The sequence below is a fragment of the Eleutherodactylus coqui genome, chromosome 6 (genome assembly GCF_035609145.1).
Source record: "Eleutherodactylus coqui strain aEleCoq1 chromosome 6, aEleCoq1.hap1, whole genome shotgun sequence".
Lineage (NCBI taxonomy): Eukaryota > Metazoa > Chordata > Amphibia > Anura > Eleutherodactylidae > Eleutherodactylus > Eleutherodactylus coqui.
The window spans coordinates 206,758,822-206,903,000 of record NC_089842.1 but is presented as its reverse complement, the minus strand read 5'-3'; the positions used below and the strand labels follow the sequence as shown (position 1 = coordinate 206,903,000).

Genomic DNA, 144,179 nt, shown 5'->3' with positions numbered 1-144,179 from the left:
CATAGCAGGAGATGCCAAAGTCTTCCCTGCATGTTCATTGGCTAAAAAAAGCTGCTAAACATGTGGGGAGGACAGGGTGATATTTTCTCGAACACCACGTGGTGCTCACTCGAGTAACGAGTACTTTTGAGTATGCTAATGCTCTTACGAGCATGTTCGCTCATCTCTAATGGTAAATCAACTGCCTTCAAATCATTGGGCAATCTTCCAAAATTTCTAGACACTTTCGACCTTCCGATGATTGCCCTACCAGATTGGCTTTCTCTTGGGCCTTTACCCACTGCGAGCTTTGTCGTTAGGTTGGAGGAAGACATCAGAGACTGCCTTGCAGCAATCCGATCAGCCATGCAGGTTGATTGTTCAAAAAATACCTTCATAGTAGGCTCTAGACGGCCCCCATTCACTATATCGAGTGTCCCCTTAAGTTGTAATATGGCCTTTATCTTTATTACAAACAAATATATTGTAGCCTGTTATGATTGCCTTAATACCTTATTCCCAGCGTATGGTCTATAGTTTGCAAATAACTTGTGAACATATGTCTATTCTAAGTGGCACAGCCGAGCAGGGAGGTTCATCTGGTTTATAGCTTCCTTTCTTCAATGCAGGACTTACAGCAATAGTTGCTGTATAGAAATAGATGACTTAGTTCCTTTGTTTTTGGTGTTTGTACCCCGGGATAAGTTCTCGCTCCCCCTTTTCTCCACCCCCCGCTCTGGTCCCTATGGGGTGAGTGATTCCAGGCAGCATAGTAGGAATATGATCAGCTGTAGGTGGTTGAGTTTGCAGTCATGGCCAACCTGACTTTACATACTTAGAATGTGAAGGGTCTTAATGCCCCTGAAAAGTATTATACAACTTACACAAGAAGAGAGTCAGGGTGCTTTTGTTGCAAGAGACCCACTTTAAGGAGGGTCATGTTCCCGGATTTATTTCCAAATTTTACCCTTCCTGCTTCCATACTGCCCATCCTTCCAGCAGGGCATGTGGGGTGTCCATTACCTTCCACAGATCCTGAAAGTATCATGTCATAGCCTTGTATCATGTCATAGGTTTGTATTTCTTAAAGCGTCTATAGGTACCACAATATTCACGTTGGCTAACAAATATTTCCCCAATCAAAGTCAGATCAAATTTGGAAAGACGTTGCTGCAGGATCTAGTGGAATTCGCAGATGGATCCTCCATTATTCTCAGGGGGCTTCAACATGGCCTTTCATCCGATGGCAGATATCTCATAGGGCAAGTCCTCCATTTCTTGGTTAGCAGTTCGCTCACTGGAGAGAGATCTCCAGGCATTAGATCTTGTAGATCTCTGGAGAATCCTTCATCTGGGTGTCAGGAACTTCAGTTTCCACTTCATAGTTCACAATACTTAATAGTCGGTTTGACCACTTCTATGTGTCCCATAGGCTCCTAGATCTACAGTGTTCCATGGGTTTGCTCCTTTGGTCAGACAACGCTCTAGTCCTTGGTGAGTTTAGAGGTTTAGGTGCAGAACGCAAATCTCACACATGGAGACGTAACGACAATCTCCTTAATGACTCCAGTTGTGTGAAGGATGTTAAGAAAGCTATTGCCAACTTTGTAGAGGAATATCAAAATTACATTACGGGGACCCTGTTTAGTGGAAGACTTTGAAGTGAGTCTTAAGGGGTATTTTCATATCAAACAGATTCAGACGTAAGGAGCACTCACTCAAACTAAAAGTCCCTCTTCGAGTAACTGATTCATAAGGAGAACGCTAACAGAAAACATTTTTCAGATTTATTAAAAGCTGAAATATCCTCCATTAGACGACAAATCCTATCGATGCTAGATAAAAGAGACCTGGGGATGCGTAATACTGCGAGGGGAGTTTTTGAATATGGGGATAAATGTGGTTGAGTGTTGGCCATGAACCTATGCCGTAGGTCTCCCCTATCCCATGTTTTTCGACTTCAGTCCCATAATGGTGGGGTAGTACATTCTATTGCGGATGTCTTGGAAGAATTTTGCACTTTTTATGAAAGTTGTGTACTCAGAGGGGAAAGCAAAGCCCTGATTCAGCACCTAGAGGGGACATTAAAGCCTATATCATAAACACGCACCTAGATCAGGAAGTTGCCCGGGCTATGGACTTAGATTTCTTGGCTTCTAAAGTAATGGAGAAAGTAAAGGGTCTGAAGCCCGGGTCTAGACCGCTTTAGTAATAGGTTCTATAAATTGTTCCAGAAAGAAGTCTCCCCATTAGTCTTACGCTCTTTCAAAGAGGTCACTCGTGGTTGCATTTTTCCTAAACAGGCCCTTCAAGCCAAAAAAGCAAGCATTCCCAAAATGGGCAAGAACAACTCAGTATGTGGCAACTATAGACCGATATCACTTACAAATGTAGATATCAAACTTCTCTGTAAAATGATAGCAACACGACTAAAGCCCCCTACTACCAGTTTTAATCCAGAGATTAGTTGGAATTCTTCTCAGCGAGGGAGGCCAGTGACAATACCACCAAATCCCTCTCTAATTCTGCAGTTACAAAAGGTGAAATCTTCTCTATGCCTCCTGGTGGTTGATGCAGAGAAGGCGTTCATTAGGGTGAGATGAAACTTCCTGGTGGCAACATTGGAGATTGGGGTAGGCCCTTGTAAATGACTTGCTTGCGTACATCTTGTGCCCGAGGGTGGGCCTCTAAATGCTACAACAAAAATTTTAGGAATTTGGTAGGATTCGTAATTTTAAAGAGAATTTAACAAAACCGGAGATCTTGAACTTCACTTTGCCACGGGCCGAGAGGATTTCATTGGAGAGGAAGTTCCCATTTCATTGGCAGAGATTCTCTATTAGATACCTGGGAATTCACCTGACTGCAGACCCTGCCTAGGCATTTTTGCTTAATTTTAAACCATTACTGTCAGGTTTAGAGAGGGACCTGGAGCCTACTATATCTGTTGTGGTGTGGTCGAGTTAACACCATTAAAATGGATGTCTTGCTAAGGTTTTTATATTAATGCCAGACACTACCGGTGAACTTAAATAGTCCCTACTTAATGAATATTCTACTGCTTGATATCTAAATTTATCTGGACAGGACGTAAGCCAAAATTGAAAAATCCCATTCTGACACAGGAGGCTCCGTGAAGGGGGGTAGATTTGGATTACTCAACTTTGCCATATATTACAAGGTTTGTATCAGAAACTGTGTCCTTGATATTTTACATCATCGCGGCAGTAAGCTATGGATAGAAATAGAGTATGAATATGACCCATTCCTGATTCACAGAGTTTTTTGGATTCCGAGATGTTTCGTGATTTCAGGGTTGCTTCACCACTTGGTGAGCAGATTCTGCAAATTTGGACTGGATTCACTAAAAAGCAGTCTACTAAGCTCCAACACCTCCTGTTATTAGGAAATGCACAATTCAGAGTTACCCTCCAGAATTCTGTTCTGTTGTCTCTTCCTAGTTCTTCTATGCCACGTCTGAGGGATGTTTTCTGCCATTCAGGACTGCAGCCCTTACAGTACTACTTTAGAAAATCAGGAGCTTCCACCATGGCATGGTTATATTATTTTCAGCTGAGAAATTTTGTGACCTCCCTGACACCTGTGTAGAACCCTCAATAGACCCCTCTCTTCATTTGAAGTTCTGTGTATGACCTCGAAACCACCCAGATACGCTATTCCAGTGATCTATAGCATGCAGCTGACTCAGGAGATGGGGGATACCCAGTAGGGTCATGTAGATGTTTGGGAGAGGGAAATAGGTAGAAGCTTTTCCATGGAACTTTGGCAAATGTATAAACTCCCTATGTTGGAGATACACTGCTGAAGGGGGCAACATTCTTCACATATGGTGGAAGTGTTCGCTGCTAGCCAATCTTTAGAGACATATTATGTTCCTCTATAATCTCACTTACAGTCTGTCTGCTGACTTGACTCCAGAGGTGGCCCTATTGTCAATGTTCCCTGGATCCATCTCAAAAACAAAAAAGGGTCCATTTTTTGGTTCTTTGTCTTTGTAGGGCACGATGACCGCTCCCTCTGGAGTGACATGGGTGGAAACCCTGAATACCCTTTATGAGATATGAGGAAATGAGAGCCTAACTAAAACTCTTTCTCTGAGTTCTGTGCCATTTGGCAGCTGTGGGTGCAGATCCAAACCTCCCAGAAATTTCTAAGTTGGATACATCAGGAAGCGTATGGCCTATGATTATATTCCATCTTCAGTTAAGACAAGATAGATAAGTCTAGTGACTCCCCACCCCCTCCTTATTTTCGTCCCCCTCTTCTGTTCTATACACCCGGGGTTGTTTAGAACTTTACTGGTTTTTGTATCAGCAATTATTTTAAAATAAAAAAGTTCTCAAGACCAGAGGCAGGGTCCTAGTGGAGGTGTACTTAATTGTATGGTTAAATACTCTATACTGTACTATACTCAAATGTGATGATGGCTGTCTAATAAAATACTTCTGAATATAAATTCCTATTTTGTATCTGTTTTCTCTCAGAAAGTAAATGTAACATCAGCTGATCTTCCCTGTGCTATTGGGGAAATAAAAAATGCAGGTTATCTATAGTCAGAGAGATTGGCTAACTTAAAAGGAATGTAAGTATACAGGTCCAGATGAATTACATCTTAGGAAACAGAAGGAAGCAGCAGATGTAATTGCTCAAACACTTGCTGCAATCTTTGAAAATTCCGAAGGAACATAAATCCCAGAAGATTAGAGAAGGGCAAATGTTGTCCCTATGTTCAAAAAAAAAAGAAAGAACGTGGACTCAGGACACTACAGGCCTGTGAGCCTGACTTTTATACCGGAAAACAAATTACTAAACAGAATGTAGGCAAGTACTTGGATGACAATGTTGTAATTAACCAGAGCCAGCATGGGTTTGTAAAAAACAGGTCATGCCAGGCTATTTTAATTTCCTTCTATGACAAAATCACTAACTGAGTTAATCATTGAAATTGACTTTAGCAAAGCATTTGACAAAGTATCCCATACCAACGTTCTTGAAAAGATTACCAAATATGGGATTAACAAGGCAAATATGTTAGGTGGATTCAAAGCTGGCTGCATCATCGTACTCAATGAGTGGTCATAAATGGCTACACATCCAAGAGGAAGGATGTTTGAAGTAGGGGCACCACAAGGCTCTGTCGTGGGCCCTGTTTTGTTTAACATTTCTATATAAATGATTTATTTGTGCAATTTGGGGAGGGTGGAGAAACAAAATAGGTGAGGGGGAAATTTGGAGGATACAGAGACCAACATTTTTCACATCATTAATGTTGTAATTAACAATTGTAATACACGTTATCAAAATAGAAAAGTGAGAAAACAAAAGAAAAAGGAACAAAATGGTAGCTCTGCTTTATGATCCAAATAGAGAATTATGCAATAAAAGTATTAGATTGAAGGGGTACATGGTCTGGCTGGTAAGCATAGATATGGGGCGAGAATTACCTAGGCCTGTAAGAAATCAATTTAGTCTATGATTTAAGGTATTTCTCCTCATTTCCTTCTTGGAGACATCTGTTTTTTTTCAAAGCCGGTTAATTTGCAGATCTCGTTGAGCCATTCCTTGGTGCTAGGAGGGTTGGGTGTGTTTCTTTCCAATGTATAGTAATTAGTATTTTGGCTGTGTATAAGGGCTTCTCCACACGAGTGTACATATGTAACAATTTACCTGCGTAAATACACCGGGCCATCTGAATGAATGCATTGAAACCAATGTATTCTTTCAAATGGCTGGAGAATTTACGCGGGTAAATAGCTGCGTATATACGTTTGTGTGAATAAAGTATCGGAGGCGAGGGGAATTTGGGGTCGATTTTGTGGAGAAGTTCTGGAGTTTTGTAACATTTATTGGTATCTTATCGATGTTGAGTTTGTGTGTGAGTTTTTTTTAGGAATTTCATCTTGTGAGGATACAATATTGAGATCTCTCCCCAATGGGAGATATATGAGGGGTATTCTTTATTAAATATGAGTGTATGGTGTAATTTAGAGTTAATGCCTAAAAGAATGGCCTTTCCCGAAGAGATAAAGCAAGTCATGGTTAGTATTAAGAATATCTGGTTGGAAAAAAAGAGAGCCTTTGATTGCATAGTGGTCTTTATTATTGAGTTGTGGCAAGAAGTGTGTCTCTTGGAGGTATTGCATTGAAATAAACCAATTGTCTTGGAATAGTTTCAAAAGATAGTGCGTTAGGAAATTTAGAGTATTGTAAAAGGTAATTTTTAAGACTTTTAAATTCTTTTGGCATCAAGTTTAAGAAGGGAGTATATATGGCTATATAGGTTTCAAATCTGTTTCTAGTTTAGTTTATACCAAATTTTAAGAGATTGAAGGGGATTGATGATTTCTTTAAGCAAGGGTTTATTGTACGGAGTTACCAGGGTAATGAATGGAGTTTTGTCACTAGCAAGTAGCGTTCTAGTTCAGCCCATAGTTTGATGTTGAAAGGGTGTGTTAACTTGATTACGCAGGCTAGGTGTACTGTGTTGTAATAGGATTCGAAGTTGGGCAAAAAAAAAATACTCACAGAATTTTTGTGTTTAGAGTTGTGCATTTTACCCTGTGAATTTTATGTTGCCAAATAAATTTTGAAACTAAGTGTTTGTTTTATTTTTTTAAAAAAAAGGACTGAAGTATTTCTATAGGAAATACTTGTAGCAGAGAGCTACATGCTTATTAAAACTTAGTAAAACCATGATGCTTTTTTTTTTTTTTTTCTTCCTAGCAATGAAGTCTGGAGAGATATCCATGTAGGTCTTTTTCAATTTTGTCTGCTAGCGGTATAAGATGTAGGATAAATGTATAAAAAGTCGGATAAATCAAGGGAGAGTTGGTTCCTAGTTATGTTATGTGGGAGCATGTGTTTTTGAATACGGATGTTTTGGTTAATAGGGACCAGGTTATATTGTCTATGTTTATGCTAAGTAGTTCTCATTTTGAGAAGTTGAATTTAAAATTTGTAAGGAGGACCAAAAGGGGTTTTGGTGCATTTAGTGTGGTATATCACATTGAGAAGACTTGTAGTTCTCTTTTGCTTCCCTAAAGGGAATAAAACCAACTTATTCCATGTTGTTCAGATTTGGGAGAAAAGGCTTGATTCTACAAGCAAGAATTTTAGCATAAAGTTTAATGTCATTGTTGATTAGTGAAATTGGTCTGTAGCTACTACAGAGGGTGTTATCCTTCGCTTCTTCAGGAATTAGGGAAATGTGGCCAGTAAGAGCTTCTTTAGAGAAGTTATTTGTGGCTTTAATATGGTTGAAGCTGAGAGAGTGACTTAGAATGTTTTATATTACAAGGAGCTGAAGCCATTTGAGCCTAGGATTTTGCCTTTAGGGAGGTCGCTGATGGCACTCGATTTCTTTTAGGGAGATTGCGGTGTTCAATGTTAATTTCTGGGTAATAAGCAATGGAGTCTAATTTTATGTGGGTCTGTGCTTTATAAATGATCTAGAAGAGGGAACTGAGTGGAAACTGATCAAGTTTGCCGATGACACAAAGCTAGGAGGGATGGCTAACACTAGAGAAGAGAGAGAGGATTCATAAAAGATCTCGAAGAGTGACCGGCGACTAACAATGGTATTTAACAAGGAGAGATGCAAAGTACTACATCTGGGCAAGAAAATGAAGAAAGCATATGCAGAATGGAAGGAATTGCGCTAAGTAGTAGCACAGGTGAAAGACTTGGGTATATTAATAGATCACAAACTGGACCTGTCAACAATGTGTTGCAGTAGCAAAAAAAGGCAACACAATTCTGGGATGTATCAAGAGAAGCATTGAGTGTAGATTATGTAAGGTAAATATCCCCCTCTACACTTTCTTGGTCAGACCTCATCTGGAATACTGTGTCCAGCGCTGAGCACCCCAATTTAAAAGAGACATCTACAAACTGGAGCAAGTTCAGAGAAGAGTTACCAGGATGGTAGGCGGACTAAAAACCATGTCCTACGGTTAAAGGTTTTTTGGAATGTTTAGCTTACAAAAAAGGCTGAAAGAAGACTTAAAGGGGTTGTTCCGTGATAGCAAGTGGTGTTAAGCATGCGCAGAAGACCTCTGCAGCCCGAGCACGCCGGAGCCGGACAGAAGAGGGCTGAGAGCGCAAGCGCGTCTAATCCAGGGAGAAGGCAGCTTTAGTCAGCGCCATGGAGACAGGGACGCCAGCACCGGAGGGGTAAGTGTATAACTTCTGTATGGCCAATATTTAATGCACGATGTATATTACAAAGTGCATTAATATGGCCATACAGAAGTGCTTAACACCACTTGCTATCACGGGACAACCCCTTTAATAGCTGTCTAGAAATATGTCTGAAGGGCTATCACAGTGTCTTACCCTGTCTTGGTTGCTCGTGCTGTAGTAACATGCTAACAGATTCAGTGACAGATTCAGCCACCCATACACAGGGGAACTTTACCACATTCAGAATCATTTTACTTGTTGGTCGTCTTTTGTTATTTATCTTATTCCGTGTCCTTGTGGTCTCCTCTATGTGGGGGAGACCACAATGGAAATTAGATCTAGAATTATCAATCACAATAACACGATCCGGAAAAATAAAATCAAGCTACTCATTCCGAGACATTTTAAGGACAGAGGGCACTCTATAAGCCATCTCTGGTTTAGAGTAACAGATCATATTCCTAAACATATAAGAGGGGGAGATAGAGAAAGAGCTCTCAAAAGGAAAGAACTTGAATGGATACACAAATTGGACACATTATCCATCTCAGGTATGATTATTGAACATAATACTGCACCATATTTGTAGTATTCTTTGCTGTATTTTACAGTTCATTTGTTTTTATATGGTGTTTGTCTTGTAATTTTTGATATTTTTTTGCTTTACACCTAGATTGTACGCCAAGGATGGGCACGTGACGAGAATAAGGCTGAATAAAAACGTCTTTATATATCGGCTCTTACGAGGCTATTTGAAATGTATTGAGGGATTGAAATAGGGGCCATGTATTGCATAGGCCGGCTTGTTTGATTAATAAAGCATCAAAATTATTTTTGCAGTGTAGTGTGATACATTATCCCATTGGACTGGTTATAAACTTATGGTTATACCCTATCTCATTACACATATGTGGTGTGATTTATACACTTTGATAAAATTTGATCTTGGAAATAATTGTCATATAAGAATTATCAGGGCCATCTTAGTTTTTCTACCAACTGATTGTGAGAATGATAGCCTTACTTATGGTTGCTATAGTAATTCATGGATATGCGTATTTTGATTCCCGGTGGAGCATTTGTTACCAGTATAGGGAGAGATGCTATGCACATAGTTTGCAGGTTCCCTATCCCTTTGGAGGCATTTTCTGTGTGCTGAAAAGGTATGGTATGTCTTCTGGGCCTCTGCGCATACACTAGAAGGTGAAGTAGTTACATATGGAGATGCCATGACAAGCGCAATCTTGTGGGATGGCAGATGAATCTCACGCATGCACACAATGGGTGCACTGACGCCAGGAGGGTGAAATAGTGGTGTTTGAGGTACTATGACAACAGCGTTCTTGTGTGATAACAGGCGGTTCTCATGCATGCGCACAATTAGTGCATTAATGCCATGGAAGTGAACAGTAGCGCTTTGAGTTGTCATGACAACCTCAATCTCTCGGGATGATGGTTGAACCCTGCGCATGCACACAATTAATCCACGGACGCCGGAAAGTTAGTATGCATCTAAACATGAGATTTGAGCAACTATCACTCGTGACATATCACAAGTGTGAAGTATTATTTTAATAAGGAATGTATGGTGATTGGGTATTAGAATATATAAAATGGAGGCATGAACAGTATATGTTATCATTGGCTTGGAAAAGACCCATGAGAAAGGTCGAAACAGCTGCTATGCTGAGCCTATGCTATTATGACCATGGAAGGTAAACAATAAACCAATGTTTTGGAGAAAAGCAAGTTGGAGAAATTAAATTATTGTACCATGGATGCTGCTTGTTTTTACTTGAATAGTGGACTATTTTGGGAGGTGGATCCTATCCCGGGTAAAGCTTGTATCTGATTTCCACTCCATCCATAATTGGAAAGCTGGTAAGTGCAGCTGACATTCGTGCTTATTTTGGGCTGTCACAGTGCAGAGGGATCAGTCCTATTCTCATTTGCATAAGGAAAGACTAGAGGCAATAGGATGAAACTGAAAGAGAGGAGACACAGATTAGCTATTAGAAAAAAAAAATGACAGTGAGGGTGAACAATGAGTGGAATAAGATGCCACGGGAGTTGTTGAGTTCTTATTCAATGGTAGTCTTCAAACAAAGGCTGAACAGACATTTGTCTGGGATGATTTAGTGAATCCAGTATTGAGCAGGGGGTTAGACAAGATAACCAAGTAAGGTCCCTTCCAACTCTATGATTCTATGAGATGCAGCCCATCCCTACAGTAGAACCTGTGACCAACAGAAAAGTTGGAAGTCGGAACCAAAACCTCTCCTTCCCTCACCAACTTTTGAGTCACTTGTTTACCTAATCCCCCGCTGCCTTTTTGGTGTGGCACATGGTATAGGTAGTACTTCAGAAAATACTACTTCAGAGGTCCTCGCCATAAGCTTACATCCTAAGTCCCTGAAATCGTTTCTAAGGAAGTTACACCTACCTCTAACTTTGTCATTGATGCCAAGGTGTAGCCTGACCAGCCCCTTCCAGTAATCTCTCAACCCATTCGTGAGGTGTCAAACTCGAGCACCAGGAAGACAACACACTGTTAGACGCTCAGTCTTTGTGGCATATGGCCCTGTCTCCCTTATAATTTAGTCTCCCACTACCAGGCCATGTCTAGCCTGCCCTGTGCTCCTATTCCCTCTTACTGGAGCAGACATCCCCTGGTGGTCAGAGATCATGTCATACTGCAGCAGTGCTAATCCTGTAATGGCATTCCTCTCACTAGCTTCCCAGGATCTCTTCTCATTGCACCTAGCTTGCTGCCTGCTCTCCCATACCCCCCACATCTACCCCAGAGGGTGTCTGCTCAGTGACCGGCAAACTCCTTTCCAAAGTGCTAATAAATTTCAGTGTTGCAAGCTACACATTTTTTTTAAAATATTTTTATTGAGCATTTTCAAAGCGTACATGAAAACAAGGTACACATTAAGTATGTAATACAGTATTCGACGATTGGATGAAGAACAGTATAGATAGATGTCTATTTTGTATACAGTGACTCATAGAAAGAATACTTGCAGGCTAATGAGCAGAGTTTGATAAGTTTCCATGTGAGCATTAATAAATCCTTGACTAACATGGCAAGGTAGATATTTGGAAAGATATTTGTTATCACTATAGTAAAGTTAGAACGAACAGTTTAACTCAAAATTTCTGCCAGTCATTCCACATGCTTGTGAACTTAGAGAGAGAATTGTTGTTTCTTGCATAGAGTCTCTCGTAACAATGGTGGTCTGACAATAAGTCAAATAGTTCTTTCAAAGCGGGGGGAGAGGTTTCTCTCCATTTCCTTGCTATAACATTCTTTGCGGCCAGTAGAACATGGCAAATCCACAGTCTTTTTCCTGGAGGAAGAGAGTCACAGTCTAGAAGGAGAAGAGCCAGGTGGGGGGAGTATGCGGGGCGTACTCCAGAGACAGATCTGATAGTGTCAAATACCTCCTTCCAGAAACCTTGAATTTTTGGGCAGTCCCAAAACAAATGAAAGAGTGATCCTTCACCACGACATTCTCTCCAACAATCTTTGTTGACGTTTGGGAAACATTTAGCCGATTTTGTGGGTGTATAATACCACCTAGTTAACACTTTGTAGTGGGTTTGGAGAAGACCTGCTGAAAGAGTGGCCTTGTTTGCTCTGACAAAGGACTTCAACCATTGTGATGTGTGAAACTCTTTATGTAAGTCATATTCCCAGTTTAGTAGATGTATTTTTTTATTGTTATTTATATTTCCTGCGAGGGTGTCCTAAAAGATTCTCGTTAAAGAGTTTTGGGAGTTGGCACACTTGTGGAGTAGATTTTCCATTTCTTTAAGGAAGGCGCGTTTAGCTAGTTGAGAGTTACGAAGGAACGAGCATATTTTTAAATAAAAGAAAATCTCTTTATCTGGTAAGTTGAATTTAGATTTGATGGTCTGAAAAGAAGACAGACTTCCTCTTTCCAGGAGATCTGCAATTGATCTGATTCCGTTCCGGAGCCATTCTTTGAATATAATAAAGAAGTTTCTCTAGAGGAAGGTTTGTGGGGGAGCCCTTGATAGTGGATTTAATTTTATGCGTTAGGAGGTTCCAGCAATGTAGGGTGGTCAACATTAAAGGGGATAGGGTTTGAACGTGCGGGAGAAGGGAAATCTCAGGGTAGAGGATACTTAGTGTTGAGGCTTTTATTAGAGAATTTAGGGATTTATTTTGATTTCTATATATTTCTATAGAGTACCAGGGCGGGGGTTGTGAGTTTTTTAGCCAGATAACTGAGTGATTCAAGATAGTTGCGTTATAGTAGGCCTGCAGGTTTGGTACTCCTAAGCCTCCTTGTTTTCTATGCAGGTATAGAATAGAGGCAGGGAATCTGGGTTTTTTGTTGTTCCAGGTGAAATTTAGAAGCTGTTTTTGAAAGTTGGAGATTGTGTTTTGGGGGATCGGGTAGGATAAAGTGCGGAAAAGATAAAGTACTTCTGGTAGGATTAACATTTTGTAGAGGGTCATTCTACCGAACCATGAGGGATCTTTTTTCCCCAGCTCCTCAAGTTCTTTGTTGAGAGATGTAAAGAGCGGATCTATGTTTGCCGAGATAATTTCTGATGTGGAATTAGAAAAGCGTGATCCAAAGGTAGGGGATTTTTTGTTTCCATTGGAAGGGAAATTCTTTTTGAATGTCGTGCTTTAGTGTGTCGTCTATGTTGAAGCCCATAATTTGGGATTTGTCTAAATTAAGTTTGTAAAATGAGGCCTGGCTGAATTGGAGTATACAATTGTATACACCACTTAGAGAGTTTATGGGATCAGTTATTGAAATAAGGACATCGTCGGCAAAAAGGCCAATTTTGTATTGCCTTAAGCCGACTGGTATGCCTTTAATTGTTGAAGACATTCTTATCATTTCTGCTAAAGGTTCAATTAGCATGACAAACAGTAGGGGGGAAAGGGGGCATCCCTGGCGGGTTCCGTTAATGATTGGGAACGCTGAAGATAGGGCTCCATTAACTAGGACCCTGGCTGAAGGCTTCACGTAGAGGGTCTGGACCGCTCAGAGGAAGTTATTTCCTACACCGAATTTTTGGAGGACCGTGAAAGCAAAGCCCCAATGGACTCTATTGAACGCCTTCTCTGTGTCCAGGGAAAGGAAGAGAGAAGGCGTCCGACTCTCTGTTCTGGATTCTCCGTGCACCGTCTGTTGCGTTCCTGCCCCTCGTGAAACCAACTTGATGATTATGTATGATCTCTGGAAATAGCTTTAAAAGTCTATTAGCTAGGATTTTTGAGTAAAATTTTGTGTCGGTATTTAGGAGCGAGATGGGCCTGAAGTTTGCCGGAGAGGCAGTGGATTTTCCTGGCTTCCGTATGGTGATTATTGTAGCTTGTAGCATCTCTTCTGGTATCTCTCCTTGACTAATTGAGCCATTAAATGTGTTTGACAAATGAGGGGAGAGAGAAGAGGCGAATATTTTATAGTATTCATTAGATAAGCCGTCAGGGCTAGGAGATTTATGGTTTTTTAGACTCTTAATAGCGTTGGTAATTTCTGGGATGGATATTGGATTATTTAAGGATTCATTTTGTGAAGCCAAGGAAGGGAGGGACACTATCTAAAAATTCTTTTATGAGAGTTGTGGTGGGTTGGGGGGTGTTTATGTCTTTGGTTTAGGATATAGAGGTTGGCGTAGAAGGTTCTAAATTGTTCCGCTATTTGTTGGGGATGAGTTATTTTTTGAGTGGGGTCTTTAGCGTGACTTATGTATGGGATTTTGGCCTTGACGCGCCTTTTTTTTGCTAAATTGGCTATTAATTTTGAGGGCTTATCAATATATGAATAGTAATTGGCTTTAATAAAGGTGATGTTTCTGTTGTAATTGTCTAGTAGGTTTTTCCTTAGTTCTCCCCTTAGTGCAGTTAGTTCTTGGTGAAGGTTATTTTGAGGAGAGTCTTGTTGTGCTTTTTCTAGTGTTCTGATATTGTTTAGAAGGAGATCAATTTTTGCTTGTCTATTTTTCCTTTCTTGGATTTTTAGTTTAATTAGGACCCCTCTGATTACAGCCTTGTGTGCACACCACAGTGTAAAATTGTTTCATGTCAGGTTAGCATTAGTAGTGAAGTACTCATCTATGGCGTTTTTTCTTTTCTTTTGGTAAAAAGGAGAATTGAGCAGATTTACGTCATTGCGCCAAATTCTAGTTGGGTTAAAAGGAGCATTGATATTGACCTTTAGATAGGTTGGGGCATGATCCAACCAGGTAATGGTACCTATTGTCGAGTTTATGGCTGAGGCAAGGGTCCATCTATCAATTAGTATGAGATCAATCCTTGAGTATGTTTGGTGTCTTGGAGAATAGTACATAAACTCTCTTGAGGATGAATTTAGGCATCTAAGAGTCCTTTATGAAGCCAGGGTTGGAGCGCTGGGGCAATTCTTGTTTGTGCTGTGGAGTCGATTTTAGTGTCTGGAGTAGCATTAAAGTCTCCACATGGAATCAGTTTTCCTGATTGGATTTTTTTGACTTTTTTAATTAATTTATTTAAGAAGGAGATTTGTTTCTTGTTGCGTGCATAAACATTGACTAGAGTTGTTGGAACTTCATTAAGGGTGCAGAGCAAAATAAGATATCTGCCTTTTGTATCAATGATTGAATCTTTTAAGGAGAAGTTTATATTATTTCTGAGGGCTATCAACACACCTGCATGTTTTTTTGAAGCATTTGCGGTAAAGATATTTGGATAAGAGATGTTGGTAAATTTGGGGGAAGATTTTTATGTAAAATGTGTTTCTTGGAGACACAAAATGTCAATATTTGCTAACCTAGCGTCTCTCCAGACCATCGCCCTTTTGAAGGGAGAATTAAGTCCTTTGACATTTAGTGAGCAAATATTGACTGAAATTGTACATTTTTTGTAATTGCTTTGAGAGTGGAATTAGCATGGCAGCAGAAATAACATGTAATACAGGAATGGTAGAACTTACAAACAAACAAAACAGATACAGGTCTTCTTGAGGGAGGTGGCGAAAGTAGGTTTCCTGTAGAATAAATTCTGGAAACTTGGTTATGACCTGTAGATAAGAACATGAGAAACAAAGCAGTATGACAGGTGCTAAAACCTGGCGCATTGGGGGGGGGGGGGGGGGGGGGAGGTCGGCACATTAACAATAGCCTTTTTGTAGTGAGAGTACTGGGAGTCCAGCGTATGTCAGACCTGACAAGGAAGGTCTTGGGAGTAATTTGTTTCCCTCAAGGAGGAGTAGAGGGCAACGTGCGTCGATTAGAAGCTTTTAGTGAATTTTGAGGCTTGGTTGAAGGTAAAGCTTCTAGTAGAGGGATATCCCATTTAGATAGGATTTTGGCGCCATCTTCTGGAGAAGAAATTATCTGAATTGCATTGTTCTGGTGAATTATTAGTTTAACTGGAAAGCCCCATTTGTATGGTATTTTAGCGGTTCTTAAAGCTGAGGTGACTTGAGAGAAAGCTTTCCTGGCTTGTATTGTTGCTTGGGAGAGATCCGTATAGAGCTTGATGGTGGAAAATGGAGGTGGAAGAGGATTAGAGGCTCGTGAGGCCGACATTAAGGCTTCTTTTATGTGAAAAAAGTGGATTCTTGCGATCACGTCGCGTGGGACCGAATCTGGGAGAAAGCTTGGTTTTGCCAATCTGTGAGCTCTGTCCAGTATGCAATCTTGTTCTGTAGAGCTTGGGAGAAGTTGTTTTATAAGTTTGTCGAGGAAATTTTTTAGATCGGGCTGGGCGACACTTTCAGGTATACCCCTGAATTTGAGGTTGTTACGTCTGCTTCTATCTCCCAGATCGGTCAATTTGTTTTTAATTTGTTCCACTTCGTCCTCCAAAGTATAATGCACATCGATTAGCTTGTTGTGGGAGGTTGTAACTTCTTCCATTTTGTTTTCAATATGGTCTGTACGCATTTCTAGATCCTGCATAGAGAGGTTGAGCGCATTTTAAAGGGATTTTATGTCCTTCTGTATGGAGCCACGGAGGGCTAGAATCATATTTTTTATGAAGTCTTCTGAAGCAGGGAGGTTGGATGAAGGAAGGTCCTTGATAAGGTCTTCTTCCATGTGGGGTAGCTGCTGGTATACATTTGTGGAAGAAGAGAGACGAGGTCTCTGCTTTTCAGGACTTGCAGAAGGGGTGGAGGGGACAGAGGTGAAGGGATTGCGTTCAGGCGCCATTTTAGGTGCAGCCCTGCGGGATATGACTGATTCAGGGTTGTCATCACTCACCCGACACTGCAGGGGCACGTCTGACATCCCATCACCATGTCCCTCCGGACCGCCGGCAGAAGCAGCTCTGCTGTGGTGTCTGTAGCGGCATGCAAGCTGTCAGCGCTGTTTCCAGAACACGTGGAGCGAGGGGAGCCATTTTCTCCTGTCAGCCCTCTCTGTCCAGCGCCGCGGGAGGAAAAATAGTCGGACACCTTTGTGAGCGGAGCCTTTGATGTTTTTCTCTTAGGCATGGTAAGCTGGGATGTCTATCGATCCTCCGGAGGGTTTCTGTGAAGATTATAAGGCGGGAAGTGCTTTTTTTTTTGTTGCTTTTAGGCTAGTGGAGCACGGAGCTCAAGACTGCACGTCTTCCTCTGCCCGCATCCAGGCCACGCCCCCGCAAGCTACACATTTTGATCCAGGATCTGGGCTTCCAAATGAGCAACACACTCACATCTCGTACAGCAATATGCAACCTCGAAAGGTTGTTCAAGAACTGCATACATGATAAAAGATTTACGCTGGATGGGATTTCAATCATGGAGCACATTCTAAAAGGGATAATCCTACAAAATCCCTGACACTGCAAGCATACCAATAACAACTGATGCTGTTGTGAATATAAAGGGCGGTATCACAAATATTGATGTTATTTACATTTTTCTTTTGGCCAGTCACTTCGCATTTTGTTAATTGACAAATATAAAACTATTCTATTTCTGAAAAGATTCTTAATATGCAACGTTTTGTCCACACCTACCTAAAACCTTTGCACAGTACTGTAAATGTCATTTGGTCATTGGGGCAGTACAGTGCGGCCTCGGGAACTGACAGCTGCTATTAAGAGCAGTAGTTGGACCAGCTGTCGCAGTTGCTTAATCTTTTAGATGCCGTGGTCAATCCTGAAAAATTACTCTGTGACACAAAAGTGCATGAAAGTGCCTATGTATAAAGCCGTGTGGCAGTATATGAATGTGCACAATGCGCCAGGTCTCAGAAAATATATGGGGGAATGGAATGATTTTTGTAATTTAGGCTTTATTTGCACCTGTTAGATATGAAAATTGTCCCAACTACTAGAGGTGCAAAATGTCCAAAACATCCTGGCAGCAAAAGGGTTAAAAGAGGGTTATCTGCGATGAGACAACCTAAAAGATTTAAGAGCTTTTGTGCAAGGGTGGTTTTACACATAATGTCAGAGTTCACTTGTGCAGCCCGTTTATACAGGCAGATAAATTGTTCACATTCGCTGTACCAATGAATGACGACTGGTATTTAAACCCAGGGATTAGCATACAAGCCAACAATACTTTACATGCTTGCATAAAAAGAGTGATGATTGATAAGCGAATTATTAGTGTGCTGAGTGCAAAATATGATTTTTTTTATTTTCTGCCACATAAGGTTTTCCAATTATAGAGAATAATGTAATCCAATTGCCATTGTACTTTATTTTTTTGGAAATAGGTCTATGCAATGAATCTAGTGGGCTTCCAATTAACATTGCTTAATAAAAAACAAAAGTGATTGTGCAACTATTTTTCAATCGCTGTTACACACAGCACGCTAATTGAAGGGTATGTTTCCACGTGCGGAAATGCTGAGAATCATCCACCAGTAAGATGTAATTAATGAACTGCATTTTTATGGGTAATTGGTTAGACTGGGACTATTTTTTAAAATTTAACAATATGGCTGAGCAGTACAGATATCTGAACAACCCAGAAAATTTCTGCTATGTCTGCGAATAGTTCACAACAAAAACACAGCAGAGAAAAATAACATCCTTGGTAACGTGTGCCTATCATAAATACTCCTGAATAAAGCTTGGTGACCAAGATAAGAAGTAGGCACCAACATACCATGTGTATGTCATGTAACACTCATCACACAGTGGCTGAAAGGAAAGAGTAGAACGTCATTCCGGTAGTATGTCGAGAACAAAGGGACCACCATACCGACTAATACTCCAGTAAACAGAAAGATAAAATTTTGTATCCAAATATCCCTTCTGCAATAAAACCTGTGCCTCATGATGCCACATTACCTATTCCCGATTCAATGGGAGGGTTGCTATTGGCCTCTGACTGGGCAGCTTCCCTGGGACTACTATGGTGGTCACTAGAGATGAGCGAACGTACTCGGATAAGCACTACTCGTCCGAGTAATGTGCTTTATCCGAGTACCGCTGTACTCGTCTTGAAAGATTCGGGGCGCTCCGCTGCTGACAGGTGAGTCGCAGCGGGGAGCGGGGCAGAGCGGGCGGGAGAGAAAGATCTCCCCTCCGTTCCTCCCTGCTCTCCCCTGCAGCTCCCCGCTCCGCAGCGCGTCCCGAATCTTTCAGGACGAGCAGAGAGGTACTCGGATAAAGCACATTACTCGGACAAGTAGTGCTTATCCGAGTACGTTCGCTCATCTCTAGTGGTCACTATTACTACTGTGCTCCATTGGGGCTCATTTCCATGGATGTAAGTGCATTTCAGTTGTGCAAATGCAATATGTAATTGCATGACCAAAAATTGCTTACGCCCGCGTTTTTCAGTGCATAAACACACTGCATATTTGCGCATGCAAAAAAAAATGCAGACAGGCTCATTGAAATGGTGTGCAAATAAGCAGGCTTCTTGTTTACTCGCTGCATATTTGTGTCCACCCATTTACTTCAATGGCTTATTGCAGTGTGTAATACGCCCCAGCAAGGTCATGCTGTGTATTTTTTCACACGATTCTACATAAAGCAATAAAACAAATATGCTCATGTGAAGGAATCCATTGAAATCAATGGGTTCAATTCACTGCATATTACACACACGACATCCCAGTCACTGAAGACCGTTACAAAGGGAAGTACAATCCAAATATGATCGACTTTTGTTGGTTTTTACAGAGGGAAAGTAATGCTTCTTACAGGAGGAAGTCAAGATCCAAGTGTCAATTTACCCCCAAAACAGTCAAATTGTACTATTACAGCACAGCACGTCCAAACTGTTATCTTAAATAAAGGAAATGGTTTGCAACTTGAAAGAGAGCTGCTATTATTCAATGTCACCAGTGTAATCAGCGGGTTTTAATCTTACAGAAACATGTCAATTACTTTACTAATTTCTTTTACACTTTTGTTGCAGTGTTATCTTTCAAGTTCTAGCGATACAGTGAATATATATAATTTGTATCCTCTAAATGCACATTAAGAGAAAAGCTGTTACTTGGTTGATCTCTATTGGCGATGCCTCCAATGTTTGCTTGCTCTAGTGTTCTGGCATTTCCCATTATGCGCCTGCAGGACACTCATGCTGATTTCAGTAAAATTGCATACTTTGTATTTGTGTATTTTGTCCATTAGATGGCAGTTAGAGATGAGCGAGCATCAAAATGCTCAGGTGCTCGTTACTCGAGCCGAGCTTTTTCTAATGCTTGAGAGCTCGTTTCGAATAACGAACCCCTTTCAAGTCAATGGGAGACTCGAGCATTTTTAAAGGTGCCTGATGCTTTGCATTGTTTTCAATGTAGCCGCGGCTGCTGCTGGCGGCTCCATTGAAAACAATGGTCTGCCGGCAACCCTTTACATAAGCCCTTCCCTGAAAAACAATTTTAGTGTAAAAAAAAAACAACCAAAAACGTACCTCTTCGCCACTGCCGTGTCCCCCGCGGGGATGAAGAACACATCTGCCTCATGCGGCAGATGTTTCCTTCATCCCTGCTAGTAAAAAGAATTCCCTGCTACATCTGTGACATATGCAGCAGAGGAATTCTTCAATTCCCTACTGCAGCTGTCATGTGTAGAGGATCCTGCTACCAGCCCCCCAGTAATTGGATTTCAGGGAAGGGCTTTAAATATAAGCCCTTCCCTGAAAAACCCTGAAAAATGGTGTCCAAAGAAAAAATGGATACTCACCTGCCTTGGCTCAGCCGCGACTTCTCCGTGCTGTCCCAGGCTCTGTAGTCCTGATCTATTAGCAGGCGGGGATTTTAAATCGCAGCGTGCTGATAGATCAATAGTGCAGAGTCGGGGACAGAGTCGCGGCTGAGCCCCGCAGCTGAAGGGATTTCAGGGAAGGGCTTTATAATATGAACTTCCCCAGAATCTAGATCAGAAGATTAAATTATTGCCAACTTTTACAGAAGAATGCAATATCATGTTGATATAACTCCAACTCTGCCGAGGACGCATGCAGTCAGCCATCTATGTGATGATGCTCACGAATGTTATATGCATCAGGAAATGATGTACTGTTATTTAATCCAGCTGCCTAATGAAGGAGTCTATGCACCTCAAAACGAGTTACCTGTGGCTTCTAATTCACACTTTCCCCACAATGGGACTTCTGTAATAGTACTTTCTAATGGTTAGACAGTGCAAACAGACTTTTCAGTCTCAAAATGTGCCAAATTTATCACAGTGCTCTGCTGAATGATAGATCTGTCCAATGTTAACCCCTTAGTGACCAAGCCTGTTTGCGCCTTAATGACCAGGCCAAATTTTGCAAATCTGACATGTGTCACTTTAACATGGAAAAACATCAGAAAGGTTTTGCATATCCAAGCGATTCTGACATTGTTTTTTCACCACATGTTGTACTTCATTTAGGTGGAAAAAATAGACCGATAGAATTTTTGTTTATTTATTAAAAGCGCCAAAATTGGAAAAATGTTGAAAAATTCATCATTTTTTTAACATTTCCAACTGCAATATCTCAAATATGTGCAAACATAATATATAAATTTTTGCTAAGATATATATTTCCATCCGTTTACTTTACTTTGGGTGCACATTGGAAAAACTTTCGTTTTTTTTTAAACCATTTAGGAGACGTACAAATTTAACATTACTTTTCAGCATTTTGAGGAACACAAGATTGGAAAGGCTCATAGGAGTCAGAATGATAGATACCCCCACAAGTGACCCCATTTTAAAAACTACACCCCTTAACGTATTCACTGAGGGGTGTCATGAGTATTTTAACCCCACAGTTTTTTTTCAGGAGTCAATGCAATTTAGAAAGAGAAAAACTAAAATTTTATATTTTTGCAAATATGTCATTTTAAAGACAGGACTTTTTTCTATAGTACACATGAAAATGAGGATTTGCGCCCCAAAATGGATACCCCTGTTTGTCCTGTGCTCAGAAACATACCCATTGTGGCCCTAATCTTACGTCTGAATGCACAATGGGGCCCAAAATAAAAGAAGCAACCGGTGGCTTTTGGAACAGAAATTTTGCTTGAAGGAGATTTAGGCCCTATTGCACACTTGTAGAGCCATTGAGTGACTAAAACGATGGAGAACCCCCACAAGTGACCCCATTTTGAAAACTAGACCCCTTAACGAATTTATCTAGGGGTACAATAACTTTTTTGACTTCACAGTTTTTCAATGAATTTAAGCCAAGCAGAAGGGAAAAAATTACGATTTTCCTTTTTTTGGTAATACTGTCATTTTAAAAGCAGTTTTTCTTGTACAGCACATATATGAATAAAGACTTGCACCCCAAAATGGATACCCATATTTGTCCTGTGCTCAGAAACATACCCATTGCGGCCCTAATCTTACGTCTGTATGCACAATGGGGCCCAAAATGAAAGAAGCAACCGGTGGCTTTCGGAGCAGAAATTTTGCTTGAAGGAGATTTAGGCCCTATTGCACACTTGTAGAGCTCTTGAGTGACCAAAATGATGGAGAACGACCACAAGTGACCCAATTTTGAAAAGAAGACCCCTTAACGAATTTATCTAGGGGTACGATGACTTTTTTGACTTCACAGTTTTTGAATGAACCTAAGCCAAGCAGAAGGAAAAAATTACGATTTTCCTTTTTTGGTAATTCTGTCATTTTAAAAGTAGTTTTTTTTGTACAGCACATATATGAATAAAGACTTGCACCCCAAAATGGGTACCCCTGTTTGTCCTCTGTTCAGAAACATACCGATTGTAGCCCCAATCTTCTTAGAGGATATATATAGTGTATGGAGCACCCGTTTGATTTCAGGGCGCAACTGAATTCCAGGCCCCATTGCACACTAGTAGAGACAATAAACTGCCAAAATAATAAAATGCCCCTCACAAGTGACCCAATTTTTACATCAAGACACCTTAGCTAATTTATCTAGGGGTGTACTGAGCATTCTGACGCCACAATTTTTTTTTTTTTAATAATTATAATGCGAGTGAAATATAAATGCGATTTCATTTTTTTCACCAAATTTGTCACTTTTAGGACCGTTCTCTTTGTTTCAAGCAGGAAAAACTGGAGACACACACTAATAAAAATAAAATTGATTGCCTAAAAAGAACCCCCCCCCCACCCCCTTTTGGCGTTTCTTATATTTGAAATAAAATTAATGTAAAACGGTATGATAAATTTCAAAGCAGGGGTAATTACAAAGGCCTGTGTGGGATGGACACATGGGGCAATAAAATCGCATATCCCTCCTCCTCTCTTGTTTGCTGCAGACGTGACACTTTTTTGGGGGGTATTTGCCCGCAGTCTCAGGGATGGGATGCAGAAAATGGCGCTCTGTGAGCCTTCGCACCTCCTCGGATTGCAATGCATCCTGAGGTGCAGCAGTCTCAAATAAAAGGTGCTGTACAAGCTCCTCCTGAAACTGGAGGAAACTCAGCGTGCCCCGGGATGATTTAAAAATTATGTGCCCATTATAGATAGTGATCTGCATCAGGTAGATCGCTACCTTCTTATACCAAGCTCTCGTTTTGCAAGGTATGGCTATAGAGCCTGGTCGGACAGATCGACGCCCCCCCCATAAATGTATTATATTCTGTGACGCAGACCGGTTTAGTTTTCTCCGCTGCAGTCCCCCTCTCCCTAACTGTAACGGAGGTGTCTGCGTGCACAATGGACAGCATAAAAACGTCCTGTCATGCCATTTTACGGCAAGCAAGGGGTCATAGGCCAGTGCGTAAGACGCTCCTCTGTCTACACGCCTGGAAACCAGGGGTTGTGGGAACCCTACCCTATTTTTGCTGACAGTTCCGCAGGCCCCTGTACCTGCGGCGTGTAACGCTTTATAAAGGGGGATGCTGGTATAATAATTGTCAGTATAAATGTGGTACCCTTTATTTAAAAATTGGCCCACCAGCTCCCACACAATTTTTCCATTAGCGCCAATATCTTCAGGACAGTTGGGGGGGGGATTTAATTGTCGATCCCTGCCCTTATAAATAAATTTAAAAAAAAAAATGCACGTATAACCTGTCGCGCACTCTCAAATTTTATATAGCCTCACGCCATATCTAGCGCATTTCGAGGGAATGAATTGGCGAAATGATAAACGGCCTTTAAAACTCATAAGCAACTCGTCCACGGCCAAATTTTTTTGGGGGGTATAAATATTTTTAAAGGCATCTCTTAGTAGTGATATAAGGGGCCTTAATTCTCACAGTCTATCATACACAGCGCCACTTCTGGGGGGGATTTGGGCATTATTGGCGAAATGAAAAAAAAACCGCATATTTTCATATCTGCATCGGGGCATTATGGATGCAAATACGGTCGTCGCGTGAACGTCGCTCGTGGACCAATAGGACCGCATTGATGACTTTTTTACAAGTCCCATTAGCAAAACAAGTCCCAAAAATTTTTTTAACTCGGGGACATCTATGGCGGTCCACATTGCTGAATTAACCGATGTGCGGTGCGCGGTCATGTATTGTCCAGCGTATGTATTAGTTTGCTGGACAATAAACTGCAGGACACCGTTGGTAATGAATAAATTAAAAAAGTTAAAATTTGCAACGTCCAGATTGACGCCTGGAGCCGCTGTAAATTCTGGGATGCGGGGCGAAAATAAACTTGCGGAACTCCACGCAGTGGCGGGCGCCGCATTACTTGGCCCTGCTGCTCCAACAACTTCTTCAACCTCCATGGCGCTAGAGGCAAAATCGTCACTCTCAAAAAAAACCTCTTCCGACTCACTGGTACCAGAACTTGAAGCGACTTTTAGTGAAGTTATACATACATACATACATTTTATATATATAGCCCCTAAAAAAGCGGACAGGGATATAATAGGGTAATTGGGGTATGAGGGAAGGTGATCGCGGGGTGATGACGGGTAATAATGTTTTTTGTTTTTTTTCAACTCTATATGGCACACAATTTTTCAGCTATCTCTCTCCTGTCACAAATCTCTCTCAGTGACAGGAGAGAGATATGCAGGACTAATCGTGTGCCATATTTACTAAACAAATGACATGGATGGCTATGATAGGTGTATCACAGCCACGCATGTCAGCAGGGACCAATCACTTTGGTCCCTGCAAGTGACTATGCCAAATGCCGCTTTGGCTTCTACTGCGCATGCGCCGCCATTTTTTCCGGCTCATGCGCAGAACAGGGTAATGCCCTGTACTTTTGGGGGACCTTAGGGGAGCATTTTCATCTCCCCTCATGGATCCGATCCATGAGGGGAGATGAAACTCCAACTTTTTAAACTTTTTTTAAAAAGTTTTTTAAACTCCGCGATCACAGGCCCGGGGACTGCACTCCGCGGTGACATCTATCTCCGGGAGACACAGGATTTTAAAATTTCCCGGGCATTCTGCGCCGCCGCTTTCCCTTTGGCGCGCATGCGTAGAAGCCCGTGGCGGCTCCAGATCGCCGGGGGACATAGTGGAGGACGGGGGTGAGTATTCTCAGCTGCCCTCATGGATCCGATCCATGAGGGCAGCTGAGACATTTACTTTTTTTAAAACTTTTAAGTGATCGCCGGTATCCAACGGATATCACGGGCCCGGGGACCGATCACCACGGTCCCCCGCGGCATCTCCTGTCACCTGGCTACCTTTAGTAGCCGGGAGACAGGAAATTTTAAATCTCCCTCGCTTAACCGCTTTTCTGCGCATGCGCCGCTATTCTTCCTTTGGCGCGCATGCGCAGAAGATGGCGGAGGGTCCGCTCTGGACCGGATCAGTAGGGAGCAGCGACTTTGGTGAGCATTTCAGCTCCCCTCATGGAAGGGTTCCGTGAGGAGTGCATAAATTCCAACTTTTTTAAAGCATTTATTTACTTTAACGCGATCGCCGGTATCTGGTAGATACCGGCGATCGCGTTACCGGGGGGAAGGGAAGGGGTTCCCTGCAGCCCGAGTTGACAGCTCCATGCTGTCGGCTACCTGCGGGCACCGACAGCATGGAGCTGTCACGTCCAGAGCCCACGTGGCTTTATTCTCTGCAGGACACATGTTTTTACGTCCTCAGAGAATAAAGCCCACTTGGGCAGGACTTAAAAAGGCAATGGGCTGCTCACTAAGGGGTTAAGACTGTCTTGTCTAAGTTTGCAGGGTCTAACTAATAGTGTTAGCAAATAAGCCCCATTTCGAAGACCGTGTGACCACCTATTAGTTGCCTTAGTTTACCCCAAAAAGTTTTAGTGCAATTTGCAACAATTTAGGCCACGCACTGTTTTCCGACAAGTTGGAAAAGCTGTCCGAAAGGGTCTAAAAACACAAAGAATGGCTCTGTACAATCAACCAACCCACTGCTATGGCGCGGGTTAATAGGTCCCTGTCAGCCCCTCTCCTATCCAGAACAGCACAATATAGGGTTGTCCCCTGTCTTCATTCCTTTTTATTTTGACCATGGAATCCTTGCCCAATGCGATTAGGCATTACGATTCCGTAAAAGGGGTAGTGGTGGGCCAAACAGAACACAAGATGTCGACCTCCTCTTATATTTGTCCTGCCCAAGGGTGAGCCTTCCAGTGATACTTCACAAGTTTAGAAAATTCAGTGCGATCTGTAATTTTAAGGTAAATCTTCAAAAATATCTTTTTCCTTTTCAATTGAAACATTCCTCTATAAAATACTTAGGGATTCACTTGCCAGTTGATCCCACTGAAGCATTTTCCCTGAACTTAATACAATTTGACTCTAGTTTAGAGAAAAAATACTAATACATCACAGATCAATTAGGTTTGCCAATGGCATTTTATAATTCCCATATATCATATATTCTTTATGTGCCCTTTACTTGTTATATAAATAATGGCATAGATCACATGTCAAACACAAGGCCAACGGGCCGAATCCGGCCCGCGGCGTGCCAACGGCAGCTCACCACTGAAGCGATTACCAGCTGGGGTGCCGCAGCCCCCCACTGGTAATCACTGTTAGCGCTGATCCCGACGCACACTCTGATGTCAGTGTGCAGCCGGGATCCTCCTCCCGTGAGTCCCCTGCTCCTCAGGAGAGGTCTCAGGGAGGAAGTGCACCATGCGTGCACACTGATGTCAGAGTGCATCCGGGTTGAGCACGAGCAGAGGAGGAGCGGCGCTGACAGCAAGGAGGAGGTAAGTATATGGGGGGGTGGATTTATTATTTTTGAGGATGGGGTCAATGTTGCTGCTGAGAAAGGGGGGTGGGGAGGTGTTTAATGGTGGCTGCTGCTGAGGGGGGGGGTTAATGGTGGCTGCAGCAGGAGGGGGTAAACGGTGGCTGTGGCGCGGGGGGGGGGGGTTGATGGTGGCTGATGCTGAGGGGGGGGGTAATGGTGGCTGCTACTGAGGATGGGGGGGTTAATGGTGGCTGCTGTGGCCGCTATTACTTCTACTATAGGGGTCACTATTAGGGCTCGTTCACACTGGCGTAATCGTATTTCAGTCACACAAATACGCTGCATATTTGCGCAATCGAATGTCGCTTATGCCCGCATATTTGGGCACGCAATAAAGAACGCGGATGGACCAACTGAAATGGTGCGCAAAAATGCAGTACATACACATGTTTCCTGTGCATTCACCGCATATTTGCGCGACACATTCACTTCAATGACCTATTGGGGTGCGTAGTATGCAACAAAATAGGTCATGCTGTGTGAAAATATACATCATGTGAATGAACTCATTGAAATCAATGGCTTCTATTCACTGCATATTATGTACGCAAATACGCTTGTGTGAACAGGCCCTTACTATACTGTCTTACAATCGGCCCTTTGCAGGTCACCATAAGCCTGATGCGGCTCTCTGTGCAAATGAGTTTGACATCCCTGGAATAGATAGTCATTTCACTATATAGATATGTTTTTTATATATATTTTTTAATATTTATATTAATTACATAGCATATTTGTAATTACATAATTGTATGGAATTGTTTATTTATTGGAGACCACTGAGCAGTGTTTTTTAAAATACAGAAATTTGTGTATTTTCTTATTGTAGTTCTAAAACATTAATATATAGGCAAAACTCGGGTTTTTGCTATAATAAGATCATGTAATTTGTGGTTAAATCCATTAGCTCCGCGATTAGTATATACGTATAGGCGTTCTTTGTTGAAATTGAATGTGTTGATAAAACTAAATGAAAGTTTGGAACACATGCTGCGCTCCATAACCAGGTCCCATGATGCTTTGACGGCACATATGGAGATTGTCACATTCACAAGGGAATTGGGAGGCCGGGATCTCCTGGGTTTGTCTCTATACTATAAAGCCAATATTTCCAATTCTGTCCTAAACCAACTTAAACATCGGTCCACTAAGTTATGGGTAGAGATGGAATGGGGGCAGAAACCACAGGTTAATACAGGGAGCGTTCTGGATCCCTAAAAGCCTCCTGGGAAATAATCTTACCTTGTCGCCATTCCTGACTCCTGAGATCGTAGATATTTGGTCTGGATTTGCCCCGAAGATTACCAGGCCATCTTACACCGTTAGTGGCTAACCCCCCATTTGAGGCCCCTACGCATAGCCCCTCCCTACTTTACCCATACCTCGAAGTAGAGAGGTCATAACCAGGTCAGGTCTTAGACCACTGGTGGACTTTTTTAAAGACACTACCGTCCCTCTTGGGGTGTGGATGCAATACTTCTAGTTAAGGGGTTTTATACAATCTCTGACACCTAAGGAGAACATGACTAGAGCCACTTACTCCCTTCGAGGAAATGCATTTGTCCTCTGATTCTCCCAAACACCTGATCTCTGTATTATATAATTTGCGACTGACTAGGGAGACGGAGTTTGAAGCTCCGGGGTACGAGGGGGCATGGGAGAGGGACCTTGGCAAGTGCCTGCCACAGGAACTATGGCAAAAGCTCATATTCTAACACTCAAGATGGCAGCCTCGTGTAAATTGCAAAAACACAATTACAACATTCTTTCCAGGTGGTGTATAACTGCTGAGGGATTCAATAAAATTTTTGATCAGATTTGCCCTTTATGCTGGAGATGCTCCAGAGCCATTGGCACTAGGATTCATATCTGGAGGAAAGGTCCTCCTATAGCTGCTTTGTGGCAGGATATCGTGGCCCTACATAACTAAACATGTGGAACAGCCATTTAGATTACCCCTGAGGCTGCCCTATCAGCTATAGTCCCTAGGTCTATTTCACTTATTAGTAAGGGCCTTTTACAGTTCTTCGTCCTCACGACTAGACAAATTATTCTCAATGCCCGCCCCTATAGGGTGATATGGGTTGATTCAATGAATACCCTCATGAGGCTTCAGGAGTTGAGAGCAGACAAGGACAATGCACACCCAAGCTTCAGTGCAGCCAGGCAACCTTGGATTCCAATCCAGTATCCCCAAGGTTTGAAAACTGGATCTTAAATAGAGAAGGCCTAGGCTTGAGTAATCGTATACCGTTTGTTCCCATGATAGACTGGAACCAATGTCCTGTCCTGCTTTCTCCCGCCCTGTCCGTCTTCCTTTTTCCCCCACACATTGAGTTTAAATTATTTGTCTATATCTATTGAAAATTTTGGGATCGTGGTATTTCTCAAAACATACAGTAGCATTTCCCAATAGAGATTTGGTAATATAACACTTAATTGTGTCTACATAACTGTTATTTGAGAAACTGCTGCTTTAATAAAAACTTTTTGAACATATAAAACACAGCAAATATGGTGCAATACATGCAAGTCATTTTTGTGCCATAATTTGCTTTTGAGGTACAAAGATCTCTTCATCAGAAAGCTAGCCAATTAAAGCTGCCTGTCCACGGGCGTTGCGGTATCCCGCGGCAGATCTCTGCCACGGGAGCAGGAGCCTGCAGACGGATCGCCGCGTCAGCCTATCTGACAGATAGGCTGACCGCGGAGAATCGCAGCAATTCACAGCATGCTGCGAATTGCCGGCCGCAAGCAGAGAGTCGCAATGATTCTCTGCTCATGAACAGGGGGCTGCGCTTTCCAAAGCAGCTAATTCTTGGTCATGCCAGAAGGCTAGTTTTTGTTTCTCTGGCACGACCAAGAATTAGCAGGAAGAAATCATGAAGGCCTGGAGCAGATGAAGAAAAGGTAGGAGTCCAGAGGACATCCCATTAGGCGACCTGTCCCCGGGCGTTTTTGAAATGCGTTCCCCACGGCGATAATCCGGCCGCGGGGAACGCATTGCACGCTTTCCATAGCGTTGCTATGGAAAGCGCAGCCCCCGTTCACGAGCGGAGAATCATTGTGATTCTCTGCTCGTGGCCACAATTCGGAGATCCGTCTGCAGGCCCCTGCTCCCGGGTGGCGGCTCCCGTGGCAGAGATCCGCCGTGGGATACCGTGGACAGGCAGCCTTAATTGCCTAGCTTTCTGATGGAGAGGTGTTCGTACCTCGAAAGCAAATTATGACAGAAAACTGACTTGCATGTATTGCACCATATTTGCTGTGTTTTTACGTTTAAAAAGGCAGCAGTTTCTCAATTAACAGTTATGTAGACACAATTAAGTGTTATATTGCATAATCTCTAATGGGAAAAGCTAATGCATGCTTTGAGAAATACCACTGTTCCAAAATTTTCAATAGATATAGACAAATAATGGTACTGGCTTAGTAACTGTGGTTCCATTGATGGATGTCCTATAAATAAAACAAAACCTCCACATTTGTTGAATGCAGCCGTGACCTTCTATTAGGACTTTAGAATTTCTTCTTTAAATATTAATTTAAAAAAACTGAACAAGAGACGGTGTCCTTTAAATGCATGAGCATATATTCCAGGCACAGGTGAAAAGAAGCACATACAAAATAATAATACGACATATATTTCCAATTATAGTATTACAAGTGGTAAGCCATGAAAAAAAAAGCTGTGCACTAAAATGGGGAAATGTTGCAGCCTAAATGCCTAGTTAAAACACCAGAATTTCTAAGTACTGAAAATGCACAAAAAAATACGCAATTACAAAATGCCATGCAAAATACATCATCTACACTATACAATACGTGATAAGGGCGGCCAAAACAAAATGTATCTATAATTAAAAATGAAAAGAAAAAAAAAAGCATCAAATTCTCTTATAATCACAAGATTCAGAAAATTTCTCTTAACTTTACAGTTATATCATAAAATTGCTTAAAATGTCATTAACCTATAGAAATACGTGAGCTGGATTCTATATGGGATTGAAAGGGACGGTCCATCCTTGCAGCCATTTCAACAGATGTATTAAGGATTTGTTATTATGAGTGACTTCCTAACATGCATCTATTGGGTAATGGGAGGTGGAGCAGTAGTAGTTCCCCGCGTGGTGCCTTACATTTCCAGCTCCCTTATTATGAGAGGGCACAGGAGAGGGACCGTCGTATACTACTACACAGAAGCAGTAACAACATCTGCAGGGGAACAACTGGGTAATCAGCTTTTTTTCTGATTAGAAAATCCCTCATAATCCAATTCCATAAAAGTAGAGCTTCACCGATAGTATTCACCTTTATAGTTATATTGCTTATGCATGGTACAAGAGAAACTTGTCACTCACTGATTGACAGTAGCACTGAAAATTAAAAGGTGAGGGCTGACTGCACAAGTGATACACTGGCCATTTTGAATTCAGTGAAAAACATAACCACTAGGGGAGGTGAAGTAACAATATCAGGTTACTTTTAATTTGCTTGCTATATGCCACACAAGTCAGAAGAGCTTAGTAAATGGCAAAGGATTAGGAGCCTCAAGGTTAAGACTTGTGTGTGAATTACCAAGGGGGTCCCCTTCTTCTGAGATCAGGGGTTCAGTGTCTCGCAGATGGCCTTTCCCATCCATATTGATGCCAACATGAAATAAGTAGAATAAAGTCAATCGAGTGAGTAGTAGACCATACATAATATTATCCGTGATGGGTACAACGTATATGACAAGCAGCCAAGCTCAATAATGATGGATCTTCTAGCTTTGACCAGCTTCACACAAGCAGCTTGTGCCAATTTAAACTTCTTCACATATGATGAAAAATTAACCCTGGATTAGATTTTCCAATCTATCTCCAACTTATTAATGACAGACTGATGAAGATTTGCCCCCACAGCACAAGACACTGCATCTCAGAAGAGGGAACTTTCCCTCCTCCCCGGTAGGAAATATTTTGGTTGTCTTAGGGTCGGATTATCAGCACAGAATTTTCTATTTTGTGAATCTTTAAGTGTAACTGTACTTTCCAAAAACTTTTGGCATATCACGAGGACATAGGTTTTGATCTCTGGAGATCTGGGTGCAGAGACCGCCACTGATCGTGAGTGCTGTCTGTGCTCACAAGCTGAAGACAGGCCCATACGCACTTTTGAGCCTGTCTTAAGGTAGCAAGCAATGAAGTCACTACAACTACTCCGTGCTAGCAATTGGTGAATGTCTTGGCAGCCCACTGATCAAAACCTTTCACATGTTCCTATAAAAGTTACACTTTAATCATCATATAATTAAAAGTTCTGCAACTTTCTAATATACTTTGCTTCCATTCCTTACCAGTTTCAAGACCTCTTCTTTCTGTCACTGAATGCTAAAGCTGTCCTGATCATGTCCACAGCTGTTAGGTCCATGACAGTAAATTTGAGCCCTGCCTTGTGCACTTGTGTTGGCTGGACATGATCAAGACCTACAAACGCTGGATGTAAAAGACACATGTTTATATTCAGTGACAGCTAACAGAGACACTGAAACAGTGAGGCGTGTTAACATAGTTGTCGGGCATATGTATTGACTAGCTGATATACCCGGCTTCGCCCGAGTTAATTTGGTACTGGTGTTTATCTGGTGTTCGCACGGAAAATCTTATGAAGTCGTGGTTACTTTAGAGATACCGGAAAAACATATGTTCACCATTTTGCATAGTTCTCTGCGTTACCCAGGAAACACCACGGGGAGGTAAGCATGCGACGTTTCCTTTATATAAAATGACATCAGGAAGTGAGAGAATTAGATTACGTACATAAAATTTGTACGCTAATTCTTTTGGACTTAGAATTGAATAATCAAGTTGGGGCCCATTAACTTTTCCTATTTATGACAATCAATGCCCGTGCCAAATTTCATGTTTCTATGTCACCCAGAAGTGAGAGAATTAGATTCCGTACGTAAAAAGTGGACGTTAATTCTTTTGCGCTTAGAATTGAACAATCAAGATGGGACCCATTAACTTTTCCTATTTATGACATAATCAATGCCTGTTCCAAATTTCATGTTTCTATGACACCAAGAAGTGAGAGAATTAGATTCCGTACGTAAAATTTGGACACTAATTCTTTTGCGCTAGAATTGAATAATCGAGTTGGGACCCATTAAAGGGGTTGTCTCGCGGCAGCAAGTGGGGTTATACACTTCTGTATGGCCATATTAATGCACTTTGTAATATACATCGTGCATTAAATATGAGCCATACAGAAGTTATTCACTTACCTGCTCTGTTGCTAGCGTCCCCGTCTCCATGGCTCCGTCTAAGTTCGCTTTCTTCTGGCGTTTTTAGATGCGCTTGCGCTGTGCGGTCTTCTGCCTGGTGAATGGGGCCGCTCGTGCCGGAGAGCTGGTCATCGTAGCTCCGCCCCATCACGTGTGCCGATTCCAGCCAATCAGTAGGCTGGAATCGGCAATGGACCGCACAGAGCCCACGGTGCACCATGGGAGAAGACCCGCGGTGCATCATGGGTGAAGATCCCGGCGGCCATCTTGGTGAAGGAAGAAGTAGGAAGAAAGAAGAAGTCGCAGAGCAGGGATTCGGGTAAGTAATATATATATTTTTTTTTTTAACACATCCCTTGGGTTTGTCCTGCGCTGAACGGGGGGCCTATGGAGAAAAAAAACAAAACATTTCGGCGCGAGACAACCCCTTTAACATTTCCTATTTATGACATATTCAATGCTTATGGCGAATTTCATGTTTCTATGACATTGGGAAGTGAGAGATTTAGAATATGTACATAAAATTTTGACGCTAATTCTATTGCGCTAGAATTAAATAATGGAGTTGGGACCAATTGGCTTTTCCTATTTATGACATAATCAATGCTCGTCCCAAATTTCACGTTTCTATGACATCGGAAAGTGAGAAAATTACATTCCGTACGAAAAATTTGGACGCTAATTCTTTTGCGCATAGAATTGAATAATAGAGTTGGGACCCATTAGCTTTTCCTATTTATGACATAATCAATGCTCGTCCCAAATTTCACGTTTCTATGACATCGGAAAGTGAGAAAATTACATTCCGTACGTAAAATTTGGACGCTAATTCTTTTGCGCATAGAATTGAATAATCGAGTAGGGGACCCATTAGCTTTTCCTATTTATGAACATTTAATGCCCGTGCCAAATTTTAAGTTTTTATGACATTGGGAAGTGAGAGATTTAGATTATGTACGTTAAATTTTGACGCTAATTCTTTTGCGCTAGAATTGAATAATCGAGTTGGGACCTAATTACTTTTCCTATTTTGGAGATAATCTATGCTTGTGACAAAATTCATGTTTCTACGACATCGGGAAGTTGGACAACTTTTGGTGAGTCAGTCAGTGAGTCAGTCAGTGAGTCAGTCAGTGAGTCAGTCAGTGAGTCAGTCAGTGAGTCAGTCAGTGAGTCAGTCAGTGAGTCAGTCAGTGAGTCAGTCAGTGAGTCAGTCAGTGAGTCAGTCAGTGAGTCAGTCAGTGAGTCAGTCAGTGAGTCAGTCAGTGAGTCAGTGAGTCAGTGAGTGAGTCAGTGAGTGAGTCAGTGAGTCAGTGAGTGAGTCAGTGAGTGAGTCAGTGAGTGAGTCAGTGAGTGAGTCAGTGAGTCAGTCAGTGAGTCAGTCAGTGAGTCAGTCAGTGAGTCAGTCAGTGAGTCAGTCAGTGAGTCAGTGAGTCAGTCAGTGAGTCAGTCAGTGAGTCAGTGAGTCAGTCAGTCAGTGAGTCAGTCAGTGAGTCAGTCAGTCAGTCAGTCAGTCAGTGAGTCAGTCAGTCAGTCAGTCAGTCAGTCAGTGAGTCAGTGAGTCAGTGAGTCAGTCAGTCAGTCAGTCAGTCAGTCAGTGAGTCAGTCAGTCAGTCAGTCAGTCAGTGAGTCAGTGAGTCAGTCAGTCAGTCAGTCAGTCAGTCAGTCAGTCAGGGCTTTCGTCTTTATATATATATAGATTCCTGTACATCAGTGAACAAAAGTTGCTTGACAAAGACCCCTTGAGGGTTGAAACTTTGCTGAGATGGCCATGGTAAATAAAGGTCTTTCATTTATTTGAACATGCACTGTGTGATGCTTCCTTGTGTATGAATACATTTGACTGATTTGGAGACCAAGAATCTGGTCTCAATTGGGCGTGCATCACATCTAAATTCGTTCCACTATACTTGACTTATCGGTGAGTGCTATTGGTTTCTATCTGCTTTATATATAAACGTTGCGATTTCGGCACAAGTGCCAAAATTGCGACTTTTTTGTTGTTTACACCACCAGATACAAGCATTATTTTTTTAAGTTGTTGGGGCCTCATGTTAGGTGGCGTGGTCACACAGAACATCAATTTACCATATAATTTATACGAAAAACTGGCAAAAATTGTAGCTGGTGCACTGAGGTGCTGCCAGATGTGACAAATGTATTAAGAGGTGCAAGCTTCTGTACCTCAGTGTGCCAGATTGAAAACTACGCCAGCTGCAATTTACATTTATGCCAGTGCACAATTTACTTAGACCAGTGCTAGAAATGCCCCAAAGTATATTACAAAGATGCATAACTTCGGACCTTTTCACACTAGCATTCTTTCCATTTAGCTGTTTCATCGTGGGAGCAGCAAAATACAAAAGAAAAAGTTTCCGTTTCGCCGCCATTGAAATGTATTGAAACTTAAGACCTTCAGTTTCAATCTGTTTCTGTATTTTCCGTCACCATTCCGTTTTTCCCAATGCAACAAGGGTGTACACTGCCGTGCTTTTATTTACAGTCAAAAACAAAAAGCGGAACCAAAATGGATTGCAACCAATTCCATATATGGTTTAATATTGCTATCAATGGAAAACAGAAGCAAATGGAAAACTAGCTACTTGCTTTCATTTAGCCATTCCCACAATGGAACAGCTAGACTGAAAAAAAAATGTGTGTGAACTTGTCCCTTATTTACATAAATCTGGAGAAAACCTTCCAGATCTCGTAACAAAAGCCACTTAAAATTCTGACACTTTCCACCATGACTCCCTGTATGTAGTAAAGCAAAACAAACCTTCCAAACAGCATAAGTCATCATACAGACAGAACCAGAGCTGAAAAGACCCCCGAGGCTTCCGTAGCCATATGGTCAAGTAGATCATTTAGAAGTCGAGATCTCTAACCGACACTGTATTGCTTAATACCATGCAGTGATGAGTCCGTGAGTGCAGCACATACCATATACATGTATAATCTTCACATTATGTCCTATTTACAATGAAAGTGCTTTACTGAAGCCTATTATTCAGTTTCTCTATCAAACGATTCACCAGTATATATAAAAAAAAATAAAATACAATACCACAGAAGATGCAGTCAGCCTAGCTGAAATCTACCCTGGGAGCAGCACGGAGGTGTGTGGTGTAATGTACAAATAAATAAGAAAGAAGGGAAAGCGTCAGATACAGGCTGCAAAGGAAAAGTATACAAAATTGAAAAAAAACAGGTGCGTCACTAACAGAATGGGGAAGCCGTGGGGTCAAAGGTTTTGAAAACGTCTTTTAGAGGCTTGTCATCGCCTTCGCCTACAGCAGTAGTGTCTTGGGCTTGATTAGCAGGAGCTGCTTGTTTGATCTGCCTTGGATCACTGTACTGAGGTCTTATGAGCCCTGCCAAAGCTGAGATGGGGAGGTTGTGAACTGCTGGTGGGGGGCATGCTTGTGATGTTGCCTCTATTTTGTCAGCAGGACCGTCACTTTTGTCCTCAGTGTCCTTCTGAGTTTTAATAGCGAGTCCTCTATTGGCCTCCGGTATCAACTTCATTTCCTCAGATTCATTTTTGCTCACTTTGCCTGCATCAACAGTCTTTCTCTGATGATCTCCATTTTCTCCTACGGGAAGCGGAGCGGGATCAACTGAACTTGTGGCACTGTCTCGTTGACTGTACAGACTGATATTTTTCAGTATAGATCCAGGACTACTCACTCTGCTACCGGAAGGGGATCCTTTTGGAGCATACGTTGAAAGGACTTCTTGGGCTGGTTTAACGGATGTTGGCGGTGAACTTATGGATGATCTTGCTGCCAAGCGGGGATCCACTTTAGGTGACAAGGACTCTCTTGCTGCGCCATGCTGGCTGTCAGAGCTGGGGGATCTATGAAGTCGGGACTGAAGGCTTTTTTGTAGACGAGGATCGTTCATTTTATTAATAATCACTTGTGAATCTGTTGGCTCCATGTAGCTGCCTTTAGCTGAAATGCTGGCTGGTTTGGCTTTTACTTCCAGTCTGGGATCCACCCTTTCCAGTCTCAGGTCAGAGCCAGACTGATGCACCTCTGTGACCAGGGACCTGGACTTATTAAGCCTCTGGTCAGCAATAAGTGGAGGTAACGGCAGATTTATGGATGAAACAGGATCAGGTTTTGGTGGAGGGACTGGAAGTAAATCCTCCGGTGCCCAGACAACAAGTTTAGCAAAGTGGGGTTTGGATAGTAGAATATCCATTTTAATATGACTAAATTGCCTCAGCTTACAACGTGGGTCCCTTAAACATATACCTGGAAAAATTTCTAATGGTATGATGGCAGTTTTCTCTCTTAGCTCCCTTTCAGCATCTTCATCATCGTCATCCACCCCTTTGTGCTTGACATTACCTCCGGAGTGAGGAAGGTGACTTACAGCAGACATCTCCGCTTTAACCTTCCTGGGGTCGCGTGCGATTCTTGGGTCAAATGTGGCGCTCTCAGTGTGATGTGCAGGACTCTGTCCTTGGTTAAGTCTTAGTCTAGGATCAAATGTCTGAACACCAGCGGCCTTGTCTTTTGCCAACCTTGGATCACAACTTTGAGGTGCTGGCTGCTGCTCTGCGGAGTTACTCCTGGCCAGTTTGGTTTGGTTGCGTAGTGTTTTTAAGATGGAACCAACGCCACTGCCATCCTCTTCCTCACTGCTATACCAGTTTGCAAATTCATCTGCAATAGAGCACGTGTGGTTAACATTTGTACCAATTACATAACAGGTGGAAAAGGTGCTCTATGATTGCCCTGTTCTCAATGCCAGTAGCTTGAACTGTGTCAGTAGTATCAGAACTCTCTAAAGTTTGCCTCATACATTAGAGCAGGACCAGCTGAACCCGACAATTATCGAATGTGTATTAGATGTTCAGCCGACATTTGTTCAGCAAATGTCAAGGGAAAAAAGGATCAGAGATGATGAATTTAACTTGCCTGACCATTTTGTTCTTCAGGTAAGATAAGTCACCACTAGCGGTGTCTGGCAAGGGCTTAATGCTCTTTTACACGAGCCCATGCAGATCCTTAAAAAAATGCAAATTAAGAAGATCAGAACTCGTTTAAATGACCTGTACAGAGGCCTATGCAGACCGTATTGGAGACGAGTGACCATTGATATTATTTTCTTCCTCTACAAAAGGATTATCATTATGAGGAACACCCCTCCTCCCCTCTTCAGTTCACACAAGATGATATGCTATGAACAGCAAAACATTTTTCTTGCAGACCAGACACGATGATCAGCTGATGAACGAGCGCCTGCTGATTTGCAGATTGATCATTTGGATTTTACTTGGCCTGACAAAACATTTTTGTGAAGCCCATTTTATTGGTTTGGACTTTAATAAAACATAACTTGTAATAATATTGTTAAAATTAAAATAAAGTCTCACAAACACATATCTCATATCAATGAGAATTCAAGAACCATAGGGCATTTCTCACTTATTTATGTGAGTAATATAGTTGAGGTTAATATGGACTAATTTTGTCTTTTTTGACCACTGTATTAGTTAGTTAAATGGTTGTGTTCGGTGTCACTATAATTCATCAAGCAATAGTTGACCTAGTTCAATATCGCCCGGAGACAAAGGGACAGTACCACTTTGGTCAATCAAAGAAAAAAGAAGAGATTAATATTCAACAGAAAGATTCTCTGATGTTAAATAAGTCCTGGTCCAACGTGTTTCGCTCACAAACGAGCTCTTCAGGGACCCAGATATGTCTCTACTAATAATGTATGGGTGATTATATAACACCCCAATTGTATATATCCATTAAACTTCCATAAATCCTATACCAGTTGGAGGTGGCAAAAGATATTGCCACCTCCAACTGATAAGATAAGACTGTTGTAAGATAAGATACCTTATCTTACAACAAAAGTCATACAGAATATAAGCTAATTGTGATACTATTCTGTATTCAGAAGCGTCTTGCTTCCACCACCTTTGGTTTCTTAGGAACCTTTCTTTTTATTTTATCATTTCTGCTCCAATAGCTATCGCTAACTGGTCTTTTGGCTACTATATTGACTTGCCTAAGATAGTAAGGGCAACTTAATTTCCCTATTTAGAATACATCTCTTGGTTGCAGCTCTATTTAGATAGTTCTTAGAGCTGCTTAATTTAAATAACTTCCACTCCTCGGTTTCCCATACTCTATTCTCATCTGAGAACTTCTCATATCATTTTTATCTGTTCTCAAATTAGATTTTTTCTTTTTTTCCTTTTATTCTACTTTTTTCCAGCCTTCTATTTTCTAGATCTAAATAATAATGATAAAGAAAATTGATAAAGAAAAAGAAATCGAAATAAATAATGGTGGAGTGGTAGACCAACAGGCTTGATGGTAGACTGCTAGTATGATTATGTAATTACCGTATATACCGGCGTATAAGACTACTTTTGAACCCCAAAAAAATCTGCTCTGAAGTCGGGGGTAGTCTTTTACGCTGGTAATACAAAAAAAAAAAGAAAGTGTCAAAAAAAACCAAAAAACATTACTCACCTCCCCCGGCGTTCTGCGGCGCTGCAGCAGGCTGTCGCTCCCTCCTGTTCTCCGGCAGAGCATTGCTTTCTGGACGCAGGGCTTGAAATCCCCGCCTCCAGAAAGCTAATACTGTGATTGGCTAACACGTGTGAAGGCATGTGTGTTTTAGCCAATCACAGCCATTCAATGATGTCATTGAATGGCTGTTATTGGCTGATGGCGTGTGTTAGCCAATCACAGTATTAGCTTCCTGGAGGCGGGGATTTCAAGCCCTGCGTCCAGAAAGCAATGCTCTGCCGGGGACCAGGAGGGAGCGACAGCCTGCAGCAGCGCCGCAGAACGCCGGGGGAGGTGAGTAATGATTTTTTTTTTTGCTCCACTGTATTCCAGGCGTATAAGGTGACAGTTGGGGGGTTGTCTTATACGCCCCGTCGCCTTATACGTCGGAATATACAGTATGCTTTATTAAAGTCCAAACCAGTGAAATAGGCTCAACAGATATTTATGAACTACTCTTGCCCCAGTGAAGAACACTGTTGTGAACGTTCATGCTCTATTGTCAGGCCATGCAGAAGGGCCTTAAAGAAGTTGTGCCAAGCTATAAAGGTATTCCATATCCACAATAAAGCGAATGGAGAAACAATACTGGTAGCCCGGCGCTGCTTTCCAATGAATTTCAACAGCCAGTAGAATAAGATTTATCCAACTTCTCTTTTTATTGTGTCAATTAAGACCAGCAGATACACATTTCAGGGTAAGCCCCTACATCAATCAATCTGGGTTAGACTAGGTTACGGAAAATAAAGAAAGAAATCCAGAAACATAAGAGAGTATGAAAAAACAACTCTTGGGACTGTAGAATACACCCAAAAGCGCTAGTGTTACCAGAACGCGCTGCAAGCCTACCAGGGAACACCAGGAGAACACTTTCTGGTTTTCTTTATTTTCTGTAAGCTAGTTTAACCCAGCTTGACTGATGCAGCGGCCTACCCCAAAACGCGTATCTGCTGGTTTTAATTGACACAATAAAAAGAAACGTTGATTAAATCTTATCGCACTGCCTGTTGAAATTCATTGCAGTGCAGCGCCGGGCTACCAGTAGTTTCCCCATTTGCTCCATTTTGTCCATCAGTTGGTGGATTTATCTGGTTGGCAGTGCCTCCTAGTGAAGTTTATTTTCACACAAATCTGCACTCTTTTTTCTTCAGCTCCCTGAGGATTCTGGGCCGTGGACATTCTACCAGGCTCCGAACCCTCATACACATCATGTTTGCTCCACGCCGTTTATATATCTATATCCACAATAAGGGATAACTTTATGATTAGTAGGGGCACAACCATTTGAAAGCTTGCTGATCTTAAAGGCCCCTGCATGGATAGAGAAAAGGTTGCGCATGTATGCCATCGCTCCATTAATTTCTCCGGGAGTGTTGTATGTTTTCAAGCCCAAAGCTCCGTAATCTATAGTGCTCTCATTGAAATAAATAAAGCGGTGGTGCATATGTGCAACTTCTGCTCCATTCATGTGAGGACCTTTGGGACTCCCGTTCTCAGGATCGCTACTGTGAACACATGCACCCTGGGTTAAACTGACTGTTTATATGTATAGGGAGAATAAGGGGCATAGAAGCTGGCCAAACAAACAGCTATTAAATGTGTATGGCCAGCGTAACTAATACAGTTCAATAACACTCGTGTGTTAATATAATAAGACAACAGCATGAAATGTGGTTTTATATGAAAATAAGAGGTAAAACACTACAGGGAGGGCAAACATTATACACTGCCTAGTACAATGCACACTTACCCTCTTCTCTACTCATAGATCTCTGTGGAGGAGGCTGAATAGTGTCAGAACCATCCATTGTTTTCCCAAGTCTTGAGAATAAAACTTTATGCATAGCTAAAAGGCATGAATAGATAACACAGATGTAAAGGTGTTTGGTCTTTACATAATTACAAAACAATTTGTCAAATGATTCAGGCTCATTCACATCTATGTGCTAAATGTTACAATAAAAGCATTGAACTTACATTCTGGCACGCTGGAAGACTTGACATTATGAACAGCCTGCTGGGTGTAGTAGTTCTCATAGTATCCAGGTGCGCTTTGTCCGGGCTGGTAAGTGTTTTGTTGTTGCATTCCATGTGGCTGCTCGTCTGCACCAAGGTGGTACGGGGGTGTATGTACATTGGGATTCTCTCTCTGATGGTTCATACCATGGCCTGGAAGCACAGTTGAGTTATATGGTGCGTTCATGCCAGAGTTCCCATACATTGGAGGTGGCGGTAGAGGAACTTGTTCAGGCAGTGGCTCCGAGTTGTACATAGATGGGTGATTTCCTTGGTACTGCATTCCTATATATGGTTGATTGTAATACTTCGACCTGCAACAAATGAAATGTTTTACACAATTAAACAAACAATAGGAAAAACTTAAGTAGCAAGACAATGTAAAATGATTAAGACATCTTTTTAACAAACCACCCTGTCAGTCTGTCTAAAATAAGAAAGCATGATAGGTCACTTATCATTTCTGATAAAAGCTGTATGGTGCATTCACATTGTATTTATAGTGAAGAGGTATTTGTTGGGAGGATTCCTGCCGCATACCTCAGTCATACACTACTGTATTAGCACACAGTACTACCCATGGGCTCTCATGTTTAAATTTATGAAGAAAAAAGTATACCACGTGCTACATCGTTTTTTTACTGGATGCCTCTGTGCACAACAGAGAAGTCAACTCTGCTATTTCAAACTAACATATGGATAAGTTTGATGAATATGCATGCAGAGAGCCTTTCCTGTGTGTATGCTAAGAATGTGCTCTAACAGCAGTAAATTTATTCTATGTCTCAAATTGCAGATACTTAGGGTCTGTTCACACATGACAAATTTGCTGCAGCTGCAAATTTTTCAAATCGGCAACATGTAAACGTACCCTAAAGACCGCACCAATAGTTAACAATATGACTGAATATTCTCTCTAGCATTAAATAATGTACTTATTATCCTGCTGATGAGCGACCTAGGCCAAGTGTTGCTGGTTTTAAAGCAGATGAAACGTCAAGGCAAAATGAAGGGGGCAGATAATATTATATGGTGTCCTGTTTGCACCATCTCCTAAGATGGCGGTAGTTCTCCTCTGACTACCCAGTTTACTCTGAAAGACCTCATTCACACAAACATTTAAAAGGGTGAAATCCATTTTGGAAAAATCCAATGGAGATCTGATAGCTTTTTTTCTTTATACTAAAACAAAACTTTTTTTTTATATCTCAGAACACATACATTGTTGAGTCATTATTAACCCCCAACCATCACATTAAAGTTGGAAAATAATTAGTATAAATGTGGTGTAAAGTTACCTTTATTCTACTGGTCAGTTTCATCATGACAATAGCATTTTTATTTTTCAGTCGACAGAGCTGCATTAGGCTTGTTTTTTTGTGGGACAACATGTAGTTTTTATTGGTTCTATTTTGAGCCATATGCAATTTTAAAATTATTTTTTATTCCTGTTTTGGGGAAGCGAGATGATTAGGAAAAACTTCTATTTTGGCATTTTTTATGTAATTTACCATGCTGGGTAAATAATGTAATATTTTTAATAGTATGGGTAGTAACACCACTTATATGTAGGTTTTTTTTATCTTTTCAATGTTTAAGGCCTTGTGTAAGGGGCAAAAAAGTTATTAAAATGTTTTTCTTTAAAAATGTTTAGATGCCACGGGCAGCAATGACTACAGCATCTGAGGAGTTAAACTGTGTAGAGGAGTGATTAGATGAGCAAAGACCTCATCATTTCACTCAGCATAAAACACCATATATAACAATTTGAGAGCAAATATGCTCTAATTGATGGAGTAGTGTTAGGCCGCCTGCAGACGAGCGGGTCGGATCCGGCAGCGAGAATTCTCGCCGTGCGATCCGACCCGAGCGCCTGCAGGGACGAGCGCGTACTCACCCGCGCCTGGCGGCCCCGGCTCTTTCATGTGCCGGCTGCCGCGCAGCCGGCGCATGCGCAGACTGGAGCCGGCGGCCGGGTGAGTGCGTGCCCCGCAGAAAATTAGAACATGCCGCGGTTTGTTTGCCGCGCGAGATTTCGCGCGGCCAAACCGCGGCCGTCTGCATAGGAGTGCGTATTTTAATGCACTCCTATGCAAACTTTCAGCGGCGGAAATCCCGCGGCGGGATTTCTGCTCGTGTGCAGGCGGCCTTAACATGAACAAAAATCCATATGCTCTTCCCTAGGACTGGGAGATATACAGTAAAATCACCAATTTTCTCTGCTACAAGCATCCCCCCCCCCCCCCCCCGCTCATATCTTCTTTACACACATTGACTGAATGACAGCTGTAAATTCAATATTTCCGACCCCACTTCAAACGTCTATAGCTTCAGTTGTGTAAGGGCTACTGACAAGAATCTTAGCTTTTAAAACTTTTAAATGCCAAAAACATGTTGGTAGCCCTGACAGAACCAAAGCTGCAGCCCTTTAAATAAAACAAGCTCTGTTCGTCCAAAACAGTTATGTCCTTTTCCTGCAGAGCAAATAGAGCTCATCCTAAACTGCAGGGGTTTTAATAGAACATTCATTAACAGAACAAAAAAAATGGACCATCAGATACTCTGTTACGTAAGGCAAAAAGTAGAGCATGAACAAAAATGCATCAGCATAAAGGGGATCTGACAGTTTTATCCATGGCAGAACTCCATGGTTAAACCTTGGAGTTCTGTTGCGAGTTTTGATGTGAATCTGCACACAGATTTAACAAGTTAATGGGGCAAATCTGCGTTCAGCAACTAGAAGCTGTTTCTGTGTTGGCTTTAGGCCTCATGCCCACGGGGAAAATCAGGCCCGCCACGGATTCTCCATGCAGAGTCCCACAGCAGGTCCCTCCTTTCCCGCGGACATGAGGACTAAAAATAAGAATTACTTACCTGTCCTGATCCGGACGGCTTCCATAGGCTTCAATAGAAGCCTACGGGAGACCCGCACTAAAAATAGAGCATGATGCGGGCGTTTTTCCGCACACGCAATCCGCGCCTCAGGGGAAAATGACATCCGCAGGTATTTAATTACCTGCGGGTGTCCAATGCATCCCTATGGGGCGCGGATCACGCGTGCGGGTGATCCGCTGTGGATTGAAATTTTTATTTTACCCATGGACATGAGGCCTACCTAAACCTCAAACCCTGGGCAGTCAGACAGCAGCGTGTAGAGTCTTAGACTATCACTGTGTGCATCAGGTATTCAGAGGAGTGCTGTGGTCATCAAACTACTAATGACCATTTATCCATCCAATTTGTTTGTGTGACGTGTGAGTTACATGCAGAGCCTGACAGCATCTGTGATGATGTCAGTTATTACCGGCTTAGCTCCGCTGCCCTGATCACATGACGGTGACATCATCACAGGTCCTTTATCCTTCTACAGAATTATGGGCAGACTACATCCCCCACAAACCCCTGCGGCCTCAGTTGCTATGGATATAGCACTAATCAGTCTGTCAGTTTGTACCCGGTTGTCAGACTGCTGCACACCTCCAATAAATGACACCTCACAAATTTACCAATACCGACTCTTAGCTCTGCACCCTGACCACATGACAGTGATGTCATCATAGGTTCTTTACACAAACACAGCTGGCAGTGCATATTCACCAACATTGAAGCATAGTCCTTCACAGCTATCTTAACATCTCCTGAACGTGACATCGTGTCATCTCAAGTGCTAATGCCGCCAACACCAGTCCAGTCTTCATTTAATCCTCAACCGTTGTCCAGTGTTGGAACAAACCATCACTGTCATGCAAACATGTCACCACAGAGGGTTCAACGCAACCGTAAAAGCTAATGCAACTTACATGACACAGCGACAAACCACGATTTCACCTCAGCAACAAACTGAAGTTCTTGAAACACATGCCACTCATATGCAAAAGCTACGTGGCAGAGCTGTGTGTGATGTACCAACCAAAGCCGCCTTCTCCCTGGATTAGACGCGCTTGCGCTGAAGGGACCGCTCCGGCGTGCTCGCGCCGCAGAGGTGCGCAGAAGACCTCTGCGGCGCGAGCACACCGGAGTCGGACAGAAGAGGGCAGACTGCGCAAGCGCGTCTAATCCAGGGAGAAGGCGGCTTTGGTCGGCGCCATGGAGACGGGGACGCCAGCACCGGAGGGGGTGAGTATATAACTTCTGTATGGCCAATATTTAATGCACGATGTATATTACAAAGTGCATTAATATGGCCAGACAGAAGTGCTTAACCCCACTTGCTATTGCGGGACAACCCCTTTAATTAAAAAGACTTGTCTCATTAACTCCTTATGTAAATTAACCATTGCATGAAGCAGCTCCCTCCTCCTAGGAGACATGCTTACATGTGTATTGAGAAAATACTAGTTCACACTTCTCTTTAACACATATTGTCTTTGTGTTCTACAAACTGTATATCCTGTTAATCTCTGTATCCATTCCCCATATATTATACCAATAATATAGTTATATAAATCATGGTGATGGTACAAACATTAATCTTTTCATGCAATGCAGTATGCTCCGTTCATAAATTACAATACGTTTTAAATAAACATTACCTGATTTTTACATATATTAAGACACATAAAAAAGTTGTGTTTATGGAAAAAAGTATCATTAACCTTAACCCGCTTGTGTAATGTAACTGTGTGTCTTGATTAAACATGTATAATCTATATATATATAAAATTGAATGTATGCGTGTCTGTTTGTCCTTTATGCGCTACTACACCATTCATCCGATCACCATGATAGTTTGGGAATTTGTTGAGTACGTTCCGGGGAAGATTATAGGCATAGTACATTTATGCTATGATAAATGGCGAGCGTGCGAGCGTCGTCGACAGTTACGCCCCCCGCGTTGATCGTTCGATTTCCATCATTGCCACTAATTTTCTCACTACCCGATGTCGTAGAAACATGAAATTTGGCACAAGCATTGATTATGTCATAAATAGGAAAAGCTAATAGGTCCCAACTCGATTATTCAATTCTAAGCGCCAAAGAATTAGCGTCCAAATTTTACGTACGGAATCTAATTTTCTCACTTTCCAATATCATAGAAACTTGAAATTTGGCCCGAGAGTTGATTATGTCATAAATAGGAAAAGTTAATAGGTCCCAACTCAATTGTTCAATTCTAAGCGCCAAAGAATTAGCGTCCAAATTATACGTACGGAATCTAATTTTCTCACTTCCCAATGTACTAGAAGGTTGAAATTTGGCACGAGCATTGATTATGTCATAAATAGGAAAAGCTAATGGATCCCAACTCGATTATTCAATTCTATGCGCAAAAGAATTAGCGTCCAAATTTTACGTACGGAATCTAATTTTCTCACTTCCCAATGTCATAGAAACTTGAAATTTGGCACGAGCATTGATTATGTCATAAATAGTTAAAGTTAATAGGTCCCAACTCGATTATTCAATTCTAAGCGCAAAAGAATTAGCGTCCAAATTTTACGTACGGAATCTAATTCTCTCACTTCCCGATGTAATTTGGCACGAGCATTGATTATGTAATAAATAAGAAAAGTTAATAGATCCCAACTCGATTATTCAATTCTAAGCGCAAAAAAATTAGCGACCGAATTTTACGTACGGAATCTGATTCCATCACTTCCCAATGTCATAGAAACTTGAAATTTGGCACGAGCATTGATTATGTCATAAGTAGGAAAAGCTAATGGGTCCCAACTCAATTATTCAATTCTAAGCGCAAAAGAATTAGCATCCAAATTTTACGTACGGAATCTAATTCTCTCACTTCCTGATGTCATCTATATTTATAAATGTCTGTCTGTCTGTCCTTTATGCATTACTATGCCATTCATCCAATCGCCATGAAACTGTGGGAAGTTGTTGATTACACTCCTGGGAAGATTTCTGGCATAGTACAACTATCCTACGATAGGTGGAGCGCGTGCGAGCATCGTCGACCGTTATGCCCCCCACACAAAGATCGTTTGATTTCCATCTCAAGCACGAAAGCAAAAGGCATTACGAGCAAGCGTGTTCAACTACAAAATGATGCATCCGCCGAACGTTTCGCAAGACAATTGCTGAATATTGAGAATGCTGAGGTAAAATGAAAGCTGTGCTATGATTGGTTGCTATTTCTTATACTGCTGAAGTAACATGAAACCTGCGCTGCAATTCGTTGTTATATATTATACCGCTGAGGTAACATGAAAGCTGCGCTGTGATTGGTGGCTATTTTTTATATTACTGAGGCAGAATAAAAGTTGCGCTGTGATTGGTTGTTATTTCTCTTACTGCTGAGGTAACATGAAAGCTGCGCTGTGATTGGTTGTTATATTTTATACTGCTAAGGTAACATGAAAGCTGCGCTGTGATTGGTTGTTATATATTATACCGCTGAGATAACATGAAAGCTGCGCTGTGATTGGTTCTTATCTAGATATATAAAAACGAATGTATGTCTGTCTGTCTGTCTGTCTGTCTGTCTGTCTGTCTGTCTTCGCAGCAACGCGCGACGGGTAAGCTAGTTTAATATATATTTATATATATATATATATATAGATAGATATATATAGATATATATATATATATAGATAGATAGATATATATATCTATCTATATATATATATATAAAGATGAAAGCCCTCACTGACTGACTGACTCGCCAAAAGTTCTCCAACTTCCCGATGTTGTAGAAACACGAAATTTGGCACAAGCATAGATTATCTCCAAAATAGGAAAAGTAATTGGGTCCCGACTCGATTATTCAATTCTAGGAAAAGAAATGGCGTCGAAATTTTACGTACATAATCTAAATCTCTCACTTCCAAATGTCATAGAAACGTGAAATTTGGCACAAGCATTGATTAGGTCATAAATAGGAAAAACTAATGCGTCCCAACTCAATTATTCAATTCTATGCGCAAAAGAATTAGCATCCAAATTTTACGTACGGAATGTAATTTTCTCACTTTCCGGTGTCATAGAAACGTGAAATTTGGCACAAGCATTGATTAGGTCATAAATAGGAAAAACTATTGTGTCCCAACTCGATTATTCAATTCTATGCACAAAAGATTTAGCGTCCAAATTTTACGTACATAATCTAAATCTCTCACTTCCCAATGTCATAGAAACATGAAATTTGCTATAAGCATTAAATTGATTAGGTCATAAATAGGAAAAGTTAATGGGTCCCAACTCGATTATTTAATTCTAGCGCAAAAGAACTAGCGTCCAAATTTTATGTATAGAATCTAATTCTCTCACTTCTTGGTGTCATAGAAACATGAAATTTGGAACGGGCATTATGTCATAAATAGGAAAAGTTAATGGGTCCCAACTCGATTATTCAGTTCTAGCGCAAAAGAACTAGCGTCCAAATTTTACATAGGAAATCTAATTTTCTCACTTCTTGGTGTCATAGAAACATGAAATTTGGAACTGGCATTGATTATGTCATAAATAGGAAAAGTTAATGGGTCCCAACTCGATTATTTAATTCTAAGTGCAAAAGAATTAGCGTCCAAATTTTACGTATGGAATTTAATTCTCTCACTTCCTGATGTCATTTTATATAAAGGAAACGCCGCATGGTTACCTCCCCATGGTGTTTCCTGGGTAATGCAGAGAACTATGCAAAATGGTGAACATATGTTTTTCCAGTATCTATAAAGTAACCACGACTTCATAAGATTTTCCGTGTGAACACCAGTACCAAATTAACTCGGGCGAAGCCGGGTATATCAGCTAGTGTGTGTATATATATATATATGTATTATATATATATATATAATAGGTATTTTGAAGAACATAGCCACACCTAATAATAATACATTAATCTTCCTTTCCTCAAATCATCTGATATATCAAAACCATATCTTAATCTTCCCCACAATTAATGCTGTACAAATATAAGTTCTACAATACATGCTAAAGACATATCAAAACGCATGACATCTGTTTTTAACTGCAATGTTCTTATTAGTGAAATAAAATCTATATGATGTTTCAAAATTACTTAAACAGCTGAAAGAAGATCCTAATTTCGAAAACGGATATTTTTGGTATAACTTACCGTAAAAGCTCTTTCTCGTCGCGTTCATTGGGGGACACAGCCAGATCATGGGATATAGCCACTGCCACTAGGAGGCGACACTAAGCACAAGTGTTAGCTCCTCCCACCGGCTATATCCCCCCTGCAGGCAGTCGGCTTATCAGTCTGTATGCAAGCAGTAGGAGCAGCCAGTGGGAGTACTAACCACAAAACAATACATCTTCTATACACCCAAAACATATAATGTTCTGGACTAATATAACGCCATCTGTGACTGAAGAACAGAAAGTTCCAGCAACCGCTATTTGAAGTAAGGGGTGGGTGCTGTGTCCCCAAATGAACGCGACGAGAAAGAGATTTTACGGTAAGTTATACCAAAAATATCCGTTTCTCGTCCGTATCATTGGGGGCCACAGCCAGACCATGGAACGTCCAAAAGCAGTCCCAAACAAAAAAACACGGGGTGGGCTATTTACAAAATGGTCCAGAGCTGTCAAAGGACCGCCGCCTGCAAAATTTTCCGGCCCAGGGAAGCATCTGCTGTTGCAGACGTATGGACCCTTTAAAATTTAGAGAACGTTTGCAAGGAAGTCCAAGTGGCTGCCTTGCACACCTTAAGTGCTGAGGCCCCGCAACGAACCGCCCACGAGGCCCCCACCGCCCGCGTGGAATGGGCCAAGATCCGGAATGGAGGCAAGCGCCCCTTATCCACCTTGAAATGGTCACCTTAGAGGCTGCTGATCCTTTCCGGGGGCCCCTCCGGAACCACGAACAGTGTCTCCGTCCGCCAAAAATCCCTGGTTCTCGCCACGTATATCCATAAGGCCCTGACCAGGTCCAATCGGTGCAGTGCTTTCTCTCTTGCATGTACTGGAGCTGGACAAAAGGATGGTAGGACGATGTCCTCGTTAATATGAAAGGGTGAAACTACCTTCGGCAGGAACTCCGGGACCGGTCTTAGAACCACCTTGTCCTGGTGGAACGTCATGAAGGGCGGCTCAACCGATAAGGCCGCCAACTCGGAAACCCTTCGGGGGGACCTCTCCAAGTGGTTCGAAGGGATGCGTTAGCAGCGCCTCCAACACGAGATTGAGATCCCACGCCTGAGTGGGAGGCCGAAATGGAGGCGACGTGTGGGCGACTCCCTGGAGGAACGTCCGCATCGCCAGCCTACTCGCAATAGGCCTCTGAAACAGTACTGAAAGAGCTGACACCTGGCCCCTCAGTGAGCCCAGTTTCAGCCCCGATTTGAGCCCTGTCTGCAAAAATGCCAGAATATTTGCCAGCGCAAACCGCATGGGCTGGATTTGCCGGTCCTCGCAAAAAGCGTCTCCAGACACGATAGTAGATCCTAGACGATGCCGGCTTCCTGGCCTGTATCATTGTCTGGATCACTCCTTCCGTGAACCCTTGTCTAGTTAATATCTCGGTTTCAGTAGCCACGCCGTTAAATGTAGTGACCCTGAATTCGGGTGAAAAAGGGGGCCTTGGGACAGCAGATCTTCCCGCTCTGGCAGCCGCCACGGTACGTCGGCCAGAAGTTCTATGACGTTCGCGTACCAAGTTCTCCTCGGCCAGTCTGGTGCTACCAGGATTACCGGCCGTCCCTCCCTCCTGATTTTTCCTTGCACCCTCGGAATGAGAGGGAGAGGGGGAAACACGTAGGGAAGTCTGAAGCCTGCCCATGGAATGGCTAGTGCGTCTGCTGCCGCTGCCTGCGGGTCTAGTGACCGGGCCACAAACGGGCGTACTTTGCAGTTCATCCTGGACGCCATCAAATCCACGTCCGGGGTGCCCCATCTTCGACAGATTGCCTGAAAGACGTCTGGATGTAATTCCCACTCGCCGGGATCCACCGTCTCCCGGCTGAGGAAATCCGCCACCCAGTTCTCCACACCTGGGATGTACACCGCCAAGATGGACCGCAGGTGGCTCTCTGCCCAGCCGAGTATTCCGGATACCTCGCCCATCGCTCTTGCGCTCCGTGTGCCCCCCTGATGGTTGATATACGCTACTGCTGTTGCGTTGTCTGTCTGGACCCGTACGTCCCTTTCCCTGAGACTCGGTCCGAAATGTTGGAGCGCTAGATGTATGGGTCGCAGTTCCAAGATGTTGATTGGAAGTTTCGTCTCGCTCGGGGACCACACTCCTTGTGTCGACCGCCTCCCCAGCGTCCCGTCCCAGCCGGCGCGGCTGGCGTCCGTGGTTAGTACCGGGGCCAGCGAACGACCTCCCTGCACTCTTCTGGGGTTCACCCACCATCTCAGGGTGGCCTGGACCCGGGGAGTTACTAGAATCCTCCGATCCAGAGCTAGTAGGGACCTGTTCCAGTGTGACAGGATGAAGTGTTGAAATGTCCTCGAATGAAATTGCGCGAATGGCATCGCCTCGAATGACGCTACTATCTCACCCAATACCTTCATACAATGCCTGACGGTTACTGGTCTCCCTCGCATCAGGGACCGTACGCTGCCGATGAGTGCCTCTCTCCTCGGTTGGGGTAACAATCTGGTGTTGAACACCATCCCCAAGAACTCCAAGCGCTGCGTTGGGACTAAGCAGGACTTGCTGTGGTTGATAATCCACCCAAATTCCTCCAGTGTCTGTAGAGTAATGCGCAGGCTCTCGAGGTAGCTGCCTTGACATGGTGCCTTTATCAGGATGTCGTCTAGGTATGGGATGGCTACCGCGCCATTACTGCCGCCAGGATCTTCGTGAAAACTCTCGGTGATGTTGAGAGTCCAAATGGTAGAGCCGTAAATTGATAGTGTGTCCCTTGGACCTCGAAGCGCAGGAATTTCTGATGTGACTCGCGGACCGGGATATGCAGGTACGCATCCCTGATGTCCATCAACGACAGGAATTCCCCCGGTTCCATGGATGATATCACGGACCTGAGGGACTCCATACGGGAGTGTCTTGTTTTGATATGTTGGTTCAACTATCTCAGATCGAGCACCGGCCTGGCCCTGCCATCCTTCTTGGGGACTAAAAAGAGGTTTGAGTAAAACCTCTGTCCTCTCTTTTCCGCTGGCACTGGCACCACTACCCCCCTTGCCAGCAGGTTCTCTATCGGCCGCCGAAATTTTGTCGTCCCTTCCGGAGCCCTCGGCACCCTGGATCTGAGGAAAAAATCCCGTGGCCGTGCCACAAACTTGATAGCGTAGCCGACGGAAATGACCTCCTGTACCCAGGCGTCGGCTACACGGCTCAGCCATACCTCCCGAAACAGGGAGAGCCTGCCCCCCACCCTGTTAATAATGGGTGTGGGCCGATCCTCATGCTAAACTCTTCGTACCTGCACCCCTGTCAGCTCTTGCCTGGGAGCGCCAGGCTGGCCTAGCCTTAAAGGAGGGGCCCTTCCCCTGATCTGTTGGCGCCCTTCTAGTCTGAGACCACTGACCCGTTGCCGACCGGTAGGTGAACCGGAGAAACGAACGAAAAAAAGGACCTTTCCTTCGGTGCCTTCTCTCTCCTCGTAGGAACCTGCGGAAGAGAAGTACTCCTCCCGCCTGTAGCGTCCTTATTTAGGTCGTCTAGTCTGGTACCAAAAAGCCTGTTGCCCTCAAAGGCAAGTTTGGTGAGGTCCGTCTTTGATGCTGCGTCTGCTGACCAACCCTTTAACCAAAGGGTCCGTCGTGTGACGACCGAAGATGCGGACGCTCGGGCCACAAATTTTGCAACGTCCAGACTCGCTGCACAGACAAATTTACCCGCCTTTATGATATTATCTGTGGCCTCCAACAGCTCGTTGGGTGGGGCGCCTGCCAGGATGTCCTTACGGAGCTGTTTCGCCCACGCCACGGAAGCCTTGCTCACCCAGGCGGAAGCGAACGTGGGCCGCAGGGCAGTAGCTGCCGCCTGGAATGCTGATTTTGCCATAGCGTCCAGCTTCCTATCTTGCCAGTCTGACAGTGTTGCGACCTCGGCTGAGGGTAGCGCGGCGCCTCTTGACAGATGTGAAACGGGCGGGTCCACTGCGGGGGATGCCGACCACTTCTTCACGAGGTCTTCCGGAAAGGAATATGTGGCCTCCCAGGATTTCCACGGGTGCCTAGACCGTTTATCCGGATTTTGCCATTCCTTTTCTATAGCCTCTGCAAAATCCTGATGAGCAGGAAACATCTGACGCGGCCGCTTCTGCCTCTTAAAGGATACCGTCGCTGGAGGTGCCTCTGTCGGCGCATCAGTCACCTTAAGTGTGTCTTTAACAGCCACCAGCAGACTGTCCATTAAGGTGGCCAGTCTGGATACCTGTTCCTCTTCCAAGTCAGAGGGGGGAAGACACCCCTGACCGTTCGTCCTCCTCCGAACCGCTACTTCCCCCTGCTGACGACCGCGGCTGTTGTGCCTGGGCTGTACTCTGAGAAGCTGAAGAGCAGGAGGCCCGGGAAGGGTCTGGATGGGACCGGGCCGGCCTTGCCGTATACCGGGATGGACCGACTCTCTAGAGCCGTGGGACCCACGATACGAGTCCCTAGAGTGGTGGGACCTGGATGATCTTCTGGAGCGAGGTGGCTAGGCCTGAGATAGCCGCGGCAAAGGATCTAGCCCACTCAAGCTCGGCCGCCTGCTCCATAGGGGCGGCGACGGGCACCGAGGTCCCTGGGGCTGACCGAGCCGGAACACACTTTGCGCAGCGGGATTCCACCTGACCGCATGGGAATTTAGCGTTGCACAGAGCACACGTATAAAATTTGGCCCTCCCCATAGCCTGACTGGAACCCTCTGGTCCGGGGTCAGACATGGCGTAATCCACAAAGACAACGGGGCCCCACGGGGAAGGGGTCTCCTCGTACTGCTGAGAGCGAGTACCTGCAGGGGGAGGGAGGGAACCACGGGGAAGTGCTGCCTCGGCAGGGCTTAGCTGGTCTTGCAGCTGTTCCACGGCTGTCCTCGCCCAGCTGGAGCCTCTGGGTCCTGGCGGTATGCGACGGTTTTCTGGCCACTGGCGCTGGCACCAGGTGCTGCTGGAGACTGGTGCTACCGCCAACGGGCGCCTGCTGAAGACAGGCGCTGACGTGAGGGAAGCCTGGTGCTGACGACTGGCTGACTGAAGACTGGCGCTTGAAGGCTGTCGCTGAAGGCTGACGCTGATGACTGTCACTGCAGGCTGGTGCTGGGACAGGAGCTGAGACTGGCGCTGACATTGGGTGCTGGTGCTTACGCTGGCAAGAGCTCCAGAAAGGGCGCTAATAACACGCTGAAGCAGCTCCCTAGCACAGCAGATCCTGGAGAGGGTACTGCTGCATGGGTAACAGGAGCGACCATCTTTCTTGCCGGACTGCCCCTTTTTAAAACTCCTGCGTGGCGGGAGGGGGTGTGGCCTCCCCGGAAGCCCGGCCGCGTCAACGGAAATGCGCTGTGCAGCACGGAACGGTGGTCGAGAATGGCGCCCCATCCGCCGGGGCGCCACAACTCGTCCACACTTGCCGCCCAGCACTCCTACGGACCCGCCGCCATCAGTCGCGGCCGGCCTAGCCGCACGAACTGCCGCCACAGCCGCGCCACGCGAGCTGCCGCATACAGCCACGGCCGGGCCACGCGAACTGCCGCATACAGCCACGGCCGGGCCACGCGAACTGCCGCATACAGCCACGGCCGGGCCATGCTAAACTGCCGCCCACGGCCGAGCCGCGCTAAACTGCCGCCCACAGCTGAGGCCGGGCCACGCAAACTGCCGCCCCCAGCCGACCTGAGGCCAGCCTCCTGCCATTTCGGTCGGCCTGTCGGCCGTTTCCACTGCCCGCGGCCAGGGTCCCGGTCCTCTGCTGCTGCAGTCTACCTACAGGTAAGCCCTGCAGCCTTTTCTGCTGACTCTCCGGGAGCCCCCTCTGTAAAGACAGTTTTTAGGCCCATACTTAGCCGTGAGGGGTTATCCTTCCAGGCGGTTGTCCTCCGCGGGTCCCCTAATACACTACGGAACGGCCATTCAGAGGGATTCTCCGGGGACGCTGCAGCTCCATAGGGCGGGTAGATCTCTCAGGGGGTCTTTTGGGGGAGGTTCTTTAACAGCCAACCTACAGACCCGAGGAGACGAAGGGGTTGCCACTCTCTGTCGTCCATGTCTGCGTTCCAGCAGTGTCCCTCCCCCAGTGCTCACCGTCCAAAGGGGCGCCACTCCGGAGGGGGGGGGGACACCCTATCGCTGGCGGGCCACAACGCCAATGCACAAAGGCAGGGTCGGGCCACCTTTTCTTCTATGGGTAAGACGCCGCAGTGTGGCGAGGACACCACCTGCCTGCGTCTCCCCCGGGAGGACAGGCAAGCCAGGGAAAAGCCCCGACTCCCCGTAACGCTTGGCACGTCTGCCTCCTGCAGACACTAAACTAAAGACTGATTAGCTGAGTGCCTGCAGGGGGAACATAGCCGGTGGGAGGAGCTAACACTTGTGCTTAGTGTCGCCTCCTAGTGGCAGTGGCTATATTCCATGGTCTGGCTGTGGCCCCCAATGATACGGACGAAAAATTAAATTGCTACTAATACTAATAATTCCCAAAAAACATAATAGAAAAAAATAATAATAAAAAAAAATATATATAAGGGTTTTTCAAAATGTGGCAGTAATAAATGCAGTACATGTCCACACGCTAAAAAATGTACTCAGTTTAGTGATAGTGCTGATAAAAAAAGTTTCAATATCAAACACTACATTTATTGCAATTCTATGAATGTAGTTTACATTGCCACATGTGTGGAGTGCAATTTACATTACATCGGATGCACCACCCATAAACTGAGGACTCGGGTTTCAGAACATCTCAGACATATTAAAAACATAATACGAATCATTCTGGAGTTACTAAACATTTTCTGGAAAAACATGATGGTAAAAAAGATAACGATTTATTACGGGATAGATATTAAGAATAAACGAAAACTACAGGTAGATCGAGTAGAACGTCTAAACAAAAGAGGGTTATTGGATAATAACGTTGGACACGCATCCCGAAAGGCATGAATATGAAAAATGATTTGCTTTATGTATATTATTATTATGCAAATTTTTTTTTTTTATTATTTTTTTTTTTGCTATTATCTTTTTGGGGAATTATTAGTATTAGTAGCAATTTAACTTTCAAAATTACGATCTTCTTTCAGCTGTTTAAGTAATTTGGAAACATCATATGATGTCATAGGCATCACGGAAACGTCGATGGTGCGGTCAATTCTTACCAACAGGGAGTAAATGGTTGAGGAAGTAAGGGTGGCTGGGTCCTTAGGAGGCAGTGATCATGCTATCCTTGAATTTTGGATAAAAAGGGGAGGAAGACCTGAGAAAACTCAGACATCAAGCTTCGATTTCAGAAAGGCAGATTTCAATGAACTCAGGGAGAGGGTAGGAAGAATCCAATAGCTGGATGTTCTAAAGAACAGAAATGCCCAAGAATGTTGGGAAATATTGTGAAATGAGATTCTCAAAGCACAATTCTTAACAATCCCTAAAAGAAGGTAGAATGGGAAGCATTTAAAGAAACCAAGATGGATGAATGCAGAACTTGCACACATGTTAAAAATAAAGAAAAATATGTTTATCAAATGGAAAGAGGGGGGGGGGGGGGATATCTATAGAAGAATATAATAGGGTCTGCAGAAACTGTAGGTCAAGTGTCAGAAAAGCTAAAGCTAATAATGAATTGAGGCTTGCAACAGAGGCAAAAAGCAATAAAAAAGGATTTTTGGGAGTATGTCAAAAGCAAAAGAAAAATCAAAGATGCTACTGGATGCTTACAAGATGAAAATGGTGAATTGGTTAAGAATGATGTTGAGAAAGCCGAACTTTTAAATTGCTATTTTGTACCTGTTTTCTCTCAGAAAGTAGATGGAACATCAACTGACCTTCCATGTACTATTGGGGAAATAAATGAATGCAGGCTATCTATAAGCAGATAGATGGTGAGGGAACACTTAGCAAAGTTACATGAATTCAAGTCCCAAGATCCAGATAAATTACATCCTAGGATACTAAAGGAAGCAGAGGAGATAACTGCTGAACCACGCGCCATAATCTTTGAAAATTCTTGGAGAACAGGAGAAGTCCCAGAAGATTGGAAAAGGGAAAATCTTGTCCCTATCTTCAAAAAAGGGAAGACTGTGGATCCAGGAAACTACAGGTCTGTGAGCCTGTTTTCTATACCAGGAAAGATCTTTGAACAAATTATTAAACAGCATGTATGCAAGTACTTAGATGAAAATGGAGTAATTAACCAGAGCCAGCATGGGTTTGTAACAAACAAGTCATGCCAGACTAATCTAATTTCCTCTTATGATAATATCACTGACTGGGTTGATCAGGGAAATGCGGTATAGTTTTTCTTGACCTTAGTAAAGCATTTGAAAAAGTATCTCATACTATACTTATTGAAAAAATGACCAAATATGGGATTGACAAGGCAATTGTTAGGTGCATTCACAAATGGCTGAGTGATTGTACTCAAAGAGTGGTCATAAATGGCTGCACATCAAAGTGGAAGAATGTATCAAGTGGGATACCACAAGGCTCTGTCCTAGGCCAAGTGTTGTTCAACATTTTTATAAATGATCTGGAGAAGGGAATTGATGGGAAACTGATCAAATTTGCTGATGACACAACGCTAGGAGGATTAGATAACACTAGGGAAAAGAGAGAGTATTCAAAAAGATCTAGAAAAGCTTGCACAGTGGGCAGCAACTAACAGAATGGTATTTAACAAGGAGAAATGCCAAGCCCTACAACTGGGCAAGAAAAATGAAAAAAGCACATACAGAATGATAGGAATTGAGCTAAGCAGCAGCACCTTTGAAAAAGGCTTGGGTATACTAATAGATCATAGACTGAACATGAGTCAACAATGTGATGCAGCAGCCAAAAAGGCAAACACAATTCTGGGATGTATTAAGAGAAGCACAGAGTCTAGATCACGTGAGGTCATTATCCCCCTCTACTCTTCCTTAGTCAGATCTCATCTGGAATACTGTGTCCAGTTCTGGGCACCCCACTTTAAAAAAGACATAGACAAACTGGAGCAAGTTCAGAGAAAAGTTACCAAGCGGTCTGCAAATCATGTCCTAAGAAGAACGGTTAAAGGATCTGGGAATGTTTAGCTTGCAAAAAAGAAGGCTAAGAGAAGACTTAATAGCTGTGTACAAATATCTGAAGGGTTGTAACACTGCAGAGGGATCAGCCCTATTCTCATTTGCACAAGGAAAGACTAGAAGCGATGGGATGAAACTGAAAGGAAGGAGACACATTAAATATTAGAAAAAAACTTTCTGACGGTGAGGGTGATCAATGAGTGGAACGAGAGGTGGTGAGTTTGCCTTAAATGGAAGTGTTCAAACAAAGACTGGACAAATATCTGTCTGAGATGATTTAGCAGGGGGTTAGACTAGATGACCATGGAGGTCCCTTCCAACTCTACCATTCTATGATTCTAATATAACAATTTTGCATTGTGTCCCTCCTTGTTATTATGCTAGAAAATGCATGCATAAATTTACAACTGGATGTTACCCACCTACTCTGACACTGTCCAATGAACGCCGACAGTGCCAGACTCCAGACTTGTGGAGACAAGCTATTTGAGAAGGGCACCAGTTGTCAATAATAACTATTCAGCAGGACAAAAAGAGGAATGGTGCAGTGCAAAGATCAGAGAAAAGACACTCAAGACTTGTTATTCTGTGTTGAATACAAGTATTACCTAAAGCAGACAAGTCAGGAGAGCAGACAGGTCTCCTTTATAATCTAATAAAAAGCGTGGTTAGCAGCACAAACTGGGCACTGTTCTGAGTGAAGCAGATCCAAATTGCACACCTAGAAAAGACCCTGACCCTGGATCCAATTTCAAATCACATCACATACATGCATGGGCAGCATAAATTGTGCAAATAGCATCAAGCATGATGCATCTTTATTCCTCCTCCACACAGGTTCAAGCTGACATCAACCCATTACAACATGTAAGTTGGAAGTTATGCCAAAATATTTTGGAGCAACTGACGTATAATGTCTAGAGATGAGCGAGCGTACTCGGAAAAGCACTACTTGCTCGAGTAATTTGCTTTATCCGAGTATCGCTGTGCTCGGGTCTGAAGATTCGGGTGGCGGCACGGAGCGGGGAGCTGCAGGGGAGAGCGGGGAGGAACGGAGGTAAGATCTTTCTCTCCCTCTCTCCTGCCCGCTCTCCCCTGCTCCCCGCTGCGACTCACCTGTCAGCCGCAGCGGCACCCGAATCTTCAGACCCGAGCACAGCGATACTCGGATAAAGCACATTACTCGAGCGAGTAGTGCTTTTCCGAGTACGCTCGCTCATCTCTAATAATGTCACTTACAGCTCTGCTCTGACAGTTGAAATGCAGTATAATCTTTTATAAAACTAATTTCCAGCCGCTAAAAATGTGAGAAACTCCCTCTAAATTCTTAACCCCTTAGTCACCCGGCTTTTTTGCTTTTTTCCATTTTTGTTTTTTCCTACTCCCTTTTAAAAAATCGTAGCTCCTTTATTTATCCATCGAAGTTGCTGTATGAGGGCTTGTTTTTTGCGGGACAAGTTGTATTTTTCAATGGCACTATTTATTGTACCATATAATGTACTGAAAAACTTTTTAAAAATTCTTAGCGGAGAGAAATGGAAAAAAAAAACGACATTCCACCATCTTTCGGTGCGTCCTGTTTCTACGGCGCACAAACTGCAACAAAAATGACCTGATATTTTTATTATATGGGTCAGTACGATTACTACGATACCAAACTTATATAGTATTGTTTTTGCTGTAGTACATGTATTTTTTTTTTAAGATATTACATTTTTTTCAATTATTTTCTGCGGTCATTTTGTGCGCGCGATAACTTTTTTATTTTTCCATCGATGTAGTTGAGCAAGGGCTCATTTTTTGCGGGATGTCCTGTAGTTTCCGATAGTATCAATTTGGAATACACACAACTTTTGGATCGCTTTTTATTGCGTTTTTTCTGGGAGACAGGGTAACTAAAAAAATGCATTTCTGGCGTTCTTTATTTTTTTTTTCGGACGACGTTCACCGTGCAGAAAAAATAATGCACTACTTTGATAGATCGGACTTTTACGGACGCGGTGATATCAAATACATATTTTTATTTTATGATTTAGATTTTTTAATAATAGGTATGGCAAAAGGGGGGTGATTTAAACTTTTATAACTTTTTTTTTTTTTACAAATTTAAAAAACTTTATTGATCTTTGTTTTACTTTACTTTGAAGTCCCCCTGGGAGACTTTAAGATGCAATGCTTTGATCGCTCCTGCAGTATGACGTAATGCTATAGCATTACGTCATACTGCTTTTTTACAGGCAGTCTATCAAGCCACCCTGTGTGGATGGCTTGATAGGCAGTCTGCTAAGGCAGCCCTGGGGCCATTCATTAGGCCCCCGGCTGCCATGACACCTGCACGGATCCCCCGATCTCACAGCGGGGGGGCCGTGCGGGACCCCCAAACAGCGTTCGGGGGATTTAAATGCCGCTGTCAGAATTGACAGCGGCATTTAAAGGGTCAAAAGCCGCAATCGGCCGAACGGCCGAGCGCGGCTATTGCCCGCGGGTGTCAGCTGTAATAAACAGCTGATGCCCGCGCTGTATGGAGGGAGATAGCGCCGCTACCTCCCTCCATACACATCCTGCAGCTGCAGGACGTAAAAACACTATGACCCGGTCGTTAAGGGGTTAAAATTACAAAACCTCCAAGCGCACAGAAGCCGACTAGGCAGAACCTGACAGGAAGAAGTCTCTATTTTAAACGATAAAGCTTCTTTTGACTTGCTACGGATTTTGATGCAGATCTGTAGCATATTTCATCCTTTCAATTGGATTCAAATTGAAGGAGTGAAATGTGCTGCAGGTCTGCAACAAAATCCACAGAAAATCAAAGTGTGAATGCACTCTTGGAGGAAACATCAGAGGTTTGGAAGATACTGAATCTCTGAAACTCACCCATGTCTTGGAACGTCTTCCAAGTCCTCCTCGATATCATGCTGAACCTCCTCTTCAGTGTTTAATACCTGGAGAAAACATCGAGAATGTAATGTATAATACTGCAAGTGACACTTTGGGCATGTTGACACCAACATTTCATTGGCAGATCCAAGCAGCATTTTTCCAATGTGTATCTGACAGTTTAACCCCTTAGTGACGGAGCTTTTTTGCTTTTTTCCATTTTTGTTTTTTCCTACTCCCTTTTAAAAGAAAAACGTAGTTCCTTTATTTATCCATCGACGTCACTGTATGAGGGCTTGTTTTTTGTAGGATGAGTTGTATTTTTCAATGGCACTATTTATTGTACCATATAATTTACTTAAAAACTTTTTAAAAATTCTAAGCGGAGGGGAATGAAAAAAAAAAAACAACATTCCACCATCTTTCGGTGCGTCCTGTTTCTACTTCGCAGAAACTGCAACACAAACGACCTGATATTTTTATTCTATGGGTCAGTACAATTACTACGATACCAAATTTATATAGAAAGTCGATGGCGCTGTCACTAATGGGTTAAAAACCTTTCGTCTATCCATAAGTGCCCACTGCACCCACATACCTTACAAAACATACTTTTTAAACCTGCTCTGCCATATGTACATGTGGGCTGAATAATCTGGTGAGTATCCCTACACCATAACAGCCGCCCCAGATTTCTTTGGAACCCAGCCCCTGCAATTTCATTGAAGTGGATGACACCCACTGTATCATCTATAGGCCAGTGAAGATGCCAATGTCCTAGAAATCAGAACAGGACCGATGCACGTGTAGAGGAGCCTAACCTGTCATGATTCATCAGGCTCCTCTGTGCATGCGCTGGTCTAGCTCTGACTTCTGTGACATCAATGTTCTTACTGGCTTGTGGATGATGTACATCATTCACTGCAAACAAAGGTGGAGTGGCTGAGTTGCAAAGTCTTTGGATAGCTGGCATGGTGCAGTCAAGCTGATCAGATTGTTTACCCCTAATTAGCATATGTTGCAGGGCAAATTTGCATTGGGTCATCCAACGTGGTTTATGCACTAGAATGGCTCCAAGAATTGTCATATCAATTTTAGATTACAATAGCGCAGATTTGTGCTTTATGAACTATGGTATTTGTATAGCATTCAATAGAATGATAAAATGATGTGGATTTCATGCCTGAATTCGCAGTGAAATAACATTGTGTGAACAAGGCCTTAGAAGACTATTATATATACATTTATATTTTGCATTTGTTTATAAAATGCTTTCGAGCGATTCAAATCATGGCATATGGTGCAAATATCTTTAAAGGGCTATTCCAGGACTTATTTTTTATTTTTGCTATTAAATGACAGGTTATCAATAGATAATTGGGAACCCACCGCTTGAATCTCTGCTGATCATCCATATTGCCAGGTAGTTGCCATTGCTATCCCATTGAATTCAATGGGAGCTGCACTTGCAGTACCAACCCGGGCTGCTGCAGTATTGTCAGCGCATTCTGCTTCTGTGCTGACCACGGTGATAGTGGCCCCAGGAATCAGTTGATCAGCAGGAATCTGAGTGATGGATCCCTGCTGATCATCTATTGCCAGTCATCAATAGCAAAAATACAAAAGTATCGGAATACCCTTTTTAATGGGTATGTTCTACCTGCTATGATTGAGACAACCTATTTAACTCCCACCATTAGTATATTATGACTACGGAGAAGTTTGTACAATCTTGTACCTGTATCACAAAAACTAAAATACACATTATAGTACCTTGTGTGGTTCCCTGTGTTTGCTGCTGCTTTAAACACTTACCTTGTGCAGTAACTCTCTGGTTTCATCATTAAGAGGGTCATGAGAAAATTTGCAGTTGTCTCCTTGGTAACACTTTGTCCCAGTATGGTGAAACTTACAAGGAAATTCACGTATGAAACAAAATGCTAAGGAAACTTAAATAATGAGGCCATGACATGCACAAGTCTATAGTATATGTGAAAAATAGGAACAAAGTTTAATAGCTAATTGCTTTGCCAGTAATTAGCGATTAAGGTTACAGGCCTGATGTCTGAAGCTGCTCTCCTCTGGTGTACCCAAGACAATACTTAATGCTGTATGTTCAGGCAATTCAGTATTCAATTATGGACACTGTATGAATCCAAATCAGCATCCACACACCTTACTTTAAACCCACTAAAAAGTAGAGTGCGGATGGTGATTTGGATCCACGTAATGTCACTATGACGACAGTTCAGAAAGCGTTGTAATAAGGACACCAGAGCAATAACCAGCATCGGTCATGAAAATTGCAGCGCAGTTAATCCAACAAAGTAAACTTTTCTATAGCACTAAATGGGCCTTTTATATAACACTTCCAGCAGATGGGTTCTTTTGGTGGAACATCTGGACCCAGTGACAGGCATATAGTTATTGTCAGACAGGAGGGAACATCGGTCAAGAAAGCTGTGTAAGTGAACAGAGCATTCCAAAGGGTATTGTCTGCTCAGCACAGGCGTTGCATAAATATGGATCCCGACCTCAGCAGCCTACTGCAGTTTTTCACAAAACTGTAAACATCATATGACTTGCATTAAGATGTTTTATATCTGAACTAGCTGATATACCCGGCCTCGCCCGAGTTAATTTGATACAGGTGTTTACGTGTAGTTTGCACAGAAAATTTTATGAAGTCAAGGTTACTTTAGAGTAACCGAGGAATAAAATATGTATACACATAGATGAGCGTTAGATTCTCCTCAGACTGCATGTACCAATGTCCCTCTGCAGAATATGCCACCCCTCCCACTCTCCTCATTTACAACCTAAAGAATGCTTGCGCCAAATTTCACGCTTGTACAACACAGAGAAGTTACATTACATAGGGGTGCACTTACTTTTGCACTTAACATTGAATAATTGAGTTGTGACCCCTTTACTTTTCCTATTTAGGATCTAAAGAATGTTTGTGCCAAATTTTATGTTTGCACTACACCGGAAAGTTAGAGAATTAGATTAGGTACATCACACAGCGGGTTCTCATACTTTTGCACTTAGCAGTGAATTTTGGAGTTGTGACCCTTTACTTTTCCTATTTAGGACCTAAAGAATGCTCCTGCCAATTTCATGTTTGTGCAACCCTGGGAAGTTACATTACATAGGGGTGCCAATACTTTAGCACTTAGCATTAAATTATCAAGTTGTGACCCCTTTATTTTTCCTATTTAGGACATAAAGAAGGCTTGTGCCAAATTTCATGTTTGTACGACATCGGGAAGTTAGAGAATTAGATTTGGTACATTACACAGGGGCGCCATATACTTTTGCACTTAGCATTGAATTTTCAAGTTGTGACCCCTTTACTTTCCCTATTTAGGACCTAAAGTCTGGTCTAGACAGAACGATTATCACTCAAAAAAATTTTTGAGTGATAATCGTTGTTGTTCTTTTTACAGCGCAAGGTGATCGCTCAAACGTTGAGCGATTTCCTTGCACTCAGGGCAGAGGATGTAGAAGACAAGCGGGGTGTCCGCGTTTGTCTTCTGCATTCAGCGGTTCTTTGCTCGGAGCACGAGGCTCTTATACAGCCAAGCGCGCCGAGCGGGGTATGGAGAACACAGCTGAACCGCTCTGTTCTTCATACCCTGCCTATCTTCAGGGAGCGGGATACAGCTGAAACTATAGTATCAGCTGTATCCCACTGTAAATTCCTGATAACTGATTGCTGATCTTTTAGGATGCTGAAAGATCAGCGACAGCTTAACGAAAACTGCACAATGTCAGTGCAGTTAGACACAATGATTATTGATCAAAAGATGGCTTTGAGCGATTTTTGAGCGAAAACCGCTGTGTCTAAAAGGGCCTTAAGAATGATTATACCAAATTTCATGTTTGTACGACATCGGGAAGTTAAAGAATTAGATTTGGTACATAACACACGGGCGCCAATACTTTTGCGCTTAGCATTGAATTTTCGAGTTGTGACCCCTTTACTTCTCCTATTTAGGACTTAAAGAATGCTCCTGCCAAATTTCATAATTGTGCGACATAGGGGAGTTAGAGAATTAGTGGCGAGCTAATCAGTCAGTCAGTGAGGGCTTTCACCTTTATATAGATATATTGATATGAAAGGTGCATACAGTTATAAAATTGTCACCACATTGCATATGTAGTTAGTTGATTCCAAATGCAGACCGAGGCATAAGAGGCAGGAGACGGCGTGTCTATGTCATCTGATATATAAGCACTGACAGTTTTGTAACTGCATATACCACCTTTGATATTAAGATATAAAACTTGCAGCTTTGTGAAAAACTCAAGAATCATAGAGCACAGTTATCACTGTCATTTAATTGTGAAACTCGTTTCACTCAATCAAGACCTAGCGTGTTTGTGCCTTAATGACAAAGCAAAATTTTGGAAATCTGGCATGTGCAACTTTGACAGAAAATACCTTTTTAAAGTAGGGGTGTCTAACTTTTGGTATTTCTGGGCCACATTGGAAGAGTTGTCTTGGGCAACACAATAAATGCACAAACACGATGTAGGGCATTGTCCTCCACACTACCCCCATCCCCCCCCCCCCCCCAAGTCCTTTACACAATTCACCATAAAATTCCATAGTCCTAAAGCAATCCCTCATTGTCCTCCACTGTGCCCCCAAAGAACCCCCATCATCCTCCAAAAAAACCTCCATCATGCTTCCTCAACAAGCCCCATTATCCTCCAAATAACGTCTGCTGCCACTGCCAGGCCATATGGACTGCAGGCTGGAGTCAGGTCTCAATCTGCATGCAAGCCTCAATACGGAAACCTGTCCAGGCTTACGTGCAGTTTGCGGTCACAGGCCTGTTTCTGCCACCAGGGAAGGGAGACACATTGGTGGCTGGCCAAGGTGAGACCAATGTCTTTTGTTCTCACCTCTATACTGGATACTGGATAGGAGTGTTCAGGACCTTGGAGGACAGGAAGATGAAATCAACGCTGCATGCTGGACCTGGAGTGACTGAGTGAGTCAAACAGTCACAGAGCAAGTGCCATTCTGGGCTGCATGCAGGCTCGATACCTCCGCTATAAAAATTCTACTCATCCAAGTTATCCTGACATTTTTTCATCACATGTTGTACTTAATTTAGGTGGGAAAAGTAGACTAATGCGATCTGTGTACATTAATTAAAAACAACAAAATTGAGGAAAATGGTTAAAATTTGCCATTTTTTCAACTGCAGTATGTCAAATATGTACATACATATTGTAATAATTTTTATCAGATAAGAGGATTTTTTACTTACCGTAAAATCTCTTTCTCGTCTCGTCATTGGGGGACACAGCAAAGACAGTGGGATATAGCTTCTGCCACTAGGAGGCGACACTAAGCACAAAAAAGTTAGCTCCGCCCTCTGGCTATATCCCTCCTGCCAACACCAGGCTAATTAGTTTGTCATGCCAGCAGTTGGAATAGCCATGCAGGAACAGAGAGACAACAATAGTTAGTCATATGACACGTTAACAAAAAATTTCACTGTAATGAAAAACACGCAGCACCATGCGCGACTTAAAGAATCCGAAGTCCGACCAGGACCACCAACTGTGTCATAGAAAGAAAGAAAGAAAGAGGGGTGGGTGCTGTGTCCCCCAATGACGAGACGAGAAAGAGATTTTACGGTGAGTAAAAAATCCTCTTTTCTCGCTCGTGTCATTGGGGTACACAGCAAAGACCGTGGGACGTCCCACAGCCGTCCCCGAGGGTGGGTACAAATAAATCATAAGCGCATGCGGTCAGTTTACAGCCGTCTGTAAAACCTTTCGACCCAGCGAAGCGTCGGCTGATGCAAACGTATGTATTTGATAAAATTTAGAAAAGACCGCACTGGTCGCAACACCACCTTATCCTGGTGAAAAAACCATAAAGGGTGGTTTTGCCGACAGCGCCGCAATCTCCGAAACCCTACGAAGGGAGGTAACCGCCACCAGGAAAGCAACCTTCCAGGACAGCAAGCGCCACAGTACTTCCGCTAATGGTTCAAACGGATGGGCCTGCAAGGCGTCCAGAACTAGGTTAAGGTCCCAAGGTGGCACCGGAGACCGGAAAGGGGGTGCCGTATGAGCAAATCCCTGTAAAAAGGTGCGCACCGCCGACCTTGAAGCCAAAGGTCGCTGAAACAAAACTGACAAAGCCGAAACCTGTCCCTTAAGGGAGCTGAGGCTCAGGCCCAAGTCCAACCCGTCTTGGAGAAACGACAGGAGACGGGCCAACGAAAAAAGCATCGGGTGCATCCCTTTCTGTTCGCACCAGCAAAAGAATGTCCTCTACACCCGGTGACATACTTTCAATGACGACGGCTTCCTAGCCCTAATCATCGTCTGGATAACCGGGTCTGAGAAGCCCTTTGCTTTTAGTACCGCGGTCTCAACTGCAACGCCATCAAACGCAGTGCAGCCAAACTTTGGTGGTAGAGGGGACCCTGAGAGAGTAGATCCTTTCGTAGGGGTAATCGCCAGGGCGCGTCTGCTACCATGTCCATGAGCTCAGCGTTCCACGTTCTTCGCGGCCAATCTGGGCTATCAGAATCATTGGTAGCCCTTGCTTCCTGATCCTCCTGAGCATCCGAGGAAAGAGAGGAATTGGTGCACCCCCAGCCCGTCATGCTGGCGACTGTAGCCAGCAACTGCCACTGCAGGGGCAGGAACGACCTGCCCTGCTGGATGCGTGGTGAGTCCAACCACCACTGGAGTGACAGCTGAACTCCTGGTGGAAACCTTATCTTCCCCTCGAGGGCTCGCGCTAACCTGTCCCACCTTGAGAGTATCGCCCACTGCAAGGGGAGGGAGTGGAACAGGGCAAAAGGAATTGCCTCAAAAGACGATACCATCAGTCCCAGAACCTTCATCGCATGGCGGATCGCCACTAGTCGCCGCGATAGAAGGGACCGCACCTGCCTCTGAAGCAGCTGACGTTTTGCTTCCGGGAGGGTCACTCGACCCCGTGCCGTGAACCGAAGGAAGCGCTGGTGCGCCTGACAAATGGGGATATGTAAATATGCATCCTGGATGTCTATCGAGGACAGGAACTCCCCTGCCTCCAAGGATGCGATGACCGCTCGTACCAACTCCATGCGGAAATGACGGACTGCTACGAACTTGTTCAGCTTCTTTAGGTCCAGAACCAGACGGACGGAGCCATCCTTTTTTGGAGTTCTGGACCGAAAGAAGCGGTCGTGCGGTTGTGAGTGGAACTCCGAAACAGATGGGGGCTTGGTTTAAAGGAAGGAACCTTCCTTTGTTCCCGCTTCAGTGGACCCTCTCTCTCCACCCTATGAGGACTCGTCTGGCGATAGGAACGAAAATGTCTGTGCTGCGGAGATGACCGCTTTGGACGGTTCTGTGGCAAAAGTGAGCTCTTTACACCGTAGCCTCTGAGATGAGCTCATCTAGCTTGGCACCGAAAAGAAGAGATCCTACAAAGGGCATACTGATTAACGACCCCTTAGAGGAAGCATCCGCATCCCACGATTTTAACCATAGGGTCCGGCGAGTCGCCACCGATGCCGCGGAGGCTCAGGCCGCCAGCCTGGCTGTATCCATAGAGGCCTCACAGAGAAACATGCCTGCTTGTTCAATCTGGTGTGTAATGCCCACCAGATCCTCGGTCGCCGCCCCTTCGAGGATTCCTTCCCGTAACCGCTTTGCCCAGTCAGTAACAGCCTTACTGACCCAGGACGAGGCAAACACAGGCCTAAAAGCTGACCCTGCCGCCTTAAAAACGGTCTTTGCCAAGGCCTCGACTCCTCGATCCTTGGGATCCCTGAGGGAGGAGGACTCTGCCGTGGGTAGCATGGTATGCTTAGCCAGGCGCGAAATGGGTGGACCCACTAGCGGTGGGACCGACCACTTCTCCACTAAGTCCTGCGGGAAGGGGTATTTCCCGTCCAAGTAACCCATTTTGGAAAGACGCTTATTCGGTGCCTTCCATTACTTAGATAGGACCTTGTCAAAGTCCTCATGAGGAGGAAAGGTTTTCGGAGAGCGTCTAGGCTGCCTGAAAGAAAACGATATCCCAGATACCTGTGGTTCCTGTTCAGTGAGCTGAAAAGTGTCACGCACCGCAACCACTAAGCTCTCCACCATTGCCGAAAATTTTGGGACCTGATCCTCCTCCACGACAGAGTCTGAGGAGGATTCAGACCATTCCTCGTCCAAACCATCCTCTTCTGCCAACAAGCGCCGCGACCTAGTACCAGAAGAGCGCAAAAGCGACGAGGAGGATGGTGACCGGGAGGGCCGCCGGGAGTCCGAAGGCCTGACCCGTTTTCGTCTACGGCCGCACTCCTCACGTGAACCGGAGGCGTCCTGCGCTAATTTTTCCAAAATTGAGCCAGATGCTCGAGAGAGGTCAGACACCGCCAGTGACAAGGAGCGGGCCCACTCCGGCTCGGCCATAGCTGGGGGCTGCACGGGGGGGGGATGGGTGCCCTGCACAGCTGCCTGTTTCGCAGGGGAACAATCTCTACAAAAGGGCTCAGCCTGTCCGCATGCGAACTTAAGGTTACAGCGTGAGCAAGCAAAGTGCATTACTCTTGTTGTCCCTGGTCCAGCCTCCAGGGCTCTGGGGTCAGACATGGTGCTGGGATTTCACCGGCAAAGAAAACTGCGAGCTATCCTCTGCTATGCCAACCGCCGGCAGGAGGGATACGCAGCGAAAGAGGGGAGCTAGCCGCCAGGCAGAGCTTACCGAGGTCCTTGCCGAGGTCCGAAGAGGTCCGGGGAGCCGCTGGGTCGGGAGACTGCAGGTGCTGAAGGGCTTTCTTTCCTGGAGCTTGAGCTGTACAGCGTATAAGCTGAGCAGAAAAGGGTAGCAAGGAGTGGAGCAGCAGGGCGGTTTTTAAGTCCTGGCGCGCTGTCCCCAATAGGCGGCTTCTCTGATGTCATCCCCCTTCACCTGTGCTGAGGGAGGAAGAGGGAGGGGCAGGGCGGCGTGCATTGCCGCTGAGGCCACGCCCCCTGCATGGAGTCAATGAGGGCAGGGGGTGTGGCCACACCCATCCACGGAGGTATTGCTGTGAAGCCCCCCCCCCGCATCACACTGGGCGTGGCCAAACGCTGAGGCCCCGCCATTTCCAATTCCGTCATTGCCGCGCCCGGGGGCTGCAGTGCAGCCCCCTCTATTGAGCCCCCACATCGCAGGAACTCCTGCTGGGAGCAGGCGCATACTCACCTCCTGCGTCCTTGCTGGAAGAAAAAGCGGCTCCCCAGTTCCAGCAGCCTACCCCTATAACATCGCCTGCCCATGGGAAGGGGATGCAGACCTCTGCACCAAACATGGTGGGGGCTCTCGCTGGCGGGCCACATGCAGATATATATGATCCGGATGTGCCACCTTTTCTTCTGAGGCGGGCCGGGCAAGAAGCAACCTGGACAAACCCGAGGTTGTTCGCCCTCCTCTCCGTTCGGGTTTGATGGGGAGCGTCCCGTCTAACCCTGGCCCTTAAACCAGCCCTAACGGGCACGACCGTCCTCCTGCGAGACACTAAGCTTAAAACTAATTAGCCTGGTGTCGGCAGGAGGGATATAGCCAGAGGGCGGAGCTGACTTTTTTGTGCTTAGTGTCGCCTCCTAGTGGCAGAAGCTATATCCCACGGTCTTTGCTGTGTACCCCAATGACATGAGCGAGAAAAGAGGATTTTTTACCCACCGTAAAATCTCTTTCTCGTCTCGTCATTGGGGGACACAGCAAAGACAGTGGGATATAGCTTCTGCCACTAGGAGGCGACACTAAGCACAAAAAAGTTAGCTCTGCCCTCTGGCTATATCCCTCCTGCCGACAGCAGGCTAATCAGTTTGTCATGCCAGCAGTTGGAGTAGCCATGCGGGAACAGAGAGACAACAATAGTTAGTCATATGACACATAAACAAAATTTAACTGTAATGAAAAACACATGACCATGTGCGACTTACAGAATCCGGAGACCGACCAGGACCACCAACTGTGTCATAGAAAGAAAGAGGGGCGGGTGCTGTGTCCCCCAATGACGAGACGAGAAAGAGATTTTACGGTGAATAAAAAATCCTCTTTTCTCGCTCGTGTCATTGGGGTACACAGCAAAGACCGTGGGACGTCCCACAGCGGTCCCCGAGGGTGGGTACAAATAAATCATAAACGCATGCGGTCAGTTTACAGCCGTCTGTAAAACCTTTCGACCCAGCGAAGCGTCGGCTGATGCAAACGTATGCATCTGATAAAACTTAGAAAAAGGCATGCAGGGATACCTAGGAAGCCGCCCTACACACTTGTGACACTGAGGCCCCGTGATTTACCGCCCATGAAGGCCCCACTGCCCTGGCGGAGTGTGCCGTCACCGGAAACGGCGGTGTCTAACCCCTAACCCGGTAGGCCTCCACCACTGCCGAACGAAACCAGCGAGCAACTGTGACCTTTGATGCTGCAAGACCACGTCTCGGACCATCCGGTATCACAAACAGGGAACCCGAGCGCCGGAAGGACGCGGTCTGGTCCAAATACGTCCTCAGGCGTGGATTAGGACTAAGGTATGCAGAGCCTGTCCCCTAGGGTGAACAGCCTCTGGACACGATGGTAGTACAATATGGAAGGTTGACACCACCTTTGGGAGAAAAGACCACACCGGTCGCAGCAGCACCCTATCCTGGTGAAAAACTGTAGAAGGTGGTTTTGCCGACAGCGCCACAATCTCCGACACCCTGCGAAAAGAGGTAACCGCCACCAGGAAGGCGACCTCCCAGGACATCAGCCGCCGCGGTATCTCCGCTAATGGTTCAAACGGATGGGCCTGTATGGCATCCAGAACCAGTTTTAGGTCCCAGGGTGGCACCGGAGACCGAAAAGGCCGGAACCTATCCCTTAAGGGAGCTGAGGCTCTGGCCCAAGTCCAACCCGTCCTGGAGAAAAGACATGAGGCGAGCCAACGAGAAATGCCTCGGGTGTGCCCCCCTCTGCTCGCACCAACGAAGGAATGTTTTCCACACCCGGTGATATAGCAAAAAATTCCATGCAGGAAAAAGTGTAATCCACGCTTGCCTGCAGAGCAAAATTTGTAATCCTCTTTATTTAGTCATATTTAAAATTGCCAGGTGTACCCATCTCTAACCAGACACGTATTGGCTGCACAGAGCCCTCGTCAGTGGTAGTGAAGTAAGCAAGCTGACAGCACAGCACACCATATTCTAGTGTTTGTTCTTTGGAATTACTGCCGCTAAGACTCTTGTAAACACCCTGGGAGCTGTTGCCAGCCCGAAAAGCAACGCCACAAACTGGAAATGCTCCCCCCCGAATCGGAGAAAGCGCTGGTGCGCCTGATGAATGGGGATTTGTAAATATGCATCCTGGATATCTATCGAGGAAAGGAACTCCCCTGCCTCCAAGGATGCGATGACCGGTCGTACAGATTCCATGCGGAAATGACGAACCGCCACCAACTTGTTCAACTTCTTTAGATCCACAATCGGACGGACAGCCACCCTTTTCGGGGACCACCAAAGGATTAGTGTAGAACCCCGTGAAGTGATGATCGGGGAGAGCTTGCACCACCCCCTGCAAAATAGAGAGTGTGGACCGCCTTGAGGAAAGCTGCTGCTTTCCCTGGGTCCCCCGGGGTTCTGGACCGAAAAAGGGGCGGACGTGTGGTTCCGCCAGCAACTCTATCGCATAGCCCCTGGACACGACCTCCTGCACCCAGGTATCTAAGACCTGAGTCGACCAGACCTGGCTGAACTGGAGAAGCCGACCCCCCACCCTATCCGAACACAGGTGGGGGCAGTCCCTCATGCGGAGGGCTTTTGGAACTCTTCGTAGGCTGAGGCCCACGCCAAGAGACCTTGGTTTAAAAGGGAGGCCTCTTCCTTTATTCCGGCTCCTGCGGACCTTTCCTCTCCATCCTGCAAGAACTCGTCCGGCGACAGGAGCGAACGTCTCTGCTGCGGGGATGACCGCTTTGGACGATTCTGCAGCAAAAGCGAGCTCTTTTCACCCATAGAAGTCAACGGGACCTGGGCTTCCCAGGCGGACATGCTGGCTGGGGGCCGCCATCTGACGAAAGCAGAAACATTCAGCTTAGAATGCCCATTGACCCTCTGAGATGAGCCTGACAAACTCGGCGTCAAAAAGGCGAGATCCTCCAAAGGGCATATTGATTAACGACCTCTTTAAAGAAGCATCTGCATCCCACGATTTTAACCATAGGCTCCGGCGAGTTGCCATTGATGCCGCAGAGGTCCGAGCCACCCGTTTGGCTGCATCTGCTGTGCCTGGCAAATTCCCGGGAGAAGCCCCTTCAAGGACTTCCCCTCGTAACCGTTTTTCCCAGTCAGTAATAGCCTTACTGACCCGGGAAGAGGCAAACACAGGCTTAAGAGCCGACCTAGCCGCCTCAAAAACGGTCTTCGCCAACGCCTCGACCTTTCGATCCTTGGAATCCCTGAGACAGGAGGACTCTGCCGTAGGCAGCATAATAGGCTTAGCCAGGCGAGAGATAGGCGGATCAACTAGCAGTGGGATCGACTACTTCTCGTAACTCTTGCGAGAAGAGGTATTTCCCGTCCAAGTAACCAAACTTGGAAAAACCGCTTATCCCGATGCCTTCCACTCCTTAGATAGGACCTTGTCAAAGGCCTCATGGGCAGGAAAGGTCTTCGGGAAGCGTCTGGGCTGCCTAAAAGAAAACGATATCCCAGACGCCTGTGGCTCTTGCTCAGTGAGCTGAAACGTATCCCCTTAACTCTCCACCATCGCCGAAAATCTAAGGACCTGATCCTCCTCCATGACAAAGTCTGAGGAGGATTCAGACCAATCCTCATCCGAACAGACCTTCTCTGCCGATGATCGACGCGACCTCGTACCAGAGGAGCGCAAAAACGACGAGGAGGATGGAGACCGGGAGGACCGCCGTGAGTCCGGGGGCCTGTCCCGTCTTCGCCGACGGCCGCGCTGCGAGCCATCTCTGTTTCTCTCACGTGAACCGGAAGCGTCCTGTGCCAACTTCTTCAAAATTGCACCAGACGCCCGAGTGAGGATCGACCCTGCAAGGGACAAGGAGCGGGCCCACTCCAGCTCGGCCATAAATGGGGGCTGAACGGGGGAGGGGTGCTTTGCACTGTCACTTGTTTCGCTGGGGAACAGTCTCTACGAAATGGCTCAGCCAGTCCGCAAGCGAACTCTAGGTTGCAGCGTGAGCAAGCAAAGTGCGTTACTCTTGCTGTCCCTGGTCCAGCCTCCAGAACTCTGGGGTCAGACATGGTGCTGGGATTTCGACCTGGCAAAAAGCTGCAAACTATCCTCTTCTATGCCAACCGCCGGCAGGAGGGATGAGCAGCAAGAGGAGGGAGATAGCCGCCAGGCAGCTTACCCTGGGTCCTTGTCGAGGTCCGAAGAGGTCCGGGGAGCCGCTGGGTCGAGAGCCTGCAGATGTTGAAGAAGCCTCCTGGAGCTTTGACTTGTACTGCACATCAGCCTGAGCAAGCACAGCAGCAATGAGTGGAGGCGCAGGGCGGTCTCAATCTTTGGCGCGCTGTCTCCCGATTGCTGCTTCACTACATCATCCCTCCTCACAATCCTAAGAGAGGAAGGGAGGGAGGGGACGGGGAGGGGCACGCGCATCACAAAGAGGTCACGCCCCTTGCGCCATGCCCCCTGCCACACCCCATGCACTGCTGTGAAGCCACGCCCCGTGCATCACTAGGGCGTGGCCAAGTCGGAACCACGCCCCCCGGTCCAGAGTGTTGCTGCCGCGCCCAGGGCTGCACAGAGGCCCCCTATTGTGCCCCATATGCTGCAAGAGTGTCCCCAATTGCCAGGAGCCCAAGACCCGGGCGGCACTATGTCAATGCGCTGTGCTACTAAGTTGCCACACCGGGACACCACCGCGTGTAGCCATGCCCACTCAGCGTGCTTGTGCCCTGACACCGGCACCAGAACACCACCAGGTAAGCCATCAACCAGAAACAGCCCCCCGCGCTGCCCGCAAGCTCAAAGGGAACAGAGGGAGAGATTAACCTGCCAGCCGCTGCACTATAATATGGGCACGCTAGCGCTTACCCTACGCCATGCTGCCCGACACCCAGGGCTGCACAGAGTGCCACATATGGGGAGAGCCAAGGGAGGGGGAAGGGAAGGTCGCCAGCGCATACTCACCTCTTGCGTTCTTGCTGGTGGAAATAGCGGCTCCCCAGTTCCAGCAGCCTACCCCTGTAACATCGCCGGCACAACAGGTAGGGGATGTGGACCTTTGCACCAAACGGGGGGCTCTCGCTGGCGGGCCACATGCAGATATATATGATCCGGATGTGCCACCTTTTCTTCTGAGGCGGCCCGGGCAAGAAGCAACCTGGACAAACCCGAGATTGTTCGCCCTCCTCTCCGTTCGGGTTTGATGGGGAGCGTCCTGCCTCTCCGTCTAACCCTGGCCCTTAAAACTAGCCCTAACGGGCACGACCGTCCTCCTAAGAGACACTAAGCTAAAAACTGATTAGCCTGCTGTCGGCAGGAGGGATATAGCCAGAGGGCGGAGCTAACTTTTTGTGCTTAGTGTCGCCTCCTAATGGCAGAAGCTATATCCCACGGTCTTTGCTGTGTAACCCAATGACACGAGCGAGAAATATAGATTTCCACTTGTTTACTTAAAGGGGTTGTCCCGCGGCAGCAAGTGGGTCTATACACTTCTGTATGGCCATATTAATGCACTTTGTAATGTACATTGTGCATTAATTATGAGCCATACAGAAGTTATAAGAAGTTTTTTACTTACCTGCTCCGTTGCTAGCGTCCTCGTTTCCATGGAGCCGACTAATTTTCGCCGTCTAATGGCCAAAGTAGCCGCGCTTGCGCGGTCTTCTTCTTTTTTCAATGGGCCTGCTCGTGTTGGATGCCGGCTCCGTGTAGCTCCGCCCCGTCACGTGCCGATTCCAGCCAATCAGGAGGCTGGAATCGGCAATGGACCGCACAGAAGCCCTGCGGTCCACCGAGTGAGAAGATCCCCGCGGCCATCTTCATCAGGTAAGTAAGAAGTCACCGGAGCGCGGGGATTCATGTAAGCGCTCTTCGGTGTTCTTTTTTAACCCCTGCATCGGGGTTGTCTCGCGGTGAACGGGGGGGGGGTTGAAAAAAAAACAAAACCCGTTTCGGCGCGGGACAACCCCTTTAATTTTGAAAGCACATTTGAAATATTTCTCAATTTTGAGTAATTTAGGAGACTTGCTAATTTAAAAGGAAGGGCTCATTGACACGACCCTGTGCATATAATGCTGCGTAGGCGACACAGCGTTTTACCAGTCTGTGAGATCCCGCAGAGACTGCGTATGGGCAGCAAGGGCACTGCGCAAGAACGCTGTCATGCGCAGTGTGACCTTAATCTATTTTTTTTTCTAATTTCCTGCTCTGTTTCATGGCGGGGTTGCGTATGAATCGCTGCTGTATGCATTTGCATTGCATACGCTGACCATAGAAAAGAATAGGGCTCATGCTGCATGATATGCTGTGAAGTAGAGCATGCTGCAACTTTTAACGCACGTATCTAAATGCAGTTTTTACACGCTAATGTTAACGAATCAATGAAAGTCCATGCATTTACACTGACACCATTCACCGCGTGTCACGGGGCCATGCATCGCCTAAAATCACAGTCGTGTGAATGAGCTTTAAGTTTTAAAATTCTGACATATAATTGAAAATTAAAAATGATTCATTTAATTAATAATCTTTAATATATACACTTGGTATTAATAATTAATTGATGTAATAACTAATTTATCTAATAAATTAATAAAGACAGGTTTACACGTAGCAGAATTGGTGCAGATTTTCGTCTTTTCAAAATCCACTTCAAATTCTGCATTACCCCACTGGTGTGGATTCTTACGCAGATTTTGACAGCAGACTTCACGCCTACATTTGAAAGGGTAAAATCCGCTGTGTATCCGTGGAAAAATTTGCTGAAATTTTGGTGCCGATTCGTACCAAAATCCACAGCGTAAAATATGCCGCAGATTTTGGTACAGATCCACACCATAATCTGCTTACATGTGAACGTAACCTTAAGGCCTTAGTCAGACGGGCGTTTTTTTGTGCGATTTGCGGATCGCATGTCGGATGCGCATGCGCAAATCGCGTGACCAGGGACGAAAAATTGCGGGAAAAATCTGCACCTAGCCGCGTTAATCGTCGCAGCAAAACGCCCATCTGACTGGAGAAAAATCGCCGTGCGCATCAAAATGCGCATGAAACTTAGACTGGCCGGCGAAAAAAATGATTTTGGTGCGCACATAAAATGCCGAACGCAGATAGGCGCGATCTGCGAATCGTCGTGTCCTATAATTTATTGCATATCCGCATAAAAAGCGGACATGTGACCGATACCATAGCGAACCATTGGTTCTATATATCCGCGAATCGCATGCGCAAATCGCGCGAAAAAACGCCCGTCTGACTAAGGCCTAAAAATGTAATTTATTTCTAGATAAATTGTTAAAAATTAACCCTACACTATACAATCACCTATAGCAACCAAATAAATGTGGAGTTAATGTGTGGAAGGGATTAATGTGTGCTATTTTACACTGTGTTCTCGTATCTCTCCTCTGATCTGACATGGACGGCACAGCAAAGGAAAAAGTATACAAACTTTCCCAGCCAGCATTGTGCTTAGCTGTCAGTGTTGATATCATCAGAACCTGAATCAATTAGGTCCCGATGACAGAAGCCTGCTTTGGATGTTTTATCCACTGTGCGGGGCTGCATTCGACGGTCGAGTGGGTGACATAAATTTACGTCGCCGCTGCACAGAGTCCAGGCAGTGAAATAAATTTACTGTCGATGGTCATGAAGGAGTTAAAGGGGTTGTCCCGCGAAACAAAGTGGGGGTATACACTTCTGTATGGCCATATTAATGCACTTTGTAATGTACATTGTGCATTAATTATGAGCCATACAGAAGTTATTCACTTACCTGTTCTGTTGCTAGCGTCCTCGTCTCCATGGTGCCGTCTAATTTTCAGCGTCTAATCGCCGGATTAGACGCGCTTGCGCAGTCCGGTCTTCTTTTCTGAATGGGGCCGCTCGTGCCGGAGAGCGGCTCCTCGTAGCTCCGCCCCGTCACGTGCCGATTCCAGCCAATCAGGAGGCTGGAATCGGCAATGGATCGCACAGAAGACCTGCGGTCCACCGAGGGTGAAGATCCCGGCGGCCATCTTCACAAGGTAAGTAAGAAGTTACCGGAGCGCGGGGATTCAGGTAAGCACTATCCGGTTTTCTTTTTTAACCCCTGCATCGGGTTTGTCTCGCGCCGAACGGGGGGGCTATTGAAAAAAAAAAAAAACAGTTTCGCCGCGGGACAACCCCTTTAAGATAAAATTAACAGTTTGGCTGCAAAAAGGATATTATGCATGTAAATACAGTTCTCTCCTCTTGTGCAATATCCTTGTATATAAAACTTGCAGATTTCCTTCTTCTTTTCTATTTCTGCATCATGATCAAACTTGCATTGGTCTCCCTAAAATAAAATGATAGTATAATATTTTCAAGTTCCTTTTCACAAATTAATAAATAGGGTGACAAAAAAAAGAAAAAGAACATGTTATTTCTCTCTAACACACAGGGCATTTCACTCATGAAATTACTCCACATGTAATTAAATGAGCTCTACAACTAAATGAACTTTTCTAAAATCTGATTAATATAGCATTAAGATAGAGGCCTGACTCTGAGCTAAGTGCTAATGATGCCTTGATTCAGAGACCTGAATAATTCAAGACACACTGGTTGCCGTGAACAAAACTCTTAGCAATCTCATGTAAAAGGTTGTGGCTGTCAGGCTGTGTATCCCTACAAATCTGTCTGTGTCATATAACTCAATGTGAAGGACGCCATTTGATTATGGACAATCATCGACTGAGTAATATATACTTAAGTAATGTTTGAATTAATGTTTAAATACAACGCCACAAAGTTGGAATCTAGGTGACAGGTTGCTGATGTTTTCTTTAAGACAACTAAAGCCATGGAATGTACTAGATAAACCATGTGGTTTTAGCTATGTGCAGGGACACATATGTTGAGATGACAGAATTCCAAGTTGTGCAGTAAATTTTCTTAAAATTATTATCTCAAGAACGTCAGAATGTATCCAATAAATGCAATTTAATGTCTAAAGTAACCAATCAGATGTTGGATTGAAAACAGTCCAATGATGTTGTGATACCCCAATATGTGGGGGCTATAAATAAAGCGGCCTGATTCTGGTCAGGTGGGGAATATTTTGCTGAAATCATACTTTTGTGGGCTCTGTTATTTTATTCCTCCGTCATAGGACGTCATTCTCTGGTAACACTACGCTTGCCCTCTAGTGGCTTTTTGTTGCAACACTCAACTATTGCACCTTTCATTCTGGCAGTAGAGACAGGGGTCAGACCCCCACAGATTAGCAAATATGCCATCACATGCTGTGACCAGAACATCACTGCAAAGGGGTTTTGCAGTTCTTTAAAACTAGACTGGTCAAGGTCTGACTTTTGGCAACCCTTACAGACGAGTTGGGTACATGTTGCCAAAGGATATGCATAGGGAAATTCGTTATTGGACCCATTTCAACTCCTTGTATCACCTATACATAATGGACAGGATTTCAGCAGGGTCTTATAGTGTTGGGCTTTGCTCCCAGGGGGGTCACCCTAATTAGGGCAGCAACCCAATAACTGATTATTAAGGTGCACTAGTATGTCATGGTTATCAGGGACAGTTGTCAGGCTTCTTGGTTAATGGTGTATACTTTATAACTAGACCTGTGTGATGACCCGTTTTAACAATTATTAATAAAATGTTTAGATTTATTAATGGTCACACCCAACCTTTACATGATAATTGGCCTTTGCCATTTGTGAAGATATAAGCTGTGCTACTTTGAGTATATATGCTATGTGGGAAAACCTCTTTTAGGCAAAGGCACTAGCGTAACTATAGGGGATGCTGTTAGACCAGGGCCCAGAAGCCTTAGGGGACCCATAAAGCCTTTCTTCCCATATAGGGAGCCTAGTACTATGAATAAAGCATTATAGTTGGGGGCCCTGTTACATGTTTTGCATTGGGGTCCAGGAGCTTCAAGTTATGCCTCTGCGTTAAGGGCTTAAGAGAAGTTGGGGGACTCAAAGATAAACGTTTGCCCTTTAGCTACGCCCTTGGGCAAAGGTCTTGTACCTGTAATGCTACTTCTGAAGAAATTCTACGATGAATAACTAGTGACCGCTAGAACATGGATATTATCATTTATTTAGTCATGCAGATGATCTATCAACTTTATTTTACCTTGATACAACGTCCCTCCAAAAAATACTTGCAGATCTGTTTCCCTTTGCGTTCCACTGTATGCTGATTAATGAATTCCTGACTCATTGCAACCCATTTCTTCGCTGGTTTATTCTCCTATTGGACAAGAGCATATTGTTAGTGCTACAATAATGGCAATTCTCTTTCACAAGGACAGAGGTACAGCCATCTAGCGGGCATTTTTATGCTTGCCAAAAACACAATAAGCGAATGAAGGAGCGTTCGCTCATTTGTTGGCCAATCGTTGTCCCTTTTACACGGTTTAATGATCAAGTGAATAAACATTTTGGTGAATGTTCATACCCAATAATCTGGCTAGGTGAAAGAGCCTTAACTCACTTTTGCTCTTTGCTGAAAGCCCATATACACGGACTGAGAATTGGACCAATGTAATGAGCACCTATCAAGAATGACAGTGAATCAATTGGTGCTCATTCACAAATACCTAAAAAAAAAAAAGCAAAACACTGCTTTCCATGGTGTAGAAGGGTAGTCAAATTTTGCGATAGAAAATGAGAATAGTAGTATCTGGATCCTTGTGCAAATAGCAGAAGTATAACGAACTGTCAGTTGCTGCAGTCTCCCTGGTAGGATGTGCAGAAAGCCATAGGATGAATGGGAGAACATGCGTTCAAAGCAGACTGAGAAAAATCATGCTGCTGGCACAAGCGGACTTCGAAGTGACAAAGTGGACGACGGGAGCGCCCGGTGAGAATCAGACAGCACTCCCCGTTCCGTGATCTTTGAGCCCCATAAGGTAGTAAAACCAGAGATTGGAGCTGCAGGAAGATCATTTGCATATTCCCTGTGCATTCTAGGAAGAGCAAAGATTCACTATAAGCGTAAAGATTGCTGGGATTGACCGGGTCTAGCTGCTCGGAGGACATCATCAAACCGTGCTCGGTTACGCGCGCAAAAGTGTACACTTAGTAGTATTTTACAGGTTATATATCTTCACTACAATTCTTGATTTTTAGTGAAGTGAACACCAACTGACAACATAGAAAAGGAGAAGAGCCATTTGTGGAGCTGCAACGTATGCTATAGGTTTACACACCTACGAGAGGAAAAGCTAATTTTCACCTGCCAGAAATGCAAGCTTGCTTCTCTACTGAAGGAAACGTCTTCAGGAGAGAATAGCTACATTGAAATGTATTAAGGAAGATGAGGATTTCCTTGACAGAGTAGAAGAAAGTCTTTAAAATGTTGACGGAAAAGAAATGTCCAGTGTACCAGCAGAAGCAGATGAATGGAAGCATGTGACCCAAAGAAGCAGGAGGATCAGGAGTCAGCCAGAACCCATACTGCTCGGGAAACGGTACAAGGTTCTTACACAGGGGGCGCTGGTACTGGTTCCTGAGCAGAAGGAGAAAGAGGTACAGCAAGAAATGACTCTACCCACAAAGAAATGTGTAGTAAGCGCACGGAGTCCTCTTGCATGGAGAAAAAGAAGTGCTGTTGTGAAGAAGAAAAGGAGAGTGGTGGTTGTAGGGGATTCCCTATTCAGAGTACCAGAGTCCGCAGTCTGCAGACCTCTCACCTCACGAGATGTGTGCTGCCTTCCAGGTGCACAAAATCAAAGATGCGTCCGATAGGCTGTCAAGACTATTCAGTCCTACAGAACACCACCCATTCCTACTAATATATGGTAGGGACAAAGGACACTGCAAAAGAGGTCCTTGCCACTATCTGCAGAGACTTTGAAGACCTCGGAAAGAAGGTGAAGGAACTAGGAGCACATGTGGTCTTCTCATCCATTCTTCCAGTGAATGGCCATGAAATAAGAAGATAGAACAGGATTCTAGAGGTGAACGACTGACTATGTCGATGGTGTGGTCAGCAAAGATTTGGATTTCTAGACCATGGAGTGAATTACCTATATGATGGACTGGTTGCTAGAGACGGGTTGCACCTTACAAAAAGGTGAGAAAAACAAAGAATCTCAGCAGCACACCTTCAGCCGCACAGGCTTATAAATAGGGAGAGGAAAAATAGAAGACAGCGTCAAGCTGATAGATGCACGCTCACCGTGGGATCCGGACTTCAAGGGTCCCAGTCAGGTACAGAGACAGTATTGAGGAAAGCAGCATCAATTGAAGCTATTTCAAAAGAACATCCTGGATTCTTCAGAGGATGTAATTCCAATTTCCATCTTTATTTAGCAAAGGACTCCATAAGCACAAACAAAAACTTGCAACGTTTCGTCCTGCTTGACAAAGTCCTCTGCGTAGGACAAAACCTTACAAAAAGGTAAGCATATATTTGTTGCTCACCTTGCTTCACTCATTAGGAGAGCTTTAAACTAGAACAAATTGGGAAGGGAAGTGAAAGTCCAGGTAAAAATATACAGTTAATTATTACATTTCAGAACCTCACTATTAGAAGTGGAAAGAAAGAACAAAGACAAAAAAATTCAGAAGGCAAGTAAAGAAGCAAGAGACACCGATCACAAACTAAAATGTTTTTACACAAATGCACAGAGCATGGGAAACAAAAGAGAATTGGAGTTCCTAAAACAGAAGAGAAATATGATGTCATAGGCATCATGGAAACATGGTGGGATGATACACATGATTGGAATACAAGGCTTGAAGGATATAACTTATTTATAAGAAACAGACCAAAAAAGGTGAGGAGGTATAGCGTTGTCTGTTAGGAAAATACAAGGAGAGAACAACAGAAAGGACACCATTGTAGTCATTTACTATAGGCCAACTAGACAAGCAGATGGATGAACTCTTTCTACATCAGTTGTCCAAGCTCTCAAAAAAGCATGACATAGTCATTATGGGAGATTTTAACTATCCAGACATTTGTTGGGAATCTCTCTCAGGTAAAAGTAATGGATCCAACAAATTATAATCCGCTCTTGCTGACAACTTTATCTTCCAAAAGGTTGAAGAGAAAACAAGGGGATCTGCTATCTTGGACCTAATTTTTACCAGCAGGGAGGAGATGGTTAAGGAAGTAAACGGTGGCTGGCTGGGACCTTAGGAGGCAGTGATCATGCCATCCTTAAATTTTGGGATGGGGGGGGGATATCTAAGGAAGAATATAATGCAGTCTACATAAACTGTAGGGCAATTGTCAGAAAAACTAAAGCTAATAATGAATTGAGGCTTGCAATAAAGGCCAAAAGCAATGAAAAAGGATTTTGGGGGTATGTCAAAAGCAAAAGAAAAGTTAAAGATGCTATTGGATGCTTACAAGATGAAAATAGTGAATTGGTTAAGAATGATGTTGAGAAGGCTGAGCTTTTAACTTCCTATTCTGCATCTGTTTTCTCTCAGAAAGTAGATGGAACATCAACTGGTCTTCCCTGTACTATTGGGGGAATAAAAGAATGCAGGCTATCTATAAGCAGAGAGATGGTGAGCGAACATATTGCTAACTTAAATGAATTTCAAGTCTCAAGGTCCAGATGAATTACATCCTAGGATACTAAAGGAAGCAGCGGAGGTAACTGCTGAACCACTAGCCATAATCTTTGAAAATTCCTGGAGAAACAGGAGAAGTCCCAGAAGATTGGAAAAGGGCAAATCTTGTCCCTATCTTCAAAAAAGGGAAGACTATGGATCCAGGAAACTACAGGCCTGTGAGCCTGACTTCTATACCAGGAAAGATCTTTGAACATATTATTTAACAGCATGTATGCAAGTACTTAGATGAAAATGGAGTAATTAACCAGAGCCAGCATGGGTTTGTAACAAACAAGTCATGCCAGACTAATCTAATTTCCTTCTATGATAGTATCATCGACTGGGTTGATCAGGGAAATGCGGTGGATATAGTTTACCTTGACCTTAGTAAAGCATTTGAAAAAGTATCTCATACTGTACTTATTGAAAAAATGACCAAATATGGGATTGACAAGGCAATTGTTAGGTGGATTCACAACTGGCTGAGTGATTGTACTCAAAGAGTGGTCATAAATGGTTGCACATCAAAGTGGAAGAATGTATCAAGTGGGATACCACAAGGCTCTGTCCTAGGCCAAGTGTTGTTCAACATTTTTATAAATGATCTGGAGGAGGGAATAAATGTGAAACTGATCAAATTTGCTGACGACACAAAACTAGGAGGGACAGCTAACACTAGGGAAAAGAGAGAGTATTCAAAAAGATCTAGAAAAGCTTGCACAGTGGGCAGCGACTAACAGAATGGTATTTAAGAAGGAGAAATGCCAAGTCCTACATCTGGGCAAGAAAAATGAAGAAAACACATACAGAATGGGAGGAATTGGGCTAAGCAGCATATGTGAAAAAGACTTGGGCATACTAATAGATCATAGACTGAACATGAGTCAACAATGTGATGCAGCAGCCAAAAAGACAAACACAATTCTGGAATGTATTAAAAGAAGCATTGAGTCTAGATCACGTGAGGTCATTATCCCCCTCTACTCTTCCTTAGTCAGACCTCATCTGAAACACTGTGTCCAGTTCTGGGCACCCCACTTTAAAAAAGACATAGACAAACAGGAGCATGTTCAGAGAAGAGTTACCAAGATGGTGAGCGGTCTCAAAATCATGTCCTATGAAAACGGTTAAAGGATCTGGGAATGTTCAGCTTGCAAAAAAGGCGGCTGCGAGGAGACTTAATAGCTGTCTACAACTATCTGAAGGGTTGCCACAGTGCAGAGGGACGAGCCCTATTCTCATTTGCACAAGGAAAGACTAGAAGCAATGGGGTGAAACTGAAAGGGAGGAGACACAAATTAGATATTAGGAAAAACCTTCTACAGTGAGGGTGATCAATGAGTGGAACAGGTTACCACAGGAGGTGGTGAGTTCTTCAATGGAAGTGTTCAAACAAAGGCTGGACAAATATCTGTCTGGGATGATTTAGTAAATCCTGTACTGAGCAAGGGGTTGGACCCGATGACCCTGGAGGTCCCTTCCAACTGTACCATTCTATGATAATATTTGGGTACATTAGTAGACTAACCTACCACATTCAGAGCTCATGTTGTCTAGCAGTTGCATATAAATTATTTAAATTTTTAAGTAGAAAATTAAAATGATCAGAGTTAGTTACATTTGTCAGGATTGTTTGTGGTACCCACCTCTTGGTAGCCATCTTGATAATAGGGGTTCAGACCTTTATGACCACTTCTTCCTCTGCCTCGATCTTTATGTATTGTTTTCTTATGTGGACCAAGGCCTCGTCCATAGTAAAACCCTTTCTGTTCTGGTCCTGGAAAATATCATGGTATTAATTTCAAAGAAATGCAAGTTGTTTAAAACATTTTTTACATACACAAATCCTGAATTGTAGAAAAACATGTCAAATTACACCCCTTTGCACATCAATCTAAGTACTAGAGAATACTTTCACTATGTGCTTGATGTTTATGGCTGAGATTGATTAGATGAAGAGATTGATTAGATGTCCAAACGCTTATACACTCAGCTTTATGGTAGATAAACATTACCTCTATTTAGATATTTAATAAATGCCAAGTGATCGGTACACTACATCTGTTTAACGTGCAAAAGGGCTGCTCCGCATCTAGATTATTTGCATAGCTATTGACTGCCAGGCTATGCAGATAGAATAGGAAAACTATGTTAAAGGGGTTGTCTCGAGGCAACAGTGAAATTTTTTTATTGCCCAGTCCCCCTTCTTAAGCATACATTACTATGCACCAGTGTAAATGGCTTTGTAAGCAGGTTTCTACTCACAGTTCTTGTGTTTCATCAACTTATAAAACGTTTCCCAAAGATGGCCACCGGTTCTTTTCCCAAGGTGCACCGCGGTTTTCTCCCATGGTGAACCGCGCTTGCTGTAGCCCGACGTGCGCGCTCCCGAGACGCTACCAGCTGTGTCTCCCTGACAACCAGACGCCCCGCAGCCACCGACCGGACCCACCGCGGCCGCCGACCGGACCCCACAGCCACCGACCGGGCCTCGGGATTGAACGCGGCCGACCACGGCACACGCTCTTGAGCCACAGTCATCCACCGCCAGGCAGCAGGTAACCGGCGCTAGGCCCCGGGCCCAGCAGCAGTCCCCTGACAACAGCGGCAGGCTCCGGGGCCACAGCGGCAGGCTCCGGGGCCACAGGGGCAGGCTCCGGGGCCACAGCGGCAGGCTCCGGGGCCACAGCGGCAGGCTCCGGGGCCACAGCGGCAGGCTCCGGGGCCACAGCGGCAGTCCCCTGACAACAGACGAAGGCTCGGGGGCCACAGCGGTAGGCCCCTGGCACCAGCAGTAGGCCCCGGGGCCCAGCGTTAGGACACCCAGAGTAAAGCAGGGGCCCACGCCAGTTAGTCAGGGACCTATACAGTCCCCCCTGCGCACACATCACCCCCGACCCCTCACTTACATGGGCGGCTGGGCGGCTTCACGGATGGGCGGCTTCACGGCAGGGCTGGGCGGCTTCACGGCAGGGCTGCTCAAGTTTCTGCACCTTTCTCTAAGAGAGGATGGTAGCAGAATGGCCGCTCCAGCGTGCACAGAAGAGCTGTAGCGGCGAGCACGCTGAAGCGGCTCGTGCTCAGAGCAGAAGACCGGACTGCGCAAGCACGTCTAAAAAAAGCAAGAAGCCAGCAAAATTAGACGGAGCCATGGAGACGTGGATGCTAGCAACGGAGCAGGTAAGTGAATAACTTCTGTATGGCTCATATTTAATGCACGATGTATATTACAAAGTGCATTGATATGGCCATACAGAAGTGTAAACCCCACTTGGTTTCGCGAGACAACCCCTTTAACTATGCAGTAAACTGGAACATTCAAGCCAAGCCTTGCTACATCTGTATGACAGACTATATCCTCCTTTGCTGCTAAGGCAGACGATAAACATAAGTTCATGTAGCAAACCCTTGGAGTAAATGGAAGGTTGCATAGGGTGGAATATTACAATAATAGACCCTTTCAGATGGCCGTACATTTCAGCTGTGTGTTACGTAATTTTGTAGTCTATGGACAGCTCACGGTCTATGATCCGTGTGAAAGAAATTGCTGCATGTCCTATATCTGTTTTCATGGATAAGAATAGCACATGCAATGTGCAGGGCTTGTGAATATTGCACAGTACACAGAATAGTGTGTGTGTGCTGTTCAGTACCACTTGCGCCCAGGTTTCTTGCACGCAACTCACATTCAGCTCTCTGAATACGGCCATAGGCTGTGATTTTACTTCCTGCTCTCCATCTCTCCTACAAAGACAAAGATTAAGGAAGTACCGTAAATCTTTTCACTCTTCTCCTCAAATTGGAACAATGACTGCTCCACAAATATTGCAGCTATGTTTAAACCATGACAAAAGTAATGACAAATTGCATACGCCCTTGCCAGTGAAGTGGTTGAAGCTTTAAAATAAGAGAAACTTGCCAGCATGTGGGCTTCACAATGGAACAGGAAAAGGATCAACTGGTGGCTGTAACTTGCTTAAAGTGGTTACCTGGTGGCATCCCTTTCATGCCTGGCTTTTTATAAGGTGGTTCGGTCCCATCAGGGTTTTCCTTCGCTTGCCTGTAGTGTTTCAGTTGATCAGCAAAATCCTCCTCGTCTTCTTCATTGTAATTCCCATCACTGTAATTGCTGTAGCTGTCATAATCAGGTAGATTTTTCTTGCTATGCATTGATTTTGAGGACACGTAATTACCATGTCGATGCTGCAAGACAGTAAAACTGAAAGTTACACTTTTGTAAAGGGAATTATGAAAACACTGCATCATTACAAATCTTCTAAGAATAAACTTGCTTAAAGGGGTTGTACAAAGATTACATGTTCTCCCCTATCCACCCTTGCTGATCTCAAGAATGGGGGTGCTGTTTCCCTGTCACGAGGAGACTGACTGGAGCATTGGTTGCACAAGCATGCCGAAGCTCCAATCACTTTCAATAGGACTGCAGAGGTAGATAAGTGGCATTATACTGCATTATACAGTGACTAGCATGCACTTCCTTAGTCCACTAGAGCTAGTCATATTGTTGCCTTCACTTTTTAGACGACTGTGAAGGTTTCAGTAAGTATGAATTTTTTTCCCTTCTTTCCGTTATCCAAAACCTGGATGTGGCCTATGGAAAGGTGTCTAATAGTCCGAAAAGGAGTGAATTTCTTACCGAAAATTCCTTTTTTCCGAGTCATCCTGACGGCATACCTGGAGGTTGCACCTTGACCTTGTAGGGACAGGAAGCAAGAGACTTCAAAAGGCTCCTCCCGCCTCCCATTCTCCAGTGTCTTCTAAATTACTTACATGGACATGTCGTGGTTAACCAAGGAAGATATTTATTTGCTCCGAAACAAAATAACATGGTTAATTCCATCTGAACATAAGCAAGAAAGGGTAGCTTACCCGGACTTAAAGGATAATATGCACAAATTTTCCGCATAAAAAGAATGTCCGACATAGAAGCTTCCGGGCTACAGATTCGTGCCCGCATAAACGTAACTATAAACGTGTGAATTTTGGGAGGGAAATACGTGCCGTCAGAATGACTCGGAAAAAAGGAATTTTCGGTAAGAAATTCACTCCTTTTCCCCGGCGTCATCCTGACGGAATACCTGGAGTATACCAGATTATCTCATTAGGGAGGGACCACTGTTTGCAAGACCTTTCTTCCGAACGAGAGATCGGAGGAGAGGTCCGTATTCAGCCTGTAATGTTTGGTGAACGTGTGCAGGTTGGACCATGTGGCTGCCTTGCAAATTTGCTCCGGCGTCACCATAGCCCTCTCTGCCCGGGGCAGGATACTGCCCTGGTTGAATGAGCCTTGAGTCCTTCCGGGATAGGTCTGTTGCAGGAAGAGCAGGCCTGCTGGATGGTGGATTTTATCCAGCGGCTAATGGACCTCCTAGAAGGCACTCTTCCTCTGCCCGGCCCCTGAAATTGAACAAAAAGACAGTCAGCCTTCCTAAAGGATGATGTCTGCTCTAAGTAGCATAGAATGGCCCTTCTTACATCCAGGCTATGGTAATCTCCTTCCCTATCATTTTTGGGATTTTGACAGAAAGATGGGAGAATAATTTCTTGCTGTCTGTGAAATTTTGAGGCTACCTTCGGAAGAAAAAAGGGGTCTGTTTTTAGTATGAACTTATCGTCCTGGACTAGTAGGTAAGGTGTTTTACAGGATAGGGCCTGGAGCTCGCTTACGCGCCTCGCTGTTGTGATAGCTACCAGAAACACGGTTTTAAAGGTGAGGAACCTAATTGGTATCTGATCGATAGGCTCGAAGGGGTCTTTGCAGAGATTTTGGAGGACTAGGTTCAGGTCCCATGGGGGGACCATACTGCGGCTAACTGGCCTCATTCTTTCTGCCGCTTTCATGAACCTGCGGATCAGTCTATGATCCGCTAAAGGTTGATCTAGAATGGCCGAGAGCACTGATACCTGTACTTTCAGGGTCGCTGGTCTCAGGTTTTTATCTAGACCCTCCTGGAGGAAATCCAAAATCTCCACCACCAAAGTGTCAAGATTGGAGACTTCCAGCCCCCTGAAGTTACAGGTTTGCGAGACTGGCGTAGAGTCGCAATAACTCTGGAGGACAGACCTGGTCTTAGTAGCGTCTGTTCCTCAATATCCAAACTGCGAGGTTCAGTCTCTCTAAGTTGGGGCACAAAACTGGGCCCTGCGCTAAGAGATCCTTCCAGGGTGGAAGGCGGATTGGCTCCGTGATTGCGAGTCTTAGGAGTACTGGAAACCATGCCCTTTTTTCCTAGTGTGGGGCGATTAGGATCAGCGTGATATTGCTTTGCTGGACCTTCTGAAGGACTCTCGGGACCAGGGGTATGGGGGGGGAAGGCGTACGCCAGACTGAAATCCCAACTCTGGGAAAAAGCGTCTAACCCCTCGGCCCTGTCCCTCGGATCTAGGGAAAAGTAGGCGGGGCATTTTGAATTTTTGCTGCTCGCGAACAGGTCCACCTGTGGACTGCCCCAGGTTTCTGTAATAAGACGAAATTCCTCTTGATTCAGGGACCATTCCCCGGGGTCTAGGCGTCTTCGACTCAGAAAGTCGGCTGTCAGGTTCTGGGACCCTTTGAGATGGACCACTGTCAGGGACTGTACCGTGGTCTCGGCACAGGAAGATCTGGGCTGTTAATTTCAGCAGGTGAAAATTTCTGGTGCCTCCCTGGTGGCGAATAAGTGAAACGGCGGTCACATTATCAGAGAAGATCTTAACATGTCTCTTCTTTAGGATATCCTGAGCTCTGTGAAGCGCCTCCCAGATGGCCCTAAGTTCTCTGAAATTTGAGGTCTGGGCACGCAATGTGGACCCCATTCGCCCTGGAGCAGGCGCTGTCCTACTTGCGCTCCCCAGCCAGACTGGCTTGCGTTGGTGACTACCGAGATGAAGGGCTCTGCTACCCATGGGGACTCTGCTTCTAGGTTGTCGGTTGACCGCCACCAGCGGAGGGACCCTAAGACAGATGCTGACATGGGCATTCTCCTGTCCAGAGAGGTTGTTGCCCCGTCCCAGTTGCCCAGGATGGCTCTCTGTAGCGTTCTTGAGTGCGCCTGGACCCAAGGAATAATGCCGATACAGGAGGTCATGAGGCCCGGGAACCTCATTGCGTCCCTAATCGTTATTTGCTTCTTCTGGCCGCATTTCTGTGCTGCCAGTCTAAGGCTTTCCTGCCTGGGTGGAGGCAAAGACAAGGTCTGCGACACTGAGTCTATCTGTACCCCCAGGAAGGTCTTTCGCGTTTTGGGGAGAAGACTAGATTTAGGGAAGTTAACTATCCACCCCAGTCTCTGAAATAGGGAGATGACTCAGCTGGTATCCTCTTTGAGGATCTTCGGCGAGGATGCAATTACCAGGAAATCGTCCAGATATGGGATGATGTTTATGCCTACTACATGGAGATGCGCCACCATCTCTGCCACTATTAGAAAATACCCTGGGTGCCGTTGAAATGCCGAAAGGTAGGCACGGGAATTGAAAGTGGTGTACATGGCTGCCTATCCTGATGGCAAACCGCAGGTACTTGTGATGTTCCGGCAGGACTTGGACGTGGTAGTATGCGTCCTTTAGATCGACGGTACTCAAAGTCCCCTCTCTCGATCAGAGTTACTGCAGACCTGACAGTTTCCATCTTAAACCTTTTGTAGGTAATAAATTGGTTCAGACCCTTCAGATTAAGGATCATCCGAAAGCTGCCGTTCGGTTTTTTGATCAGGAATAGGGGTGAGTAGAATCCCAAGCCCTGCTCTACTGCAGGGACCCGAACTACAGCCCCCATTTGTATCAGCTTAGAAATTTCGTTTTTAAAAATATCCTGCAGGGCGGGGGATTGCGTGGGGGTGATTCTGAAGTTATTAGGGGGCCGGATGAAGAATTCTATTCTGTACCCTTGGGCTATGAGCTGCAGGACCCACGGGTTATCTGTAATCTCCTGCCATTCCCAGGAAAAATTCAATAGTCTGCCCCCCACCTGGCACTCTTCTACGGGGGAAGGGGTTGTTTTTGTCTTACCCCTGCCTCCTTTGGGGTAGGACCAGCGCCCCGTCTTTCCTTTGCCCCGGTATGGCTTGAAGGATGGCTGACGTTTGTGGGGAAATCCCGTTCTCGCCTGGTCCGGAAAACTGTGGGTCTTGTCGGTAGCCTTTTTAAGGATCTCCTCCAAGTCCGCGCCAAAGATGTGCTGGCCATGAAAGGGGATGTTACACAGTCTTCCTTTGGATGCCGTATCTGCCTTCCACGTTTTCAGCCAGACCGCCCGCCTGGCCATGTTAGACAATGCGGCGCTTCTGGCCGCCAGTCTCAGATTCGGCAGATGCGTCTGCCAGGAAGCCTGTTGCTGATCTTAGTAGAGGCATACATTCCAGTAACGCATCTCTAGGGGCCTTCTGTTTGATCTGGTCGTCGAGTTCCCCTAACCAGAGGAACATCGACCTTGCCACAGAAGTCGCTGCAATATTGGACTCCAGCGTATAGGCTGTTGTTTGCCAGGCCCATTTTATCAAGGCGACAACCCTGCTGTCCATCGGGTCTTTAAGATGAGAGGAGTCCTCGAATGGTAGGGCTGTCTTTTTGGCCATTCTGGCCACTTGTGCGTCCACCTTGGGAACATCCTCGTAGATGCTCACGTCTTCCTCCGCAAAGCGGAGTCTCTCCTTATACTCGCGGGATAAATACAAATGTTTGTCCGCGCAAGCCCATTCATCCGTGATCACTTTCTTCAGGGTATCATTAACCGGAAAGACGATGCGGTTCCTTGGTCTGAGCCCGCCGAACATGTCGTCCTGTACAGACCTTGGCTCGACCACATCCTCAACCTTCATAGTATCCCTGACCGCTTTAATCAGGTCATCCAGGTCCCCAGATGAGAAATAATATTTTTTATTTTCATCCTTAGCGTCAGGGGGATGGTCAAAGAGTTCGCCATCTGACAGGTCGCCCAGGGATTGTTCAGACTCTGAGCTCGTTAGCAGTATATGGCTAGCCCTTTTAGCGGCCCTTCTTTCCCGCTGAGCTGGGGGGAGACTGGAAATCGATGCCCGGACCTCCTCTCTAACCAGGGATCTAATATCTTCCCTGAATGCGGCCTGTTCATCCGTAAGGATCTTGGAGGTACAATCAGGGCATAGCGGCTTTTTATACGCCTCGTCCAGTTTTTTAAGACACAGGGCGCATTTCCTGTGTCTTTTCTTAAGGTCCTGTTTAGACCGGGTGGTTTCCCTGTCCTGCAAAGATATATGCATGCACATAAGGGAAAAGAGCCCCCACACAATGCTAAATTCCTGAGCATAACATCCCTGCAACAAGTAACACTTACAGTTTGCAGGGCTTCCATCTCTGATTCCTTTGTAGTCATGATGCCAGAAGCGTAGACAGAACCAGATAGACAGAGTAGTCCTTCTCTGAAGGTGTGCTGTCAGTGGAAGCTCGCCGGGGAGGTCTCCATTTTTAAATCTCCCGCTGTTCCGAGTCAGCTGACGGCGTTTGACGTCATAGCGTCACTGGCTCCGCCCCCCGACGCCGCGCATGCCTGGAGGAGAGAGGCATCTGAGCCTATGGCCCGCCGCTCTCCCCGGCTGAAACACGCTGCACAGAGCTGTAGAAGAGGAAGGAGGGGACTCAAGGACCTCTGGTCCGCCACTCCGACCGCTGCGGTGGTGAACCCCGGGCGGTCAGACCTGTGGCCCGCCGTGCTCCCGAACCGCGCTGACATCCCGAAGGGAGATGAGAGGGGAAGCAGCCCTGTGGACCGTCAACCCCTGCTGTCAGCCTGCTTGGAGAAAAGGTGAGGGGGGGGAAGCAGCCCTGTGGACCGTCCCCCCAGCTGTCATCCTTGCGGCTCCCTGGAGGGAGCTCCTCTTGCATGTCCCTGTAGGGACAGGAAGCACTGGAGAATGGGAGGCGGGAGGAGCCTTTTGAAGTCTCTTGCTTCCTGTCCCTACAAGGTCAAGGTGCAACCTCCAGATATGCCGTCAGGATGACGCCGGGGAAAAACACAGTAATTACCATGTGAAAGATTGCCTAAAAATGTACAACATGGCTATAGGTCAATGTGAAGCTGTTGCAGCATCTAAGCGGTTAAACGGCAAGGATCCCAGTTATTGTGCCAGAGCCATCACATCATAAAGATATGGGGAGTAAAAGCATTGATGCTTGTGCCATACATTCACAGGATGGTAAAATAAGGGTTTTAAAGGGTTTTCCCATAAACATTTACCTCCTATCAACAGCTCGTAAACATATGATCACTTGGTGTGCAACCGCTGGGACCCACAGCAAACACGTGAACAGCAGTTCCTGAGTCCCTTGTGTGAATGGGGTAGAAGTGCACATGTGTAAGAATAGCTCCAAGCACTGTCTATGGAGACAATTCAGTACAGTGCTTAGCTTTCTTTGTACTGTATACATACACAGCACAGGGATTGATAGGTGACCATACATAATGCCTTAAAATAAAAGTATTGATTACTTATACATAAAATGAATGTGACTGAAAGCTTACATGTTTATAGTGGGAGTCATAATCTCGGTACATGGGAGGTTTGCGCGGCCTCTCCGTGTGGTCATCATCTGAGCTGTAGTCTGAACTCTCATCAGTAGATGGTGTACTGTGCTGGAAAAACAACATGAAAAGGAAAGTTTTATTCATGGAAGAAATATTTAGACATTGACAGATAAACTATTAAACCTGAGAAGGATGAAAACATATCCAATAAAACACAAACATCCGAAATATTCACCTTGTGTTTAGTTCTATGGTGGCGTTTCTTCTTCTTTTCTTTCACTTTTTCTTTCACTTTCCTTTTACGCTTTTTTGACTTTTTATGAGCCTTTTCTTCCTGGGGTGGTGGTGGTTCTTCTTTTGCCTCTTCCATTATTTCTTCTGCTTTTTCCTCCTCAATCCCTGCGTCATCTATTTCACCATCTTCCAACTCACCCTCCTTTCTGTAAATAAACATGGAACAAATAGACATTAGGCTGGGTTCACACGGGGCGTATTCCCGTCGGAAATCTCGCGGTTTGGCCGCAGCAAAAGCCGCGAGATTTCCGCCGGGAGAACCGCCGCGGTTTAAGCCACGGCGGCTTTGAAGCGGCCCGGCTGCTCGCTTTTCCGTTGCGGCCGGCGCTCCGTAGAGGAGAGTGCGTCCGCGACGAAAATAAACAAAAAAGAAAAGTAGACAGACATGCTGCATCTCTTGAAACCGCGGCTGCGGCGGCCGCAGCCGCGGTTTCAGCCGGACTTACCGCAGTGGATTGGCCGTCCCGTGTGGACGAGATTTCTGAGAAATCTCGTCCACATGGCTGGCTAATACCGAGATAAGCGGCCGCGGGCAGTTTTGCCGTGGCGAAATTCCGCGCGGCAAAACCGAAGCAAATCTGCCCTGTGTGAACCCAGCCTTAAAGATCAACTAGTGATAAAGATTTATAGGAAACAATCCCAGCTGTACAATAGGAATACAGCTGGGTAACAATGTCCTAATAATATTCAATCGATAATATATCGGCTCATATGACAAGGTCAAAATATCCTGCCCAGACTACTACAACTGGAAATCTGCAACAAACCCACCATGTCAACCTTCTGCATCTCACTGCTGTTAAAGGGGTTATTCCTGAAGACAACCCCTCTATAAAGAGAACCACTCCAATCAATCAGCTGGTCACTACAAGTCCAGCTTTTGAACTGTGCAGCTAGCCATTTATTTTACCTATAAGAAAAATGTATTACATCCTGGCCAAAGAACTGATTGTCCATAAAATTCATGGACAGGTCAGCTTTCCCTCTATGTCGTTCATATAGCTAAAATCAGCACTAGTAAATTTAGGTCCTTGGATCATCCTCAAAATTTTCCGTTCAGTGTTTCTTCAGCTCTCTTATTGCATGCCCTAGTCTATATTGTACATTATCTGATTATGGAATTACTATTTATACAGTTCCACCTTAATAACTTTCTCGTCTAATGGCATTTAAAGTAATTCCCTGGTACACATCCATTGAAAAAACAATCAGTTTATTACAAGGAGAAATTTAGAGCAGAGCAATGATTTGGAAATTATATCCCCACATCTGTCCTGCAAGTCTCTTTGCAGAAAACAGGCTGCCCTTAACCCCTTCAGGAAGATTTCTAGGCTATGTTTCACTACGGGACCATAAGCTGTGGCATTGTGTTCTGCACATACACCACCTACACAGTCCCACAGAGAACCAGTACAGGACTTTAAAAAAAAGAAGGGGGAAGATTTAACCCATCTGCCGGCAACTTTTCGCTTCTTTTTTTGAACTCTGGCACGGTTTACATGTTGCCATGGAGACCATCAGCTTGTCATAAGCCGGCTGATGGTCCTCATGGCAGGGAGAGCTCTTGATCGGCTGCCAGATGATAGCCAGGCAGCAGCTCTTACAGCGAAGAATGAAGAAAACCTCCGATCTCCGCTGTTTAACCCTTTATATGCTGTGTGTCGGTGTGACCGCAGCATGTAAAGGTCTGACAGAGGGAAGGAGCTCCCTCTATTACCATCAGACCCTCGCAATGTGATCAGGGGGTCCGAATGGGTATCTGTTGCACCTGGAGGCTTGAATATAGCCTCTGGGTTTGCCAGCTAAACCCTGCTATGCCTCAGCATTGCATAGTATTAGAAGAATAAAAAAAAAGTATTATGCAAGTCCCCTAAAGGGACAGAAATTTTTAAAAAGTTAAAAAGTAAAAAAAAAATTAAAAAAAAAATTGTAAAGAAATTATAAAAAAATAAAATAAAAACACCAAAACCCCACTTTCCTCCCTTTACTTTGTAAAAAATAAAAAATTACACATGTGGTATCTCTGTGTTCATAATGACCCAGAGAAGGAAGTTAGTACATTATGTAATCTGCAGGGTGCACTGTATTAAAAAAAAAATTAAAACGTTGCAAAATTAGCCAATTGAGCATACAAAAAAAATTAAATGGAACACAAAGCGATTCAAATTTTACATGTTCCCAAAAATTAGATAAATGAAGACTAGAGTTCATCCCGCAAAAAAACAAGGCCTTCTAGAGCTCTGGCAATGAAAAATAAAATTAATACGGCTCTTGGATTGTGGCGACACAAAAGCAAACCTTTAAGGAAAAAAAAGTTTTCAAATGTACAACAATAGCCAAACATAAAAAAAGGTGTGGGAATCCGGACACATGGATAAAATTTTTCCTTTGCTTTATTTCCATATCAGGCTTGCATAGTCAGGTACATGGTTTCACAGGTACATGGTTTTACAAGTACAAGAACGCGTATCGGCGTAAAGCCTTGTTCACCTCCTGATCTAAGGTTGTTTTTCTTTTGGGCAGACAAACTACAAGTACCGCAAAGCTCTTCTATAGGTGAGATAATTTTTTCATTATTGCAAACATAAAAAAGCTGTATAAACTTGGTATCGTCAGAATCGTGGTGACTCAGAGAGTAATGTTATCACATTATTTATTCTGCGCACTGAACGTCGTAAAAATGAAATCCAAAAAACAAAATGTCATAATTTCTTTTTTTCCCTTAATCTCCCTACAAATTCTTTTTACAAAAGTTATGCAATACAGGATATATACCCAAAAATGATGCCATTAAAAAAAAACTTGTCCCGAAAAAAAACAAGCCCTCATATGGCTGTGTCAATGGAAAAATAAAAGTTATGGCTCTTGGAACTTGGCTGGAAAATTAGTTGAAATTAAAATGATTGCCCCATTTAAAATACTGCCCTGGAAGGTCTGACAGGGTGGTAAGAAACCCACCACTAAAGGGGTTAAAAGTGCATTCTAAAGTAGCGTATTTGAAGTGGATTTTGATGCTATCCTGCTGCAGAGTTCACCCCTTCAAATGAAAGTTTGCTGTGGATCCGAATCAAAATTCATATCAAAATCTGCACCGCTGCGGAAAATGCACACCCAATTCCACAACTGGTGAACTTACCCTTCTATCAGATAAGGCCCATTTACAGCAGCAGATGATCACTTAAAAAACACTCAAAACGACAGTTTGAATGACAGCTTTGAGCGATCATTTTGCATAAACTATTAAGTAGCTACTTAATAGCAATTAAGTGTGCAAATGAAGCCTTCACTAAATGCAGTTAATAGCCAGACGGCTATTATCTGCGCTCAGATCCTTTGCTCTCTACGGGGAAACAATGCTATCAGCACTCCCTGTAGAAATTTGCTGATAAGGGTGAATGACAATTTTTAGGTTGGATTGAATTTAACGATCAGCTAGTAGTGCCCGAAGATCGCACGATGGGCGTGAGTTTAGACGCGCCGCTGATCGCTAAAACGATCGCCGATTAGAGATCATCGGCTGGTGTAAATGGGCCTATAGGCTGACTATGACATAGTAAGTACAAGTAGTCTTTAAACCAAACTATTCAGCAAAATAAACCTATAAAGGTACATTCCCACAGTATAAATTTCATGCAGATTTTGAAGTGTACTCCTCTGTAAAATCTGTGTGTTTTCAGTGTCCCATGGATTACAATGGGAATCCATGTCATAGTTCATGTTACATGGACTTTTCTAAGCGAGGATTTGAAATCTGCATTGTAGAAAGAAAAAGGAGCGACAAGTCAGTTATTGACATGGAAACTGCATTGGGTAGCCACATATGGATAAGTGGCATTGATTGGGGCTAATCTGTGGCATAGCACATGGCAGAAATCTGAGGATCAGCTGGATCTCACTGCAAATTTTCGCAAAAAAAAAAATCCATTGTGTGAACGTATCCTTATCGTCACACACTGCAGGAGCTAAACTAAATGGCTCTTGATTTGCTATACATGCAACTGCCTAATGTAGCTACAAGCACATGTGTCAATGTGTGGTCACCATTTATAGAGAGAACAGATTACTGAACAGAGTATACAGCTATGCCTAGCCTATACACTGAGCAATCACTGCATTACAAACTCAACTTGCCCCATGCTCACTGCAGCAGCTCTGACAGTTCGTGCACATTTTGCGGAAGCAGATCTCATAGCCCTTTCAAGCAAATCCCAAACATGCGCAATGAGATTACAGTCCGGTGAGTTCGGTTACAGTCCAAGACAGTGTAGAGAATTTATTGTCATATTCCTCCAACCACGCCCTTATCAGAGCTCGATGACACAGAACGTTGCTCAGTTGAAAGATGGCATTGTGGTCAGGGTAGACTTCCTGAAGATGTGGGTACAGAAGATTGCATGCATTGTAGTATAATGACCAACGGTCCTAGGCCATACCATAGGACCACTACCCTGACCATGACACCAATACCACCAGCCTGTCGAACCACAACAGTATACCAATGCGATATAGCTTCATGCTGTTTACAGCAGATGTGGACCGGGCCATTCAGCGGAACAGGGGACTCATCACTTCAGCTAACCTTCTGCCATACGTCCAAGGTTCATTGAAGCCTTTCCTGCACCTATGTAAGGCGTTGTTGGCAATATTGGGTAAACAAGGGTACTATGGTTGGTCTTCAGCTATTGAAACTCAATCGATACAAAGCACGCTACATGGTCATTGAGGAAATTTGTACTGCTGGGTGAATTGGTCTACTGTGGCACATCATTGTTCAAATATCAGACACCTGACGCTCACCTCTAGGATCAACCACATGTGGCCTGTCGCTGTGGGATCTTTTGTTTGATATTTGTCCATGATGCAACCCGTCTTGGTACACTCTTAATACTGTGGATTGGGAATAGTCAACAAGTGCAATAGTTTCAGAAATACTGGCACCGCACACCTCCGGGCACCAACAATCTGCCCACGGTCAGAGACATTCAAGTCACCATGTTTACCCAGGACTGCCAAATGTTGCCTTCTATTGCCTCCGAGGATAGGTCATCACTAGAGATGAGCGAGCATACTCGGAAAAGCACTACTCGCTCGAGTAATTTGCTTTATCCGAGTATTGCTGTGCTCGTCCCTGAAGATTCGGGTGCCGCTGCGGCTGACAGGTGAGTCGCAGCGGGGAGCAGGGGAGAGCGGGCGGGAGAGAGGGAGAGAAAGATCTCCCCTCCGTTCCTCCCCGCTCTCCCCTGCAGCTCCCTGCTCCGTGCCGGCACCCGAATCTTCAGGGACGAGCACAGCGATACTCGGATAAAGCAAATTACTCGAGCGAGTAGTGCTTTTCCGAGTACGCTCGCTCATCTCTAGTCATCACATAATTTGAGAGGAGATCGTGACACGGCCATCACGTGGTACCACGTTACTAATCACAAGATGCCATACGTCAGCTGCTCCTAATACAGTAATTGTTCAGTGTATATTAAAGTTATCAATAATTGAGATAATAATTACAACAGACTAGATGATCGCTTTTGGATCGGCTCCAGCAAAAACTCTTTCCCCTTCAATTAGCAAAGGGAAGTTATGTCCAGGAACATCACATGTAATACAAGTCCACTAGAGTGGGAGCTGCTCATACTTTCAAGTCACACATTAGAGATTTCAGATGGAAATTACTCTGGATGACTTGTTGGCCAGTTAGGCCTCATGTACACGGGTGTGTCGGATTCCGCATGCGGTAGCCAGCAGCAGAATCCGACCTTGCCGGCGACCCTGTGTATCTGTCCGGGTCCTCTTTTTTCTATACTGTGCGGAAGTGAGGATGTGTGCGGAAGTGCTGTCCGGTGTGTCTGCACAGTATTTTTTTTTTCCCTAAACCCCTTCTTTCCCGTGGAATCTGCGGCCCAACCGCAGTTGGCCGCACATCTGACCAAACCAAATAGTAAAAACTTTTTAGTAGTCTAGGGGTAAATAAAGTGAACACTTTGTAATGCACTAAAATCTTACTGATGCCAACAGCTATGGAAAACTGAAGGGTTGACAGAAGAATTAGCTGGCATGCTATGCAGGCACCTCTGTGCTCATCACTGCACAGGTTATTTCTATAGTGGGGCATAATATTAGGGAATACAATAAAATCGAATGGGTTGAAATAGTCCAAAACAAGTTTCCTCCAATGGTAGACAGTCTGGTACACCAAAGGCATGAGATTATATGCTGGACCCACCAATAACATAATTCATGTTGCTAGGCAGCTTAAGGGTATGTCCTCATATGCTGTATATGTCACATATGTGTGTGGGGGGAATATGCAGCATATTGCAGTATAAGTAACATGGATGAATATTCAAGAAAAATTTAAACTGTTTTACAGCAGCAAAACTGATCGATGCGAACGTACGGGAGAAAGTAATTCCATCAGACAACCCCTCTCTGTAGATGAGCTATAGGACTTTCCTCCCCATAGAAAAGCTATAGGATGCTTCCCTACTAGTCAAAGCGGCCCCTGTTCTCGAAGCCTCAGGGCAACTTTCAATCGAAGTGTGCTTTCAGCAACTGGACCCAAAACAACCAGGTAATAACAGAGATGGTTATCGAGTAAGCTGGAGATTGTCTAGATGGGGCAATCCTTTCAATCATGGCGTTAGTTACTACACATCTAAAGTACACACCTATGCTACTGTACATCACAGTTCACAAACATCAATGTCTTACATTACATCACATACAATCCACCATCATTGCATATCTACATCAATAACTAACATCACAATCTACCATTACAACACATCTAGCTTACTATACATCATACAGTACTCCATCAATACATCTCTACACCAGTCCTTGATGTACATCACATTCATCCACCGTCCCTAAACACCTACACCTTACTGTACATACAGTCCATTACACATCTACACTGATACCTTACTGTATGTCATACAATTCACCATCACTACACATCTATACTGCAAGTCATATACAAACCACCATACCTTCACCAAAACATTACCATCGGCACATACAATCCACCATCACTACACATCTACAAAAATACCTGAAACTACATCACATACAGTACTCTGCTCTACATTTACACCGATACCTTACTGTATATCACACACAGTACTCTGCTCCAGATCGACACCGATACCTTATCATCATCACATACAGTACTCACTCCACATCGACACAGATACCTTATTATATATCACATACATTACACGGCTCCATATCTAGACCGATACCTAACTGTATATCACATACAGTACTCACTCCACATCGACACCGATACCTTATTCTATATCACATACAGTACTCACTCTACATCTACACCGATACCTTATTCTATATCACATACAGTACCCAGCTCTGCATCGACACCTTAGTGTATATCAAATACAGTACTCACTCTATATCTACACCAATACCTTACTATACATCACACAGTACCGCACATCTACACCCATACCTTACTGTACATCACACACGACCCACCATCACTACACATACACAGAGTACCTTACTGTATTTCACATACAACCCATCTTCATTCCAAATCCATACCAATACCTTACTGTACATCACACATAACCCACAGTCACTACACATCTTTGATGACAATATAATTAATTTCCAGCTGTGATTTAACAAGAAAGTGTTTAAACTACTAAAACAAGAAGGCAGCGAAAAAGCGCTAAAATCACACAGGGAAAAAAACAAATCATGTAAAGAAAAGATCAAAATTGCTAAGGAGGAGGCAGCGAGACTGATTGCCAAAGAAAGCAAAAATAATCCTAAACTATTCTTAAATTATATAAGCAGTCAAAGGATTTGCGCTGAGAGCACTGGAATTAACAAATAATGCACGGGAAATCATAGAAGATGATGGGGAGGAAAGCAAATCTATTATAGTTTTTTTTTCCTAGTATAGGGAACTAAAACGAACTCCCGACTAAATATTGCATACCTAACACAGGAGGAAGTGCAAAACCGGTTAAAGAGCATTAAAATCCAGAAATTGCCGGATCCGGATGAAACACACCCAAGGGTTCTAAAGGAACCAAGTGACGAGATAGCTAGGCTGCTATTTCTTATATTTATGGACACTTATCGAGACCGGGGTTGTACCGCTGGATTGACACATTGCCAATGTGGTTCCAGTAAACAAAAAGGGTTGGAAAAATATTCAAGGGGTTTCTGAGAGATACTATCCTAAAAAACCTTATGGAAAACAGCGGCATAACTCCTCATCAGCATGGGTTCATGAGGGGTCAATCATGTCATACCAATCTGATCAGCTTCTACGATGAAGTAAGTTCTAGGCTGGACCTGGGAGAGTTTATTGATCTCGTATATCTGGATTTCTCTAAAGCATTTAACACCGTGCCGCATAATAGGTTGATATATAAAATGAGGCAGCTCAGTCTGGGCGAAAACGTGTGTATCTGGGTAAAGAACTGGCTCAGATATAGAAAGCTGACGGTAGTAACAAATGGTTGATACGCTAATTGGGCCACCGTTGCCAGTGGGGTGCCGCAGGGTTCAGTATTAGGCCAGCTTCACACGGCCGTGATGGGCTACGCAAGCGGAATACCGCAGCGGAGGCCATCACGGCACCCCCCCAGAGACCCCATACTTACCTCCGGATCCGCCGCCCTACATGACACTTCGGCGCGCATGCGCAATAGAGCGCGTGACGCGCCGGCAGCGTCACATGACGCGGCTGGCGGTGAAGCGGTTTCACGCTATCTTCCGCTGTGCTACAGCGGAAGATAGCATGACGGACAGCTTCCATTGACTGCAATGGAAGCCGTCCGCACGTACACCCGTGGCAAATAGAGCATGCTGCGTGTGAGGATGGGTGATTTTACGGTGCGGAATTCCGCACCGTGAGCATTGTGCTATTAGGTTCAATGGAACCTAATAGCTGCGGGGCAACGCGGCGGAAATCCGCCCGTGTGAAGTCACCCTTAGGCCCCATTCTGTTCACTATATTTATCAATTGCCTGATACTCTACACAGTAAAATATCAATATTTGCAGAAGATACAAAATTATACAAGACAATTAATACAATGGATGACAATGTACAGCTACAAAAAGACCTAGATAAACTGGGGGCTTGGGTAGAAAAATGGCAAATGAAGTTCAATATTGATAAATGTAAGGTTATGCACATGGGCAGGAGAAACGGATGTGACCAATATACACTAAATAGGGTACTGCTAGGAAAAAAGTGATATAAGACCCTGGGGTACTAGTGGACTGTAGACTTAACCGAAGCAATCAATGCCAGTCAGCTGCTGCAAAAGCAAATAAAGTTGTGGGGTGCATTAAAAGAGGTATAGGGGTGAAGGACGAGAACATTATTCTACCGCTATATAAGGCACTTGTCAGGTCTCACATGGAATACTGTGTACAGTTCTGGACACCGATGCTCAGGAAGATATTGCAGTGCTTGAGGGGGTTCAAAGAAGGGCAACTAAATTAATAAACAGAATGGGGGGTTTAGAACACCCAGAGAGGCTATCAAAATTGGGATTATTTACCCTGGAAAATAGACGGTTGCCGTACATTACATACCATTCACTGCCACTATATAATCATGTTACTGTACCTCACATAATTTAGTGGTGAGTTATGCGAATTCACCATTTAGTGGTGAGTTATGAGAATTTACAATTACTACATTATCACTTACAATCCATCACTACATATCTACACTGATACCGTACTGTACATACAATCCACTATTAGAAAGCTTATACCTTACTGCACATCACATATTCCACCATCAATATACATCTACACCGATACCTTTACCGTATATCATACAATCCACCATCACTATACATCTATAGCGATACCTTTACCTATTACTAGAGATGAGCGAACGTACTCGGATAAGCACTACTCGTCCGAGTAATGTGCTTTATCCGAGTACCGCTGTACTCGTCCTGAAAGATTCGGGGCGCGCTGCGGAGCGGGGAACTGCAGGGGAGAGCCGGGAGGAATGGAGGGGAGATCTTTCTCTCCTTCTCTCCCGCCCGCTCTGCCCCGCTCCCCGCTGCGACTCACCTGTCAGCAGCGGAGCGCCCCGAATCTTTCAGGACGAGCACAGCGGTACTCGGATAAGGCACATTACTCGGACGAGTAGTGCTTATCCGAGTACGTTCGCTCATCTCTACCTATTACACACAATCCACTGTTAAGCTAACTTAACACGAGCGAGCCTGATATGGGGTAGTAAATCCTTGCCCCTAAGTCTCGCTCCCCACTATGTGAATTCTATGGGGATGTGAGCCGTGTTTATGGCATAACAGCCTCGCATCACTTTGAGGAAGAAGCAATCCTCCTCCATGGCTGTTTTTACTGGATCACAGAGTTTCTTTCATTGCTTTCAACTGGATCGCCGCTGTGATTTGTTTCTGCATAGCATCGTGGTGCCATGTTGAGGAAAAAATGAATTTAATTTGCTCATGTGCATGACCCAATTCAAGAGAAATGGGGTTCATATTTGTGCATCTTAAAACGCACAAAATCTCGCACAATTTTAGCAGCCGTGTGAAGGCAACCTTAAACCAAATCTATCTTGCTGTACATCCCATAGAGAACACTGTCACCACACATCTCAACTGACACCTTACTATCCACACATTCTGCCACTATAAAACATCTGCCTTGGCCTCATGCACACAGGTGGATTTGATTTGTGGGAGATCCGCAAATCAAGCCGCCCATAGGGAGACATGGGGGCCCGCAGAACAGCTAAAAGCATGTGGATGTGATTTTTTTCCCCAGCATGCTCTATTTTCCTGTAGATCAAGCAGACGGCTTCTATTGAAGTCAATGGTCTGTGGCACACTCGCAGCTGTCACTGCGGACGTGCCATGGATCTGCAGGAAAGCTGGAGATTAAAAAAAAAAAAAAACGCACTGCACATGCGCCAGGCGCATCGGCTAGCGTGCCCAGACGCATGCACCGTGCTGAAGAAAGAAGCAACGGAGACCTGCACTGGATCCGGAGAGATAAGAACCTGACTTTTAACCCCTTAGTGACGGAGCTTTTTTGCTTTTTTCCTACTCCCTTTTTAAAAAATCGTAGCTCCTTTTTTATCCATCGATGTCGCTGTATGAGGGCTTGTTTTTTGCGGGATGAGTTGTATTTTTCAATGGCACTATTTATTGTACCATATAATTTACTGAAAAACTTTTTAAAAATTCTAAGCGGAGAGAAATGGAAAAAAAAACGACATACCACCATCTTTCGGTATGTGTCCTGTTTCTACGGCGCACAAACTGCAACAGAAACGACCTGATATTTTTATTCTATGGGTCAGTACGATTACTACGATACCAAACTTATACAGTATTTTTTTGCTGTAGTACTTGTATTTTTTTTTTTTTTAAGATATTTAATTTTTTTAAATTATGTTCTGTGTCCATTTTCTGCGCACAATTACTTTTTTATTTTTTTGGCTACGTAGTTGTGTGAGGGCTCATTTTGTGTGGTATGTCCTGACGTTTCCGTTGGTACCATTTTCGTTGACTTTTTGATCACCTTTTATTACATTTTTTCTCGGAGATAGGGTGACCAAAAAAGTGCATTTCGGGCGTTCTTTATTTATTTTTTTTGGGAACACGTTCACTGTGCAGGGTAAATAATACTTTACTTTGATAGATTGGACTTTTACGGACGGAGCGATACCAAACACGTATTTTTTATTTATTATTTTAATTTTTTTTTATTCCAAATATGGCAAAAGGGGGGTTTTTTGAACTTTTATTACTTTTTTTTTTTTTTTTTTTAATAATAAACTTGATTGTTCTTTTTTTACACTTTCTTTCAGTCCCCAGGGGGGACTTTAACATGCGATGCTTTGATTGCTCCTGCAGTATGACGTAATGCTATAGCTTTCTAAAGGCCTCTGGCTGCCATGACACCTGCAAGACTCCCCCTGATCTCATCGCGGGGGGGGGGGGGGGGCGTACCTTCGGGGCATTTAAAGGGTTAATAGCCACAATCGCGGCTATTGCCCGTGGGTGACGTAGAAAGTCGATGGCGCCGTCACTAAGGGGTTAATGCCCATGTTTGCAGGCACGAGCAGATTCCACTGCAGGATTCAGAAGCGGAACCCGTGTGTGCCCGTGTGCATGAGGCCTTAGGCTGGCTTCACACTGGAGAGCATGATATCGGGCCGTGATTATGGACCGATATCACATTTGACACCACGTGAAAGCCCTGTAGATGCAAGGTGTTTTTATGTGAAAACAGTCTTGCATCACTGCGGGGATAAAGGTAATCTTCCGCCACAGCAAAGAATCACAGCGTTCTCCCATTGCTTTCAATGGGGCCAGTGCTCTAGCTGCTGACCCCATTGAAAACAATGGGGCTGCAATGCGAGATCATGCAGCCAGATAGCATTGCGGTGCCGAGTGTATGAACTCATTCAAAAGAATGGGGTTCATATTTGTACGTCTCACAATGCACAAGCCTAGCGCAATTTTCACGCAAGTGTGAAGGCAGCCGTAGGGCTCACTCACATGGGCGTATGTTGCCAGTGTATTGTGCAATGCTAAAAGCCTAATGATTTCTATTGGGCCACTCACATCTGCGTTAATTTCATGCGTGAGAAAAAAAACGCAGTATATCCTATTTTGATACGTAATAAACACCAATACTGGCTATGGGGATTTTACATATGCAGCTAATATGCATGTATATGTGTATTTACTATGTACTGCGTACTTTACACAAGTAAAAAATATGCACATAATACACAGGATATATATTCTCATGTAAGCCCTTACTGTACATGACAAAATTGACCATTACTGCATACCTATATGGCCACCTTACAGTACATCACAATCTATCATTAAACACATCTACCTTATATACATCACATACAGTGCACGATCACTACACATCTCCACCGATGTCTTACTGTTCGGCAAGGCTCACACTACCGTAATCGTAAAATGCTGCATGTATAATGCTGCATTTTACCGCTTTGGAGCCGGCCTATTGCTGCGTATGCCAACGATTTTGAGCTGCGCAGTGTATCTCATGCACACTGTCATGCACAGTCTTTCTTGTTTGTTTTTTTATTTCCCGCTCTGTCGCTCCGCAATGGCGCATAGAAAAGCAACACACACGCAATATAATTGCATATGTATACTGTTTATTACGCGACCATAGATAGCAATAGGGCTGTATCGCACATAAGACACGGCAAAATAGAACTTGCTGGGGGGGGGGGGGGGTTGTGTGCGTATTATATGTAATGAATATTCACAAGTGTGAATTGAGCAAAGAAAATCGTTGTAATACCACTGATTCAATTCACCGCATCCCACATTACCTACAATCTCCTGTCAACAATCATCCACACCTTACTGTACATTACACAGTTTATGGCTACATATCTACACTGCTATCTTACTATACATCACCTACAATCCGCTACACATCTATATTTTACTGTAAATCCACCATCACCACATACCTACACCGATATCTTTATGTACATCACATGGGCACTACATATGTGCATCAACAACTGACTGCACAATATATGCCATTACAACAGCTTATCCTCTACACCGCACGCAATACTTGTCACATCAACACCAATATATTACTGTATATCACATACAACCCACCATCACTACATATCTACGTTGATATCTTACTGTATATCATACCATCTATCATCGCTACACATCAACGCAATACCTTACTGTACATCACACACAACCCACCATCGCTACACACCGATACCTTGGGTCGGATCCTGCCCTGACCGTGGCCAGTGAGCCCTGTGTATCTGTATTTTCCCGGCAGCGGCGTTCGCGAGGACCTCTCTATTTCCGGGTTTGCTGTACTGTGCAGGGTCCTCACGGCTCGCTGTTGGAACTTAGTGCAGGTTTTGTTTTGTTTTTTTCAAACTCCTGCTTTGCCGCGGGATTCGCAGCACGTCTGCAGTATCAGTCAATGGAAGCCGTCTGTGTGGGAACCAAACAAAAATTGAGCATGCTGCCATTTGTTTTCCGGATCGCAAGGTCCGCAAAACAAATACGCATGGTGAAATTAATTTGTGAACGACTATGCTTGACTATGGACGGCTTGATTTGCGGGTGCCCCGCACGGATTCCGCTAATCAAACCTACCAGTGCACATTGGACCTTACTGTACATCACACACAACCCACCGTCACTACACATCTACACCGACAACTTACTGTACATCACACACAACCCACCGTCACTACACATCTACACCGACACCTTACTGTACATCACACACAACCCACCGTCACTACACATCTACACCGACACCTTGCTGTACATCACACACAACCCACCGTCACTACACATCTACACAGACACCTTGCTGTACATCACACACAACCCACCGTCACTACACATCTACACCGACACCTTGCTGTACATCACACACAACCCACCGTCACTACACATCTACACCGACACCTTGCTGTACATCACACACAACCCACCGTCACTACACATCTACACCGACACCTTACTGTACATCACACACAACCCACCGTCACTACACATCTACACCGACACCTTACTGTACATCACACACAACCCACCGTTACTACACATCTACACCGACACCTTACTGTACATCACACACAACCCACCGTCACTACACATCTACACCGATACCTTACTGTACATCACACACAACCCACCGTCACTACACATCTACACCGATACCTTACTGTACATCACACACAACCCACCGTCACTACACATCTACACCGATACCTTACTGTACATCACACACAACCCACCGTCACTACACATCTACACCGACACCTTACTGTACATCACACACAACCCACCGTCACTACACATCTACACCGACACCTTACTGTACATCACACACAACCCACCGTCACTACACATCTACACCGATACCTTACTGTACATCACACACAACCCACCGTCACTACACATCTACACCGATACCTTACTGTACATCACACACAACCCACCGTCACTACACATCTAACCGATACCTTACTGTACATCACACACACCAATACCTTACATCACACATCCACACCAATACCTTACTCTACATCACACACAACCCACTATCACTACACATCTACACCAATACCTTACTCTACATAATGAAAACAAAGATCTGGTACCGTGTTAGCCAGTAGAGCAAAATGTGATTGTTCTCAGCAAGAGAAACGACGTAATCTTGTAGATATGATACCTTTTAATGGCTAACAAAAATACATGATGTAATAATAGCGAGCTTGCGAACCAACGCAGAGTTCTTCTTCAGGCTTAATTGATTGGATCTGAAGAGGCATGGATATTTATACACACTTATAACATACATACTTATGAGAAGGCACAGATATGGATGTGATTGGTTCGCACTTAAAAGGAATTCTGCAACGGCAAACAAACTTTTTCTGCTGTTGCAGAATTCCTTTTAAGTGCGAACCAATCACATCCATATCTGTGCCTTGTCATAAGTATGTATGTTATAAGTATGTATAAATATGCATGCCTCTTCAGATCCAATCCAGAAGACTGAAGAAGAACCCTGCGTTGGTTCGCAAGCTCGCTATTATTACATCATGTATTTTTGTTAGCCATTAAAAAGGTATATCTACAAGATTACGTTGTTTCTCTTGCTGGGAACAATCACATCTTACTCTACATCACACACAATCCACCATCACTATCCATCAACTCATATCTTACTGTATAACACACATTTCAGCATCGCTACAAATCTACACCGATATCTTACGTATACGGTGCATCACTACACATCTACATCAATACCTTACTGTACATCACACACAAACCCACTATCACTATACATCCACATCGATACCTTACTGTACATCACACACAAACCCACAATCACTATACATCCACACCGATACCTTACTGTAGATCACACACCAACCCACTATCACTATACATCCACATCGATACCTTACTGTACATCACACACCAACCCACTATCACTATACATCCACATCGATACCTTACTGTACATCACACACCAACCCACTATCACTATACATCCACATCGATACCTTACTGTACATCACATCACACAACCCACCATCACTATCCATCTACTTAGATATCTACTGTATATCACACATTCCACAAACAGTACAAATCTACACCGATACCTTACTTAGATCACATATACAGTCCATCACTACACATCTACACTGATACCTTACTGTATATCACACACGTCTACACCAGTACCTTACTTTCCATCACTACACATCGTTACTACACACCTATACAACTACCTTAGGCCTCATTTACACGGGCGTATTTGTAATCAGTCCGTAAATACACAGTTTTAACTCCATGCACAAGTGGTTTGGGTGCCTATTTGATGCTGTGCTGCATCTGTATTTGTAGTTTTTTTACGTGCACAAAATAAAAATTTGCACCAAATAGGGCATGATGCCATTTTTTCACAAACGTGACAAACACACGTTTGAATACCCCAATGCAAGCTGTTCGTATTACGCATGTAAAAACGTGTAAGAAAAGAAAAAAAAACAGAAATACGCCAATGTGAACGAGCCCTTGTCACACATCGCATCCAACCCACCATCACCACACACACATCCGGACCTCATCCCTCTATCGGTATCTACAGCTCACTAATTTATCAACTGTAAATTGCTATATTATATAAAATTGCTCTATAAAACGCATCACCCTGACAACTTGTGGATCGCCATATGATCGCGACTCCCACCAGCGCACATCCTCCATCATCCGCCAAACAATTCACAACTATCAGTTAGAAATACAATTACAATAAATGGAAAATCATAAAAATAAATTTTAAAAACAACTATTATCTATTTGAAGCCATAGTCAACACGATCCTCGCAACGCACGAAAAATCGTACCGTCTATGGCGGCCAATATTGTACATTTTTAACCTTTTTTTTTTGTAAACGTTACGCTTTTTCTCAGTAACAGTATACACATCCAAGACAAGAGCCCCCATAGTGATCAACGCGGCGGCCCTAAACATGCGAGGGCAGAAAGCAGATCTGGTAGCCATGGCAATACAGATGTGCATTACAGATAACAGCCAGAGGGTACATGATACAGAACACATCCCCATAATCATCAGAAATCATAGACAAGATGAGAGAAGACATTACTGTGTGCATGATGAGCCGACCCCCACACAATGAGAAGAAATAGTAAGAAGAGAGATTATTACTCGACCTTTCGTCCCCTGCATGCTGACACTCTGTCATGTGGGTATCTGGGGCTGGGTTGGGGGGTCTGGAGAACAGGCTCTCAAAGGCCATGTCTGAGGAGAGAACCCGCCTGCACTACACACTCTCTCTACTCTTAAGTCTCTTTCTTATTAATTTTAGTTTTTCTTTCTTTTTTTCTCTTTTTTTTTTTACACCGAAACCAAGAGAAGGTGTACAGCGTCCATCCCGGCTGTACGGACGGACCCGGCACCACACCGTTCAGTGCCGCCGTGCTACGGGTGAAAACGGTGCACTGGAAGCAATGAGTGGCGATAGAATGACCACTTCCGGCCCTGCTGTTCCCGCCCTAAACGGGTGCGATAGAGTTAGCCAATAAGAGTGCGACCTTTTACTCGCGCCGGAGGAGTGGCGCTTTGTGAGATGTCATCTATGATTGGTCGGCTGCGATGAAAGGCGGGAAAGGTCTATTGTGCTTTTTTCGCTGGATCTGTAGAACTACGAATCCCATAATTCCTGCGCAGTGTGGAAGCGCAGAAGATGGCTGCAAAGCATTCTGGGAGTTGTAGTTTAGTTTTACAGATGGCGTAGTATGTTATTTATATACGGTTTTAACCCGGCTAATAGCAGACTGTCTTTGGAATGCGAATTGGTGGTGGTTTGTGAGGGATAAGGTTTTAGTGGTGGGGTGGTGTCATATAGGATTACGGAGAACTACGAGTTCCAGATGCCTAGCGGTTGATCAATGTTATTGCTAAGTGGCAAAGGTTGGCAAAGCATGTTGGAAGTTGTAGTTTATAACAGATGGGGTGAGGCTTTTGTCAATGGCTCATGTTGTTATGCCTGAGGGAAGTTCTTTCATGCTTTAAAGATGGTGCCTGACATACAAATAAAGCATTATGTTATTAATCACTTTGTATGACTAATTGTGCTCTGTGTTCTGTGTGTGATCCGTGTACATACAGATGTTATGGCGGGAAATGCAACTTGCATATCAAGGAATAAATACTGTTGTCAAGGCAACTGTATGGCTCACATGTGAACTGTATGAACTGCGGTGCAATATGTACTGAGCTCTTTGTTTCTGGGAAGGGTGGGGGGCGCTACGAAGGTAGTCAGAATTCACCCCTTTGTTTGAATTGAAATCTGCCGCGGATCCACGCCAAATAAGACGGGTTTCAGCCTTGGAAAACCTGCAGTAAAGTTGCTACATATAAACGTACCCTGAAAGGATAAGGCCGGGCTCGGTATTATTGTATCTTGTCACCACCATGAAGTAGGGGTGGAGACAAGATTGTCTGTGGTTGACAGGCTGGTGACGTCCCCTCTTCGTGATTGGTTGCACGCCTGCCTCCCCCTTCCTTGACCTCACAGGTCCTGGCAGTCAGCAATGCGGTCTGCAGTGGTGAGTGTCCTGCTGTATCAGTGTGGCCGCCCATCTCCCCTTAGCGACCCTGCAGTCAGTGTCCCTGGGGCTTGTGGTATCGCATCTGCGGTCCCTAGAAGCCGGCGCGCTGTGCCAGTCGGCGCCGTCGGTAGTCTCCCACCTCTTGGGTCGCTGTCGCCCATCCTGATGCTGTTGACCAGACACAGCCGCCGTGTGCCACATGTGAGCGTTGGTGGTGAGCGGCGTGGGGGGCCGGCTAATGCAAGGGCAGAAAAGCCACCGGACGGAGCCACCGGTCCATGTGCTGCTGCTGAGTGCCGGTAGGGAGAGCCGCAGCTGCCAGATGCAGAGTACCGCAGGAGGAAGACAGCAGGGAGTTCATACAGCGCGGGGGGGACAGTCACTCACTGCCGACGGCCGCAGACTACACAAGGACGGCAGGGAGCCCACAGCAGCGGGGGACAGTGAGTGACAGCCAGCAGCCACAGCCAACTTACGCTGAGGCCAGGGAGGAGGGTCAGACGCCTAGGAAAAATGCATCCTAGGACCTTCAAGGTCCTCCCGCTATTTCATCAATTGGGAGCTAGGGGTGTCACTCCATGGAAGCCCTGTCAAACCCCTAGCTTCCAGTGCCTTATATTGCCTTACGCAGTTCCGATCACGGTGTGTCAGAATTGCATAATATGCAAATGCAAAAAGGAACGCAGCATGTTCTGTTTTGCCGCTTTTATACATACAAGATAGAGGCAATACTAGTGACTGTGAGTAATGCTGAGGTTTAAGTATCATCATGGTCTGGTGGGTGAGGTCCATACACTAGACTTCCGAATAATACCAGTGCTACTCAGCTGGCACTATAGTAGATGGGTGGCACACTGCTGTCATTATATGGATGGTGGTATTATTTGTTCAGTAATATGGTGTGTTGCGGCATATATATTAGTAATAATCTTTATTTGTATAGCGCCAACATATTCCACAGTGCTTACAAAGACAGGGGGAATACATAAAGACAAAAGTACAAAAATTACAGAACCACGGTTTCTATAGATGAGCGAGCGTGCTCGGATAAGGCAGTTACTCGAGTGAACATCGCTGTTCTCGAGTAACTGCATTCTCGTCCGAGCAGGCTTGGGGGGGTGACGTCGTCGGAGGGGAGAGTGAGAGATCTCTCTCTATCCCCTGCCGCCCCCCCCCCCCTCCCTCCCGCTCACCCCCGCCGAGCCTGCTCGGACGAGAATGCAGTTACTTGAGAAGAGCGATGCTCATTCGAGTAACTGCCTTGTCCGAGCGTGCTTGCTCATCTCTAAAGTTTACATAGTAATCAGTTGATGGAAACAATAGGGGTGAGGGTCCTGCTCCAACAAGCTTACATACGACAAATAATGGGGTGATACAGAAGGTAAAGGGGCTGGAGATGTGCACGGTATGGCGATGTGGAGAGTGAGGGATGCTATACACAGACAATGGTCAGACATTTAGCCATGTGGCAGCAGAATCGGTATGACTGCAGGGGCAGTTGATGATGGCTAGCAGGGATTGCAGTCAGTAGGTTAGGGAGCATGTTATCAGGCGGCATACAGAGGGGTTTGTTTAGGGAATGCGGTATGCTTCCCTGAAGAGGTGCATTTTCAGAGCATGCCTGAAGTTTTGTGAGTCCTGGATTGCTCGGATAGCCTTTGGTAGTGCGTTGCAGAGGACTGGTCTTGGAGGCTGGAATGAGAAGTTTGAATTAGAGGGGTGCACAGTCTAGTTTAATGGATTGAGGTGAGGGAGGCAATGTAGGATGGCGCTGTGCTGTGGAGGGCTTTGTGGATGAAGGTAGGGAGTTTAAATTGAATTCTGTATTTAATAGGCAGCAAGTGCAGTGACTGGCACAGGGCAGAGGCGTCCGAGTAGCGGCTGGACAGGAAGATGAGCCTGGCTGACGCATTCAGGATGGATGGAGAGGGTAGAGTCTGGTGCAGGGGAGGCTGATTAGCAACGAGCTGCAATAATCCAACCGAGAGAGCATGAGGGCAACAATAAGTGTTTTAAGCGTGTCTACAGTGAGAAAAGAGTGAATTCTTGCGATGTTCTTGAGGTGCAGCTGACATGTTCGGGCAAGAGATTGGATGTAGGGGGTAAAGGAGAGATCGGAGTAGAATATGATCCCAAGGCAGTGGTATGCTGTCTGGGAGTTATGGTGGCGCCACACACTGAGATGGAGATGTCAGGATGAGGTTGATTAGTGGAGGGTGGAAATGCCAGTAGGTCAGTTTTAGAGAGTTTTAGTTTTAGGTAGAGAGATCAAAGTATTAGAGACAGCAGACATACAGTCAGTGATGTTCTGAAGGAAAGGCGCAGAAATGTCACGGGAAGAGGTGTATAGCTTGGTGTCGTCAGCGTAGAGGTGGTATCAAATGCCAAAACTCCTGATGGTTTGTCCAGATGGAGAAAAAGAGGGGGCCGAGGACTGAGCCCTGGGGGACCACAACAGCAAGGGGAAGAGGAGGGGAGGTAGAGCCAGCAAAGGAGACGCTGAAGGAGCAGTCAGATAGGTAGGAGAAAAACCAGGAGAGAGCAGTGTCCTTTAGGCCAATGGAGTGAAGCATACTGAGTAGGAGTTTGTGGTTAACAGTGTCGAATGCTGCGGAGGATCAGTAGGGAGTAATCACCCCCCGATTTGGCTGTCAGGAGGACGTTTGATACCCTTGTAAGGGCAGTTTCTTTCGAGTGTTGGGGTCAGAAGCCAGACTGTAGTGGGTCAAGGAGAGAGTTCTCTGATAGCTTACAAGGCGGGAGTAAACTAGGCGTTCTAGTAGTTTGGAGATGAAGGGGAGATTAGAGATGGGTCGGTAGTTGGCAGCATCAGTCACGTCTAGAGACGGCTTCTTTAGCAGTGGGGATATGATAGTGTGTTTGAAAGAAGAGGAAAAGATGCCAGAGGTCAGATAGAGGTTAAATATAGTGGTGAGATGAGAGATGACCACTGGGGAGAGGGATCAGTGTGAGGGGAGAGGGTTGCTAGCGCAGGTGGTGGGGCGAGCAGAGGAAAGCAATTTGGAGACTTTTTTCTCTGTCATTGGTCTGAGTACAGACAGTGAGCAGGAGCTAGATGCAGTGCTGACAAGACTAGGGTCAGGGCTAGTCTGGGATTGGGAAGTTATTTCCTGACGAATGTCATCAATTTTCTTCTCGAAGTAGGCAGCCAGCTCTACAGCACTGAGATCCATCCCCGGGGGCTGCAGTTTAGGGCTGAGAAGGGAATAAAAAGTATCAAAGAGACGTTTAGGGTTGTGCGATAGTGAGGAGATGAGAGAGGTGAAATAAACTTGTTTGGCATGGTGGAGGACGAGGTTGTAGTTTCTGAGCATAAATTTGTAGTGGAGAAAGTCCGCGGACGTTTGTGACTTTCTCCACAGCCGTTCAGCACTTCTAGAGCACTGCCGGATGAAAAGCATTTGAGGCGTGAGCTAGGGTCGCCTCGGTCTGCATCAGATGGCTTGGGTCAAGGGGGGTGGTGTTGTAGTGTGCGGCAGCCAGTTTGGGGCAGGAGAGGAGAAAGATAGGGGACAGAGAGGACTGTAGGGACTCAGCAAAGGGCTGTGAGTGGCTTTAAGGTTCCTGTAGGTACGGTAGGTAGGTGGGTCAGGAGAAATGTTAGGGAGCGTGACAGAGAAAAATAGGAGGTTATGGTCCGAGAGCAGAAAGAGGGGAGTTAGTGAAGTTGGAAGCAGAGCAGAGACGGAGAAAGACCAGATCAAGAGTGTTGCCATCCCTGTGAGTGGGAGAGGCTGTGAGTTCAGAGAGATCAAGGAAGGAGGTAAGCGATAGAAGCTGAGAGGGAGATGTAGAGATAGGGTCATCAGTAGGGGAGGTTAAAATCACCTAAGATGAGGGTTGGAAGTTTGCAGGATAGAAAGTGGGGAAGCCAGGCAGCAAAGTGGTCCAAAATCAGGCGAGGAGCACCTGGGTGCGGTAGATAACTGCTACTCGCATGGACAGCGGGTGGAAAAGCTGTAGCGTATTACCTCAAATGATGGAAAAGTGAGTGAGGGTACAGGGGGGGGATGACCTGGTAGGTACATTTCGGGGAGAGAAGAGCACCTACTTCTCCACCATGCCTGTCATCTGGTCTCGGGGTATGGGAGAACTGCAGGCCATTGTAAGACTGTGCAGCAGGGAAGACCATGTCAGACTGCTGTATCCACGTTCCTGTGAGAGCTAGCAGATTTAGGGACTTAGCAGTAAAAAAAAGTTGTGGATGGTGGAGAGTTTATTACATGCTGACTGGCAGTTCCAGAGCCCACATTTAACCCCTTAATGACATGGCCTATTTTGAGCTTAAGGACCAAGCCTTATTTTTCAAATCTGACATCTGTCACTTTCTGTGCTAATAACTTTTGAATGCTTTTACTTAACAAGGTGATTCTGAGATTGTTTTTTCGTGACATATTGTACTTTATGTTAGTGTAAAAATTTCATCAATAAATTTTGTCCTTATTAGGAAAAAAATCCAAATTTACTGAAAATTTGGAAAAATTCACAATTTTCAAACTTTGAATTGTTTTCTTTGTAAGATAGAAAGTCAAACACCACAACATAGTTATTAATTAACATTTCCCATAGGCCTACTTTACACAGCAATCATTTTTTAAGTGTTATTTTACTTTTTGCAGACTCCACAAAGTATATAAATTTAGCAGTAATTTTTCACATTTACTAGCAAATTTCAAAATCTACATTTTTTAAGGACCAATGCAGTTCAGACATAGTTTTGCCGAGCCTGTATATCAGAATCCCCCATGAATTGCCCCATTTTAAAATCAGCACCCTTCAAAGTATTCAAAATGGCATTTAGAAAGTTTATTAACGCTTTAGATGTTTTACAGGAATTAAAGGAAAGTGCATCAAAAATTAGAACAGTTCCTTTTTTCTATTGATTTTCAATATAAAACCTTTTTTTTTAATATAAAACAGTAGGAGTTAGCAAAGAAACAAAACTTGGAATGTATTACCCAGATTCCGCAGTTTTTAGAAATGCCCCATATGTGGACGTAGCCTGTTGTATGGGCACATGGTAGGTCTCAGAAGGAAAGGAGCGCTTCTTGTCTTTTTGAATGCAGATTTTGCTGGAATAATTTTCAGACCCCATGTAGTGTTTGCAGTGCCCCTGAGGTAGCAGTACATTTGAAACCCCCAATAACTGACCCCATTTTGGAAACTACACCCCTCAGGGAATTTATTAAGGGGTGTAGTGAGCGGTTTGAACCCACAGATGTTTGAGGAATTTTTTTTAACAGTTTGAGTTTAATACGAAAAAATCCAATTTTTCACATAATGTTTAGCTTTAGGCCCAGATTTTCATTTTTCACCAGTGGCAGAAGGAAAAACGTACCCCATGATGCGTTACCCAGTTGCTCTCGAACACGGAAATGCCCCATATGTGGACGTAGCCTGTTGTATGGGCACATGGCAGGACTCAGAAGGATAGGAGCGCTTCTTGGCTTTTTGAATGCAGATTTTGCTGGAATAATTTTCAGACCCCATGTAGTGTTTGCAGTGCCCCTGAGGTACCAGTGCATTTGAAACCCCCAACAACTGACCCCATTTTGGAAACTACACCCCTCAGTGAATTTTTTAAGGGGTGTAGTGAGCGGTTTGAACCCACAGGTATTTGAGAAATTTTTTTAACAATTTGAGTTCAATACAAAAAAATCACATTTTTCACATAATGTTCAGCTTTAGGCCCAGATTTATATTTTTTACCAGTGGCAGAAGGAAAAAACGTACCCCATGATGCGTTACCCAGTTGCTCTCGAACACGGAAATGCCCCATATGTGGGCGTAGCCTGTTGTATGGGCACATGGCAGGACTCAGAAGGATAGGAGCGCTTCTTGGCTTTTTGAATGCAGATTTTGCTGGAATAATTTTCAGACCCCATGTAGTGTTTACAGTGCCCCTGAGGTACCAGTGCATTTGAAACCCCCAACAACTGACCCCATTTTGGAAACTACACCCCTCAGGGAATTTTTTAAGGGGTGTAGTGAGCGGTTTGAACCCACAGGTATTTGAGGAATTTTTTTTAACATTTTGAGTTGAGAACGAAAAATTCACATTTTTCCAATAATGTTCAGCTTTAGGCCCAGATTTTCATTTTTCACCAGGGACAGAAGGAGAAAACATAGTCCATAATGCATTACCCAATTACTCTCGAGCACGGAAATGCCCCATATGTGGATGTAAACTGTTGTTTGGGCACATGGCAGGGCTCAGAAAGAAAGGAGCGCTTTTTTTGAATGCAGATTTTGCTGGAATAATTTTCAGACACCGTGTAGTGTTTGCAGTGCCCCTGAGGTACCAGTGCATTTGAGACCCCCAACAACTGACCCCATTTTGGAAACTACACCCCTCAGGGAATTTTTTAAGGGGTGTAGTGAGCGGTTTGAACCCACAGGTATTTGAGGAATTTTTTTTTTACAATTTGAGTTGAGAACGAAAAATTCACATTTTTCCAATAATGCTCAGTTTAGGCCCAGATTTTTATTTTTTACCAAGGGCAGAAGGAGAAAATGTAACCCATGATGTTACCCAACAGGGAAATGCCCCATATGTGAATCTAAACTGTTTTTAGGGCGCAGGGCTCAGAAGGGAAGGACTTAGCATGTGGCTTTATGTACAAGCTGTGCGAAGTACATCAGGGTAAAACGTCAGGGCAATAAAAAAATTAAAATTTCAGGGACGTGTGGTAGATCTTAAAACACTCATTTATACAGAGGCCGGGTTGTGTGGGGCACGTTTCACACTGGTATATGGTGTCTTTTCTTATCCCCTGTTTGTAGCACACTCTGCACCTCTTTTGGGTCCTTCCCTTCGTCGCAGTGGAGGGAGTTTCACTGAGAAAATGCTGCCCTGGTACAATTCTTGTGGCCTCGCTTCCAGAAGTACTGGGCCTCTCCCCCACCTCCTGGTCCCCAAATATTAGGTCCTTGATAACATAGTAACATAGTAACATAGTAACATAGTATGTAAGGCCGAATGAAGACATTGTCCATCTAGTCCAGCCTGTCTATCCTACTGTGTTGATCCAGAGGAAGGCAAAAAACCCCAGGGCCAGAAGCCAATTAGCCCTTATGGGGGAAAAATTCCTTCCCGACTCCCTAATGGCAATCAGACTGTTCCCTGGATCAACCCCTAATAGTTCCTACCTGCCTGTATACCAGGATTGACCCTTAACCTAATATTTATATCCTGTAATATACTTCTTCTCCAGAAAGACATCAAGTCCCCTTTTAAACTCCTCTATCGATTTTGCCATCACCACTTCCTCCGGTAGAGAGTTCCACAGTCTAACTGCTCTTACAGTAAAGAACCCCTTTCTATGTTGGTGATGAAACCTACTTTCCTCTATGAAACCTACTTTCCTCTAACTTCCTCTTGAAATTCAAGGAATGTCCCCCTGTGGCCTGCACCTCGGAACAGCACGTAGGCATTATACAGTGCCATCTGTACGAGGTGCACGGCCAGTTTTTTGTACCACACCCGTGTTTTCCGCATGGCTCTATAGGGCTCCAGTACCTGGTCTGATAGATCGACCCCTCCCATGTACTTATTATAGTCGAGGACGCAGTCTGGTTTGGGGGTCTCTGCACTGGTACCTCGTACTGGGCAGGGGGTACTGCTGTGGCCGTGTATTGTCGTCAACATAAGGACATCCCTCTTGTCCTTATATTTAACGCACAATACATTGTCGCTGCATTGGGCCCGGCTCTCATCCCTTCTGAGCAGTTGCCCAAGCAGCGTCTTAGGGAGGCTTTTTTGATTTTTCCGAACAGTGCCACATGCCACTGTTCCTCTGGAAGCGAGGCACTGAAACAGGGGGACACTGGTATAAAAGTTATCCAGGTACAGATGGTAACCCTGGTCTAATAGTGGGTGCACCAGTTCCCAAACTATTTTCCCTGTTACTCCCAGCACGGGGGGGGGGGGGGCATTCTGGGGGCTCAATTTTAGTGTCCTTCCCCTCGTAAATACGGAACTTGTGGGTGTACCCTGATGTACTTTCGCACAGCTTGTACAACTTCACACCATACCGTGCCCGCTTACTGGGCAGGTACTGGCGGAATTTTAGCCTCCCCTTGAAGTGTACCAGGGACTCGTCTACTGCAATGTTTATCTGTGGGGCATACGCCTGGGCAAACTTGGCGTTAAAATGGTCTATTACGGGCCTGATCTTATACAACCGATCGTAATTGGGGTGATCGCTGGGGGGGCACAGCTGGTTGTCATTGTAGTGCAGAAATTTTAAAATACACTCAAAGCGCGTCCTCGACATCGCCATGCGGAACATTGGGGTGTGCTACAAAATATCGGTAGACCAGTACGCCCTGATTGTTGGCTTCTTTATTAGCCCCATGGTTAGTATAAGCCCCCAAATTTTTTTTTAGCTCTGGTGCATCCACAGGGGTCCACTTATCGGGTCTGGCATAGCTGGAGGTGGGATTTTCTTCTATAAAATTCTGGGCGTACAAATTCGTCTGGGTAACAATATGGGCAATGAACTCTTCAGAAAAAAAAAACTTGAAGAAGTCCTTCCCTCTGAGCCCTTCCGTGTCAAATTGAATCCCTGGGTTCCCAATAAAATCAGGGATCTGGGGTCTGTAATCTTCCGGGGTACTCCAGTGAGCATCTGATGCATTGGGGTCAGTGGCGGTCCTTGGACGCCTTCTCGGGGGTGCAGGGAGCTCAGACTCGCTGGATGAGGATGAGGATGAGGAGTCGGAGAATGCCAAAAAAGTGGGGTCGTCATCACCACTACCTGAGTCCGAGTCTGATGCAATGATTGCATACAGTTCCTCTGAAGTGTACCTCCTGCGGGCCATATTTATATAAAATGGGGCACACGGGGAAAAAGTTTTATTAGATGGGACACTGCGGGATGGGGTGACCACGGGACGGGGGTCGGAAGGAACGCGGAAACTTATGTGGTGTATTCACGTAAGTGTTTTTTTTTTTTCTTTTTTTTTTTTTTTACACAGACGAATACACTGACACAACACGGACTAACGACACACTACACACTAGACGGACTAACGACACGCTACACTAACTAATGACGGGTGACGGGACAGGTAACGAAATGGGAACAACAGGAACTTTTTTTGGTTTTTTTTTTACACAGACGAATACACTGACAGTACACGGACTAACGACACGCTACACACTAGACGGACTAACTAAACGCTACACTAACTAATAACGGGTGACGGGACAGGTAACGAAATGGGAACAGCAGGAACTTTTTTTTTTTTTTTTTACACAGACGAATACACTGACAGTACACGGACTAACGACACGCTACACACTAGACGGACTAACTAAACGCTACACTAACTAATAACGGGTGACGGGACAGATAACGAAATGGGAACAACAGGAACTTTTTTTTTTTTTTTTACACCAAGGGATACACTGACTACACGCTGCGCTACACTACACTGCTGATCGCACGCTACAGCTCACTCACTACACTTCTGATCACACACTACAGATCCCTCACTCACTACACTGCACTGCACTTCTGATCACTCACTCCACTCTGCTACACTACACTGCCTGATCAATCACTCACTACACTCACTACACTACACTGCCTGATCAATCACTCACTACACTCACTACACTACACCACACTGATCACTATCAATCACTCCACTACACCACACTGATGACTAACTCCTCTCCACTACACTGATCACTAACTCCACTCCACTCCACTCCACTCCACTCCACTCCACTACACTACACTGATCACGCACTCCCTGCCTAATCTACACACTAATCGCTCGTTTTTTCACACAGATATGACAGTAGGTGCTCTATCTACAAGCACCGGAAACACACTGCGGTGCTTGCACATGGAGCCCCTACTGTAAACAGCGCGAAGTCCGCTGCTGCGCTGTGATTGGTCAGGGAGTTTTTCCCTGACCAATCACAGCGATCGTGGGGGAGGGACCGCTCTGATTGGTCCCCAGCCCGGACGCAGCACTTGTCTGCTGACATAGTCAGCAGACATCACTGCTGTGTCGCCGCGATTGTCACCGCGGCGACACTTTAATGACATGACGTACCAGGTACGTCATGTTGCGGGAAGTATCCCGCTACCATGACGTACCAGGTACGTCCAGGAGCGGGAAGGGGTTAAAGGAGTCAGGGGAGGGTTTGCATGGGCTAGCAGTTGGGCTTGAGGGTTTTCTTAGTGAGTCAGGTAAGGGGTAATAGGAGCAGTGGAGGGTGGGTCAGGATTGGGAGAGATATCCCCAGCTGCTAAAAGCATGCATGCCATCTCTCCCACTATTTTTAAATTAGGCCATGCCCCTTTTAAGATACTTTCAAAAATGAACATGCTGCTTGTGTGTGAATATCCTTAGCTTTTTATTCTTTTAATGTCAATACACTTTTAGTGTCAATACATTGTTACACTGATATAAGAGCCGACATCCAATACGATACGCAGGGACATAGGAAGTGAACAAAAGGAATGTGCCGACACAGATAGCATGAGGAGAGATAATTGATACTCTCAAATCTCAATCTAATTCATCACATCATAGACATAGCCTTAAAAACTAGGTGGGCAGTCTTATTAAAAGCTAACACTTATGGTTCATCTTATACTCGCTACGTGCATACAGATACATGGTTAGAAGAACAGACTCATACCAAGGGGGGGGGGGGGGGGGGGTGGAATGCAATGTGGGCAATCTTAGTATCAAATTACAACAATGTAAGCACAGAAGACTTGCAATATACTCCAGGTCTCTGGCTGATAATAGAGAGGCAAAAGCAGTTAGAGTACATTACTTTTTCTATGTCCTCGTACCACATTTCCCTCCCTTTTGATAGCTGTCACTGACTTATAGCCTGTCATCCTAATTTAGGAGTTTAAACCCCCATAGACTTTAGTATAGCCTGTGTATCTCATGCTCCATCAGTGTCTATACATGTTTAAGAGGGAGAGTATACTGGATTATAGCATATGATCTGTGAACCTTGTTCACAGTTGTAGTAGGTGGTCTTATTGAATGTGTAACCCCCTACTTGTCTCCCCTTACCCATGTAGTAAGTATGGTACTCTAATGTTCTGGTGATGCGTGTACCCATTCTAGCTTCTTGTATACATTTATCACCATTATTGGCACAAGTAAAAATTTCCTGTATACCCCAACACAGTCTTTAGTAGGTTCTATATTCATCTTGTTGTCTTGCAGCTGTATTCTCCCCTTTCCTAGCTGTTTGAGGGAAAACACTGTCAGCTGGTGCCTCCTGGGCAAGGTCCTTGTCTGGTCTAAGGCACTTCTGGAGGTTTTTAAGGTGAGCTTCGGGGGATCTATCGGGTGTAGTAAGCAGTCACGGTCAGTGTAGGCCACTGTGACTCTGGTCTGGTGGAATCAAGGTTCCATCTCAGCAACTTTAACAACAGTCAGGGTAGATGGGATAACGTTGTATGGACTCTTCCACCTAGGTTTGCGAGGCCTCTGGTGCCAATCTTTCACCCAGACATTTTCCCCTGGAATAAAAAAAGAAGTACACTGCAGTATCTAGACATATAGGTAACTTTTGCAGAGCAAGAGTCAAACAAGAAGGTAACCTTTCTCCTGCTCTTTTGGCAATGGTTGCCACGTTTTACCCAAGGCAAGCATCTGCTGCTGATTTGTCATCTCCCCCACTATTTTGTTGTCTGCTCTTATCCCCACACTACTTGTCTAGGCTTACCCTACATCATCTTAAGAGGAGGAATAATCAGTTCTTTTAGTGGGGGCAGATCTGATTCTGAGCAGAGTAATGGATATGTAGTGTAGCCATTTTAGGCGAGCCTCCTGACAGAGCTTCCCTAAGGCAAGTTTTAAAGTCCAGTTTATGCTCTCAGCCTTTCCTGAGTTCTGAGGTCTGTAGGCAATGTGCAGTTTCCATCTGATCTTGAAGCATTTGGCTAACTCTTGTTTGTTCTCCACAGCAAACGCTCGTTCATTGTCTGACCCAAGCCGCATCAGTAGGCTGTGTCTTTGAATTATGTCTCTCAGTAGTGTTCTTGCCATTTAAGTTGATTTTCTCAGTCCTAGTGGGGTAGGCCTCTACCCACTCCATATATGTGCAGACAAAGACCAGGAGATACTTCCATCCATCAGCTGCATTTGAGTAAAGTCCACTACTACATCTTGGAAGAGAGCAGCTCATTAAGATTGTATCTCTGGAGTCTTCAGAGGTCCTTGTCTGGGGCTATTTTTAGCGTAAATAACATATTTTCTGGTGCTTGCCTGATAAGTCTTAGGATGTACAGCACATCTTGGATTAGATTTTTCATAGTGTGTCCTCATGCACTTTCTTGATGATCTCCGTTGCTAGTGCTGTTGGGACCACACTTCTTCCATCCAAGAGGATGAACCAGTCTTCAGGTTTGTATTTCCCATCTTCTGTCTTTAGCCATTCCTGTACACTTTGATTGCAGCAGGGGTTGCAGTTGCTAAGGAGAAACAGGCTTGTAGTTTGACAGGACTTTCGACGTTTCAGGAGAGTAGCAGCTTGCTTGGCATCAGCATCTGCCTCTCTGTTTCCCTGTGCAACGACTTAGTCTCCCTTCAGTTCTCCTTTACAGTAAATGACCGACACCTCTTCTGACAGTTTTGGAATGAGAGAAGCATGCTTCACTTCTTGACCCACTGAAGGGACTCTTTTCTCAGGGCCCCATGAACATGGAGTGTGAGGAAGGCATACTTTGAGTCAGTGAAGATATTGACTTTCACCACAGCTGCCAGCTATAGTCTATGATAAGTGCAATAAGTTCTGCCTTTTGAACTGAAGTTCCTTGGGCAGTGGTTCTGCTTTTGTAGTAGTTTGTAGTGTGACCACTGCATACTCAGCATAGTGTATGCCTTTATCCATGAGGCTGCTACCATCTACGTACTATTCCACATCAGGAGCTTCGAGTGGTGTGTCTCGTAGATCAGGATAGCTGCTAAAGACTTTATCCATCATCTCACAGCAGTTATAGTCAGGGGTTCCAGTTCTGGTGGACAACAGGGTTGTTAGATTTAGAGTAGTACATACTTTTAATGTCAGTCTTGGATTTTCACATAGGAGGACTTGATACTTGATCATGCGAGCATTTGTCAGCCAGCGATGACCTTTGGCATTCATCAGAGTTAGGACAGAAGGTGGCACTTGTACTGTAAGATCTCGACCGCAGTTAGCTTGTCAGCTTCCGTAAGCAAGGCCACTGTTGCTGCCAGTCTTCTCAGCAGGGAGGCCATCCCATGGGCACATTATAAAGTTGCTTGGAGAGATACGCAACAGGTTAATGCCATAATCCCATCATCTGGGTGAGAACGCCGCCAATCGCCAGTCCCTGCTTCTCGTGAACATACAAAATAAGTAGTTTCTACAGATTAGGCAAGGCCAGTGCGGGTGCTTTTAGAAGAGCTTGCCTGGTGTTGCCATAGGCCCTTGTATGTTCCTGCTTCCAGCAGTAGGGGGCATCTTCACCTTCCTTTGTGACTTGATAGAGGGGTTTGGCCATTTCAGCAAAGCTGGGTATCCATATTCTGCAGGATCCAGCAGCTCAAAGGAATTTTCTGACTTTTTCTTCTGGTGGTTGATAGAAGGATATTGCAGAAAACCTATTTTCTTTCAACTCCCAGTTGTGCCTTTCCTTGTGAGATATGAGATCTCAGGTATTTGACAGTTGCTTTGCAGATCTGTGGCTTCTTTCTTGAGACTTTGCATCCGGCTTCATAGAGATGATAAAGCACTGTCTTAGTGTTCTGCTGACATCGCTCAGAAGAAGATCCGGTTATGAGGAGGGCATCCACATACTGTAGCAATACATTACGTAGCTGGGAAGAGAGAGTTTCCCTAGGTCAGTAGCAAGAGCTTCTCTGAAGAGTGTAGGGGAGTTCTTGAGCCCTTGGGGCAAACAGTACTTTTCTCCAGTTCTTGGGTCTTCCCATTGGAAGGCAAAGATAAACTGACTGTCTTCTCTCAGTCTGACGGTGCAGAAAGCGTCTTTCAAATTCAGCACAGTAAAGCGAGTTACTTCCCCAGGTATAAGTCCAAGCAGCGGGTACGTGTTGGGCACTGTTTGATGCAAAGTAACCATAGCTTGATTCACTGCTCTAAGATCCTAGACTGGGTGGTACTTTGTTCTTCTAGGTTCCTTTACAGGCAGGAGGGGGTGTTCCAGGGTGATTGGCATTTACTCAGAATACCATACTTCAGAAACTTTTCCAGATGCAGTGTGATGCCCTGGCAGGCAGCAGATGGTGTCGATTGATGGATACCGGTTGTGTCTCTGGCTCCAGCTGTTCTGCGACTGGAGGTATATTCTTGTAACTTGTTCGATTATAGAACTACTGTGCCGTCGTTATGGGCAGGTAAACCACTCAATGAAACTGACAGCTGACCCAGAGATCGGATACTCACTCCTCAGTACGTGGCTTGGTACGAGGTGGAAACTAGGACTGAGCTAGCCCTGCACTGGTGACGAATATGAAATCCCTGCCTAACAGAGAGCAGGGTCATCGTCCTGACCAGAACCTGGGTGCTGACTAACCCGCTCACGACCCTAACATCAGAACAGGTCATACCAAAAAGGAACAGAGGTCGAGAGCGAGAGTAGGTAACAGAGAACCTGGAAGGTACACAAGTTGCAAATAGTTACAGCAGACTGGAGATCAGTAGCAACAGAGATCACTGTAGAAGCAGCAGCCACAAGCTGTCATACACTTCTGAGCTAGTCCTAGTGGATCATCTTCCACCCATACTCCTAGCAGCTTCATTATTGGTATGGGGTGGGACTTGAGTAATTTGACTCACGAATGACAGCAAACAATTCCATTCTTCTGCCTGAGGCACTGTAAGCCTGGGTTCACACAGGGCGGATTTGCTGCGGTTTTGCTGCGGATTGCCGTTGCATATCTGCACTGCGGCAAAACCGCAGCGTTTGCAGTGCAATGCAGCACAAATGAGATTTGCCAAAAAGCTGTTCTCACAGTGCGGATTTTTTCCACACAGCTGCAGTGCGGAAATGCAACTGCGGCGCGGTTTTCAAAGATGCAGCATGTCCATTCTTCTGTCTTTTCTGCAGCGCTTTTTTGTCCATAGACCTCTATGGACGCAGCAAAATCCACACCAAAATACGCGGCAAAAAGCAAAAAACGCTGCGGAAAAAAACGCTTGCGGAAGCCAAAATTAACCTTTGAAGCGGTTTTGCCGCAGAAGCATTTCTGCAGCAAATCCGCCCTGTGTGAACCCAGCCTAAGTGATAGGATGTGGGCGGGAGTTGAAACATCTTTTTCAAGTTGTAAAGATATCTGTCCTTCCGGTTCAAAGTACACTTGGGCCTGTAGTTTTCTCATCATATCCTGTCCCAATTTTCGTATTGGACAGTCTGGTGGATACAGGAATTGATGAGTGACTCCTTTGTCTACCAAGGTGCATTGTTGTGGAACAATAAAGTGATGCTTCCTGCCTTGTCCAGTAGCTCTCACAATCTGGGCTGTTCTCTGTAGAAGAGGTGCTAGTTGTCAGATTATAACTGAATGTTCAGCTCTGGTATCAACCATAAAGTTCACAAAATGACCAAATACATTTATTCTGACCATAGGTTCCTGGGGGCCCAGCAGGTAGGAACCTGGTCATGCTAGTTCAGCATTATCGTCATACAGCAGAACAATAAGAGCAAAACAAAATGGAGGTTGTGGGGGGGTGGGCTGAATGGCTCTGGCATGTGCTCGTCTCTGGAAGCGGCCATTTTAGGCCTGGCTCCTTCCGCCTTCTCTTTCTGTATAAGCAGAGGAAGTGAGGGGGCAGTGTCTACTCTAGTGACCATGCTTCCTGCACCAAATGCAGAGAGATGTCAGCAGCACACTTCTTATCCCAACTTGACTGGACGGATATTCATGCAAAGTCACCCAATGGGTCTGTTCCAAAAAAGACCCTCTTTATCAAGCAGATAACCAAGTAGAGGTGACAGCATATATGTTGCAATAAAAATTTATTTATTCCTCCAAACGTAAAAGATACAACTAGAGATGAGTGAGCACCAAAATGCTCGGGTGCTCGTTACTCGGGACGAAATTTTCGCGATGCTCGAGGGTTCATTTCGAGTAACGAACCCCATTGAAGTCAATGGGCGACTCGAGCATTTTTGTATATCGCCGATGCTCGCTAAGGTTTCCATTTGTGAAAATCTGGGCAATTCAAGAAAGTGATGGAAACGACACAGCAACGGATAGGGCAGGCGAGGGGCTACATGTTGGGCTGCATCTCAAGTTCACAGGTCCCACTATTAAGCCACAATAGCGGCAAGAGTGGCCCCCCCCCTCCCAACAACTTTTACTTCTGAAAAGCCCTCATTAGCAATGCATACCTTACCTAAGCACCACACTACCTCCAACAAAGCACAATCACTGCCTGCATGACACTCCGCTGCCACTTCTCCTGGCTTACATGCTGCCGACCCCCCCCCCCCCCCCCCGCACGACGCAGTGTCCACAGCGCACACCAAAGTGTCCCTGCGCAGCCTTCAGCTGCACTCATGCCACACCACCCTCATGTCTATTTATAAGTGCGTCTGCCATGAGGAGGAGCCGCAGGCACACACTGCAGAGGGTTGGCACGGCTAGGCAGCGACCCTCTTTGCAAGGGGCGGGGCGATAACCCACAATGCTGTACAGAAGCAATGAGAAATATAATCCTGTGCCACCGCCATCTGGAGCTGCACACGTGGGCATAGCAATGGGGAACCTATGTGCCACACACTATTCATTCTGTCAAGGTGTCTGCATGCCCCAGTCAGACCGCGTTTTTTTATAAATAGTCACAGGCAGGTACAACTCCGCAATGGGAATTCCGTGTGCACCCACAGCATGGGTGGCTCCCTGGAACCCACCGGCTGTACATAAATGTATCCCATTGCAGTGCCCATCATAGCTGAGGTAACGTCCGATTAAATGCAGGTGGGCTTCGGCCCACACTGCATGCCCCAGTCAGACTGGGGTTCTTTAGAAGTGGACACATGCAGTTACAACTCCCTGTGGACCCACAGCATGGGTGGCTCCCTGGAACCCACCGGCGGTACATAAATATATCCCATTGTAGTGCCCAGCACAGCTGATGTAACATCAGCTTTAATGCAGGTGAGCAAAAAATTAATTGGATTACACTGTAGGCGAGGGCCCCAAAAAATTGGTGTACCAACAGTACTAATGTACGTCAGAAAAATTGCCTATGCCCAACCAAGAGGGCAGGTGAAACCCATTAATCGCTTTGGTTAATGTGGCTTAATTTGTAACTAGGCCTGGAGGCAGCCCAGTTAAAATAAAAATTGGTTCAGGTGCAAGTTTCAACTCTTTAATGAGCATTGAAACGTATAAAAATTGTTTACAAAAATTATATGACTGAGCCTTGTGGGCCTAAGAAAAATTGCCCGTTCAGCGTGATTACGTCAGGTTTCAGGAGGAGGAGCAGGAGGAGGAGGATGAATATTATAGACAGATTGATGCAGCTAAAAGGTCCACGTTTTTGATGGTGATAGAGAACAATGCTTCCATCCGCGGGTGCAGCCTACGTATTGTTTAGGTATCGCTGCTGTCCGCTGGTGGAGAAGAGAAGTCTGGGGAAATCCAGGATTTGTTCATCTTGATGAGTGTAAGCCTGTTGGCACTGTCGGTTGATAGGCGGGTACGCTTATCTGTGATGATTCCCCCAGCCGCACTAAACACCCTCTCTGACAAGACGCTAGCCGCAGGACAAGCAAGCACCTCCAGGGCATAGAGCGTGAGTTCAGGCCACGTGTCCAGCTTCGACACCCAGTAGTTGTAGGGGGCAGAGGCGTCACGGAGGACGGTCGTGCGATCGGCTACGTACTCCCTCACCATGCTTTTACAGTGCTCCCGCCGACTCAGCCTTGACTGGGGAGCGGTGACACAGTCTTGCTGGGGAGTCAGAAAGCTGTCAAAGGCCTTAGAGAGTGTTCCCCTGCCTGAGCTGTACATGCTGCCTGATCTCCGCGCCTCCCCTGCTACCTGGCCCTCGGAACTTCGCCTTCTGCCACTAGCGCTGTCGGATGGGAATTTTACCATCAGTTTGTCCGCCAGGGTCCTGTGGTATAGCATCACTCTCGAACCCCTTTCCTCTTCGGGTATGAGTGGAAAGGTTCTCCTTATACCGTGGGTCGAGCAGTGTGTACGCCCAGTAATCCGTAGTGGCCAGAATGCGTGTAACGCGAGGGTCACGAGAAAGGCTTCCTAACATGAAGTCAGCCATGTGTGCCAGGGTACCTGTACGCAACACATGGCTGTCCTCACTAGGAAGATCACTTTCAGGATCCTCCTCCTCCTCCTCCTCAGGCCATACACTCTGAAAGGATGACAGGCAAGCAGCATGGGTACCCTCAGCAGTGGGCCAAGCTGTCTCTTCCCCCTCCTCCTCATGCTCCTCCACCTCCTCCTCCTCCTCAATGCGCTGAGATATAGACAGGAGGGTGCTCTGACTATCCAGCGACATACTGTCTTCCCCTGCCTCCGTTTCCGAGCGCAAAGCGTCTGCCTTTATGCTTTGCAGGGGACTTCTCAAGAGGCATAGCAGAGGAATGGTGACGCTAATGATTGCAGCTTCGCCGCTCACCATCTGGGTAGACTCCTCAAAGTTTCCAAGGACCTGGCAGATGTCTGCCAACCAGGCCCACTCTTCTGTAAAGAATTGAGGAGACTGACTCCCACTGCGCCGCCCATGTTGGAGTTGGTATTCCACTATAGCTCTACGCTGCTCATAGAACCTGGCCAACATGTGGAGCGTAGAGTTCCACTGTGTGGGCACGTCGCACAGCAGTCGGTGCACTGGCAGATTAAACCGATGTTGCAGGGTGCGCAGGGTGGCAGCGTCCGTGTGGGACTTGCGGAAATGTGCGCAGAGCCGGCGCACCTTTACGAGCAGGTCTGACAAGCGTGGGTAGCTTTTCAGAAAGCGCTGAACCACCAAATTAAAGACGTGGGCCAGGCATGGCACATGCGTGAGGCTGCCGAGCTGCAGAGCCGCCACCAGGTTACGACCGTTGTCACACACGACCATGCCCGGTTGGAGGCTCAGCGGCGCAAGCCAGCGGTCGGTCTGCTCTGTCAGACCCTGCAGCAGTTCGTGGGCCGTGTGCCTCTTCTCTCCTAAGCTGAGTAGTTTCAGCACGGCCTGCTGATGCTTGCCCACCGCTGTGCTGCCACGCCGCGCGACACCGACTGCTGGCGACGTGCTGCTGCTGGCACATCTTGATTGCGAGACACAGGTTGCGTAGGAGGAGGAGGGTGGTTTAGTGGAGGAAGCATACACCGCCGCAGATACCACCACCGAGCTGGGGCCTGCAATTCTGGGGGTGGGTAGGACGTGAGCGGTCCCAGGCTCTGACTCTGTCCCAGCCTCCACTAAATTCACCCAATGTGCCATCAGGGAGATATTGTGGCCCTGCCCGCCTGTGCTTGTCCACGTGTCCGTTGTTAAGTGGACCTTGGCAGTAACCGCGTTGGTGAGGGCGCGTACAATGTTGCGGGAGACGTGGTCGTGCAGGGCTGGGACGGCACATCGGGAAAAGTAGTGGCGACTGGGAACCGAGTAGTGAGGGGCCGCCGCCACCATCATGCTTTTGAAAGCCTCCGTTTCCACAAGCCTATACGGCAGCATCTCCAGGCTGATCAATTTGGCTATGTGCACGTTTAACGGTTGAGCGTGCGGGTGCGTGGCGGCGTACTTGCGCTTGCGCTCAAACACTTGCGCTAGCGACGGCTGGACGCTGCGCTGAGAGACATTGGTGGATGGGGCCGAGGACAGCGGAGGTGAGGATGTGGGTGCAGGCCAGGAGACGGTAGTGCCTGTGTCCTGAGAGGGGGGTTGGATCTCAGTGGGAGGTTGGGGCACAGGGGAAGAGGCAGTGGTGCAAACCGGAGGCGGTGAACGGCCTTCGTCCCACCTTGTGGGGTGCTTGGCCATCATATGTCTGCGCATGCTGGTGGTGGTGAGGCTGGTGGTGGTGGCTCCCCGACTGATCTTGGCGCGACAAAGGTTGCACACCACTGTTCGTCGGTTGTCTGCACTCTCAGTGAAAAACTGCCAGACCTTTGAGCACCTCGGCCTCTGCAGGGTGGCATGGCGCGAGGGGGCGCTTTGGGAAACAGTTGGTGGATTATTCAGTCTGGCCCTGCCTCTACCCCTGGCCACCGCACTGGCTCTTCCAATCTGCCCTGCTGCTGCACTTGCCTCCCCCTCTGAAGACCTGTCCTCAGTAGGCTTAGCAAACCAGGTGGGGTCAGTCACCTCATCGTCCTGCTGCTCTTCCTCCGAATCCTCTGTGCGCTCCTCCCTCGGACTTACTCCAATTACTACTACCTCAGTGATAGACAACTGTGTCTCATCGTCATCGTCCTCCTCACCCACTGAAGCTCTTGAGACAGTTGCCGGAAGTCCCCAGCTTCATCCCCCGGACCCCGGGAACTTTCCAAAGGTTGGGCATCGGTCACGACAAACTCCTCCGGTGGGAGAGGAACCATTGCTGCCCATTCTGGGCAGGGGCCCGGGAACAGTTCCTGGGAGTCTGCCTGCTCCTCAGAATGTGTCATTGTAATGGAGTGAGGAGGCTGGGAGGAAGGAGGAGCAGCAGCCAGAGGATTCGAGTTGCAGCAGTGGACGGCGCAGAACTCTGGGTGGTCGATAGATTGCTGGATGCACTTTCTGCCATCCACAACAGGACCTGCTCACGCTGCTCATTTTCTAATAAAGGTCTACCGCGTGGACCCATTAATTGTGAGATGAATGTGGGGACGCCAGAAACGTGCCTTTCTCCTAATCCTGCAGCAGTCGGCTGCGATACACCTGGATCAGGAGCTCGGCCTGTGCCCACACCCTGACTTGGGCCTCCGCGTCCTCGCCCGCGTCCACGTCCTCTAGGCCTACCCCTACCCCTCAGCATGGTGTATTACCAGTAGTGCAGAAACAGAACGCTGTAATTAAATGTGCCGCTTATTGGCCTGTGGTTGGAGGCTGACTTCGCTTACGGAACGCAAAGCAGAGGCAGGAAATATTTTTGCGCAAGCCCGCTGTAACACTTAGCTGGCTGCGTATTAATTAGGACTACTACCCCCAGCAGAGACGCAGTACAGTCAGGATGGTCACAGGCAGCCCAAATATATTTTTTTGTCCCAATTTTTTTTGGAAAAGCCCACTGCCTATATAGACAGTATATGTCTTTCACGTTTTTCACTGTCCCTGCCTCAGCACTACTGGCCTTAACCTATGTAAAATTACTACAGACTGTTTCCCTCTGGACAGAATGACAGCAATGATGTAACGGGCAACGCAGAGCCAGGAAAGAATTTTGCGCAAGCCTGCTGTAACACTTAGCTGGCTGCGTATTAATTAGGACGGTCACAGGCAGCCCAAATATATTTTTTTGTCCCAAATTTTTTTGGAAAAGCCCACTGCCTATATAAACAGTATATGTCTTTCACGTTTTTCACTGTCCCTGCCTCAGCACTACTGGCTCTATACTGCAGACTGAGGACGCAATGCTCTGCACGGCCGATATACAAAAAAAAAAAAAAAAGTACAACACTGCAGAAAGCAGCCTCAACAGTACTGCACACGGTCAGATGTGGCCCTAAGAAGGACCGTTGGGGTTCTTGCAGCCTAAAATCACTTCTAACACTCTCCCTATAGCAGCTCCAGCATCAGCAGCACTTTCCCTGAGCTATGTCAGAATGCATCTGTGGCGAGCCGCGGGAGGGGCCGATTTATATACTCGGGTGACACCTGATCTCGCCAGCCACTCACTGCAGGGGGGTGGTATAGGGCTTGAACGTCGCAGGGGGAAGTTGTAATGCCTTCCATGTCTTTCTATTGGCCAGAAAAGCGCGCTAACGTCTCAGAGATGAAAGTGAAAGTAACTCGAACATCGCGTGGTGCTCGCCTCGAGTAACGAGCATCTCGAACACGCTAATACTTGAACGAGTATCAAGCTCGGACGAGTACGTTCGCTCATCTCTAATGAGTTTCCTTTCCCTGTTCTCAAAAAGAATGAAAAGAAAAGTTTCACAATACATTCTGAGAAGGATACATATATCCTTGTAGGTAGAAAAGAAAACACTGGAATATATACATTTATATAGATATAGTTATGTGCCTTTCTTTTTATATGTATACTAACTTTATTCTTATATGTACTAACTCTATGAAAAACTTAATACTTCGCCTTATATCAGATATGCCAAGAGGCCTTGCAAGGCGAAGACAAAATGTATCTTGAACACAAGGTAGAACCAGACACAAGGCCGCGTGTACTTAGCTGTTTTTCCAGAGGCGCCGTAGCAAGATAACGACTGTTCAACTACGTACATAACTTTCACTGTCTCAGGACGGAAATCCGGACTTTCCATATATGGTTATACGGTGGAGTTGAGCCAATGAGCCCATCACTCATTTCTAGTGATGAGACCAAAGGGTATAAGATCCCATGTAATCTGTAATAAAGCGCGCAGCGCTGTCATGTCCCCGTGTGAGGAACTATACCAGACCTCCGTGTGGTGTTTTCTTCTTTACCGCCGGCAGCGGGGCAAGTGGGGTGGGCCTGATTGGTGCTGTACGCAAGAATTTTACCCTGACAATTGGCGACCAAGTGGGGCGGTAAAACCGGAGCCGTGCAGCCCTGTCCACCCGGATCCACGCCACGGAGAAGCCGTCCTGCTGCAAACCGAGCCTGATCAACTCACAGAACTCCAGGTAAGACCAACATATATTTATGTTGTGTTTTACACTGCGAGTCTTGCAGCAGGAGGGACTATCTGTGGTTTGTGACCGGACAGGTTGGGTTAAGAGTTCTACACGGTAACTCGTGGGCTTCGGGTTTGCCGTCATGGACCACTGACCGTGATATGCGCACCAATCACTCACCCAGAAACTAGTCTGTAGTCTATTTGTACTTTGAAGTCCGTAGTGTTTTAGCAATAGTGAAGGTTGTTTGTTGTATCTGCAGAATTTTTTTTTTTTCTCTTTCTTTTCATTTAGTCTCACAAGAGAAGGGACCCTCGGTTGTTTTTCCAGTATATAAGGGGCTAACAATTTGAAAATTAAGAGGGATGCATTTTGTGAGACAGGTTTCATAAGAGAAGGGACCCTCGGTTGTTTTGCCATATATATATATCCCAGGCTAACGATTTGATTTAAAAGGGATGCATTTTGTGAGACAGGCTTCATAGGAGAAGGGACTCTCAGTTGTTTTGCCTTATATATGGGGCTAACGATTTGATTTCAGAGAGATGCATTCTGTGAGGCTGGTTCCATAGGAGAAGGGACCCTTGGTTGTTTTGCCGGTATATAAGGGGCTGACAATTTGGAAATTAAGAGGGATGCATTCTATGGAGCGTGTTATTATTATTATTGTTGTTCTAATATGCGTAAGACCTTATTAAAGAAGACAGAGCCCCTCAAGGGCCGCCGCCGTGCGGATGAATTTGTAAACGGTAAGAAAACTCTAATGAAAATGTGTGACATCGACCCGCACGGTAGATTACAAAAATGGTGTCTGGGAGGAGGTTTTTAGGACCAAGAAGCGTGCCTTGAAAGACCAAGGTTTGCTAGAAAGTGCTGGAGTGAGGAGGAGAGAGAGACAGTCAGAGAAAGTTAAGTATGTACACATTATTTGTTTAAGAAAGTATCCGTAAGTGAAATGTTGGAAAGTACAGTAAGTGATCAAGAGGGTGTCGGGAGAGTGTCTATTAACCCCTTGAGTGGCGGGTTACCTACCACCCTGTCGTGCCCACCAGGGCAGGTTTTTTAAAATGGTCTAATCATTGAATTTCAACTAATTTTGCAGTTGCGTCTCAAGAGCCATAACTTTTTCATTTTTCCATTGACATGGCCATGTGAGGGCTTGCTTTTTGCGGGACAAGTTGTGATTTTTTAAACAGGGGGGAGGAAAAAAAGAAATGGGGAAAAAAGAAAAAAAGCGGCCATGTCATTAAGGGGTTAAATAATGCATTAACTTCCTTCTCTGGGTCATTACGACGCATGGATACCACATGTGTGATTGTATTTTTGATTTTTTTTACAAAGTAAAGGGAGACAAGTGTTTTTATTATTTTTTTTATAATTTTTTAAACTTTTTTTTTCTTTAATTTTTTTATTTTTTGTCCCTTTAGGGGACTTCCACAGGGACCCATCAGGACCCCTGATCACATTCCGGGGGTCCGATGGTGACAGCCCTTTACATGCTGCAGTGACAGCCCTTTACATGCTGCAGTCACATAGACTGCAGCATGTAAGGGGTTAACACAGCAGAGATCAGAGGTTTTCTCTGATCTCTGCTGTAAGAGCTGGTACCTAGCTGTCCTCTGACAGCTAACAACCAGCTCTCCCTGCCACAGGAACCATCGGCTTGCTTCTGACAAGCCGATGGTCTCTATGGCAACCTGTAAACCAGGGGTGTCAAACTCATTTTCACTGAGGGCCACATCGGGCTTATGGTGACCTTCAAAGGGCCGATTGTAAGACAGTATAGTAAGGGCTCGCTCACACAAGCGTATTTGCGTACATAATATGCAGTGAATAGAAGCCATTGATTTCAGTGAGTTCAGTCACATGATGTACATTTTCACACAGCATGACCTATTTTGTTGCGTACTACGCACCCCAATAGGCCATTGAAGTGAATGGGCCGTGCAAATATGTGGTGAATGCGCAGGAGACCTATGTATTCACTGCATATTTGGGCACCATCTCAGTGGGCCCATCTGCGTTCTTTTTTCCGTGCCTAAATATGCAGGCATTAGCAATTTTTGATTGCGCAAATACACAGCGTATTTGTGCTACCGAAATACCCATGTGAACAAGCCCTAATAGTGACCCCCCCAGCAGCCACCATTAACCCCCCTCCTCCAGCAGCCACCATTAACCCCCCTCCTCCAGCAGCCACCATTAACCCCCCCCCCTCCAGCAGCCACCATTAACCCCCCCCTCTCCAGCAGCCACCATTAACCCCCCCCTCTCCAGCAGCCACCATTAACCCCCCCTCTCCAGCAGCCACCATTAACCCCCCCTCTCCAGCAGCCACCATTAACCCCCCCTCTCCAGCAGCCACCATTAACCCCCCCTCTCCAGCAGCCACCATTAACCCCCCCTCTCCAGCAGCCACCATTAACCCCCCCTCTCAGCAGCCACCATTAACCCCCCCTCTCAGCAGCCACCATTAACCCCCCCTCTCAGCAGCCACCATTAACCCCCCCTCTCAGCAGCCACCATTAACCCCCCCTCTCAGCAGCCACCATTAACCCCCCCTCTCAGCAGCCACCATTAACCCCCCCTCTCAGCAGCCACCATTAACCCCCCCTCTCAGCAGCCACCATTAACCCCCCCCTCTCAGCAGCCACCATTAACCCCCCCCTCTCAGCAGCCACCATTAACCCCCCCCTCTCAGCAGCCACCATTAACCCCCCCCTCTCAGCAGCCACCATTAACCCCCCCTCTCAGCAGCCACCATTAACCCCCCCTCTCAGCAGCCACCATTAACCCCCCCTCTCAGCAGCCACCATTAACCCCCCCCTCTCAGCAGCCACCATTAACCCCCCCCCCTCTCAGCAGCCACCATTAACCCCCCCCCCTCTCAGCAGTCACCATTAACCCCCCCCCCTCTCAGCAGTCACCATTAACCCCCCCCCCTCTCAGCAGTCACCATTAACCCCCCCCCTCTCAGCAGTCACCATTAACCCCCCCCCCTCTCAGCAGTCACCATTAACCCCCCCTCTCAGCAGCCACCATTAACCCCCCTTCCCCCCCCCCCCCCAGCAGCAACCATTAATACCATTAACACCCCCCTCGGCAGCAACCACTAAATCCCCCCCCCCCCCCAGCAGCCACCATTAGCCCCCCTAAACCACATACTTACCTCCTCCTTGCTGTCTGCGCTGCTTCCCCTCCGCTCACATATTAACATTTTCCACATCACTTCTGCTTATTCAGCAGTTCCAGCAGCCTGATTGGTTGTTTGGGTTGGCTGTTTCACCAAGCAACCAATCAGGTTGCTGGAATTGCTGAATAGGGCAGAAGTGTTGTGAAAAATGTTAATATGCCAGCGGGGAGCTGCAGCACTCCAGCTGGTAATAGCTTAGTGGTGAGCAGCGTCGGCACGCCGCGGGCCACATGAAACGAGGCAGCGGGCCGGATTCGGCCCGCGGGCCTTGTGTTTGACACATGTGCTGTAAACAAACCAGGAGATTGCCGGCACATCGGCAATATCTTCTACTGGTTTTTCAAAGTCCTGCGCTGCTCTGTGTGGGTCTGTGCAGGCAGAGCACACTGTCACAGCTTGTGGCAGTGTGCTCTGCAGCTCCCATAGTGATACATAGCCCGGAAATCTTCCGGGCTATGTTGCTATGAGCAGTGGAGCTCGTCCCGGAAAATTTCCGGGCGTGCCACTCAAGGGGTTAAAGGTTACATTGGCAGTTAGGTAGGGGAGAGAAATAAGGGGAACAAGCAAAGTCGAGAAGAAAGTTACAAAGCATGTGATTTGTTGGCAAAGAGAGAGGAAAAGGTGTATAATACAAGATAGATAATAGATATTAGAGATGAGCGAACGTACTCGTCCGAGCTTGATGCTCGGGCGAATATTAGCGTGTTCGGGATGCTCGTTACTCGTAACGAGCACCACGCGGTGTTCGGGTTACTTTCACTTTCCTCTCTGAGACGTTAGCGCGCTTTTCTGGCCAATTGAAAGACAGGGAAGGCATTACAACTTCCCCCTGTGACGTTCAAGCCCTATACCACCCCCCTGCTGTGAGTGGCTGGGGCGATCAGATGTCACCCGAGTATAAAAGTCGGCCCCTCCCGCGGCTCGCCTCAGATGCCGTGTGAGTTAGTGAGGGAAAGTGCTGTTCTATTGGAGTTGCTGTAGGGAGAGTGTTTGTAGTGAGTGTAGGCTTCAAGAACCCCAACGGTCCTTCTTAGGGCCACATCTACGTGTGTGCAGGCTGCTGTTAGCAGTGGAGACATTTTTTTTTTCTCAAAATCGGCAGTGCAGAGCATTGCACCCGGCATTAGGGACAGAAGTGGTGCTTAGGAAGGGAGAGTGTTAGGAGTGAGTGTAGCCTTCAAGAACCTCAACGGTCCATTCTAGGGCCACATTTAACTGTGTGGAGTACTGTGCAGGCTGCTGTTAGCTGTGTTGCTTTTTTTTTTTTTTTTCTCAAAATCGGCGGTGCAGAGCATTGCACCCTGCATTGATACTACAGGCACAGAATTGTGTAGGCAGGGCCACAACACAGTTATATTAGTCAGTGAATAGACGCAGTGGGCCTATCCTTTTAAACAAAAGGGAAAAAAGTATATTTGCCCTGCCTCTGTCAGTCCTAAGGGCTCTGGGTACGTGTGTGCTGCGTGGAGAACGTAAAAAAATCAGACGCAACCCGCTACGGTTGAGTGCAGCCTTGCGCCAATTTCTTTCCTGCCTGTGAAATACCTGCTCTGCCACAGTTAATAACTCTGCAACAGTAAAGTTCTGTGACACTTTTGCAGGGCCGCAACACAGTTATATTAGTCAGTGAATAGACGCAGTGGGCCTATCCTTTTAAACAAAAGGGAAAAAAGTATATTTGCCCTGCCTCTGTCAGTCCTAAGGGCTCTGGGTACGTGTATGCTGCGTGGAGAACGTAAAAAAATCAGACGCAACCAGCTACGGTTGAGTGCAGCCTTGCGCCAATTTCTTTCCTGCCTGGGAAATACCTGCTCTGCCACAGTTAATAACTCTGCAACAGTAAAGTTCTGTGACACTTTTGCAGGGCCGCAACACAGTTATATTAGTCAGTGAATAGACGCAGTGGGCCTATCCTTTTAAACAAAAGGGAAAAAAGTATATTTGCCCTGCCTCTGTCAGTCCTAAGGGCTCTGGGTACGTGTGTGCTGCGTGGAGAACGTAAAAAAATCAGACGCAACCAGCTACGGTTGAGTGCAGCCTTGCGCCAATTTCTTTCCTGCCTGGGAAATACCTGCTCTGCCACAGTTAATAACTCTGCAACAGTAAAGTTCTGTGACACTTTTGCAGGGCCGCAACACAGTGTCAGTTACTAAACTTATTATTCAGTGAATAGACGCAGTGGGCCTATCCTTTTAAACAAAAGGGAAAAAAGTATATTTGCCCTGCCTCTGTCAGTCCTAAGGGCTCTGGGTACGTGTGTGCTGCGTGGAGAACGTAAAAAAATCAGACGCAACCAGCTACGGTTGAGTGCAGCCTTGCGCCAATTTCTTTCCTGCCTGGGAAATACCTGCTCTGCCACAGTTAAGAACTCTGCAACAGTAAAGTTCTGTGACACTTTTGCAGGGCTGCAACACAGTGTCAGTTATTAAACTTATTATTCAGTGAATAGACACAGTGGGCCTATCCTTTTAAACAAAAGGGAAAAAAGTATATTTGCCCTGCCTCTGTCAGTCCTAAGGGCTCTGGGTACGTGTGTGCTGCGTGGAGAACGTAAAAAAATCAGACGCAACCAGCTACGGTTGAGTGCAGCCTTGCGCCAATTTCTTTCCTGCCTGGGAAATACCTGCTCTGCCACAGTTAATAACTCTGCAACAGTAAAGTTCTGTGACACTTTTGCAGGGCTGCAACACAGTTATATTAGTCAGTGAATAGACGCAGTGGGCCTATCCTTTTAAACAAAAGGGAAAAAGGTATATTTACCCTGCCTCTGTCAGTCCTAAGGGCTCTGGGTACGTGTGTGCTGCGTGGAGAACGTAAAAAAATCAGACGCAACCAGCTACGGTTGAGTGCAGCCTTGCGCCAATTTCTTTCCTGCCTGGGAAATACCTGCTCTGCCACAGTTAATAACTCTGCAACAGTAAAGTTCTGTGACACTTTTGCAGGGCCGCAACACAGTGTCAGTTATTAAACTTATTATTCAGTGAATAGACGCAGTGGGCCTATCCTTTTAAACAAAAGGGAAAAAAGTATATTTGCCCTGCCTCTGTCAGTCCTAAGGGCTCTGGGTACGTGTGTACTGCGTGGAGAACGTAAAAAAATCAGACGCAACCAGCTACGGTTGAGTGCAGCCTTGCGCCAATTTCTTTCCTGCCTGGGAAATACCTGCTCTGCCACAGTTAATAACTCTGCAACAGTAAAGTTCTGTGACACTTTTGCAGGGCCGCAACACAGTGTCAGTTATTAAACTTATTATTCAGTGAATAGACACAGTGGGCCTATCCTTTTAAACAAAAGGGAAAAAAGTATATTTGCCCTGCCTCTGTCAGTCCTAAGGGCTCTGGGTACGTGTGTGCTGCGTGGAGAACGTAAAAAAATCAGACGCAACCAGCTACGGTTGAGTGCAGCCTTGCGCCAATTTCTTTCCTGCCTGTGAAATACCTGCTCTGCCACAGTTAATAACTCTGCAACAGTAAAGTTCTGTGACACTTTTGCAGGGCCGCAACACAGTGTCAGTTATTAAACTTATTATTCAGTGAATAGACGCAGTGGGCCTATCCTTTTAAACAAAAGGGAAAAAAGTATATTTGCCCTGCCTCTGTCAGTCCTAAGGGCTCTGGGTACGTGTGTGCTGCATGGAGAACGTAAAAAAATCAGACGCAACCAGCTACGGTTGAGTGCAGCCTTGCGCCAATTTCTTTCCTGCCTGGGAAATACCTGCTCTGCCACAGTTAATAACTCTGCAACAGTAAAGTTCTGTGACACTTTTGCAGGGCCGCAACACAGTGTCAGTTACTAAACTTATTATTCAGTGAATAGACGCAGTGGGCCTATCCTTTTAAACAAAAGGGGAAAAAGTATATTTGCCCTGCCTCTGTCAGTCCTAAGGGCTCTGGGTACGTGTGTGCTGCGTGGAGAACGTAAAAAAATCAGACGCAACCAGCTACGGTTGAGTGCAGCCTTGCGCCAATTTCTTTCCTGCCTGGGAAATACCTGCTCTGCCACAGTTAATAACTCTGCAACAGTAAAGTTCTGTGACACTTTTGCAGGGCTGCAACACAGTTATATTAGTCAGTGAATAGACGCAGTGGGCCTATCCTTTTAAACAAAAGGGAAAAAGGTATATTTACCCTGCCTCTGTCAGTCCTAAGGGCTCTGGGTACGTGTGTGCTGCGTGGAGAACGTAAAAAAATCAGACGCAACCAGCTACGGTTGAGTGCAGCCTTGCGCCAATTTCTTTCCTGCCTGGGAAATACCTGCTCTGCCACAGTTAATAACTCTGCAACAGTAAAGTTCTGTGACACTTTTGCAGGGCCGCAACACAGTGTCAGTTATTAAACTTATTATTCAGTGAATAGACGCAGTGGGCCTATCCTTTTAAACAAAAGGGAAAAAAGTATATTTGCCCTGCCTCTGTCAGTCCTAAGGGCTCTGGGTACGTGTGTACTGCGTGGAGAA

At 45.3% G+C, this 144,179-nt stretch overlaps 1 protein-coding gene across 1 annotated transcript; it reads right to left on the bottom strand.

Moving 5' to 3' along the window:
- Nucleotides 1-34,647: 34,647 nt before the first annotated feature.
- ZC3H6 (zinc finger CCCH-type containing 6) lies at nucleotides 34,648-112,660 on the bottom strand. The gene is made up of 12 exons (XM_066608669.1): nucleotides 112,363-112,660; nucleotides 95,029-95,233; nucleotides 94,791-94,901; nucleotides 88,285-88,498; nucleotides 85,942-86,072; nucleotides 80,856-80,972; nucleotides 78,936-79,047; nucleotides 63,356-63,465; nucleotides 61,538-61,605; nucleotides 41,536-41,888; nucleotides 41,309-41,404; nucleotides 34,648-37,689 (listed from the first exon to the last, which is right to left on the bottom strand). Exons 1-12 carry the CDS (start codon nucleotides 112,446-112,448, stop codon nucleotides 36,233-36,235), a joined length of 3,060 nt encoding a protein of 1,019 aa, XP_066464766.1. The 5' UTR covers nucleotides 112,449-112,660; the 3' UTR covers nucleotides 34,648-36,232.
- Nucleotides 112,661-144,179: the final 31,519 nt, after the last annotated feature.

Coding starts and splice junctions, on each gene's coding strand:
- ZC3H6 (XM_066608669.1), bottom strand. CDS start 112,448: ATGGCCTTTGAGAGCCTGTTCTCCAGACCCCCCAACCCAGCCCCAGAT. Junction 86,073..88,284: donor CATGAAAGGGATGCCACCAG/GTAACCACTTTA, acceptor GATATTTTCCAG/GACCAGAACAGAAAGGGTTT. Junction 63,466..78,935: donor GAACTGTATTTACATGCATA/ATATCCTTTTTG, acceptor TTTGTTTCATAC/GTGAATTTCCTTGTAAGTTT.